The sequence below is a fragment of the Aphelocoma coerulescens genome, chromosome 6 (genome assembly GCF_041296385.1).
Source record: "Aphelocoma coerulescens isolate FSJ_1873_10779 chromosome 6, UR_Acoe_1.0, whole genome shotgun sequence".
Classification (NCBI taxonomy): Eukaryota; Metazoa; Chordata; class Aves; order Passeriformes; family Corvidae; genus Aphelocoma; species Aphelocoma coerulescens.
The window spans coordinates 17,870,748-18,011,177 of NC_091020.1; the positions used below are offsets into that span (position 1 = coordinate 17,870,748).

The 140,430-nt window shown below is 46.5% G+C and overlaps 6 protein-coding genes and 1 long non-coding RNA gene across 11 annotated transcripts in view; 4 read left to right on the forward strand and 3 right to left on the reverse strand.

Moving 5' to 3' along the window:
- Positions 1 to 8,099: 8,099 nt before the first annotated feature.
- Positions 8,100 to 17,962, reverse strand: HIF1AN (hypoxia inducible factor 1 subunit alpha inhibitor). Its single transcript, XM_069019514.1, has 8 exons — positions 17,486 to 17,962; positions 16,285 to 16,535; positions 14,875 to 15,023; positions 13,040 to 13,185; positions 12,441 to 12,547; positions 11,975 to 12,038; positions 11,627 to 11,737; positions 8,100 to 10,489 (listed from the first exon to the last, which is right to left on the reverse strand). The coding sequence occupies exons 1-8, from the start codon at positions 17,945 to 17,947 to the stop codon at positions 10,445 to 10,447; spliced, it is 1,335 nt and encodes a 444-aa protein (XP_068875615.1). The 5' UTR covers positions 17,948 to 17,962; the 3' UTR covers positions 8,100 to 10,444.
- Positions 17,963 to 19,798: 1,836 nt separating this feature from the next.
- Positions 19,799 to 23,660, forward strand: NDUFB8 (NADH:ubiquinone oxidoreductase subunit B8). Its single transcript, XM_069019519.1, has 5 exons — positions 19,799 to 19,935; positions 20,112 to 20,238; positions 20,896 to 20,995; positions 22,582 to 22,737; positions 23,435 to 23,660. The coding sequence occupies exons 1-5, from the start codon at positions 19,836 to 19,838 to the stop codon at positions 23,525 to 23,527; spliced, it is 576 nt and encodes a 191-aa protein (XP_068875620.1). The 5' UTR covers positions 19,799 to 19,835; the 3' UTR covers positions 23,528 to 23,660.
- A 2,009-nt stretch (positions 23,661 to 25,669) lies between these two features.
- Positions 25,670 to 60,977, forward strand: SEC31B (SEC31 homolog B, COPII coat complex component). 3 transcript variants are annotated; one of them, XM_069019515.1, is made up of 27 exons: positions 25,670 to 25,757; positions 30,105 to 30,193; positions 32,196 to 32,319; positions 33,118 to 33,313; positions 34,085 to 34,180; positions 35,263 to 35,403; positions 35,893 to 36,035; positions 36,270 to 36,369; positions 38,325 to 38,486; positions 40,340 to 40,492; positions 41,230 to 41,460; positions 42,864 to 42,938; positions 43,503 to 43,583; positions 44,509 to 44,617; positions 45,002 to 45,180; positions 45,832 to 45,958; positions 47,045 to 47,190; positions 48,578 to 48,751; positions 49,382 to 49,564; positions 50,255 to 50,468; positions 50,851 to 51,174; positions 52,219 to 52,257; positions 55,104 to 55,159; positions 56,405 to 56,551; positions 56,968 to 57,084; positions 58,481 to 58,552; positions 59,090 to 60,977. In XM_069019515.1, exons 2-27 carry the CDS (start codon positions 30,115 to 30,117, stop codon positions 59,267 to 59,269), a joined length of 3,648 nt encoding a protein of 1,215 aa, XP_068875616.1. In that variant the 5' UTR covers positions 25,670 to 25,757; positions 30,105 to 30,114; the 3' UTR covers positions 59,270 to 60,977. The 3 variants fall into 3 exon arrangements, with proteins under 3 accessions (XP_068875616.1, XP_068875618.1, XP_068875617.1); XM_069019516.1 differs by lacking the exon at positions 25,670 to 25,757 and adding an exon at positions 29,711 to 29,789; XM_069019517.1 differs by lacking the exon at positions 52,219 to 52,257.
- Positions 60,978 to 65,821: 4,844 nt separating this feature from the next.
- WNT8B (Wnt family member 8B) lies at positions 65,822 to 77,532 on the reverse strand. Its single transcript, XM_069020408.1, has 6 exons — positions 77,474 to 77,532; positions 71,523 to 71,556; positions 70,400 to 70,538; positions 68,902 to 69,027; positions 66,765 to 66,907; positions 65,822 to 66,379 (listed from the first exon to the last, which is right to left on the reverse strand). The coding sequence occupies exons 1-6, from the start codon at positions 77,530 to 77,532 to the stop codon at positions 65,822 to 65,824; spliced, it is 1,059 nt and encodes a 352-aa protein (XP_068876509.1).
- A 15,626-nt stretch (positions 77,533 to 93,158) lies between these two features.
- LOC138112425 (uncharacterized) lies at positions 93,159 to 97,679 on the forward strand. 2 transcript variants are annotated; one of them, XR_011151732.1, is made up of 3 exons: positions 93,159 to 93,293; positions 94,276 to 94,513; positions 97,076 to 97,679. It is a non-coding gene; the product is annotated as an uncharacterized lncRNA (long non-coding RNA). The 2 variants fall into 2 exon arrangements; XR_011151733.1 differs by having other exon boundaries at positions 94,279 to 94,513.
- A 4,880-nt stretch (positions 97,680 to 102,559) lies between these two features.
- Positions 102,560 to 124,102, reverse strand: SCD (stearoyl-CoA desaturase). The gene is made up of 6 exons (XM_069019520.1): positions 123,834 to 124,102; positions 119,815 to 120,100; positions 112,527 to 112,657; positions 109,004 to 109,209; positions 107,548 to 107,780; positions 102,560 to 106,326 (listed from the first exon to the last, which is right to left on the reverse strand). The coding sequence occupies exons 1-6, from the start codon at positions 123,858 to 123,860 to the stop codon at positions 106,127 to 106,129; spliced, it is 1,083 nt and encodes a 360-aa protein (XP_068875621.1). The 5' UTR covers positions 123,861 to 124,102; the 3' UTR covers positions 102,560 to 106,126.
- Positions 124,103 to 138,946: 14,844 nt separating this feature from the next.
- Positions 138,947 to 140,430, forward strand: part of PKD2L1 (polycystin 2 like 1, transient receptor potential cation channel) — a 20,356-nt gene continuing 18,872 nt past the window's right edge. For both annotated transcript variants that reach the window (XM_069019521.1, XM_069019522.1), the window contains exon 1: positions 138,947 to 139,471. In XM_069019521.1, the coding sequence (XP_068875622.1) occupies positions 139,177 to 139,471 (295 nt within the window). In that variant the 5' untranslated portion in view covers positions 138,947 to 139,176. The remainder of the gene's footprint in view (positions 139,472 to 140,430) is intronic.

Genomic DNA, 140,430 nt, shown 5'->3' on the forward strand with positions numbered 1-140,430 from the left:
CTACACAACATGGACATGCTTGCCAATAACCAAGGATATCTCAGATTTTCCAGGAGACAGAATGACCCAGACTTCTACAAGGATGCTTAGCACCTGAACCAGAAAAAAATCCACTGGGGCAGCAACAGCACAGCATGCAGCACAGACAAAGTTCTGAAATTAGATCCTGAACCCTGAAAAGTGGAGGCAAGTTCTCATTCAGTCTTCAACAAGACTGGACATAGTCCAGCTTGTCCCCTGTGGGGGATTTCAGCTCCCGATGGCTACACCTTCCCATTTGCAACTAGGCAAGTCACCTTGTCACCTCAAATAGCACAAAGCATCCTGGCTGAAGGTCAGCCCCTGCCTGGGGTCAGGGGTCTCCCTAACTCTAGCTGGCTCAGGGCCACAACAGTGCTGGTGCAACCAGGTCAGAGACTTCCAGGAGAGGAGAGGCAACATGATCTACACAGCAACATTGGCATCCCCAAGTGAGCTCGTTCTTTTCACCAGTTCAGCACAGCACAGAGCAGAGAATGCTGGCTCAGCTGCAGCAGTGAGCCAAGCCTCAGTACTGCACTGATGTGGCAATGCTGCTGTTGCTTCTACAGTCCTTGCCCTGCAGCGTCCCACCGTTTCCACTGCCTGGTGTGGACACTCACTGTGGGGAAGTGACTAACATCTGCCATGTAATGATCCAGAGCTCTCAATCCATTACCATCCACCTAAGCCTGCATTGCTGACCAACTCTGCTGACAGACATGGGGCTAGTTTGGTGAGGAAGCTCTTCATAACCCTGGAGACCAAAGAAAGTAGCCTACAACATCCTGCCACAAAGGATTCTACACAGAGAAATAGAATAACCTGATGCTTCCCTTACATCCTGCGTTATGTGGGCTCTATAAACACTTTATGAAATACAGTACTTCAGCTGATGAGTTCTCTTGGGCAAACCCATAGGAATAGAATAGAATAGAATAGAATAGAATAGAATAGAATAGAATAGAATAGAATAGAATAACCTAGGTTGGAAGAAGCCTCAAGAGATCATCTAGTTCAAACTCCTGCTTAAAGTAATAAAATTACATCATGTTGCTCAAGTCCTTGGCCAGTCAAGTTAATATTTCTAAGGAAAAAGACACCACAACCTTTCTGGGCAAGCAGAATTGAATTTTTGGGCATCACAACCTTTCTGGGCATGCAAAATTGAATAACAGAAGAAACCAACAGTAAGAAGACACTGCTGCTTACCCCCAGGTTCTTCTTTCCATGGTTAGACCTTGTAAAGAGAAAAGGAAAGCAGACAGCATTGAGTTTGGCTTGCTGCTCATGTCTTGGGAGGGCAAAGACACAGATTTTGTCACTGCAATGCTACATGATTCAAAGCCTGGAGTGCACATAACAGGCAGGGACCCTTAAAGAACTAGATTTCACTATGTCTGTTGATGATTTTAAACAGGCTTTTAGGATAGCCAGCATTAAGTGCATTGGTTGGACTTAATTTCATACATTGTCTCTGAAAAAGTCATACATTCTCTCTGAAAACTGAGATAAACTGTTTAAGACCTCTGGTATGTTTGTTTCTTGTGTTATATCCGAGAAGGAAATGTTACTACCTTTTACTGGATGTAAACTGTCCAGGGACAGGCCATTTTCTGCTGCTAATGAACATCTTCCCTCCTTGACTGATCTCATGGGAGCGAACATAACCACCCTACACTGGAGAAGCACGAAAGCTGTTAATGGTCACCAGTCAGGCAGCCCAAAGCCAGTGTTCCTCACCCTGGGCCCATGAGCACAAGCCTGCAGAAAATGAGGCAGATGAATGAGCCTAGCTGCCAAGAAGGGCCACCACTGTTCTGCCAAGCATTTACAGCCTCTCTTTCAACAACACTGATTAGCACCACCAGCACAAAATCAATATTTGCTTGAGACAAATGCTGGTTGGGAGAAACCCAGCAGTGACCTTGGCAGAGGCCACTCCCAAGACATGGGGCAGCATGTCTGTCACAGGGAACACAGGCTGCCTGATGGAAAGTGCCTGTTAACTCCTCTTTTGTTTGAGACTTCCTACCTTCCAGACATCTGATGCAGTCAGCCCTCTAGGGCACTCCAGATGAGTTCACTGCCCTCCCTTGGGACTCAGGCTGTATCAGTTTTTAGGTCTGTACCTGAAAGGCAACCTTTTTGAGGAGAAAACAAACAACAGGGAGATGTAGGAGTGAGACTGTGTTTTTTTCCTTGGCTGCTTCACTGAAACCATTCAGTCTGCTTCTAAAACTTTCATGCCTTTCATGTAGGGCAAGAACTCAAGCTTACATGGCAAATAGTAAGAGGGTGTGAGTTTCCTAGACTCAGCTGGGAGCTATCACCTGCCTGGCTACTCCTCACAGAGAAGCTGCACTGAGCTTTGGGGTTTGGCCCTGCGTTGCTGCCTCCATCCCATCGCAAGATGTGGTGACTTCAAAGCACAGCTCATTCTATCCACCACGCTCCTTGGTCTAATAAAGAACTGGAACAGTCTCACGCTAGGGCCTTTTATCTGGGATGAGCCTATTAACTCTCTGCTAGGCTCAGCTCAGGGCTTATTTACTTGTTTGATACACGAGACTAGAGAGGACCCCTTGAGTCATTGTATTCAGTCTCCTGCCTTACGATACTTGACATTCTTGTCCAAGACCTTTACCTCACATTCCATCTGACTTCTAGTGCATCACCTACAACTTCTTTCTCTTCTTCACAATCTCTTCTGTAAATTTTAGTTACAATCCATTGCCCTGCACAAAGGGTCCCTAGACATCCCCAGAGCCCCTAAGCAGAATAGTTAGTATTACCTCTCATTCCCACTGTGGAGGATATTGGCTTTCATACTTAAGAGGGAAAAGAATAATTCTATATGTACAGCATTCCTTGGTTCCATGCTGAGGGGACAGTGGGTACAGTAAAGCTTGATTACAGCAGATGATAACATCTTTTGGGAACATCATGCACCCTGATGTACCCCATTTTCATTCTAGTTAGGTAACAGGGCATTTGCAAGAGCAGGTACTGTCGCCTGAGAGCTTCTCAGGATGCAGGTGAATGAAAGGCATCCTCATGACAATGTGACAAGTCCAGGTGAATCACGACAGAGACTCAGGAGCAACTTCCTTTCTGCACATGACAAAAGGGAGTTTCTCAGGAAGACTTCCACATCCATCTGCAAAATCACCCCCATTCTTTTTCCCTTGATGATCTCAGCCTGCTCTTCTTCCTCCTCTGACAGCTCTTGCCTCCAGCCACTCTGTTGGAGGCTGATATTTTCCTGAGAAGCCCTATTTCTTCTCAAGTGCCTTTGCGCTGAAACCAAGACTTGAAGGGGAGCCTCAGGAGAGGGAGGGAGCTAAGTATGACACATTCAGGCTATAGTGAAATGACATATTCATCACAGCTAATGGGGGCCCACATGGCACCCCAACTGTATGCTGCCCCACTGCCCATTTCCCAGCTGACTCTGCTGGAGTTTCCCCCCTGCTCCCCTCTCCACATTTCTGATGGTGTCACTCCAAGCGAAGTGGCTGATCTGATTGGCGAGAGAACACGAGGGGTGTCAGAGAAGGTGCTCACAGACATTTCTTGGCTGCCTCAAGGAAATAAAGGCCATCGCTGAGCCTGTCAAAATGATTAATCGCTTACAGGGAATGAGGGGGAGGAGGGAGAGGGAGGGAAAAGGAAGGGGAGGAAGGAGAAGAGAAAGACAGATGGGATGGGGAGAGCTATAAACAAACAGCAAAAGCAAGAGACACAGGATTGCCTCTGTGCTGGGGAGGAATTGGAAGCAAGAGGCCCCAGGCTGTGCTTGGAGTGAACTGGTGGCAGATGAATGGGTCCTTCACAGCCCTCAATTCCACTTGGAGATTCCTTCCTCAGGTGCGCACCACTCCCAAACACAGGCACAAAGTGCACTAAGGTCTGCTCCACTAGAGTACTGTCAGACCTGACAGCCCAAGTAACATGGCCCTGTGACGCCTCAGTTCTACAAATCTCTGCAGTTCCCATGAACTGACAGACCAGAAGCTTATTACCTCAAATGCCAAGCAAGGCCTTGCCTCCAGCTCCACAGCCTGTAGTGGCTGGCATTTGACCCAAATACCCACCAGTAGCAGTAATTCTTTGCTGCCAGAAGGATTTTAACCCGATGAAACACAGATGGTTAGGAGCAGCTTCTGAATGTCAGAGGTCCTGACAGGGGAACTTGCAGCAGAATCAGCCCATTGCCTGTGGTACTAATCCCTTCCACACAAACCACCCCCTTGGACGCTATTATAAGCCTGCGTACCCTCTCTGTGGGCACAGGGACTGTCCTTTTATAGAAGCAAATTATTTGACCTCACCCCTTTAGCTGCTTTCAGCTCAGCTCGAGCCCTCACACTGGATGAGGCCAGCAGTGCTTAAGCAGCTCAGGGAGCACAGAGCATGCAGCAGATCCTGTAACAAAGATTACCTTCACCCAGGAGAGCATACACTTGCCTCCCTTCCTGGCTTCCCAAGAGGTTAAGTCACATCCAAAGGTCCTCCCCATCAAAGCATTCAATAGCAAATCCTGACTATTCAGGAAAAAAAAAGCCCCACAGCTGACACTGAGATGAAAGTCACACTTGTGCTCCTGCCATCCAGTACAGTGACATTTCCTACAGCAAGGGCAATGCCCTGCCATGTCAAAGTCTGGGATTGCTCAGGGTTTGCTGCAAGTTTGTGAAGTGAATTCTGACCCACTACACCACAACCTACCTTCCTCTCAACAAAGAGCATGAGGTGCACTCCTCCAAATGTAAATACACATTTTAAATGTTGCTGGGAATGAGAAGCAGCCCTCCTCTTGTGTTCAAGAGGGGATAGAAGTCACTACCTGACATATCTCCCCATCCTAAGCAACGTGACCAGTGATTCTCCTAACTCCTGTCATGATGAGCTCTGGATGAAAAGCCATGTTAGATCCTGTCCTGATCTATTTTCTCTTCCATTTGAGTTCCTGTGGTGAACACCAGCCATGGGAAGAGGCTGAAAACCCAAGCTGCTGTCATTTGTCTGAGCTCAGAGCCAGCTGGGAATGAGGCAACATGGCTTCAGCTCCCCCCTTTGTATCTGCTTTGATTTCCAGTCACAGAAAGAATAATCACCCTGATGGAGACCTTCACCCCAAGTAAATGACCCAGCCTTGCAAAGACAGGAATTGCCACTGAAATCAATGGATCCAGTAAGCTTAAGTCTTCAGATGAACCAACCAACACTGTATGCCCCACAAATGGTCTGTCATGCCCCCTCCCAAGCTAGAGCTGTTGATTTAATCAGAGGCAATGCCTCTTCATGCAAACTATACCAAAATATTGTTTAGCCTGACAAGACCATGAATGACAGCTGTAAGAAAAACAGGTAACATAGATTTCATATGTATTGATAATTTGATCAAAGCCCACAAAACCCAAACAAATGCATATACTGGATTGTGCATCACTGGATGATGAGGTAAGACAGCAAATGACAGACACAGAGAAGTCACCACTGCCTTCTTTTCTTTACCTGTCATGCAGTCCATCAGGTTCCTTCTTGCTCTTGTAGAAAATGACATTATCAGGAAAAGAGCCTGAAACTGCTTTCATGTTGCCCATCCTAAGCTTTCTGCATGCCAGTCAAGGCCCCTGCCTGCTCTATAGCACACGAGAAACTGCATGCAAGAAGTGGAGAAAGGAGACAGAAAATTTAAGACATCATTTCTGTGTAATTTGCTGTCAGTTTGCGGCCAGGCACTGAGATGGAAGTGCAAGGTGTCAGTAGGGGAAGGACTGCTCTCCCAGATATGCTCTCTCCCTTACTAAGTAGGTATCTGAGAATCACTGAACAGGACTGGAAGGATTTTGCCTCGCTGCCGTCCTCCCCAAGCTTTCCAACCCAGCCAAAACCCTGTTTGCTGCTCTGTACCTAGGCAGAGAGGGCTCTGTGGAGCAACAGGAACACTTAGTTATGCATCTTGTGGACTTCACTGTGGCTCTGGTGGCTGCCTCCATTGTTTGTGGGATATTCTCCCCCCCTTCCCTCCTTCTAACAAAGATTCTGATTAATGATCGCTCATTCCTAATTGTCAAATTTCTTTTCCTTCATCCTGTGTCTAATCACCAGTGACAGAAGCCATTACGCAAATGAGAGCAGACGACTTCCCACAACTGTTCTCGTTGGTAAAAGCCTTGTAATTTAAAGCTCTGATTTGTAGAGGAAAGCTGCGTTTCCCCAAGGCGTCCGGGCATCTGTTCCACTTACACTCCAAGAGCCTCGACTTCCGCTCCCTCCCCCCACAATTAGTCCTGTGCTTGCAACAAATATTTGACTTTTCAAGGCAGTAATTAGAACTTACTTTGCATGTGTTTGTCACAGTAACAGCATCTTTCCCTTTCCTTCTAGGCAGCACCAATGCAGAGAACTGCCCAGGAAAGATGGTGGCTTCAGGGCTTCCAAGGACATTGATGGGAGAGGTGCTTTCTGTTCCAAAACAGGAACAGAAAGTGAAAACCATAAGCAAGAGTGCAAGGAAGCTCCTCACACACAGGTGGCAGAGATGCATTTCTCTAAGCGTGAAAACACATGAGCAAAGGCAGTACCTCTGCTGCAGTTGCTGCTCTGCTTCCACAGCTGAGACCATGCATCAGCAAAGGCCTGCCAGGAGACTGTTGAGACCCTGTGTGCACTACCCCCTTTCTAGGGCTTTAAGGCACAGTTGGTTGTGTTCAAGGTCAGCTTGGTCATTGGTAAGAACCGTTGCAAACAAAAGAAGTCTCAGCCCAGGCCTGCCCCTCTCTCTCTCTCAAGAGCTGTTTTGATGCCAAGGGTGTCTCCCCTTCCCGCCCCCAGAGTTAGACTGTCCCTGCACTGCAGCTGTGTCTGATAACCCCTCAACCCTGGCCTGATCCTCACCTCTTGGCTTCACCTTAGACCTGATTTATCACTCCAAATTTCCCTAAGCTTAGCATGACCCTGATCAACAAGGGGGTGAACAAGTGCATCAGTTCAAAAACCCATGCGCTTCTCTTTACACAGGAAAGATCCTGCATCCGTGATTTACAAGGATTAAGAATTCTCTTTAGAAGAATCCCACTTTTTAAGGAAAAGGGAAATGAGGAGGAAAAAAAAAAGAGAAGAAAGGTATTAAGGGACCTAAGTTAATAAAGGAAAACAAGAAAAAGACTACAAATACAAGTGAAAAATCTTGGACTCTGACCTAGTTTTCAAATGAGAGCTCTCATCCCACAGTTTCCTCTGCTCTTTGCACAACCTGAAACATTTCTGAGCTTTGTGACACCAGCTGTACGTTACCCAAGAGGCAAGTGCAGAGCAGAAAGACTACAGGATCAGACATAGCAGATCTCAAAGTTCAGTGGAACAGAAACAAGGGTGTTCACATGATGATCCCAGCAGGCACAGCACAGAAGGGTGAGCACCACAGTCAGACTTTCTGCACCTGGCTTTCATACTCCCTTCACATTCCCCCTGTCCCCCAAGGGTGCGAGGAGAGAATGCCATTTGGGGTAGCCCAGGCTGAGACATCTCTCTCTCTCTCTCCCACCACCCCAACATCCCTCACCTACTATTCAATTCTTCCCTATTTTACTACATCTTAGACATTTGTTCAGAATTAGTCAACATTTCACGAATGGTTAGATTCCAAGATTGCTGTAGAGTTAATATTGCCATAAAATAACCTGTGTCTACCAGGTAGAGAGGACTCCATCTCCCAAGGCTGCTAACATACAGCACAGGTACACACAGGAAGCTTGCCCCCAAAATCTCCTTGACAATTAATTGAGTTCATTAGGCCTGGTTATGTAGTTTGCTCCATCACCCAGTCAGTGACCAGAGTATGGTGACACCATTCAGGTCAGCAAAGAGAGGAATTTTTCTCTTCCCACCAACTTTCCTTTCAGGCTCATGCAAGTAGTATGGAGAAAGTTGTGAAGACACACAATAATGCAACAGCTTTCACCAGCGAGGAACACAAGTGGAGTTGTCAGAAGGGCTGAAAGGTAGCTTTATATGCACATGTCCTTACGGAGCTCTTCCACACAGCCACTCACAAAATAAAAGCCACACCATTCTGTTGTTCAACATTGGTTGTATTTAAGAACTACACTTCAGAAGGTACCATGTGTTTGTCACACCCCACCCCCTGCACACACACCCCTAGCAGAGAACACACAGCTTCCCAATACCATGGCAAGGGGCATTGAAAGCACAAGGTGAAAAGGGAAGGCAGGGGAGTCAGTCCATCAGTGCATTGTAAATGAGCTTTCACAAAGTCAAGTGCAGCAAAACCTCTTCAGACACTTTAAAAGTTAGACCTTTGGCAAATAAAAGAAAAAAAAAGGATCCTAAAGTTCTTTAAGTACCATTCTCTCTCCACATGGGATATGAATTCCCACCCTGAGCTTCAAGAGTTGATGGTATCTAACAAGCAGTACTGAGGACCACCATGTGCTGAATAAATAGCACAGAAATGGGATTTCATCTGAGCATCTTTGACCAAAGGGCACGTGCCCAAGATTCCTGGGAAGGCCTTGCTTTTGGCCAGTCAGGAGCTTAGCCTTCTTCCGCAGCTGTCCAAAGGCTGAGCATTGATAAGCATCCAGCTGAGTGACCTTCGTCTGGATCTAAGCACAGCTCTGGAGAGCCTGCAACATGGCAATCAGACTACTCAGTGACACATGCTTCTTGAACAAGGACCCTGTAGCTGCCAATTACACTTCATTTATTCTGACCAGTAAAGTAGCCAGAAAACTTGCCTCAGGACCTCCTGTTTGAGAAGCCTTTCACCTTTGTGAAAGACAAGCCCACTGCAAGTGGTGCATGAGCTGTCCCGGCAAAAGATGGGACCTGAGGCCAAAGATGGAGCACTTCTCAAGTAGCATGTTACACTTTTATCAGAACCCACATCAGAACAAGCCCAGCACAACAGGCAAAACACTCAGAAGTCTCAACAAAACAAATTCTCCACTTTCTGGGATGAGATACATGGGCTATGAAACAGCTTCTTCCACCTCTAGCTCTTGGGACCCATTACAACCGCATCAAAAATACAAGACCTTCGCACCACCCCCCAAACCAGGGACAGCAGTGCAGCACACCTCAGGGAATAAAAAGCCAGCTTCCACATGAGCCTAAGGCTTCTGCATGGAAGAGGAGGAGGAAAGCAAAATTATTCTTCAGTGATTACTGAGGACTCAAACAGACTTATCTGGTTCCTGGGCTCTGTCTTGTCACTTCCCAGTCTGTCATGTCAAGTCCCAGAACACAAAAAGGATCAAGATAAACTTAATCACATTTAAACAAAAAGTCCTGAACTCTTTCAGTAACTGTACAAGAGAACCACACACTGGCATGGATTTAACTGTTGGACAGGAGCCACACAAAATCACACAAATGTGCGCAGCCACACACACTTGAGTTCTTGCTGTTTCAGTAAAAAGGGCACTTTCCTGTGTTAGTCTGAGGAGCCAGTACCCCTGCTGGGGAGAAGTGAGGCTCTGTATCTATCTGACACTGTGTTTTGACAGCTGAGCTCAGCATCAGTTGGAAATTTAATTTAAAAATGTGGCTTAATCATTCAAGACTTGGAGAGTGCCCTGGCATTTATGCATCTCCCTTCATAATGCTACATCCCCTTTTAACCACACTGCAGCTTCAGAAGAGCAGGAGAGAAGACTTCACTCCCCAGAAAAAGCAGTCAGAAAGGAGATTTATCTAGACTCATACAAGACAGATGTTATTTGGAGAGCATTGGATTTGGTGCTCACACACTAGATAAATTCATTCTGATCTCTACCCTGTACTACATCCAAAGCGTAGGTGTCTTAGGCTGAACTCATTGAATCATTTGTCCAGTTGCACAACACACACAGGCCATCTCACATGTTCATTTCCATTAATACAAAAAGGTGCCAGAGTTGAGCAGGGACAGGTCCTCTAACAACAGAGGACTGCGAAACCTAACATTTCCCACCCTGTATCTACTGCAGGCACCAACACACAAACCCAGCCAGGAGGTCCAAGCCCCATGAGGCTGAGGAAACAATATTGCTCCTGGTTATCCTTCAAGCTCTTCTTCACATGCCTGAAAACCCTGAAGTAACACATCCGAGTGCCAGAAGCCATGCTCCTTGTTGTGGCAAACAGGGCAGAGGGAAGAAAATAAACAAGTTAGTGAGCACGAATCCAGCTTCCAATAAGTGCAGACTCTTTCTTGGGAGGTTCAGTTAGATGAGAGTGGAGGATGAATAGGGTACTAATGGTTTTGCAGTTCCAGTAGCCCCTTTATTGTAGTGGGGCTGGGATAGGCCAGGAAACCCATCAGTCTGTTAAGTGCTGCGTGCAATACTAGCGCTCAGTATCTTCCATTGCTTGTGAACAAAGCAGCTCCAACATCAGCCACGGGCACCAGGCATTAGTCATACCGGCCCTTAATCATCATATTCAACAAGGGACCCACCTGTTCAAAGCAAAAACAGATCATTAGCCAGGACAGTTACACACAAATGGCAGTGCAGAGCCTGCTCCCTCTGCATCACAGAGCCCAAGATACACCTAATCACTTCCAAAGTAGTGATAAAACACTGGGGCACCCACAAACACATTCTTAAAATACCCTATCAAAATTGCAGGGTTCTCTGTCAACAACCGACTTCAAGTGACACCAAAACATTCCGTCCAGGGTGGAAACATCCTTGAAACATTTTTACTTCCCACACAGCATTTGTGACTTCTAAGTAAACGCTATTAGAGAGAGTCAATAGTCATCAGGAGTTGCTTTTTTCAGGAAGGAACATTCTCACTCACTGAATCCTCTCTGGTCCTTGGGGTCAGTAAGAAGGGGGCTAGGACTGATGATTTTGCTGAAGTTTTTTTTTCAGTCAAGACCACTTCCACGTCTCAGCACTGCCTAATCACAGAGGGAAATTCAGCATGCTATGGCAGTAAAATAATCGCGTGGGAGAGGCTAAAGAGGAGTTTCTGCACAGTGGTAAGGATTATGGACCATGGAAACATTTCTATCCTCAATCCGCATTTCCACTTTCAGATGATCAGATCTTTAAAGGCATACTCTTAGTACCTCAAGTCTTTTAGACTTAGTACCTCAGGGCTTTTTTTAACATGTACCAGTTGGTTAAGATTGCAAAGAATTCAGAGATGAGCAAGACACATGTTGAAGAAGAAGCACATGACTTAATAGAGGAGATTTCTGTTATTTAAGAGACTTGGATTCAACAGGTAAAAGAGCTTCCTTTTTATTGCAAATAATGGGTATCATTGCTGCACAGAAGGCTAAGAAGTGTTTGGGAACAACATTTTCCTGGCAGTGCCCAAAGTCAAAGTACACTTTTTCCCACATACAAGAACAACTACTTAATTGTAGTGGTCCTTTCCAGAATCATAATTTTAAGAGCTTGCCTTTTTGTAAGTAAATGACCTTCTAAAGACTAGAGGAAGAACCATGCATAGCAAAAGAGCAATCCTGCTTTCTCCCACCCTCACTGTGGCACCTGCAGAGCCAAGTAGCTGTCATTTCAAGTTTTGCATTATGCCTTAATGATTTCAACAGCAGTGACCACATGGTTCTTTTCCATACCTCCTGTGGATTTCCTAAGGCTTCTCCCAGCATCTTCTCAATATTCCTCATTATCGCCACTTTCTGATGAGCCTTTAATGGATACTCAATTCTCTTTGGGGTTGGGGCACCCTGAAATACCAAAATGAGCTCATTTGCATGCTTCCTGTATTGGCAGCTTGTTCCACCTTCTCCCCGTCACCCAGTTCCTCACATACACAACTCAAAAGAGGAAAAAGTAGCTTCCAGAAGCAAAGGACTTGGTGCCATGAAGTTCTCATATTGACAAAGTGTGCCGATACATCTCTACCTGAAAAAACCCTCTGGGATGGAGCTATCCAAGCTGTGCTGGAAGGTGCTCATACTCACTTTGTACCAGAAGTTCACAGTGATGGTAATCCCTCCATTCAGAAGAGACTCAATGTGGTGCCACCTGCAAGGAAATCACACACACAAAAAAAGAAAAGAAACTATTGCTGTAGCTTATAGTGAAATACCTTGGATGATGAGTTCAAACAGCACTAGACAAGCCTTGCCCTATACCTCCCTCATCAAGACCTCAAAACTTCTGGGAAGCTCTCCTTATTTAAATATAGCTCTTTTTCTCACACATTTTAGTGAGTACACGTACAATTAATGCGGTGTCAGGGAGAATTACTGTTCCCATCCAACAGACAGGAATTAGAAGCATACTGGCCCAAGATATCACAGAAAATATCATGGTTGCTGGAGAAGTCAAAACAAAATACTCTTAAGAGCCAAACCAACACTAATTAGTAGGAAACCTTTTAAACCTCTGGTTTTTATCACGGTGCAGTCCTGCCATCGTTCTTACCAGTACATAGGTATGTACAGCACATCCCCAGGACCCACCACCGTCTCATAGCCAACCACATTCCGGAAGTTCGGAAACTTCTCATAGTCAGGATTGTCAAAGTCCACCTAATAGAAGAAACATCAAGAAACTCAGAAGAACTTCCTGCAATGACAGTCCTCACTATTGGCCTCAGTGTCAAATCATCCTGGTCTTCCCTACATGGCTTTTACATTCCCATTCGTATCTTAACTTCATCGTGAGGTCCTGCAGTACCCTCCAAGTACGATTTAGGTAGGAATCTTGCAATTTGTCTGTCAGCAAACCTGTGTTGGACCAAGTGATCAATGAAACAGAACAGAGAAGGCAGCAACTGCAGCCCCATTGTGCTATCAGTAAGGTTTTTATGGCCCTAGCACTTGCGAGTTGGGACCAGACACAAACAGAAAACCACCAGTCCATCCACCAATGCAGCCACCACTTAACAGATCTGAACAGAGATTTTGCAAAAGCTCAGCAAGTGTTTTGCAGCTTTAACTCCAGTGCAGCTTCCTCCCACCTAGCATCTTTACAAATGCCCATTTCTGGCATGGAGCAGAGAAAAGATCTGCTACTCTCACCTGGCTCTGTCTGTCGCACGGATGGTGCACAGGATAAGGGTAGAGGCATTCAAACTGATCAGGAGGAAACAGGATACACCTCTTGTAACCCTTAATCTGAGCAAAGAAGTTCTGTTGCTCATCATAATGAGCTGGTGTCACATTCCCTACACAGAGAGAAAAGATAATCAAGACACTCTCATGTACAGGTATGAAAGAGAGAAGCAAGTTACATTCCTTGCTAAAGACAGAAAATACACTCCCACATATTCAGAAACTAAACAAGGAAAATGACTACAGGAATGTTACAAACTGATCACACTATCAGTCAGCCTTTATTGAGCTGTTGCTACTCCACTTAATTTCCATTCTAAATCCATATTCAGCAACTTATGCTCTACAGGATTAGGATTTCCAGCTTGTTCCAATGAACAGCAGATGGTGAATGTTGACAGGAAGCTTTTTCATAAAACATTTTGTTTAAATGAGAAGTTGTGGAACGGACTATCAAAAATTATTAGTCTAGAGAAAAGGAGCTTAACAGTCAGATTTGGAAAAAAGTCTTAGAAGTTTTGCAAGAAAACAAGTAAACAATCTCTTGTCACCAGAGCTCCCAATAGCACCCACTCAAGTTTGATTAACAGTGCTTGACTGTTGCCACTAGATCTTAAATTTAATCAAATCTTTAAGTACAATGGGGCATTTTGTACCCCTCACAACTGCTTTCCAGGCTGTTTGCCAATTCAGATATTACTCTCTTGGCTTGCAAGAATTAAGATAACAGTTAACCCCGTAACTTCATTAAATAGATCATACAATCACATGCTGCTGTAAAGACATTCCTTTTTCTAGCACATACTGGCTCAAGACAATTCCTTGGTTCTTGTGCACAACCTATTAATAGGATTTTAGTGATTTTATGGCCTGTAAGGAAGTGATGGTCCACTGTTTTTATATTAAGTTCTCTCAGCTAGTAAAACAAGTGGCAAAGACAAACTACTTTACATTGCGTATGACTTGTTGCAAAGGGGAAAAAAACATCCAAGTTGTGTAATTGAACAATTATAATTAGATATGTTGGCCACATTGATTATAGGCCCTCCCACTTCACAAAATGGTGTACATTTCTTGCCCCGTTACTGAGACTACTTTCTAAAAGAATGTTCTCCTTGCAAACAGCCTAGTGGTACCTCTGTCTTCTAAGGCACCTGCCTCTAAGTCAGGCTCCACATGGATTTGGAATTCTATTCTACCCACTTTTAGAATTTACCCATCTTCAACTTTCCCACTGTTCTCTAGTCTTTCAAGACAAAAACATCAGGTCTTAATGAAAAGAGAATTCCTCCTCACAGTGCACCAGCTCCAATAAGAAAAAAAGCTCCACAAAATAATCAGATTTCCTCCTGGGCAGACATTGGACATACTCAGAAAAGCCCAGAAGTCTAACACTGGTCAACTTGCAAACCTTTCTGCATTTTGAATCTGCAGACTCCAAGATTTTTAAATCTACAGCACCTGAAGCATGCAAACGGTAAAAGGTCCCAGGATATGATTAGCAGTTACTGGAAACACAGTCCCACAAGCATCACACAGAGCCTTTCCACAGGCACATTACATTCAGGCATTTACAGTACATGCCTGGCAAGATACAGGCTATGCCTTTCCTTGTTTCCTGTTTATAACCCAAGTTAAATTGTGACATCAGTCCCCTCCCAACCCAAAGCTTTAAACTACCTCCTCTGAAGGAACACATAGAAACTAGGGGAAAATCCATTTGAAAGACCTTCTGGAACCGAAATACAGAACTGCTGACCCAATCTTCTCCCTTTCTCCTCCAATCTGAGGAAGCTATTTACCTTCCATGCCAATAAGAAGCAAGTTAGAAGTCAGTTGACCCCAGCCACGTTTCCCTTGCTGCTTGTTAATCCAGTTCCAGTTGAAGCCAAGGAAATCCACCACAATCTTCCTTCCAACTGTGTCATTCAGTGTTTGCTGTAGATAGAGCCTGAATTGTCCAAGAGACAAGCAGAAATTAGGTATTAAGCTCTGTCATGAACACAGACATACATACCTCTGTCTCTTCAGAAAGATTTCAAAATAGAGACATACTTCCTAGAGATTCTGCTCTATCACTGCACACCTTAAATACCTGTGGAAGGAAACAGTTTCAAGAAGTCCCCAAACTTTGCAGAAAGGTTCCCAGTACAGAACAGAACAGAAATCAGTTCAGCTTGAACGATTACAAGAGAAAAAGATAATTTTAAGCAAGAACAACCCTCTTGCAGGGCAGGAGGGGGAAACTCTAAATGGACTCTAAATATCAAATTATGTTCATTTCTAATCCCTAGATAAATGTCACCCCTCTAACTAACCTGCAACATCAATTACCTCTTCCAGCAGAAGTACATGAGGCAAAAAGAGGACTCAGGAGAGCCTGCACATTTCAGTATAAAGTTACTTAAAGCCATGTTTACGTTTAGACATAGAGGATCAGAGGAATCAAGCATCTGTAACAACAGTCATAGTATTACAGACTACTGTCTGCAATGCTGGAAGAAAACGCATTTTTAAGAGTAAGGACTGCCTTCTCTCTTGGAACAACACTCAAAGCTGAGAAAGAAGAGAAAGGCACAGATGACAAGTGGGCATGGGTACAGTGTTGCTTCCAATTAAGACACAATTAAGCATCTCTAAGTCTTTTTAGAGGGCTGTGACTGAAAACACTAACTGAGGGTTTAAGTACAGCTGGTGATAGTTAAATTCCATGTCCACCTGAAGCTCCTCTCAGTAACTTACAGCTCTGTTAGTGGCACAGGCCATCACCACCAGTACACAGCACACACACAACCTGGCCTCGTATTTCTCAAAGAGCGTTAGCTCCAACTGCCTTGGGATTCTGTGGGAAAGCCTGAATGCCATAGCCTGTACCTTTTTATCAGATAACAAGCTTCTCTACCAATATCACAGTCTGCCAAAAGAAAGTGAAGCTTAATTCTTTCTCTATACACTGTCTCACACAGAGGAGGGGGAAAAAAAAAATTCCTGCAGCCAGCATGAACAGTTTTTTTGGTATGACTTTTTTAATCAGGTAACAAGGCTGATGTCAACTAGAAGCCCTGCAGGAAAAGCAAGGCTAATAAAGTGAAACAAACAAAAAGTTTAAAAAGTTCAAGACACTTTAATCATCAACACTCACTGAAGAGAAATTTAGCCCCTACTTAGGCCTGAAGAAACAGAGAAACCTCCACACTCCATATATCACTTACCTCTCAGCACTCCCTTTTTGTTGTATTTCTTTGAGTCTGTCCACAAACTCGGCAAACTTCATCTCTTCCCTACTTGACTTGGGTTTGAAGTTCTTAAAATTGGCCATTTTCTTCTCATCGTAGTACAAAAACTTGTGTGTGCTGGCACTATACACTGAGAAGTCCCCATTACCAATGTTTTCCTGGAGGTAGTCCAGGTCCCATTTCAGAGCAGGATAAACCAGATTTGTATCTGTCAGCACCACCGGCTCCTGGAGAGAAACAGGAAGTTTATTGATTCAAGGACCTCTTGAACTTAAGGAACACATTCACTATTGCACCCACACGAACTCCCTTTCAAAATGGGGAATTGGAAAAGGCATTTGAAGTAATCAGATACCTTGTTCTGGGGAGAAAAACAAGCAAGATACGATAGGAAGTTTTAAGAAAGTGGTGGCCTGGGGCTACAGCAAGCTCCTGGTAGGAGTGGGACAGATGGCACTATCTACTCAGCCAATCTCTATCAGCAAGATCAGACACACATTAGCTGGCAACACTTCTGGGCCTGCTTGGTCCTGCCATGTAGCCAGGAGACACAGTAGATTCTGGCTAGTCACTTCCAGCCTCAGCTGTGAAGGGGTAAATGCCAGCAAGAAGATACCTCTGAATCCAGAAACAGAACTCGGAGGATTGGTCTCGGAGGATTGCAAATAACCAGCCATCAAAAACCCATCTCTTCTACAGCAAAAAAAGAACCATTACAAAAGGAACACAAAGGACATCGCTGGACATCTACCAGCAGTAAGCAACCTAACCAGGGATGGCAGTGCTGTGTTCCCAAGCTGTGCATGCACAACGTCCCTTCTTGAAGACTCTCCTTAAAAGACCCAACTACCAAACCTACCAAAGCAAGACTGAGCTGATACAGAACCAATACAAGAGCCACCACTGCAAAGGAACCTTTACACCTGTGGTCGCTCGCACTGAAAAACAACCAGTACGTGCCCATGGTTTTACACAACGTTCCAACGACTTCCATCCCGACAACAAAGGGCTTAAAACAAACGTTTCCTGCAAATTTCACAACTCAACGCTGTAGTATCGAAGAAAACTGTCCACTACAGCAAAGAGGAGCGGGACAGCGGCTACAACGTAGCCAACGCGGTACCCCGGAGGGACAGGGTCGGGATGAGGAGGTGACTGCGCCCGGGACCCCCCTCACCTCGTTCTCGATGAGCTCCTCGGCGCGGGGGTCGCTGTGTCTGAGCCGCGGGATGGGCCGCGTCTCGAAGGAGTAGTGGCGGAACTGGGAGTCGCTCCAGCCGGGCCCTGCCGCCACCGCCGGGCCCTCCCGGCAGCCCGCGGCTGCCGCCGAGGAGGAGCAGGAGGAGGAGGAGGAGGAGGAGGAGGAGGAAGAAGAAGAAGAAGAAGAAGAGGAGGAGGAGGACGAGGACGAGGCCGCCGCCATCGCCGCCTCCGCCGGAGAACCCGGACCAAGGCAGCCAGAAGCGGAAGCTGCACACCCACGGCAACGCCGGAAGCGGAGAGCGAAGGCGGAGGGCGGAGGACCATAGAGAGGGAGGGAGGGAGCGGCGGCGGCGGCGGGAGCGCTCCCGCGCGGGCGGAGGCTGCAGGGGGCTGCGCTGCCCTTCGCCTCCTGTCCCTTCCCAAGGCGCTCGGACATCCCTGGGAGCTGGGAGCACAGGCGGGTGAAAGACCCACTACAGAGAACAGAAAGGATCGTCTCGTTGCCTGGCCCTGTGCCTCCCCGCGTGCCTGCAGGCTGCAGCCCCTTCCCCTCAAGGGCAGCGAGCCGGGCGCAAGCGCTGCCTCTCGGGCATTTCCATTGCCCTGATGGAAACAGCGCTGCCCGCTGCCTCAGTCTGCCTGCGGGAAATGTACTGCGCAGCCCTGCGCCTGAAAACGGCAAGGTTAATTAACACTTGCTATGAAAGAAAAATATGTAGCACTGCCTGGTGCAACTAACACCCAGCTTGTGATAGCGACTACATCATTTTAGCAGGATTTCATGAACTGTGTGACTGAAGCTGGAGCTGTTGAATTATTTTCTTGTTGTGTGTTTGTTATGTGAGACAGAGTCTACATATGGCTTTTAATCTGCAAACAGCAAGAATGATTATCGCTATTTCCCAAGAATGCATGCCACATTAGGCATCAGCTCTGGAGAAAATTTTGGTCTCCGGCATTCAGTGGCTTTCACCTTACAGTAGCTGGGATTTGTTCTTCTGCCTGCACAAAGCTTTGAGTTTATGAGAATAATGCAATTTCCATTTGTCCTTCAAAAATTTATTAATATACTTAGTTTCCTGGGAAATGAATGCCCACTCACCTTTTAAATCTGGAGCACTTCTGCTGCACAGGTTAACAAGAAATTTTACAGTGTGTTTGCAAATATATTTGGGTGCTTACAAAACTTGAAACACAGCTGTGGAAAACTCAAACATAATTCAGAAAATAAATACCCAGTGCTGAAGACCTGATGTAAGAAGCAGCTGACCACAATCCAAGCCTGCAGTGAGGCCTGAGCCCAAGTCAATGGGAACCAAAGGTCCCCACTTCCCGTGCTGTCTCCACACTGCTATAGGCTGCAGAGGTGGGACAAGCACCAAATGCTGCTCCATGGAAAACAGCAGCAGCATCTGCAGTGGAAGGTTGGACTCTGGGTTAATAACTTTTTTTAGATAATGGAGTAACTTCACTGCATACTCATTTGTAAGAGAGTTGGCTGAATTAAGACACCATCCCTAAAATGACATCAGTAGGCCTTTCTTTGGGATAAGTGAAAGGATCCTGTTCTTTGTCTGCAACAAAGCCCCCATCTCAGGCATGCTGTATCTCATATATTTTTGTGGTTCATCACTATCTTCATTCAATTATTAGGTTTACAATTAATGTTGTTATTAGAAGGAATGGCTTTAATGACAAATCGTCTGTGATAGTTTTTGAGCTGCAAAGGTTTATAATGTAAATCTTTATAGAGACACTACCCATTACGGCTGATGTGAATAACTGAAGGAAAATGAGTTCAACTACCACAGAGTTTACATAATGAAGTAAACTGCAAAATCCTTTAATGCTCATATTGATTTTATTTACAATAATACATTGCTTACATTTGAAGAATCACATTGCTAAATTAACATGCCATTTCTGCGGTCCACCTTCCCCTGGCTCCATGGAGATAAGACGGTTCCATTTGGGTATTGACTTTAATAATATTGATACTGATACAAAGAAGGCGATTTGCATAACGCCGCCGGGCACGGCATCGATCCGATTGAGCATCGATCCGGCTGCTCCGCAGGAGGCTCCCCGCGCCTGGAAGGCAGTACCTGCCATAAATTCCCATTGCCCCGCTTCAGACGATGGCAGACAGAGCACCGATGCCTTCTCCGTCCATTAACCTCGTGTCAGGATTACAATAACAGCGCCCAGATAACTCATGCCCCGGCGGGGAGCGCTGCCCGCAGCACAGGCGGCCCCGGGGCGGCCCCGCCCCCGCTGGCCCCGCCCCTCCGTGCGGCCGGCGGCCGCGCCTGCGCGCTGGGGCGATGGCGGCGGGCGCTCTCCGCGGTGTCCTCTGGCGCCGGGCGGCTGTCGGGCTCAGGGTGGCCCGGGCCGCCCTGGCGGCGCCTTCGGGGGCGCGGGCGGGTGAGAGGGAAGGCGGAGGCTGGAGCGAGGGGCCGGCGGCCGGGTGGGGGTGTCTGGGGCGGCGGGCCGGTGGCTGCGGGATCGGGGCGAGAGGGCGGCGCGACCTCCCCCGGCCTGGCAGCGGCTGCCGCTGCCGGCGGGGCCCGCGCCCATCCTGCCGCGTTGCTCTCCTGCAGCCTCGGAGATGTCCAAGGACATGATGCCCGGGCCGTATCCGCGGACTCCGGAGGAGCGGGCAGCCGCTGCGAAGAAGTACAACATGCGGGTGGAGGACTATCAGCCCTACCCCGACGACGGCTTGGGGTGAGCTGGGTGGTGCCGTTGTTCCGCAGCTGGGAGAGGGCCGCGGCCAGCAGCTCCTGGCTTTGTGGGGAGGTGCCGTAGGCTGGCAGTCCCTTGTGAATGCCCGGCTTTGCTGTTCTCTGAGCTTAGAGCTTTGAAGCCACTTCAGTGTTTTAAAATAGGAACGAATGGAATGAGTTAGAGGCCTGTGTGAATGAAACGCGAGAGACTTCAGGAGAGAAATATGAGAGACTTCATATGCTGTTGTAGTGCAATATGAGAGACTTCATATGCTGTTGTAGTGCAAGGCTAAGTGGGATGAACTGAAAGCCGTCTCTATAATAAGTGTTACAGGAGATGTTTAAATGTTGGGGAATACTTTGACATGTGCCAGGATAACTAGGGTTCCGTAATTTAGTTTAGCTTGTGTTTTCTTTCATCTAGTATAGCCCAAAAAGGCCAGTTTGGGGAATGCGATTTGTTATGGTGATTAGTATCAAGGTAATTATTGTTGTGCTAGTTGTTTTAATGCATTTCAAAAATGTGTATGCATAAATTCTATAAAAACAAAGTAATGTTTAATCGTTCTATTTGTATAGGCCTGTCTTGTAGTGTCTCCTACAAATTGTATCTAAATTACAAATTCTTTATGTTTGGTGTTTTGTTTGTTTCTCATAGGTATGGTGACTATCCCATGCTCCCTAACAAGTCTCAATACGAGAGAGACCCCTGGTACCAGTGGGACCAGCCAGACATGAGGCATAACTGGGGAGAGCCGGTAGGAATGCTAGTACCACTTCTCAAGTTGCTCAGCAGTGCTACTGTTACTAAATTCTAACATGCGCATGTTGTTAGTGCTTTCTCTTGAATCCTTTGGGTAGTTTCGTCACCAATGCAGATGTGTGTTGCCTGTGCAAGCAGGGATAGTCAGTTCAAGGCAAAGTTAGGCTATGGCCACAGGTAAATACTGTGAAAGTGCTGAGGACAGTTAACTTATTACATACGAGAAGGGAGACTTTACAAACTCAACTTTCCCTGCAGGAGTAATTTTATTTGCCTGATTGGACTCAGTACAAGAGCGTGGTTCAGAATTGTTTAGCAAAGAAGCCACCGTTTGAATAAAGTCCTTTTAGTGCAATGGAAGTAGCTACTGTTGCTTTATTACTCCAGGGCTTTTTTGAGGTAGGCTACAAATAAGGATGTTCTCTTTCTAAAGGAAGTTTGCAAAATGTCCTTAAGACAAATGTGTATAGATCATATATGTTAGCTTTGAAAATCTAAGTTCCTCAAATTCCTTTCAGGAGTAGCTCTTCTCTTAGTGCATGGTCTTTTTGTGAATGACTGCAATGTGACTGCAGTTACTGAGCTTGGTAATTGACTTGCGATCTCTTTACTAAAAGGAAGAGTTCACTTAAGTACGTGTGCTTAATATATTGTAGTAAAACCATGTCAGAGCATTTCAACATGTGTACCACAGAAAAAGGCATGTTGTAATGACTATAAAACCACATGAAAAAACCCCATGTTGATTCTGTGTTGTAGTGCTTGCTGCAGGAAGGCTTGTGTACAAGCCCTTGCACATGGCATTGGCAGTTGGGAACCAAGAGGAATATACTAGTGTATTTCAGGTTTCAGCAGATGCCTCTGTTTAGACAGCTTTGATTTCTGCTCAGTCTGGCTCTGGGTTTGATAGGAAATGTCTCTAGGGGAGCTGGAGCTGGGAATCTGGAGGCAGTACTTGAGCTGCAAATTAGTAAGTTCTCTGCATTTATTAATGTGAAAGGAGACTGTAGGCAGAACATGCTTGAGACTTTCCTATTTATACTTCAAGGCTGAAGCTTAAATGCCCTTTTGCTTCCATCAGGAAGGGTATTACCTTGCTACCAGCCTTGCTCTTGTCCTGGAGTAATAGCAGCAGATCCTCTACCTGTTTTGAGAGACCAGCTTCCAAGTGTCGGGTAGCTGCTCCTTTATTTGAAATAGCACTACTTCTGTTTGGGTATGTGACTGAGCTTCCATTAATGAGGGTTGCAATTTATACCGTGCCTTTCCAATGGTCCTGGGGAGCAAAGCTGAGGTGGAATGATTATGCATAGAAATAAAACTTGCTGCTATCCTATATTTAAGCATGTTGCCTGGTATAAGCATAGGATGAAACGTAGAGTTTTTGAGTTTTACTGTAAGCAATCATTTGTTGTGACTATAGGTAAACCATATACCTCCTCTGTGGCTTTATCTTCACTTTTGAGATGGAGATGAAACAGCTTCTGGCAGTTTGGTGAATGCTGTAGTGTGCTGCTTCCCTTGAGAAAAGCAGCTTGACCACTGTTGGTAAATGTGCAGTTGTTTTCCTTTGTTCTTTAGATGCACTGGGACTTTGACATGTACATTCGGAACCGGGTTGATACGTCCTCCACTGTCGTTCCCTGGCACACCATGAACAAACACTTCTTTATCTTTTTGAGCACAATGCTGATCATGTTTGGTCTTGGAGCGATCTACCCATCCTACAGGCCTGTGGTGAGTGAAACCTAAGGGTAAAGGGAGGAAAAGTAGCAGTGTTTCTTGTCATTGCCCATGCCCATAAGAGTGGTTTTGCTGAAGATGAGTGATGGGTGTGAATGCGAAACTGCTGCTGGCAGTGGATGGAGCAGGGGATGTCCTGTGGCCTGAGTTGCTCTCTTGACTGGCCTGGCTCAGCTCACAGATTCTGCTTCATAGTGAGCAGTCCCTGTTCACAGGGCAACTAATTTTAACTATGCTTCTTACAGTATCCCATCTTTGGTCTAGGTACACTCCTTCCCTGTGCATGCATCTACTCAAGTGAGATGCTTTAACTCTTCTCTTGCCCAGTGTTTTTAGTTATATCTCATGAGCTGTATCATTTGGGGAATGTACTCTTGAAAAATGAGTCTGAATACACAAACAGCTTTTGCAATATATTATCCTCATGCTGTGAGATAAACTGTTGATTAAAATTAAAAGCAAGACTGCTTTGATATTTCTGTTAAACAAAATAGTTTATGCTAGGAACCCCCTATTTCTGAATTTACTTTCCTCACACTCTCATATTTTAGCTGAAGCACTTAAGAAATAGAAATTTAGGTCATAAATGACAAGCCTTCATTTTGGTGGGGGTGGGATGTGGAGAGACATTTTCCTCTTACCCTTATTTGGTGAATGTGGTGAATTTGCCACTCTTTGTATCTCCTTGTAGGGACCGAAGCAATATCCCTTCAATGACCTGTATCTGGAGAAAGGAGGAGACCCCAATAAGGAGCCACCAGCGGTGATACACTATGAAATTTGAAAGTTGTTCAAGTGCTACATTTCCATCAGTTCTGCTGGGGAAGGAATCTTCTCTAGTGTTCGTGGGCAGATGTTAACACTTGCTCTTCAGTGTTCAACTGCTGACTGCAGTGAAATATATCAATGACACCTACTGTGCTAGTTGTCTTCTGTTGGTTTGAGAAGGCTGAATTATAGCTAATGAAGCTGAGTGACCTTTGCCATTTTTCTAAATGGGATAGTATCTGTGGGGCAAAGTTATGAGTGCAGACCTAGGACTGCTGGTCATTTATGTACCTTGCGCACAAACATTCCTCAACTGTGCCTCTTTATGTGGGCAATACTGCCTGTTACCAAGGTGTTTAATGCATGTGCTGCTGGGAGTTGAACTGGAGTGTCGCCATATACTGTGAAATGACAGGCAGAAACAGATTGGCAAGTGCCAAGTCCTTGGGAGTCTTGTGTGGATAACTGTCTGCCCTTACTGGGAGTTGATTTTGATCTCTTCCTGGTCTAGATGCCCTCTCAAGTGAAGTTTGCACAACCAGTAGGAAGCACTTGTGAGGCACAGAGCCTTGCAGTGTTTAGCTTGAAGCTGACAGCAGAGCTGTGTGGACAGCAGTGGTACAAAAAGGCTAATGAGCATATTCAGCTCTGGCCAGACCTGCTTTGATCCAAGTGCACAGGTGCCCAGAATCGTTCCTTTATGGCCTGAGTTCATCCACCTAGCCTGGACTTATATGTGACCCATGAAGTCTGACTGTTGTGCTGCAAACCGCGGGTCTTGGACCTATAGCTTCAGCAACAGTTTGGGAAAGTTATAGATACAGTTATATTAAGCTCCTAGATTTGTCCAGCTTCACTCTAACATAAGGGGTTTTTTCCCTCTTGTAACTGGAGGAGACAGTACCTCTAGTACTGATTCACAGTGAATGTTCTCTCAACTTTGCTGTTCTGTGCCTTAGACCCCACTGTTTAGTTGTAGGAGTGTGTGATCACGGAAAGCTGAGAGCTTGGGCTGCTCTAGGTGCTTCCTATAAACTGAATGCTGTGGTCTGCTCTCAGCACCCTGTCATGGCTCATAGTTTTGTACTTTAAAAGAAGCAGGTATATAAAGACACTGATTCATGGTTTTTCCATCTGTAAAGATTTTAAACCCCAAATTCTAAAGGGACTGGTGGCTTGATTTTTGTGTAGGGGTTTCTATAAGGATATATGTTCAAGGGAGTTATGGGATTGAATGCTAGGACATAGTTTTATTTGCACTTAAATATTTTTAACTCCTTTGGAGATGCTCAACAATCAACATTCCTCATAGCTTTTGTAAGCTGTCACCTTTTCTTCTTGTTGCAGAAATGCTTCCTTTTAAATTATAGTCAATGATGTTTTATCCCAGAAAGGTTTTTAAGTGTTTTTTTGAGCTATGGGGACCTTAAAGCTTAATTCTGTTTTGCAGGGTAAAACACTCCATAGGGATACTTTAGTCGAGAATTACCATTCCACAGCACTTAGATGACAGCACTATATACAATGTTACGAGAGCTGTAAGAGTCTTCAAGTAGAATGAAGGTGATCAGAGCAGTGATAGGAACCCTGCCTTGGTGTGTGTCTGAGGCAGCTCTAGGCCCATCTGGCTCATTGTGCAGCATTCCAGTGCTCTCTGCTGCTGCCCCCTTTGTGGACTTCCAATCCCAGTTTCTTCTAAATGGTAATTGAATTACGGTTTTCTTCATGGGGAAGGCACAATGGGTTGGGCAGATAATAGGGCTCACAAATCCTTTAAAATGGAGTTTGTATTGTAGGCATTCTTTTCTTAAAGCAGGAGAGATATAAGGGAAGAAGGCCTGCGTCGTTCTGCATATTTTTTCCCGGCAGTTAAAATACTTTTAGAAAAACACATTCCCTTCTTCACACCCTCAGGATTCATTAAATTTGTAGCTATGGCAAAGTTCTTCTGAGGGGGGTGACGGCAGCCGCATTAGAGCCCGGCTCCAGCTGTGGTGTCCTTGGCCTCCGGCGTGAACCATCCAGGAGCGGTGGACGGAGCCGATTCAGGTATCTCACAGAGGGAAGCTGCCCGGGAGCGCCGGGCCCCGCCGCGGCCGCTGCTGAGGGGCAGCGGGGCGGGGTTCCGGGGCCGGCCCCGCGCAGGCGCGGTGCGGTGGGGCGGGCGGCGTTCCGGGCTCCCCGCGGCCACCGTCGGAGCGCCGGGCTGCGGGAGCGAGCGGCGCGGGAGGCAAGGCAGCCAACCGGTAAGGGCCGCCCGCCCCCCGACCCGGCCCGGCCCGGCCCGGCCCGGCCCGGCCCCGCGGACACCGAGCCAGGGCAGGGGCCGGGGGCTGCCCCTGCCCTGCCGCGCCCCTGTCCCCCCAGCACAGGGCTGCTGTGCTGCCCTGCCCGTCTCGCTGTCGAGACTCCGCTCCCAGGTCCCATGGCACCGTTTCTCTTCCGCCGGCCGGCAGGCAGCGGGCGGGGAACGGCCGAGGGAGCTCAGCTGTGTGACCTGGGCCGCGGAGAGGCCTCTGGCGTAGCCCAGAGCCTGTGTCTGACACCCGTGTCCGAGGTTAATGCTTTCCTCCTAGACCCTTGCCCTTTTTCACCATCCCACGGGATAATGCTGTTGTGCAGACAAGCACACTTGAGACGTGTGTGCACTGCCATCTGAGCAGCACTGTGTAGTGGGCAACAGCTTCTGAAACTGCGCAGAGCGCAAGAAGTTTCTTTACATACCATGGGAGCTGTCATGGAGGAATGTGCTGAGCCCTGCCCTGCAACAACCCCGCCTTGAACACGCCAGTGATTAGCTGAGATTAGCTGAGTGTCTCTGTGCTTTCTGTAATCGGGGTTTATAATAAGCACGTACGAGAACAGCTTGGCTATAGGGTGTTGGGGAGCTGTGGAAGGAGGGTGTCAGAACAGTGCAAGCGGAAGGGCAGTACAGAGATTTTAAATTGACGCTGGGATGTGAAAACTGTAGGGACAGTTTGTGTCTTAACATTGTGTCATGGCTGAGGGGTGTTTTTCAGGTCTTGAGGTGGCTGCTTGTCACCCGGGTGACCTTGGACAAATCTTTTTGTTCTGCCCAAGTTTCACTTTTAGCTAACTGGGGGGAGGTCAGCCTATCAGGTCGTTTGTGTGCAGTGCTGGAAGTCCAATATCAGCAGGAACTGTTCAGAGAGGAATGGTTGGGTGTCCAGTGGCAGGAGGAGGACTGGGAAAGTCAGTGGGAGGGGAATTCTGATTGACAGTATTGGGGTGGTGCAAGAGAGGGAAGGCCTCGCTAGAGTGCCATCAGGGATAATAATCATGACAGCTTTGAGGGTCAGTTAGCTCATACAACAACCATAGTCTTATTATAATGTACTCTAAAGCTGTAAGTATTTCAGGTTAGGAAAGGTGAGGAATTTTTGCCTCTAACAGCGTTGTTTGCGTGGTCTGTTGTGATTTGGGAATTTTCACTGTTTAGCTGCCTGCTCTCCATTTCTCAGTAGTGAGGTGTGCTCTGACCTGTCAGGTTTTGCTTTGCAGCCGCTGTTACCCTTTAATGTCTGTGCAGGAAGCCATGGCTGGGGAAGGCTGTGGGGAATTGCTGTTTCTGTCCACTCCCTTTGGGGCTGAGATGCATTAATATATTAGATCTGTAATCGGATGGATGTCTGTAGAAGAACGATGAGGAATTGTCATGATTAATTAATTAGAGGTCCCGAGAAAAGCATGAGCTTTCTTGGAAATCTTAGATGCTATTTTGAGAGACGACAGCAGGTGGCAACCTCTCCTTAAAAATTCTATTGTGGAAGAGTTCAATACTTTCTCAGGCAGCTGCAGGAGTTTGCTAAAGAAGGGCTTTTTCCCTGCGTTAAGGATTATGAGTCCTCTCTTGGATCCAGACATGCACAGTGTATAGAAGGATCGCTTCTCTAGAAGTAAGACTTAAATCAGACTTTTTTTTTTTTTTCCCCTTGCAAACTCAAATCTCACTGACTTAAGAAGGAGGTGCTGCTGTTTCTCTGCAGATCCTCATTTGCAGTGGATGCGAACTGCTCGGATGTTCTTAAGAGATAGTTTGATACTGTGATCTTTTGGCTTCTTATGCACCCTCTGTGGACCTTCTCAAGTGTTGGAACCACTGCTGGTTTGCCTTTAGGGCCAGGGACACAGTGAACCTGTTCAATACCTATGATCCAGCACTCCTGCAGTTGTTCTGTTGACATTGAGCCACTCTAAATGGAGTGTTGTTTGCTTTCCTCCATTTGGGTGGGTTACCATGACCAAGACACTTTACCTTCACATTCTGTCCTGACTTAAGTTTGTGAAAAGAGAACAGTAATGATGCAGTAATTGACTTTCTTACATAAAACACTCTATTGACAAGAGAATCCAAACAATTGATTAATACTGTTCCACACAAGTTTTGCAGCTTATCTTTATTTGCACATTAAATATAAATTATTTCAGCCATGCAGTCAGTCCAGCACAGAGGTAAGGAGGGGGAGCTTGTACCATTTACCCAAGTTTGTGATAGTTGCACTCTTCACGGATTCCTTACTTAATTTCCTGTAGGGAAGAGGTCTCTTGGCCATTGTCTGTTAATGTCCACAGGGAAGTTGCCCTCTCAAAAGCCAAGAAACAGTGAGGTCTGAGTGTACAGCCAGCTCCTACAACTGATGGATTGTGGCTGGAGGAGGAAGAGGCAAGAAAGGGACTGGTAAGGAACATACCAGCTATCCTGCCCTCCACATTGGTGGAGTCAGGTAGAACCTTGTGCAATAGACTGTTGCTAGCAGATTCACCTGACTTCTGGGGATATTTTCATTCCCCTCTGCCAGTGAAGGGAGAAGACCTGGACAGGGTTCCTGCAGTAGTACAGGAGACATGAGTAGGTTCTGGAAAATCTTGAGAGATGCACTGCAGAGAGAATGTGGTGGACCGGTAATGAGAAACCCACAAAGTGTCTACTGGAAGATTGGAAAGTAAGCTTTAGAGTTTTGTTATGGTGATGAGATGACCTTACCAACTCTGTTCCTTTGGGGCATGAAGAAATAGTTGCACTTTTTTAACTGTACAAGAGATCTGTTCAGATTCTGTTGGGCCTTAACTAAGTTGGGATAAACTTAATGTGAGAATAGCAGTTGGCAGTTTGAGCTTTAGGATACACTGCTGCAGACTAACGCTAAAAAGCATTAAATAGATTCTAGTCAATCAGCATATCCTAATAGTACATGGGTGAGAGAGAGAGGATGTCCTTAACTTCTGACTGGTGGGGGAGAAGAAACCCTAAAAAGAGGTGTAGAATTATTAGCTGGGAGGTCCAAGCCCAAGAAGTAATGCTGACCAAACTTCCCCCTTGTGTGGACCTCAGGAGGCCATAGTTTCTTATAAGCCTTGCATCTGAACAGAGGGCCATGTGATGCAGGTTGTGGTTTACGCAGTGTCAAGTAACCAGGAGAGGTTAATCACAGCAAGCTGACAAGATGGAGAGGGTTTTGCTGTGCTGCCTGCTGACGGTTTTGCTTCATTCAGCATGATACCATCTGAGCGTACAGTTCTGTTTAGCTAGAGTTAAAAGACTGCAGTGCAGCCAAGCTCGAAAAGTTTAGGAACTGCTCATAAGAGTGACACCACTAGCCTGTGAATGCTATATCCACACATCATTTATGATGCTTAGAAGGTCAGTTTGTGGTCAGCGATGGAGAGGTGCTGGGTTCTTTCTCCTCAGCAAGAATGGGATCCTACACAGAAAAAGAATTATTTGTATTGTATTCAATTTTATTTATACTCAGTTTTGCAGCCTTCCAGCTGCCTGCTGTTAATGTTTGATTTTCAGTTAACCTGCTACATTGTTGGCCGACTAATCTCTATCTGGAGACATGGGGAAATTTTGTTCCCATTTTACAGGTGTCACTTGATCTATCCTGAGTAAATAAAAGAATTGCTGTCAGTGCTGAGATTGAAACCCAGTAGTTACTTGTGGATTACTTCTCACCTTCTACCATTTGCTGGCTCAAAGAGGAAGTCAAATCATTTTTTTCCTTTTGTTTTTCACGGGAGTAAGAACAAAGTACATTAACTGAATTGGGACATTATAGCATTGCACTTTGTTTTCTGTTGCCACATCACTTTTCTGCTTGGAATTTAGCCTGCCCTGAGATTCCTTCTGCTCCCTTTTTGCTTATTTATATACTGAGATTAGCTTGTTTGGAGAGAGCAACTAGTGTTAGAGCAAAATACATTTGTTTAAATTAATTTCTGCAGCTGATTTAAACCAGCCTGGACTGAAGACTTGAGTATGTTGTTTAATTTAGATCTCCTTCCTTTTTCTGAAACTCTCCTGTTATTGGGACATATGAAAAAGAGAGCTATATATGAAAGAAAATACGGGGTCAGACAGTGGGATTGTAGGGGGTGTTTTTTAATGAATTCTTTACTATCCAGATTCGTTCCAGTAAAACTGTATTCACTACCTCAGGAAGTAGCAATTAACTTCATTCTTTTGAAAGCAATGTGTTCTCATCTTGATAAGGGGAATATTTTGTTTCTGATGTGACTGTTTTCATGTCAACTGTATCTCTCTGTTCTAAACTGTGTGAAATTTCTTTCAGAGTCTAGGAAATGAAGCTAAAAGAAATTGAGCGAACAGCTGTGCAGGCATGGAGTCCAGCAAACAACCACCCTATTTACCTAGCAACAGGTAAAGTTCTTCACAATTTGTGAATATTAGAATATGAATCACAGAGAAATTTTAGGTAGTTGTATGGGTTTTAACTTTCAACAGTTTCCACTTTGGTAGTCTCTGGAAAACTTACAAGCAATATGCCAAAAACATTACAGCTTTTATGTATTTTTCAAGTAACTGGTAGAGGATTACTTCTATGCCCAACTTTGACATTTTAAAGGCGAGTGATTTTTCAAAGGTTGAATACATTATTTTTTTGATTTCTAATTTGTAATTAAGACTGTATGGACTCCAGTGCTGCTTGCTATTCTACATTACATACTTGCTATGCCTGTGGGGGAAAAAAAAGTTAATGTTCATTTAAGGTCACTTTTATTTGTCTGTCTTCAGTCATTATCATGTGGCTTGACAATCAAATACTATAAACCTCTTCTCCCTAAAGTTGCCTGTTTTGATTAACATTCCATTTTCAGTACTTCTGCAAAACCTTAAATTATGTTTTGTTGATTTTATTAATTAATCACTATTCTTACAGTAATTTTATTTCCTGAAGCAGAAAGTCAGCCTGTTCACTGAGTTGGCAGCAGGCAAGTTTGTCTGTGTGGAGCTGACAGCTGTGGTGGTTTTGTTGGGTTTGCATGGTAGGGCTTGGTAGTTGGGGTGGCTTCTGTAAGAAGCTGCTAGAGGCTCCCGCTGTGTCCGCTGGAGCCAATGCCAGCCAGCTTCCAGGTGGACCCCACTGCTGTCTGAGCCCATCAGCGGCAGTGGGAGTGCCTCTGGGATAACACAGTAAGAGGGAGAAAAAATGCCCTATGTAACTGAAGCACAAGAGAGGAGGGAGAGTATGTGAGAGAAATAATGCTGCAGTCACCAAGGTCCGTGCAGAAGGATGGGCCGGAGGTGCTTCAGGTGCCAGAGCAGAGATCCCCCTGCAGCCCCTGGTGAAGACCTTATTGAGGCAGGCTGTCATCCCCACAGCCCATGGAGGTCCATGGTGGAACAGCTAGCCGGCTACAATCCACCATGCTAGAGCAGGTGGATGCCAAAGGATGCTGTGGCCCTGTGGAAAGCCCACGCTGGAGTAGGCTCCTGGTAGGTCCTGTGGCCCCATGGAGAGAGGAGCCCACACTGAAACAGGTTTGCTGGCAGGACTTGTGATCCTATGGGGACTGAGGCTGGAGCAATCTGTTCTGAAAGACAACTCCATGGAGGGGACCCACATTGGAGCAGTGTGTGAAGAACTGCAGCCTCCGAAGAATTCGCATTGGGGAAGTTTGTAGAGAACAAGGCCAGAGTTTTGGTTGAACCAAAGGTCTTGGCTTCAGTTTGCTTTGCATCAGAAACTGTGTTGTTTCATAATTTGTACTGCTTTTTAACAGTCCTTTGGGCACTTTCCATGCTGTAAGCATCCCTGTGGTAACTGGGGGACTGTTTGCCTGGCAATGTCCCACTAGGCAGTGTTAAATCAACTTTTAGCTTTTATTCTGTAAGAATAAGGAGAAGGAAGGAAGCCACCAATTTGTGACTGCTAGCTGTCTGTGGGTTGCTGAGGCACATTTAGTTGGTTAAGGTTGAACTTAGGCTGTAGAGTAGGTTTAGAAGGTCTGATTAAGACAGGTGGTCATGGTTGAGGAGCAGTGTGCAGAAGTACTTGGGATCATAATTGTAGCTGGATTTTATGATGTCACTGCAGTTGTAATTTAGAGAAGAACTTAATATCAAAAGCCATAGCTGCTTGGAGGAGGGTACACGAGTTACATCTATCCCAAGAAAGAAAGTTATCTGTGCAACAGTAACCTTGGTGTCCAGAATCTCCTGAAGAACTTTTAATTTCTTTCAAATTTGTTGTCATAATTGTTGATTCCTTTTTCTGAGGTGTTCAGACATGTCCTGTTTTGCACTGTTATAACACCAAGGTTGTGTGACTATGAAGAACAGGTTTTCAGTGCCTTGCTCTTTTTGTATCTTGTGCTTTTGATAAAAATACCCACTTGTGTTGCCCTTGTACTTCTACTAGGAACATCTGCCCAACAACTGGATGCATCCTTCAGTACAAATGCCACCTTGGAAATATTTGAGGTTGACTTCAGGGATCCCTCCCTGGACATGATGCAGAAAGGAACACTTCCTGCCTCAAACAGGTACTAGAGGCTCATACTGATGTATCAATCAATGAAACTGGAAAGGGTTTTCTGGTGCAAGAAAGGAGAGGAGGAGATAATGTTTACAGCATATAAAGTGATCTTTTGAATCAATTGACCTCTCTTCGAAAATGGAACATTTTTGTTGATACAGATCATATTGGGTATAAAAGTAGGGCAGTTGGACTGTTACAGAAATCTGAAATTACTTGTATGATAGTCAGTCAGTAGAGACATTATGTATAATGTGAAGTTGCTGGGACTAACAGTGTGCACTGAAGAGGCTATAGAGAGTGAAACTTACCTTCCAGCTTTTTAAGACAAGATGGTTTCTTAGGCTCATCAGTGTGAGTGACATTACAGCCAGTGTAAAATACAGCCGTGATTTCTAACTAGTGGATTTTAAAGGGTGTTAGTGTATATTTCAGATAACAGCTCTGGAAATGATGGCACATATATCTCTTAACTAATTTTCAATAAAGTGTAGCTAGAGGATTTTACCCACCAAATCCCATGTGAGATCCTAAGAGTTTTAAACAAACAATGAAACAGCCAAAAAAATAGAGACAACCTCTTCCTTTTTAAGTTCCCTTTAAAAGTCTTGGGAAGGAAGCTTATTTCCTTTTTTTGCATGCAAGAGCCACAGTCCTCTTAAAAGGGAGATGATTGTTTAAAGTGCAGACTGATGGATATGTTTGATAGGTTGAAACATGGATGTGAGTTTTGGTAATGAGGAGGGTATCTTGCTTTCCACCAAAAATCGTGGCTTATGCCAGCTTTATTTTCTTCTTTTTTTAGATTTCATAAGCTGATCTGGGGGAACTTTGGAAATGGGGCTCTGGAGTCTTCTGGAGTGCTCATTGGTGGAGGGGATAACGGAGTCCTGACAATGTACAGTGTGCACCGCATCTTGACTTCAAAGAGCGACCCTGTCATTGGGCAGACAGAGAAGCATTCCGGTCCTGTTCGAGCCCTTGACTTCAACCCTTTCCAGGTGTGTAACGTTAAGATACCAAAGGAAAGTTAACCTCTGTGTTAGAAAATACGTTCCTTTGTGCATAGAGATTTATAAATTGAAAGAACAATTTTTAAATTTAGAGGCATGGTAGTTGTGGCACAAAGCTGGTTTGAGACTCAGATTTGGGTTCTGTTCACAGCTTTGCCACTGATTCCCCTGTGATCTTGTTCAAATCTCTTACCTCTCTATAAAAACATGTCCTGTAATATTGTTGTATGTTAAACCATTGTTCTTTCAAAATTAGAGCTTCTATTTTTTTCATTTGTTCAGTTGGTATTTAATTCAGTGGGTCTCTGATCACACTTGAAGGGACATAAACAAGGAGTGAACAGACCGTGGTTCTTGTGGTAGCACAAAGGCAAATGGAAAATTGTCTGCAGTCAGTTGTGAGAAACCTGCATCTTCTCAGAAGAAGTGTCCTTGGTGCCAGGATGCAGGGCAAAGGCTCAGCTGGCCAGAGATGGTGGCTTCCAGGCCTGCAGCAGAATTTCATCAGATTAACAGCAGCCACCTGCACAAAACAGACAAATTTTAATTGTGTCCGTGCTATGCCACAGTGGAAGGCATGCAGGCCAGAGATGTGCTTGGTTTATAATCCAGTTAGTATCTTTATACTTGCCGGTGGCTGTGAAATACAGCTCTCATCTCACTTTGGAAGATTTTGGGGTTTTTGCTTCTGCTTATTTTTAAGAAATCTGTCCTTTTCCCCTGTGAGCAGGAATCTCAGCTGACCTTTTCCTTTTACAGAGTAATCTCTTGGCTTCTGGAGCCAATGATTCTGAAATTTTCATCTGGGACTTGAATAATTTCAGTGTGCCTATGACTCCAGGGACTAAATCCCAGGTAAACAAGTTCTCCTCTGGGCAATACTCCTGCAGTTTTGTATCTCAGTAGGCAAGACAAAAAGATTGTGTGGAGACATCCCAGCCTAGTCAGTGTGTGAAAGGGGAATGACTTTGATGTCTGTCAGGAGAAAGATGAATCAGAAGAGACTGATTGGTTTCATGCTTGGGGATGGAAGAACTGCTGTAAAGGGAGGGGAGGTAGGCTGGCAAGTTCTGGAAGGATGCACTTTGCATGGATGGATAGGCTCTTTGTGGATTTGAATCGAGTAACTGACCAGTTTTATCTTGTGATCCAGCTGGGGCATGTGTGATGGATTAAGAAGGTTTATTGGACCTTCTCTGAAGAATGAATTTTTTTCAGGCTTCAGCTGAGACTTTTCGTACCTCATGAAAGTCATATCCCTAGCAGAGCCAGTAAGCCATTAAATGCATCTTGGCTATTGCTCCCAGATAATGTTTCCTGAGTTTGAAGAGGAAGAAGTTTCTGATCTTCTGATGCTTATTATATTATTCAGGGCAATCAACTCCTGAAAGTAGAAAAATCATAGTAAACTTGGCTAAAAGCAGGCCAGGATTTTCCTCCATTAAGTCTCTTGTTTGTTTCCTTGCCTGTCTCCTGCATTGCAGTAGATACAATAACAGCAATTAGCCATGAATACTTCATCGTTTTCCATCTCACTGCACTCCTGCAATGTTGCACAAGGTCATCTTTCCATTTAAGTTCATCTGAGAAGTTGGGGTAGAAACATATATGTATGCTCAGCTGCAGTTCTCTCTGGAATGATTTATAACACATTTGGCCAATGTAGAATCCAGTACCTGCTTCTAAAATGCAAAGGTACTTTTCCAGGTGACATTCCCTCATAGAATTTTACTGTCCACTGTACTCTGAGTAAAGGACTTTCCCATGTCTTTCTGGTCAGTGCTGCTGGTATTTCCAGTTAGTTGATCAGCAATTGAAGAGAGGGATCTATGTATCATCAAATCTCTAATCCCTTAGTTAAGCTAGTGGCAGACTCCTGTAATTGGTGTTCCCTCAGCTTGGAAATAATGGATGTGTGGCCTTTCCTGTCTTGGCAGCCTCATGAGGACGTCAGTGTGGTGTCCTGGAATCGGCAGGTGCAGCATATCCTGTCCTCCGCTCACCCCAGTGGCAAGGCTGTGGTTTGGGACCTCAGGAAGAATGAGCCCATCATCAAAGTTAGTGACCACAGCAACAGAGTGAGTGAAAAAAAGCCTGCATTTCTAACTACCTTAAAACATGCCACGTGTGACTACAAAGCAGTGGCACAGGCTCTTGGGATAAGGGGTTTTATTCTAGGAGCTGTTGGAACTAGTTCTCTTGGAGCTGTAGCATCAAAGGACCTAATTTTATTCTTTCTCTAATGAAATGGGGAAACAAGATCCCTTACTGTTCCTAAAATTCAGGCACTTGTGCATTCAGTTTCAGTGTTCACAACTCATATATGAAAAGCTTCCCAGCTTTCTTCCTAGGTCAGCTTTGGACTTTGACTTCTGTGTGGTTAGTGGGGGTTTTTTTGCTGTGTAGAGAAGGTAGAAATACTTGCTGCCTGGAGCAAGACATTGCTAGACTTAGTTTATGTCAGGCATTCAAGGCAAGTTCAGTACAGAATGACATGGCTCTGTGCCATTTGTGCTTTTGGCAGCTTGCTTTGCTGAATTTTCAGCCTGTGCTATTTTTGTCCCTAGATGCATTGCTCAGGAATGGCCTGGCATCCCGAAGTTGCAACCCAGCTAGTCCTTTCCTCTGAGGATGACCGTTTGCCAGTGATCCAAATATGGGACTTACGCTTTGCTACCTCTCCTCTTAGTCAGCTGGAAGGGCACACCAGGTGAGGACTTGCATGTTATGTTGCATCTTTTCAAGTCAGGTATCTGGGAGACTGGACTTGGGGGGAAAGTATGATTTTCTCCTTGGTCTGCTTTCTTTCCCAGATGAATCTGGTTGAAGGTAGAGATGAGAACTAGCATTTCTGAGCCTGAGTGCAGGTGCATGGTGCTTTCTTAGTGACTGACAGAGTTGACTGTACAGGAAATATGACTGATTTCTTTCTGATCTATTTTAGGGGAGTTCTCTCTGTTTCTTGGTGCCAGGCTGACCCTGAACTGCTGTTGAGTAGTGCCAAAGACAACCGAATCTTGTGCTGGAACCCAAGTATGGGGGAGGTATGTAACCACAGCTAGCAGTACACATGGTATACTTTATAGAGTTGTGTGCTTTGCTGTGTGTTTGTGTCCTTCCCTGTATTCTTGTGGAGTGCCAATGCAATTCCCTCTAGCATGTCTTCTGCACTCTTTCTGTCTGGAGTGAATGAGTGTTGTCCATATCCAGGCTGAAATCGGTTTTCATTGAGTCTAGAGATCATAGAGGGAAGAAAACATTAATTTAAGATTTAGTTTCAACTATTTATGATTACTCTTGCTGTGATCACACTTTAGTGTTCTCTGTTTCCATGAGTTTCTTCTTTTTCCTTCTCCTAGAGTAGTAAGTTCTTTTGGGAGGAAATTTGAAGGAGAACAAGTTAGAGAGGGTCACTGAGAAGCCAACAATGTAGCTAAATAATGTGTCTAAACTTTATTTACAGTAAAATGGTTTCACAGGTATGTGCTTACCTAGTCACACATCTGAGAATTACCATACTTGGTATATTTAGGTATCACCTGAATTAAACTGGGCTTTTAAAAAAATTTTTATGCACGCCCATTCATTCAATGCTGAGTTCGTGGATAAAACTGAACTTTGGACAGTGCAGTTGATCTTGATGATAGCGTGGGGAAAGTACTCTAACAATACTGAACAAAGTCCAGCTGGGATCCCCAGGCTAGATTCATTTCATGGGACAATATCTTCAGCTGACCACTTTTGCCTTGGAGGCAAGGAAAAAAATGAATCAATTTTCCTAAATTGCATGAAATGCTGCTGTTGTAGTTTCATGGGATTGGATGTTCACTTTGTCTAGCTCTCTAGTGGTTAGAAGACAATCAGACTCTAAAATGTTCCTGATACCTAATTTTTACAAAAGCATTTTCACTGTCTTTTAGTGGAAAAGTTAAAAAAAAAAATTAGTGTGGCTGACTTACCTTTATGCATGCTGCTGTAGATTTGCAGAGTCCAAATTCAAATTAGACTTTCACGTATAAACGATTGTTAGGGGGCTCTTTTTGACTTGGTACCAATGAACAGCAAATTTTCAGGTGAAAAAGCTGGGAAGGTTTGCAGTATTAAGGATTAATACAGTTATACACAATGGCTGATCTTATAAGTTTGAGGGAAGTATTGGTTTCTTTGGGTTTGGGCAATGTTTGGTTTTTTGGGATTTGTTTGTTAGTTTTTCTATTTGGCAATCTAGATTTTAATATGAGCAAATTACATTAATTTGCTCGTACCTGGAAAAGAAAATACAGACCATGTTTCCACAGAAAACAAAGTTGTGATTGTCTATGCTTTGTTCCTATAAACCATAAAGGAGATAAATTTGTTTTACAAACCAGAGGTTTAAAGTCAAGGCTGCGTTAGTGAGTTGCCCAACATCAGGCAGGAAGTCTGTGACTGGGCCATGAATTGAACTTTGTGTTTTTGAGTGCTGAACCATAAACTTGTTGTCTGCAATGTCCTTCGTAGTCCACGTACAGCTATTACATTCCTCTCTTCTTGTCCTACTTTTTTTTTTTCTTTACGCTCTTTATTTTCCTTGTCACATTTGTTACTCCACACTATTCTTTCTGTTAATGTGTTCTTGCTCTTGACACATTCTTGCCTCTTGAGTTCTGGTTTTACTGTGTTGTTTTCTGGTGTCTCTCCCTTGGTTAACAGAAAATGTGACAATGCTCTAGTAGTCTGATTCAGCAGTATTTGGGAAGCAGAGCAAAAGTGACTTCTTGCATTTGGATTTTGTTCTACAGTCAGAATCCAGTTTTTCATGAGCTTTCTGTGACTTCTATCTGTTTGGACTCAATGTGCTATAATTTGGTTGCAAATGCACCCTTCAAGAAGCAAAAATAAGAGATTTGTATGGAATGGTGACATGTAAATAATGTGATGTGCTTGCTGTGGGCAAGTAATTTGGGGAAAGCAGGAGGCTATTAGTGTTGTGCTTCTGTCTTCTCTCTTTCTATGATAGGTGGTGTATGAGTTGCCCATTCGGAGTCAGTGGTGCTTTGATGTCCAGTGGTGTCCTAGGAATCCTTCGGTCTTCTCTGCTGCCACTTTCGATGGGTGGATCAACGTTTATTCTGTTATGGGTGGGAACTTGGAAGCTCAGCAGAGGACGCAGGCTGACAAGGTGACGTCCTGTGACCATGTTACACCTCGACAGACTGGCAGTTTCTCCCGTGACTGCTCAGAGTGGTAGAAGCACACGTGTGTAACAGTGTGATTTTTAAGCAGTGCAATCTGTCCCATGCACCAGGACCTATGGCTGTGTGGTGTGGGAACTGGAAGCTACCTGTGTGGGGGCTTAATAATCCCACCAAATCCCAAAGGTGACCACATGGCCTCTGACAAAGTGTGTAAAGAGAACCAAGATCAAGTGCAGTTGTGATGTTAAGATCTATTTTATTGTTATTACTGTTAGACTAAAAATAAAGCAGCACACAAGTTTTTCTTGTCATTAACATTAAATACATTGATACTAATTAATAGGATACATAATTCTTCATTAGTTTAGAAGATAATTTTATAAAGTGGCTTGCAAACGACTATTAGCAATTTTCCTCAAGTGTGTTGACTACAGCTTGGAGCATGTTAATATTTTTGATACTGAAACCCATTACTTAGTCAATGAATAGATGAGCAAACTCTGAACAGATTAAATGTCACTACTGTCTAAAATTTTAGTTTTAATCTGGTGTCTGGTCTTTTAATTCCCTCCCTCTGTCCCAGCCAACAAATGCCTTACAATACAGGTTTTAAGAGAATACGTATGAGATAGCTTAAGTGTTATTTATATAGTCATTTACAGCTGACTGAGTTTAGTTTCATAGGATTTGCAAGAGACCGAAAATACTTTATCAAGCAACAGCTGTGGGAGATTAAGGATTTATTTAACCCATGGAGAATTTTCTTTATCTGTGTTCTTTATGTGCATGCACTGCACTTCCACTGTTCAAAACTGGGGGATAGTAGTGTCAAATAATTCCTGCATAAATTGAATAACAAGCTAGAACACAAGCAGAAGGAGATAATGACAGTTATGGTGGCAGGGAGTTTGTGACCAAGAGTTCTCTCTCTTACGAATTCAATAGCCTCAGGACAGAAACTCTGTTGCAGGCCTGGTTGTGTACATTTATTTCTTTAAGGTTTAGGGTGTTTGATTTGTTGGATATAAGCTGTTCCTCAAGAAATATTCTTTCTTTGGAATTGATTTCCCCTGAAGAAAGACAAAACATTGCCTGTGATTCTAAGGTTTGGCAACCTTAGCTTGATCAGCCTGATGTTGCTTCCTTTTGGGTGTGCTAGTTAGCTGAATTTTAAGGCTATTCCCTATGGCCCAGTCAAACTTGAGCAGGATTATCTTTAGCAAAACAACAAATCTCTGTGAACGATGTTAAAAATGAAAAGTGCTTGTGAACAACATTGTGTGTATGTTCACTCACTCCCTATATGTAGAAATCCGTCTCAGGGGCCACTTTTGACTCTTGTTTAGACAAGAAATTTTATTTCATCAGTCTCATCTAAGCTATAAAAGCTTGAGACAGTCCTTGAAACGAACCCATTTGAAAGACTCCAGCAACAAAAAGGGAATCAGAATTCCTTTTTGAGAAAAACAATAAGTAAGTTGGACAACTTTTGACCATATGTTGTCATTATCTTGCATAAAACAAGTAATTTTGCAACTGCTATGTTTGAGCTGGGTGCTAGGCCTAGCAGTGTTTGTTAGGAAATTTGCATCTTGCTAAGGAAAAATTACTTGAAAATCTCTTAGGGTAAAAATTCCTTGAGAAATGATTTCTGGAACTGTTTTGAAATGCCACTTCTCTTGCATAGGGGCTTGGTGTTATTCCAGAAGGAGGTGCTGTACTAGCCTCATTCTTCATCAGTGTGGAAAGTAACTAATTCCTAAGCAATGTTTTTTTGTGCTTACTCCATACAGAAAGGAATTTAATTATATTTCTTCCTATTTCCATCTGATTCTAGATCTCTTCCTCCTTCAACAACCTGGATCCCTTTGGCACAGGACAGAGCCTTCCTCCTCTGCAGGTGCCAGAGCAAGTAACTCAGACTACCTTGATTCCACCATTAAAAAAGCCACCCAAGTGGATTCGCAGACCTGTGGGGGTTTCATTTGCCGTAAGTGAATGGAGCATCCTTAGCTGAAAATGCAATAGATGTGCTGTCTTGTGACACAATCCTTTTCTTTCACTGGAGAAACCTGTTGCTAGTTGGTTTAATGCCTGTTTAAGGTGCATTGTGGTGTCCCATTAAGTGAATTTTGTTTACTCTCTACATTCAGGTATATTTCCAACAAGAAAGAGTCCTGTAGCAGAGAATGGGAGATTATAAATAGGAGTTAACAAATCTAAGAAAAATTTGTAAAAGCTGTCCTTGTAGGCTGGCATGCATTCCCATTCTTTTCTCTCTGTCTCCTTCCTATCCAGGCATTTAATTTTCTTCACATCTTTGCTCCTCAATTGTAAGGCTGAATTGTTCTTTTAGCCTGTTGCTTGACACTTGTTCTCTGTCTGTCTAGTGCCTGCTCTTCACCTGATAATTTTTATCATTGCAGTCTGCCTCTCCATGTAACAGAAGAACTAACAGTTCCAAATGGTACTTTTTCCTCTGTGCCTCTCTGGCATTCACAATTGGCTAGGCCTTATTGGATATGCACAAATGTCAAGTTTATCAGTGTTCAGCTGAAGGGCTCGTACTGTGAACTCCCTCAATGTTCATACCGTCCATACACACTAAACTCTTGGGTTCCTTGTGATCACTGCTGGAGCTTGGGTCTGCCTTGCTAAATGAAGAACTGAGTAACTTTTGCCTTTGTTTATAAGAATATTTACTGTGTCTCCCTCTGTTATTCTCAGTTTGGAGGAAAACTGATTACCTTTGGTCTTACCAAAGCTCCTGGACAGCAAATGCAGCAGACTTACCCACACCAGGTATTCATCAGTCAAGTCACTACTGAAACTGAATTCCTACTCCGATCCAAAGAACTGCAGATGGCCTTGCAGTCAGGGAACCTCCTTGATTACTGCCAGGGCAAGATCCAGACAGCCAAGCTACCATTTGATGAGAACCTTTGGAACTTCTTGAAGGTAGGATGGCTGTGGTGAAATACACCAGAGGTCAGTTCTTTTATGGTCCTGGGGTGGAATATGGTCCTCTCTAGCCGTTTATATTTCTGTTCTTCAAAATATAAAATGGAATTGAATGAATAGACTTGTTACTTATCTAAAGAAAGTTGAGGTCTTGGAGGTTGTCTTGGTTTTCATTAGGAGTGGACTTGTTTGGGCTTCCTGAAACAGGATGTTTTCATCTCAACACACTGCCAAGCTGTATCTGCCTGCTACCTGTGGAGCTGTACATTATTATTTTTCAAGGTGAAGTCCAAATGGGCAATGAGATACCCCAGAACAAGGGAGAGAGCTGTGGTGGCATGAGGACTGACTAGCCTTTATGGACAATTTGGTAATGTGAGAGTTCGGTAATAACAGGTGGTCATCCTTCTGAAGAGGCAAGGCTTAGTCTTGGCAGGGGTTTACAGGCACTCATAGCAGACTGTGTGGAGGGCAAAATACTGGGATCTTTTCCATAGTATTATATTTGCATAGAGAATCTTGAATAGGATGGCCAGCTGTTAGTCTAGGTGGTGACAGTGGTCTCCATTGCTACAATGTCTTCAGTTGCATCAAATGAGACACATCAAACTGTCATTTTTAGTCACTTTTTATAATCCATCTGGTGTGTGGTCCTGAGAGACCACTCCAGCACTAAAAGGATCTATTACAATTGATTGTCTTAAAGTACAAACCAGGCTTCTGTACAAGAAGTGTCCTGCAGCACCATTCCTGCCTCTGCAGGAACAGTTTCTGAAATGGACTGTTTACAGGTATCTTATCCATGTACAGTTTGATCATTTGTGTAGTAGGAGCAGCATGGGACTTGACTGAGACAGGCAGATTCTCCTTGCAGAATGCTAATCATGCATTAAAGCATATAAATAATGCCTATCAATTAGGCTATGTGCAGCCTGTCGGAATTTTTTGGATTGTCTGAAATCCTCATCCAGGGAGCTTCTGTAACAGTTAACTAATTCTCGTGAGGTCAGCTAGCAATTCAGGCAACCACCTTGTCTCAGTTTCATCCAGACTCAAATCAGTCAATTATCTCAATGAAGAGATTAGGTTGGCTGTTCCTAAACTATCCAGGGAATTGATGACCAAGTACACTGGGCAGGTATACAGTCATGGTCTTGATACACAATTGTATCTCACTTGTAACTGTGGCAAACTTGAGTTTTGCCCTTTTATTGTGATTATAACGTAAATTCTGTAAATGTTCCCACAATAGTCATTAGGTGGACTTTTCATGGTTGAGTTCTTTATCTATAAGCTGAGCTCTAAACTTTGCTGCTGCCAGAAGCAGCTAACTATTGTCAATGTGTAGATGTCTATGATTTTACATGTTTTTTGTCTTTTTAATATCCATTGGGACTCAGGTGAATTTGGAGCAGGACTCCAGGATTAAACTTCTCAAGCTGCTGGGCTACAGTAAAGAGGATCTGCAAAAAAAGGTAAGGGGTATTTCCAATAGAGAGAAACCTTTACATGACTAAAGCTACTGCAGGAGAGTTTGTAGGGTCCCTACTGGAACTGAGCACATGAAAGACCAAACTGTATGAAATTTCAGCTGGGAGTCATGTGAAGTATACCCCACTAAAAAGCAAATGCAAGCACTTGTAAGGGTGTAACTGTAGCTGTAATGAATCAAACCAAAGGGGTCTTGAGCCCATTTATCTTTTTTTCAGTTGTTGGTGCACTGGGAAATGTTTAACAACAGTGCAGTTGTGAGAGCTTCTTTTAGCATTCAGCTCTCAGCATCTCAGGAGATTCCTCAACCGGGAAGAAGGTGACAGGTGGAGACAGTCTGGCACAGCACTGATGGATAATGCTTTGAAAGGGGTAAATAGCCACTGATAGGCAGCCAGCCAGGAATAGGGTGAGGTGGAAATTTTCCAACAGGTGAAAGAGCTGGGAGAATTGCATCTGGGACTTGCCAGTTTCTTGGTAGTTTTGCTGCCCAGGTGCTTACTTTGATAGGGACTTAGATACTCTGTGTGTGTCTGTTACTTTTCTAGATTGCCTCATGTTTGAGTAACGGGATCCCAGATAAACAGCCTCGTCCTGAGGCAGATGGTACAAATGCTGCACCAGATCAGGTATGTCCTGTACCTCTTGCCAGCCTGGGAGAGCAGAGGAGGGCAGAATGAACTGCAAGGCCTAATTCCAACCGCAACTTATTGGGCTCAATGCCAGCATTGCAGAGGGCAGTTCACAGGCCTGTCAGACCCTCACAGGGTCAGACTAAACGATCATAACTTTCCCTTCTGGCTTTAAAACTAATCCATGAACAAGGAAGAAGGACTCCTGGCTGTTATTCCTGGAAGAAGGCTTGCTTCTGTGTTGACTTCTTCAGTGGTAGAATTAGCCTCACTGCAGCTTAACTTCATGCTACTGTTCTGGATTTCCTCTGTGAAGCTTCTGCTGTGGTATTTCTTTCCTTTTCACCTCTATCCTCTGAAATGTATTTTCACATAATTTTGGGATGTCCATCTTCAGGTGCCTTCCAACGCCTGTTCACTGTAAATTTTTCTTCTCTAAGGTATCTAAAACTTATGTCCTCTGATTAGTAATCTTCTTCACAAGCCTCAAACACTGGCTGAGATACTTTAGGAGTAGCAATTGTGTCCCGCATTTCAGTAGAGCACCAGGCATGGCTGTGATCCAACCTGTTATTTACAGATTTTACTTGTTGGTCTTGTCTCTGTTCCCTCCAAAATAGTTCAGCTTGCTCAGGGGCTGATGGTTGAGTTGATGAATGCTGCCCAGCAGTGCTGTTGGCATTGCAGGTCTTGCGCCATCATTCTCCTAAGCTTTGTTAATTGCAGCACTGCTCTTGTTACTGCCCTTGTGAAACTGTGCAGATTGACAGCGCAGTGACAGGAGTTTCCAAATTGAAGTTAGATTTATATGAGCATGCACAAGGAAGAGAGCAGCCCTGTCCCACTCTGTGATCCACTAAACTGTTTTGGGTAGGATCTGTGTGTGCAGTGAATGAAATAAGCTCTTGCACTTTTTGCACAGCTTTTGATGAATTCCAGCGATGATGTAGCTGCTGTTTCTTCCTCTTCATCCTTTTTTGATAACCTCATCCCACAGAATATGAGCACATTGGAGATTCCTGTCACAGAAGGTATGTTACATGAAGAGTATTTCTGCCCTCTTAGGAAAAGGGGAGAGGAGGGAAAACCAGAAAACTAAGGGAGACCAGGAAGAATCTAGTTCACTCCAACAGATGGATACTTTTAAAACATGTGACCCCTTCAAGTGTCATGCAGCATATCTCATTGAGCAGAGAAATACTTTTCCCAGATAAAAGACCCATTAAAAATACAGAGGAGTCTTCTAGATGGTGGAAGACTTAGAGTCAAGTCAGTGGGTTTTTTTGGGTTTCCAAATTTTCCTTTAGCTGGGCTTTTAGCTGTTACTGCTTTTTACTGCCTGTTCTTTAAAACAAGCATCATCAGTGCACCTGAATGATAACCCTTTGGGTTGACTCTACTTATCACTTCTGTAGATACAGATGGACTCATCAGCCAAGCCCTTCTGTTGGGGAATTTTGAGGGTGCAGTGGAGCTGTGCATGCGAGCAGAGCGCTTTGCTGATGCCATCATTTTAGCTATAGCTGGTGGGGAGAACCTCCTAAAGGAAACCCAGAAGCGCTACTTTGCCAAGCGGAAAACAAATCTCTCTGTGGTAAGCCATGGTTTTGTGTATACACTGAGCAGGGGAAGGTGTGCACTGTCTTGGCAAATTTTTCTCTGAATATATGTGGAAATGCTTTTTCCATAATGCAGGAAGTAGAATGGCAGCAGAATCTAAGTGTTTCCTATCATGGGACATTTACTCTAATATCGTGGTAGTTTTATGACAACTTTATGTTGTCTACATAGTGTGTCTGTGTTCTCCATCCTTTTTTTTTTAATGGTTTCTGTCTCAGCTTCTCGTGCTTGTAACCTGTGGTGCATACTGCCCCTTTACAGCTCAACTAGAAAGTTCCTAGCTTATTAATTTATGAATGGAAGTGTAACAGAGGTTGGGATATCTTAACACTGTGTTCCAGTTATTGATACCAGCTGCTCTGAAACAAGATATGTGTTAGATCTTTAGTCTTGTCTAGTGTGGCTGTTTCTATATTCTTTGAAGTGCTTTGTTGGGCATTTTTACTTTCCTTAGAGGCATCAGGTTCCAATTACCGTTAACATAGGGATGCTGAGATTGTTGGACCTTAATGTACAGTGAGGTAGTTGCTGCATAGTGGGAAGTGTGTTTGAAAGTGAGCTGTTGCTTAGGCTGGGAGCTTATCTTTGTCTTCAGTGATTGACAGGCCTTCTGCCTCCCTTACAGCTGCTTTCCTGCATTGTGCAGCAGAACTGGCAAGATATTGTTTGCACGTGTGATCTACAGAGCTGGAAGGAGGCACTGGCCATCTTGTTAACATACTCAAAGCATGAAGACTACACTCAGCTCTGTGGTATGCAGTGTAATATGTTTTGATACAATTTCCCTTGCAGGGGGTTCCTCTGGACTGCTTACAGAAAGAAGTGGATAGAGTTAAGAAAGGAAAGCACTTCTTACCCATTACAGCTACCTGGAACTTGAATAATTGTGGACTGTTGAGTCAGGAGAATGATCGATGCACACTGTAGCTGAGAATCATGGTGTGAAGTTACATATGTGGGTATTTCCTGTGACCTCTAGGAGTAGCATGGAAAAAAACAGGATAGATGCTATCACTAAGCTGAGACATGAAGAAAGTGATTGTTATTCCATAGAGAAAGGTATTTCCTTTACAGTAAAAGGTCCAGTGGGCTTAAATCCATCTAAAACAGGTTTGAGCACCCTACTATTGCCTGGAGATTCCCACATCTGTTTTGGAAATTCAAAAAAAAAAAAAAAGGTGTTGGATCTTTTCACTGAATTCATCTGTCCTCTCTTTCTTTTATGTGTTGGGCAGACATACAAAAATTGGCAGATGTAGAAAAAGTACTTTTTTTTCAACCAAGTTGGCTTTGGGGTTCCTTCCTGATGCCCATTTCTGTGTTATCCAGCAGTTATGCAATGGAGCTGGTGAAGGGTCTAGATCCCAAGTCTTATGAGGAGCAGCTGAGGGAGCTGGGGTTGTTTTGCATAGAGAAAAGGAGGTTTGGAGTGGCCTTACTGCTTTCTATAACTACCCAAAAGGAGGTTGTACTTCTCCAAAATAGCAAGTAATAGGACAAGAAGAAACAGCCTCAAGTTGCACCAGGGGAAGTTTAAATTGGGCATTAGGTAAACCAGCTACACTCATCGGGTTATCAAGCATTGGGAACAGGCTGCCCAGGGAAGTGGTGGAGTCACCATCCCTGGAGTTATTTAAAAAACATGTATATGTGGCACTTGAAAACTTGGTTTAGTGGGACCTGGCAGTGCTAGGTTTATAGTTAGACTTGATCATAGTGGTCTTTCCTGATCTAAATGATTCTATGATTCTAATTAGGTGCAGATCCAAAACATAGGGGTTAATGAGCTCTTCAAAAGGGGAGTGTGTTAAATGTTGGCTACATCTCTTCCTCTCTAGATATGCTGGGTGCCCGCCTGGAGTTGGAGGGAGATGCAGCCTTGTCCAATGACGCCTGCCTCTGCTATATCTCATCAGGCAATGTGGAGAGGTTGGTGGAATGCTGGGTGAAAAACCATGAGACTTCGTCACCACTTGCCCTACAGGTACAGGTGCTATAATGTTGGTTTGACTCTTCTTTAGGCCAGTCTGGTAGCCCTGAACTGTTTGCATTATCTCATCAGAGTATCTGGTTTCCAGCAGACAGTGGAGACCTGTTTGTACTCACCAGGGTATCTCCTAGCCTGAATTATGGGCCTACTTTGAAAGGAGGCTTGCTCTCTTAATCATTCAGTGTTTGTATGTTTACATTGTACATAAATCCAGCCATGGACAGGAGTTACAGCCTACCTGCCTCTCTTACATACTGATGTCATCTCTGAGCTTCCTTTTTCTCAGGGAAGTTTGAGCTGTACCTGTTTTCTTACTGGTAGTAGCCTGGGAGTACATTTGCTGCTGTGCTTGTCATGTATAACTTAATGTTCCAGTTATCTGGCTGTACCTTCAAAATAACCTTAGCAAAATAAAATGGAGTCTGGACCATGTTATTCCCACTGCAAGTAGAATGATCACGTAGGGGAAATCACATCTTGCAGGTGAATCGGTACTTCTAAGTCAATGTTTTTACCTACCTCTCCTCATTCCTATTGATTATTTCACAGAATTACAGAATAATCCAAGTTGAAAGGGACCCACAAGGATCAAGTCCAGCACTTAAGTGAATGGCCCATATGAGGATTGAACCCACAACTTCGGTGTTACCAGCACCATGCTCTGACCAACTGAGTTAATCTCAGTAATATTACATTTAAACCTAAGTCACTAAGCCCTGTTGTGTCTGTCACTTGCTAGAATGAGCTAGACAAGTCTTCCACTTGGATATCTGTAGATAATGCCTTCTGCTATGGAGTTCCCTGGTTTTGTAATCCCACTAGTAAGTAAAAGCAAGAAAAAAGACATCTTTAGCACTCCTGGTTGTTTTTGAAACTGGCCTCCTCCCAGTTGCCAGATATGAGCATGTATCATTCCACAGCTGTAAACACTCCTTTGATTTCTAGGAGTTTAAGGAGTTTTGAGTAACTAAAAACCTTCTGGTCCTTTTGTCAGCAACAGTAGGTTTTTTGCATTTCCCTTGGTATGGTTTTAAGCCTTCCTCTTCCAAGCTGAGAGCTTGTAACAGTAGTAGCTTCCTAGTAAAAAGATTACAGTTGACTGAAATGTTATTGTGGCTTCTGATTTTCTTTTCTTCCCTTACTGTTAAAGTAGCAATGTCAGGGTTTGCTTCTTGGTTCCTGTTTTTCTCCAAGTGCACCTGAGGAAATGGTCATCAGTGACAGTATTTGGTGCAGAGTGGAAGTAACTTCTGTTCACACTGGACCCAATGTCAGCTGAAAGTGGGGAGGGCCATCTGGTATTGTCTCAGCATGAGATGGACCAGTACAGCTAGTCAGATTCTGAGCAATCTTATTTCTTTGCTCCCCTTGGCTTATTCAGGATCTTATAGAGAAGGTAATGGTGCTGAGCAGGTCCATTGAGATGCTCCGAGGCACAGCAGGACCAGCACCAGGCCCTGTCTTGGCAGAACGAATCACCCAATATGCCAATCTCCTGGCATCACAAGGCTGCTTGGGAGCTGCAATGAATTACCTACCCAGCAGCTCTAAAGAGGTGAGTGAGCAGCAAGCTGTTGTGGGAAAGAGTAGTATAGGGGGGGAAATGGTGCTTTGTATGAGAGATCTGGGGTTTTGACATGCAGCAGGACTTAAGCTTTCACCTTAGTTATGCTAACTTGAGAATAGAGGGGGAGGGGGGAAGGTGTTCCAGGAAATGGGGTTTGTCTTCATTTGCATTTTCTTTGTAGTGCCTTTGATTCAGGGAAAAGGAAAAGAGCTATAGAACTGTAAAATGGATGATGGAGAACAACATTAGGAAGCAGCTCTCCAGGGAAGCTGCCTCTCTTCCTGAAACTAGCTGGTAGAGGAAGGGAATGGGGAGGTCACCTGGCAGTTTGAAACAAATCCATCTAGTGCCTAAATGTGGGTAGGGTTTGAGGAAGGAATACTCTAAGGACTGGAGGAAGGATCAGTGAGACTTCATCTGCCTGGGAGTTCGGCAGGTGATGTCCCAGACTGTCATTTACCATTTGTTGAGGTTTTTTTTCCTGGTGGCTGTTGGGGAGATGGTTAGTTTTGCAGTTTGATTCATAGTGCTTTAGGTCAGGATCTACTTTAAATGCCTCCCCAGCATTTTCCATCTGGGGCTCTCAAGGTGCTTCTTCTAAAGCACAGTTTGTTTCAGCTCCTGATTGAACAGCTCCGAGACCGGCTCTTTCATGCTCAAGGAGACAATGTGGGTGATCAGCAGCCACCCCCTTTTCCCTACACTCGTGTCAGCATAGGGGTCAGTAAAGCCCCAGCAGCCAAGGGTGGTTCCACCCTTGAAGGAGCAGCCCACAAAGCAGGTCCCAGACATCCAGAGAAGGTAGGCCTTAAACTCAGGTGTTCATGGCTTGGGAGGAGGGAGGAAGGCTACTGGGTTGTGGAAGGCATGTGAAGTAATATGAGATGACATGAATTGCAGACACTGAGGAACTCCTCAGTGATGTCCTTCACTGGAGCAAACATAAGCTCTGTGATTATCCAAAAGTGAGCTGTCTGGCATCTTTTCACAAAGCCCTGTCCTACACGCAGTCCCTAGAGGAGAATGTTACTAGTGTAGTGATCCACTGAGATCTCAAATCTTAGGGTGAAAGGGGCTGTGGTCATTTTCCTATGCTCAAGTTACCCTCATATCTTAGTAAAATTAGTGTAGTATGGCTTCATCTCAGTTCTTGCACAAGAAGACTGTTGGCAAAGTTTTGCTACCAACCTCTATTATTCCATTATTGTTCCTCCGTTCGTCCGGTTGTGCTTCCAGGAAGTCACTGTATGGGAACTTGCTCCTGAGGACTAATCCTTTTGAGAGCTGGAGAATACTCTGAAGAGTGTGGTGCTCATCTTGTTGAGCAAGTTATGTGGTGGGAAAGGCCTTTGATCAAGTGCATCCAGGGCACCAACAGCAGCAGCAAGTTCTCTTGCCTGAGAAGTGACAGGGATAGAAATTTCATCTGCTAGTATGTGTATGCATATGAATCTGTTGGCCATTTGCAAGATCTTTGTTTTTTAATTGCAGCCCAACTATCAATCATCATTTGCCCCTTCAGCACCATCTCAGCCTTCAGTGCCTTCCCTCTTCACACCTCAGCCAGTGCCAGCGATGTCTGTGGCACCTCACCATGTAGCCCCTCCCCAAGCCAGCACAGGTCCACAAACAAGTGTCTATTCCAGAGGACACCCATACCCACAGTACAACTTGGGCTTGAATCCAGCAACTGTCTCAGGGCCAGGTAAGCATTGTCTGATTGTTTTGTCCATTTTCTAGGTTTCCTGAGGTTAAAGCCTTCAATATGGGTGGCTGCTGTACTTTTTTCCTCACAGGCCTGTTGTACTGACAAAGAACAAGTCAGCCGCCTGACAATCTTCTCAGTGCCTCTGACACATCTAGCTGTAGTGACTGTTGCTGCATGTGCACTGATACTAAGCATACATAGGGGTGGAAAAGCCACAGCTGGCTTGGTGGCAGTTTGAGTGATGTAGCCTGGGCTAGGGGGGACACAGATACTAAAGGGTATGGCTTGAAGAAGGGAAGACTTACTACCAAGAAGGATAGTGTTGTGAGTAGTTGGCACATGAAACAAGTGATGCTGATACACTCTCTGTTGTCTGTAGCTGTGCCACAGTCTCAGCCATTTGGAGCAGTGGGAGTCGGACCTGTTGGTCCTGCTCCCTTCTCCAGCCAGCCGTCTCTGCCAGGACAGCCCATGCCCATGATGTCTCCTGGTGTTCCACCACCCAGACCTGCCCTCTTCACTCCAGCCTCAGTCCCATCATCTCAGCTTTCTGCAGCTTGTCCTCTCCCTGTGGCAAGCCAGTCTCCTCTAGACTACTCTTCAGCACCTTTCAACTGCCCCATGAACATGGGTTATCCTCAGGGCGGTCCTGGAGCTCCATCTACTAAACCCTTGCCAGCAGCCATTCCTCCTCCTCCCACAGGTAAGTACTGCTTGTGTGACTTGTGTGTCCAGGACAAGCCGAGATGGGGTTTGTAGTACATGATGGACATGGATCTTCTGAGGTCTGGTCTGTCCCCACAGAGACTGGAGGTAGTGCTGAGGCAAACCTTACAGGCACAGAGTGCTGAGTCTTGCTGTAGTGGTGAAACAAAACAATGGTAACAGTTTCATTCAGCCTGTTCAGTTGTTCTTTCTCCCAGGCTGTGGTTGCAAGATGTTGTCTCTTCAGGTCCTCCATGCACCCTAAATAGGCATCTGCTCTGACAGAAAGGGTGGTGGTTCCCTTGGAACTCCTGGTGGAAGGTTTGCTCATCCCGCCCTTGCTTTTATGCAACCTACATGAGAAGTGCATTTGAAATGGTGGGAGAGCAGGGTGCTGCTTCCCTCTCCATGAGATACCCCTTACTTAGCTTCAGGATTAAATTTCTCTGTCTGCTGTAGTCTAGTGCTCCCATTTTTCTCCTGTTGTCATAAAGGGCTTGTCTGGGAATCACTTCTGGATTCCCCTCTGCAGTGTTGTAGACCCCTCTGGGTCTATAGTTTGAATCCAGTCTGGCATGTGAAGTCCTTGGTAGCATGATGAAGAGAAAGAGGGTTGTTGGACCTAGTTCCCCATGGATGGGCATTCCTTCTATTTCCCAGAATATCACCATATCTGGTGTTTGTTAATGCTTTGTTTGCCATCTCAAGGAACAGGTTCAGCCAGGCTGTGGAGATCCCTAACAACAAGGCTGACAATCCATAGATTTTTGAGCAGATGCTTCTCCAAGCCACACATATTCTGAGAGTGAAGGAACTGAGGCTATGATGTTTGCCTTCACCCGAAATCCTTTGCTGACCTGTGTTTAACCAAGGATAGCAAATCCCACTGTGTGAAGTCTGTGGGGACTACACACAAAGGCTCTAAGCTACAGCTGGACAAATTCCTTCCTGAAAAGCTTTTTGGTATAGTAGTCCGGTGAAATTACTCAGTGAGTGAAAGCTGTTGGTGATCATGCCTTTTCCACCCTGCCTTGATTTTCAGGTTTCTTCCCTTGGCTAGATCCCCACGTGGATCATGCAGGTAGTACCCAGAGAAATCTCCAGACCTGTGGGGCAGGCAGTATTGCTGCTTCTAGTGAAATGTGTGCATGTATTGATGTGTGTGCATGCGTGCATGCTCACTGCTGTTTGTGGTTTCGTTGCATGCCTGGGGAGCTGTACAGCTGGGGTAGGGAACAGACCTGTCCTGAGGACTAGTAAGTGACAGCTGGGGATATTGGAAGTGAAATAAAAGTACTATGCTATTACTCATTAGTTTAGGTACAGAAAACAGGTTCTCCCCCTTTTTCCTTCTCTATTTTCCTCCAGTTCTGGAGGTATTAGACCATTTTCAGTCTCTGTCTTTTCAGGCAGTTTCTGGGCCAGCAGGACAGGGAAGCAGACAGTTTTCCTGTCTTGGTTCTCTAAGCAAGGAACAGGCCAGTGGTTTTAACTTATCTCTCATTTTCTCCCTGTTACACTCCCAGCCTTGTACACGGTTTTTCTTGTGCTTTCTGCCTGTGGTTTGGAAGAGGTGAGTCCCAGCAGAAGCAGTGGTGGAGTAGAGCTTCCCCAGCAGAATTTGGGGGCTCTCTTCCAAGAGGAACTGGAAAGCCCTTTTGGCTTTAGTTAAAGGGTGAGGTTTGGCTTTGAATCTTAGTTCAACTATTGGGGAAAATTTGGACCCAGGGGGTTTTCTGACTGATGCTTAGTACTGATTTCTCCCCTTGGGATTCATTGGTGGTGGAGGGTAGTCATTTTCCAGTCTGCATTGTCAGTAGGGTAAGACTCAATGTCTTACTGGTCTGTCACTGCAGTGATTGGTGCTCTTTGGAGGGACCATCTGCCAGGCACAAACCTCACAGCTTTATTTAGGAAATCCAAGTACTTACAGGCACTTACACCACCAAGCAGGTCTGGCTGTGTGAAGTGGGACTCCAGAGAGGGAGTTGTCCCTTCAGCAGAGAAACAAAATACCTCAGTTTCTCTCTGTTAAAGAGAAGATGATTCCATGACAAGGATTTCAAGCACTTCCTTAGGCTGAAGATGCCCTTCAGGAATTCACTGCTGAGAAATTCCCTTTTCCTTAGCAGCATTTCCCCCCAGTTTTAATGGCAATGTATAGCATGCCTGGTTCAGCAGTGCAAACTGGCTTCCTTGAGAGTGCTTTCTTGCCTGCTGTTATTGTTCTGGTTTTGATTTGTATTTTTCTTAATCTGAAATGGAACTGTAAAATCATTCAGTCTGACTGGCCAAAATTGCTTGCTTTGAAAATTCCTGAACATAGTATCTACAGCTCATGAGCATCATTACTAACACAATGAAGAGACACCTCTACTTGTAGAAATCCCAAGTTCCTGAGAGTGTCAGGGACAGGGTGAAGGACAGCAACATGTTGTCTTATCTCCTTTCTGGCCAGGATAATCCCTGATTCCAGTCTCTGGTGGTCTTGTTTTTTCTAGGACAGGCATTGCTGGAGACTGCTGCCATGGGGCACTCCTTTCAGGGATGGTGAGAAATCCTATTTCACAAGTAGTGTAGGAAAGATAGCATTTCACCCCAGCAAAATGCAGCAGGGTCTGTTGTCTCTCGTGTCTGATGATTAAGTGCCTGGCTTAAAGAGCATAATTTAAATAGCTGTTTCCAGTGAGGATACAGTGCCACTGGGTTGGAATAGTGCCAAGGATTGCTAGGCCACAGGCTCAGTGGGGGCCAGCAGAGTTCTAGGGCACAGAATCCCCAAGCTAGAAATAGGTGCCAACTTAATTAAACTACTGATCCAAACTCATCAGAGAGCGAGTCTTGAAATCATGGGAAAAGGGAGGGCAAGAAGAGGCTGCCAGAATTTTAATAATAAAGGTAATTAAAGTAATGAAGCACCTTTTGCATCTTTCCCCTGTGATTTTTAAAGCTCAGTTCAGGATCAGTAGCTCATTAAGTGTGGCTCTGAGCTCCAGCAATTCTGTTATTGCCGCTTAGAATTATTCCGTTTTCTCACAGATTATTCCTCTCTCATGGGCTTGAGGTTATTAATACTGGGATTTTGTCTAAAGATGCAGGTACCCTTACAGGACAGCAGCAGACAAGGTAGTTGCAATTTGACCTTTACAGAATGAAGAGTGGGCAGAAGTGATGTCATGTTGTCTGATGGATTTTAAATTACCTGGAGTGAGGTTAGAGTACCACAGAAGCATCTGATGAGACACCCCTCTGCTCCCAAGGCAGACTGGTTAAGTCTATTCCTTTCCATTTGGCAGTCAGCAAATTTTGCTAAGCTTTGTTTCTGAACATGATTTTGGAAGGGAACCCACCCCTAAATCTTTCCACCTTTATCAGAACAGCCTGTGTGGCTTTGGACTGCCACCATGAGCACTCCTGTAAGTGCTGGTGAAAAGCCCTCTCACCTGCAGCATACCTCTTGCTGTGCTACCACAGTGCCAAATTCTCTGGAGAACCCCAAGAACTTCCTGAACTGTGAGGTGCACACTTATGCAGGTCCCCACCAAGCTTCCAGCCTGACTCTGAGGTTGACTTCTGCAGCTTATACAGGATCCAGAAAGCTTCAGGTAGTTCCAGAAAAAGTTTTCTGTGTGGGAGTGGGTGTGTGCCAGTTCAGTCCGATCAGACATCACCTCATGAAGGCTGTGCACATACTTGGATACTAAGAATGAAATTAAGAAAGGGAAAGCTAAGCAAGAGCATCTCATGGGCCTGTGAGCTGGGTTTGAAATTCCTCAGTTGAAACAGTCTAAAGGTACAATGACAAGGGAATTGGAGCCAAAGGGCCTTCTCCTGAAGGAAGTTCTAAACTGTGCAAGCAACCATGAATTGTTGCTGCAGCCACCTTCTCACAGTCTGAGGTTTGTGTCTTGTCCTCTGTCCTGGCAGCTCAGGAATCTTGGAGTGACTCCTCTACTGGAAGAGGAGGCCTTCAAAAGAAAAAGGTAAGTTTTAAGCTACAATATGTGTTGGTTGTCTTTTAGCCAGCGAGTTCCATGTAACAGATACATTCCTATACATGCTCGCTGTCAAAGTCCACAGGTCTCTGTCCCTGTAGCTCTGTCTATGTCTGCAATGCATGCACGGCTAGGACTGGAGTCTAAGTAATCTTGACTCTTTGCCATCCAAAGCCACATGCTATTCTGCAGGGTGGCTGTTTTGTGACATCGTTATCAGCTCTAATGTTGCATCCTCTGTCAGTACTTCCCAGGCTGGCTACAGTAATTTGTTGTTAGTATGGATTTAATCTTATGCCCTTGCCTATACAATTTTTTTGATAGTGGCTGAGGAGGTCACGTTCCCTTCACACCTGACAGCTGGTGGCAGCATTTTCCCTCAGCTCAGAGGGACCAACAGTGATTTTCCTCAGATGCCGATACCAAATGATAAGGCACTTGTGCTGAGAGAAGTTGAGACAGGTGTAGCTGTGAGCTACCTGCCATGTTGGTCCTGCAGCTCTCTGCCTTGTCGTGATTGCACTGGAGGGCCTGTGAGCTGAGCTCTTCTGCAACAAATGCTCTCAGTACCCCATTTCTATCATTGCTGCCTGCTGGCAGGTGTGACGAGAAGCTTCTTTGGCATCCTTCCCACCCCCCACTCCTCTTTTTTAGATTGGAACAGACTTCTCGCCCTTTTTTCTGGCAGCATAGCTGGGAACCTGCTTCAGGCTGTGCTCACTACAACAGGATTAGCCTCTTGTTAAAGCCATCTCCTTTTGATCTAGCCCTGTTGGAGAGAATCTGTCATGACTCTCTGGCTTAGCAGGGGCATGATGAAGTGTTTGCAAGGGGAATCTCCCCCCATGTCGTGGGATTTTCCCCAGTACTTGCTCAGTTGGACACTTCACTGCTGCTAATCTCTACATTCAGGACTCGTGCCGTTGCAGAGACCAGGCGGCTTTCTGAGGACCAGTGCTTTCAGGGGTAACGGATCTGTTTGATTGAACAATCCCAGAGGGGTTTTCTTGCTGTCGCTTTGACTGTTCATCTAGGATGCAAGAGGAAGGGCCCCATTCTCTTAGTCAGGGGGCTGAAAGAACAGGGATGTGTAACACAACATCTTGAGAACTGGAGACATAACTCTTCAAGTTAGAAAGGAAGTTGAATTTTTCTGTGGAGAGGCAGCCAACCCTTCTTGCTTGGACTTGGTTTTCTTGATTTTTCTTTTTTCTTTCCTTTCTTTGCTGACAGTTGCCCGAGAAATTTACTCCTCTGGCCCCCATCACAGCTCCAGTAATGGGCCTGCCTGCTGAACCCCAAGGGATCAATCCTCAGCTATCCAGGTTGCAAGAATCTGGCCAGTCACCTCCAGGAGCACCCAAGGAAGGCAGCCTACAGGTATCAGAGAAAGTGGGGCATTCCCCAGCCACCAGCATCTTGTCAAGTAGAAAAACAACTCGGCTTTTGAGGTTCTTTTTACTTGGCAGCTGAAGAGGGCTTATGCTGCTCCCTAGCCCTTACAAGGCATCTCTGCCTGAGTATTAGAGGAGTTGCCAGGTTGAAAAAATGACACCTGGGTATGGGTGGGAGAGAGGGAGACCAGGCAGGCTGTCAGTCTGCTGTGAGTTGAGAATCCAGAGGCCTGGAGCTGTATCACAGTCTGAAGATGATAACCTAACTCTGTGCTTCCAGTATTCTCTGGGTTTGTGAAGGGGTGAAATTCCTTCTGTTCTCTAGTTTCAGGAGGGGAATCTACCTGCTCTAGCCTTTCATGCTCCTGTTGCATTCATTCAGCTGCTTTTTTTCTCTGTCAGTATCACCAGCTACCTGTGGAGAGCATTGAGAGGAAGGAGCTGCCCCCTGAGCACCAGGCTTTGAAGGCCACATTTGAAGGGTTGGTGCAACGCTGCTCGGCTGTTGCCACTGATCCAGTAAGTCCTCCCTTCTCTGATCTTTGATTTTTTTTCCCTTATAGATGTTTGACTGGTGCTTCCTTCTTACAGTTGGTAGAGAGTGGAAAAGTCTTGTCCCTATAACCAAGTCAATCTCCATCTGCCTCTTTCCTTTAGGCTGCAGGCTTGTTCATCTTTGGGAACTGAGATGAAGTCTCTAGTATTTATGCTCTGCTTCTCATTGCCTTCTTGGAGTGATGATTCTGTCCTCCTGGCTCTTTCTTTTAAGGAAAGTAGAAGAATTTACTCAGCTAATTCAGTTTCACTGGCTTGATCTGCAGATAGTTGCTGCAGAGCTGGTATTACCAGCTATCTTTAGAGCTTAGAGGGAAAGGCTGAGATATCCCAGGTGGAAAAGAAAGCCAAACAATCTTTGTGTCCATGTCACTGTAATTTCTCCACCCTGGTTCCTGGAAGTCTGTTGGCATATGTCACATTGGGTGAATGTGTCAGGCCAGACTGTCTGGAAGCAGAAAAGCAGTGTTTGCACATTGTGTTAGGTTGCTAAGTCTTCCCCAGGCTTGGGGCCACTAAGAAGCCTTCCAGAATACCTCTGCTTGGTAGATGTTAGGATGAAAACTGAGCCCAGATTGCTATCCCAGAGTCAGGCAATTAGAGCAGCATCTTCAGTGTGTTTGCTCTGTGCTTTCTGAGAGTGCAGCATAGCAGTCTGGGGGATAACCTAAAGGTTCCCTGTATGGACAGAGAGGCCTGTAGGTTTGGGCTTAAGCACTTGACTTAGGTGGTGGTTGAATAGCTGTCTCTGTACAGCAGTGCAAATCACCTGAACTTCCAGGCTTCCAGGCCTGTTCCAGCAGTGCCCAGAGCCAGGCATTTGTGTTCGTGGAATAACTTACCCATGAGTGGATTACTCAGGATGGGGTTAATGAAGTCAGTCTCATCAGAGCTTCAGTACTCAGGCACTTTCCTTGGTGGTTACCCAGAGGTTCCCTCTTTTCCTTAAGGAGACCAGGAAGATGCTCTTTCTTGGGTGAGCCTGAGTTCAGTCAGGGTGAGCTTGTCTGAGCACCCCAGGGGTCAACTAGTGGATGTTTCTCACACTTTGGAAGTAGTCACTCTATCCTGTGGTCTGCAAGCACTAGCAGAAGGGAGGAATGCCTACGCTGGGAGATGGGAAAAGGGGCAGTCCATCTTCTGTCCTGGGGAGAGAATGTGCATATATGTACATGTATGTACATGTGCAGAGTGAGGGCATGGCTGATTTGTATCTCAGTCCCTGGCTGTCAGAGGCTGCGATGCAGCTGAATTATAAGGTGCTGTGGAAAGAAGAAGGGAGGGACTGAATGAGAGAACTTGAGCTCTGGAGAGATGGCTTTGAAGCTGTGGCAGACAAGCAATACCTGTTTTGCTTCAGAAAACACGAAGGAAGCTGGAGGACGCGTTGCAGCGGCTGGAGTGTTTGTATGAGAAGCTCCGTGAGCAGGCGGTAAGTAGATGCCACCATTCCTTGTGGTCCAGCTGGCTCCCTGAACCCACCTTTGCACTGGGTTGTGGGTCTTGGTGTCTGTACCAGTGTAACCAGCACATACTCTCTGGGAAGACAAGGGGAGTGCCAAACCTTGTAGCGACCATGAATCCAGACAGCCTTGTATCTTCTTTCCTAACTTTGGCCCAGACATAGTGTAAGGAAGAGCTGAGGAGGTATTTGCAATGCGTTTTTACCCTTCAAGAAATATACTGGCACATAGACAGATCCCAGATGGGAAGGGGCAACTGGGGGTGGTTAAGTGTGTAGTGTAACTTGGTTAGAAAACTCTGAAGTTGCTAATGCCAATTGCTGATGCCAGCTGGCAGTTGTTGTAGTCTGGGAAAGCAAGGGAAGAAGCAGACTATCCTTCCTGCCAGTGCTTTACTGTATAGGTGCTGTTTGGTGAAGTGGACATCAGTAAGGAAGGATATAGAGGGAGAGAGACCTGTGTTATATTGCTGAACATGCTGACTCATTTCTGCTCCCTCTCCACAGCTCTCTCCAACCATCCTCATGGGTCTCCATGAAATTGCCCGATGCATTGAGGCTAAGAACTACCCACAAGGTCTCCTGGTTCACACCCAAGTGGTGAGCAGCAGCAGTTTCAGTGAAGTGTCTGGTTTCATGCCCATCCTGAAAGTCCTCATGACCATTGCAGGCAAGCTGAATGTGTAAAGTGTGGAGCAGCTGGAACAGTGCACACTGAGAGCTGGTGGACTGCCTCACCTGTTGACGTGCTCCAAGTTGTGGACTCTCCTTCTGACTCTGGAGAAATAGGTCTGTGCCAGTGCCTGGAACTGTGCTAGGCCAGCACGCCTAGCCCCATCCACTTTCCAGTCAGCCCACTGGTGCCCGCAGCTCCTGGAGACTGTTCTTTCTCTCTTCTTTCTTACTAGTCTGAAGCCACTTTCGAGCCCAGGGATCTCAATTTCAGGCTGTCCAGATTGCACAGAGGTCCTTCTTCTTCCCTATATCCCTAGCACAAAGGGGAAACTCCTTCCCTTCTAGGCTGACATTGCTTTTTATTTTTCAGGAAACAAACAGGGCTGGTACCTCCAGCACCACCACAGAAGAGCCTCAGGCTCTACTCCCTGCTGCAGAGTAAACTTCCTGAGTGGTAGCTGGGCTGCCTTGGGAACCTAGGCTGCCTTGGGAACCTAGGCTGGTGTGTCCTCACTCTGTTGGGCTGCAGTGAGGATCTCTCCTGGCTCCTTCTTTCTCTTCATTCTTATCCTTGACTCACCTTTTCACCCCTCTGCACTCGTATCCTGCTATGACTGGGGCTAAGTACTAATCTACTCTGGGCCAGCTTTGGTTCTCTTTCTTCTTCAGCTCTCTTGTTTTCAAAAGTCAAGTCTCCTGTTTACACTCTGTCACCTTCCTTTTTATCTTTTCCCCCATCAGCTGCAGGCTCAAGCCCATAATGTTTCAGGTCCAGGGATGATTTCCCTTTCCCATTCCTGGGACTCTCCCATTCAGGAATGCTGGCAGGTTGTGCTCTGTGCACTTCTCCCCAGAGCCAGTCACATCCTGTCTTGGGGCTAAAAGCTGCCCTCTCTGGCTCCTGGCCTTTTTAACTTCTTTTATTTTAGCACAGCTGGACTTCTACTCACTGATGTTATCTAAAGGCTTCCTACTTCAGGCTTTTCACATGGCCTAGGGACTTTAAGAGCAGCAGGGATTGTTTAAGTCCCATAAAGATTTTCTTTGAGCTATCCTGACCAGCCCAGACTTGAGCAGGGAGAGACAGCTCATTGTTCCAGGTATGGTACATTCATACTGTCTACAGTTACAGATACATGCAAAGGTGGTTCTCAAAAGCCTCTTGGCACTATGGTGGTAGAAGTATGCTGCAGGAGGTGATGCTGTCAGGACTTGAAGATCTGGCTTGTGCTGAGACTTGTCATCACTGTGGCAATTCCTCTGGGAATAGATGAATGAAGCATATCTGTTCTGAGGAAGAAGTCTGGGAAGGCAGATGGGATTTTCGGGCACATCTCTGTGTGTGTATATTTCCCTCTCTTCCTCCCTCCTTGCCTTCTCTCTCAACATCCTTCTTACTAACCAGGCAGCATAATCATTGATCCATAGCTGGGAGTGAGGCTTCTTCCCAAGGTTTGGATGCAGCCAGGCCCCGCTTTCTCTGCTTGCTGCTTGAGTGATAATGCTATTGTGGGCCTGTGGTTCAGTGACGTACATGAATCAGCCTAGTCTACCATGAGACTTAGGAGGGAGGAGAATCAGAGAAGGGAGGAAGAGGACATGTCTCATTCTCTCCTTTCCAGGTCAAAGTGCCTCCTTGTTGCTGCTGTGTTGTTTCTATTGCTGCGGTTTGATGCACTGAGAAATTACAGAATGGTGAAATAAAAGCTGTGTTTTGTGATGCTTTTTTTCATAGGCTTGTCACCTCTGGCTGTGGGGTTCTTCCTCAGTCTGCATGGCCACCCACTGAGGGGGCAGTTGAGAACTGTGTGAGGCAAACCAGATTTTGGGCTCTGCTGCTATGGGCAGAATCCATCCTGGTGTGATGAGACTTCAGGTCTTACCCACTCCCAAAGGCTGCAGGGTCAGAGCACTGATCTTCTCCAGATCGCCTACGTCAGTTGTGAATGTTTATCTGCATCAGACACAAGAAGGCCGCTGGACTCAGGTTCTCTTGGGGAATCTCAGTGGTGTTGGGGATTTTGCACTCGACATCAAGAGCTGGAAGTATGTCAGTAAGTAAACAGAGAGCCCTTGATGACATCCTCTCCCACTGGAAATAAATGCTACACCACTGAAGCCATGCTGCTTGAACTAGGATAAGGATTGGACCTGTGTGGAAATTTATACCATTGAATTGTCAGTTCTTATCATTAGTTAATAACTTAGGAATCTGTTGGCTAATTACATTTAATCTTTTAAGGAGGTAAGAAGGCTGAATTGAAATGTACTACTGAGAAAAAGTTGGGGGAATCAAACTTGCTTCTTATAAAGAAAGAAATTCTGATGTAATTTTTTTCCTATCAGCTAGCTAGTATGTATGTACAAGCCTGCCAGTTAGCACACATGAAACTCTGAAATATGCAAGACTGTATTGCATAGGCCAAGGCTGGATGACTTGGGAGAAAGCAAAGGCTTGGAAAGATTTTTTGGATGGTGAAAATGTGAAGGGCTGTTGCTGGGAAGGGCCCAGGGTTTATGAGAGTTTTGGGTGTTAGGGGCACAGCACATGCATTCAAGGGAAACAAGACTTTTGTAGTTCTGCTGCTGGCAGAGGCAAACACCCAGTGTGAAGGAGTCTTGAAGAGCTTTTGCAGCTTGCACTGGAGCAGTTAGCAAATAGCCTGGCCTAACAGCTGTCCCCCAGCAGGGGCACGCAAAGCTGATTTTCAAAGGTAGCACTTGTGCAGCATCCAAACCGGATCATAACACAGGTAGCCCAGGTGGCATGCATTTGCTTAATGAGTGCATAAGGGAAGTCCCAGCTTCTGAGATCAAGCCTGGCATTTCTAGATTCTGCCTTTTAGGACTCAGTTATTGTACCCTGTGTAGTCCAGCCCTTTGCTCTCTCAGGCCACTTCTACTGCTGAGAGATAAGCACAGATTTTCCACGTATTTCTCAGGTACATTTGATGGTAGTTCCCTCCAGCACACATACCTGCTGCTACCCAGGACTTGTGCAGAGACTGGCTGTTTATCCCACCTTTGACGTGAGTCCTTCCCACCTGCCCCGTTGTTGCTCTGTTTTGCTTCATGTTTACCCCTGTAAGCACCATCCCTGAAGGTATTTGTAGTGAAAGCAAGCGGGGGCGGGGGAAGTGAGGTGACTCGCTTGTAAGTCTTGGAGAGGCTTGTGGGAGAAGCCCTGTCTCTGCAGCCCTGGTGTGGTATTATTACCCTTCAAACCCCACTGGAAAGTGCTCCTCCATTTATAGCACCCTCTTTGCTGGCTGGCAACCGCTTCTGGTCTACGGGCAGTGGGCACTGCCCCCTCCCATGCGGGCACATGGTTTCACAGCACTCGGGCACTAGAGAAAGCAATTTCAGTTGGGTGAGTAGGCCTTTTTGTTGACAAAGAATTTGGGGGGAAGGGGGCAGTAGGAAAGGATCCCTGGCCACAGAGAACAGAGCTCTAATCCTGTGGCAGATAACATCATGTCTGCAGGCTAGGCTTGTGTGTGTTTGGGGGAGCTGGAGGGGCAGAGATTGTTAGGCAGTATTTGTTTGTAAAGCCACTTGCTCTGAAGATAATGCTTGCACTAACTTCTATTGAGGGAGCAGTGTGAGTCCCCACAAAGTCCTTTCCCAAAGTGTCTTTGAAGCCAAGAACCCATTGAAAGGAAGAAAGGCCAAGAGAGGGGATTAGTTTGTTCAGCAGCTGTGAATTTCAGTGGGAGGCTGATGAACTCCAAAGTCTTTGTTGAGATGTTTTTTGTAAGGAGCCCTGCTGGAGGGAGAGACCCACACCGGGGCCGCGGCCTTAGACAAGAAGGAATCTGAAGCGGCGGGGAGCTGTAAACGGGCCACAAGGACTTTTCCCAAACACTTTTCGGAAAAGGTGTTGTAAAGAGATCGGAGGGGGATTAGCATGTGAAATGACACTTTCCATTGACTCCACTGAGGGGAGGGGAAAAGGGCTGGCTGGCTGATTTATTAGCATTTTGTTCCCTTCTCTATTCTGCTCCCTCAGCAGCCCCCCCCCCCCCCCCCCCCCCCCCCGTCTCCCCTCCTCCTGAGCCCTCTAAAGAGGCTTGGATTGGAAAAGGGAGCGGGGGGCTGCCTGTTTGTGTGTCATCTGGGTGAAGGTGACCACCTGGGAAGCTGAATGTAAATATTTCTCCTCTGAGGAATGCGCCTTCATTAAAGCGAAATGAATACATGGAAGCATCCAATCCTGCCCACAATGGCAGCAGGGCCTTTACTGCTGAGGGCTCCGTGCGCCGGGAGGGGGGACCCGCTGCTGAGGTCAGCACATTCTGCAGCTGCGGTGTCGCCGTTTCCCCAGCGGAAGCAGCGTGTGGCCGTGGGGCTCACACCGAGGTGCCCCACATCTCCCCTTCGCCAGCAGCCGCCACCGCGCCGGGCCGGGCCGTGCCACGGCCTTCGCGGGGCAACAGTGTAGGGCAGCAGTGTCAGCAGGGGAGGGATCGACTACGGGTGGAGGAAGAGGGAAACGGCTTCTGCAGCTTTTCCAGCTGACCGTTGGAACGAGGAGGGCCCACAAGGAAAAGGGAGCCCCAGGCTGGAGCTTTCCCTGGTGGTCGAGAGGCTCTTGCCACCTCTTTCCTTTCCTGGCCAACCACAGGGACATAGAGGAACTGCTGATGGGGATGCAAGAGAGACCTACGGCAGGGTCACTGTGTTAATAGTTGCTGTGCACAGTAATAATCTGTGCACACTGTGGTGGTTTGTGTGTGAAGTGGAAGTGTTTCAGTTTTCCCTCAGAATGGGCCAAGATTTCTTGCAATTTTTGAAAGGCCAGATTACTGCTTGAAATGAATGCTCTTGAGCTGGTGAGACCCTAGGTCCAAATTCTTATTCCCTGTGAGGTAGTCCTAGGGGGCTAATTGATAATGAAGAGACACGTACAGGCTGCTGAATGTCTTTAATGTTTCAGCTATGAAGTGGGCAACTGGGCCCTGCCTTCCCCCCTCCCACCCTATTTCCTCCTGGCAGCTGCATTGTGGTTGGATGCACCCTCAAGCAAGCTCAGGGCAGAGTACACCCTTTCCCTTCCTGGTAGGGGCTGAGGTTGTTCTGGCTGGAACTGGTTAGGTCTTCCTGGGCTCAGATGGGTAAGCAGTGTGTTTTAATCTCCAGGACTCTTATACATACACACACAAAATGGGATGAAAGAACACCCAGCCACTTAGACACAACAGCATTTTGCAAGCACTTGGCTACTGATTTATTGCATTGGCTATCGGTTTACAAATATTGGCTACAAGATGGGTCTAATGGCCAGTAACAGCTCTGCTGGCTTCTCATCTGGCTAAAGGACACTTCAAACAGCAAAGCAGATGGTATTATCGCAGCACTGGGGAAGATTGCTGTGATGGTGCAGTGAGCTTATCCAAGTCCTGCAGCTGGCAGCTTCTTACCTCCCTCCCCTAACCTCAGCAAGGGAACAGAGATGCATCAACTAAGTCTTCCTGCTGCTTGCTTAGCCTATAGAATATATACAATAAGTGGTAGAGGAAAAACTGTTACGTATACATCACAGTAACTGTGCAATAAATTAAACTTCAAAGTGCTTCACTTTCCTATTTACACCACCATTAAATAGTAACTGACATTGTTTTCTCAGACTAGGAAGAAGTATTTAGTTAGTTAGCTGACAGGGTAAGAGTGCTTGGCAAGTACATCAGAACATGGGGAGAAGGCTCAGCTGGCAGCTCCTCTCTGGGAGAGATTTGGGAGGAAAGAGGGAGTGGAGAAGTGTGAGGGCATCTTTATGGCATCAGTCAGGGCCTTTGGCAGGAATGCTGGCCTGGAAAGAGAGACCAGACCTGGAGGCTTGGAAGACACAGAGAAAGCATGTAAAACTAAGTGATAAGACACCTTTTTTGGACAGCTGTGTAATGGGCAGGTCAAGCAGCAGCTTTGATCTTGCTGCTGCCATTTCAAATGCAAAGTAAAGCACTGGAGAGCTTAGCAAAGCTGTCAAAGGATGGGACCTAAGCTGTGGGGTTCTGGAGGCTGGCTTGCTGAGAAAGGAGTTGCATGCCTTTTCTATTTCCTCATAGTGTAGTCCTCGGGCAATAACTATTTTAGTGCCTATATTTTTTAAAGGCTTCTTCTCATTTACAGATTACTGATCTGAGTTGCCCAACTGTTGGTGCCATCTCAGTTTCCTTGTACTTTTTATCTCACTTACTCAAAAGCCCAGAGCAGGTGCTTGTTTAGGAACAGACAAGCTCAAAACCACAGGAGCCACCAAGATCTCCTGTGTTTTCAGAGATAATGCCATAGTCACTGGATAGAGTGACACTGAGTTCAAGGGACCGAATCTCACCTTGTTTTGTCAACACTTGAAGGTCTCCCCAGAAGACGTTACCCACTGCACTAATGCCCTGTATGGGCAAGGCCTGAGCACTCATACAAGGCTCTTTTGCCTTGTCCAGGCCCCAGTGAGGCAGCAGTGGGAATGAGACAGAACTATGCCAAACGGAAATGGTGCCAGGGGCTGATGGGAAGGGCAGGAGAGGAGAGGGGCAGACAGGACTGTGGAGGAGCAGAAGCAAGTTAGAGCTTTCTCTTGAGCTTGCGGCTGGCTCCGCCACCTCCGCTCCGCTCCCGCTTCTCCTTGCGGACACAGAAGTACTTGGTGACCCGTTTGCGGCACTGCTCGCAGCGCACAGCGCAGCACCAGTGGAACTTGCAGTTGCAGCTGGACACCATCTCAGCTCGCCTCTCCTCCACTGCCAGCCCACAGTCCCCACACAGCCGCCGGCAGCTCCGCTTCTCCCACTTGCTGAGCGCCTTGCCCCTCTTCAGGCACTCCCTGCCCTCCGTGCCCAGCAGCCCTAGTGTCTTGTTCTCCAGGCAGTAGTCAGGAGAGTCTTCCAAATGGACCAGTTCCTTCTTGGAGATGGAACTGAAGGTCTCAGCGATGGCACCCCGGCTGGCAGCACTGTTCCCTGCTCCCTGCAGCAAGTCTACCTTCAGGGCTTTGTGGTACCTCTCCTTGAGGTAAGTGCCCACCTCCCGAAACTCAGGCAACTGCAGCCAGCAGGTCTGGGTGGTGCAGCTGCCCGACACACCATGGCATTTGCAAGTCCGCTTCATGGTCCCTTTCACTGCCTACAGGGTGAGCAGAGAGAGGGGTTCAGGAAAAACTCCAGGAGGGGCCATTTCTGTACTGCAATGCATGCAGAAACATGGCTCCAGGCCTATGGAGGAGTTTGGTATCAATTCTCCCTGCACGATAGTCCTGAAGCTCACAGATTTGCTTTTCCCAGTGTTCCCCTCTGTGAACTGGGAGAAAGAGGACTGCAGAAAGTCATTAACACTGTAACACAGAAGCTTTGCTACCTTAGAGCAGACACCATTGTACTGCTGCTGTCCCCCCAGAAGTTGTTTCTTCTAGACGTGTGATTTTAGCCACAGCAAATTGTGACTCTCCACAGTGAATGTTCAGAGCCAATTTGGTATGCACCATCAGCTCTGGAGGGAAAGAGGGGCTCACCTTTCTACCTGCCTCGTTGTTATGCAGGTTCATAGCAGCTCTGGCATCTTGTCCAGTCTCCAGGGCATCCACAAACTGCTTGGAAATGGCTTCCCCAAAGCCCACATTATCGCTGCAGCCTCCCCACAGCCAGCCTTGTCCCCCTAAGAAAGGAGATGAGATGTGTGCTGTCAAAGAACCAGAAGAGGTTTCAGAAGTGAGGGAAGGGAATGGAAGCTGTGGGTCACATCCAGCCTTTCACCTCACAGTGCTCCCAGGTTCCCTCCTGTTGAGTTCATGGCATTTCTGCTGAGGCCTGGATAATAAGTGACTCAGGCAGGCTGCAAAGGGGTATGTCCTGTACTACAAGTGCAGGGCTTTCTAGGCTTTCTATAGAGCAGGATTTAGAAGCTGTCAGTTATCATGCATTAGCAGATATGTAGATAAGCCTCTGGGTCTCTAATCACCTCTCAAACCCTGACTTCAGCTGGTTCAGTGTGACTTGCAGGGACAGCATCTTGCTAACATTGATTAGCAAACTGGTGGAGGCATCCTGGTCAGAGGCAACAGATTCCCCTGCGCCTGGAACAGCCCAAGCCTAGCACACATGTATTGAGGAGGCCCTGGTTTTGGCACACCCAGAATTCTCAGACGATGTTTGTCATCTTAGAATGGTCTGATTTTCTAGTTACCATAAAGAAACAAGGGAGTCAGTACAGAACTGTGAAACTACACAAAAATAGTGGAAGGTACTTTTCCTAACTGAGTGGGACTGGAAAAACGCCATGCAATTTGCTTTTTTCCCTCCTAGAGAAAGATGACAAATTATTAATGAAGATCTGAAATCTGGAATATTCTGACCCTGACGTGCCACATTGGTACATCTGGGGAGTTGTGGTTTAATGACCTTGTGCCTCTCTGGAAAGGCCTGGCCCTTGCCTGGACTTCCCCAGGGCATTGTGATCCCCTTTCCCAGAGAAAGACAGGCGTGTTTCATGAGAGGTGGGTAGTTGCAGTGGATAATGCAGTCCAAATCAAGAGCTGGGACTGAAGGAAGTATGAAAACCTTTCACAGACTTGGATTCGCTGCAGTGGCTGAATTGAATCATGCTGTTTTGGTCAAGCCCACAAGTTTTGTGTACCTTACAAGGTTCTAAGTTCACAATGGAAAGTTTTCATGAAAAACAGATATATTTGCGGGAAAAGGAATATGCCATGACTAACTTGGTTTTACAGGGAAGATAAAATTTGATGTGTTGTTGCCCAAAAGTCTTGCTCTGCTAGAGACAGGCATTCCCAAACTTTGGACACCTAAGCAGCAGCAGCTGTTTTCAAAACTATCAGCCAGTAAAGTAAATTACTAAATACTGGACACTCCAGAGGAGTTTGTCATAAAGTGACACATACTGACTGCTGAGTGTGGCTGGGTAGGGCATGGCTTTTAAAAGATTTTGATCACTTGAAATTTGACCTTTTTCTATTCGAAACAAAACCCCTAAATGTCAGTGTTTTCTGTGAAAGCTGAGCAGAGAGCTGGACTAGTGCAGCCTGGAGCTCCCTACCAGGGGTGCTGGGCAGCTGAGGGCCTAGATACCACAGTCATGTGGATGGTGCGAGGGCTGTGTGCTGCCACAGTGGTTCTCCTGGTTGTGCTCTTGTGTGCCTGCCATGCTGACAAGCGCTAGAGAGGTCTGTGAATGGCACCCTGCTTTTCCTTTTGGTCATTCTGCTGTGGGGCCACCCTGGTCCTGCAGACCCTGGGAACCCTGATGTCCCTGATCTGTGCTGCTATAACAAGATCTACCATTTAGGTGTGTGGCAACAGATCCATTTCTCTGCCCCTATGACACAGTCATTCTCTCCAGAAGCTTAAATAGAGTTCTCGATTTGAACCAAGGAAACTGCAACCCCTTCTACTTTCCTGCTCATTTAGAAAGTACTGGAAAGCATCAAGAGCTTGGCTGGTGTAAAGTGGAGGTTTGCTCTGTTACCTTCCACAGAACTACTTTGTTTTGAATCAGGGACAGCTCTGCTCTGAGCATTATTCCTGGGTGTGGGAACCAAGAAAGGGAGGTTTTTCTGCTGGCCTCAGAGGAGGAGAGAAGAGCTTCTCCTGCCGCCTGGGATGAGAAAGGGGCAGCAGCTCATCTCTCCTTACCCAGCTGTCCATTGCGGGAGTCGTCACAGCCACAGTTGTCAAAATCCCCCAGGCTGCAGTTCCGGGTCAGCGTGTACATGACGCCCGCAGAGCTGATGGCATGGACAAAGGCTGTTTCTCGGTTTGCTGTCAAGGGGGAATACAAAGAGAGCAGATGTGCTAAAGATTTCATGGCAATGGCAGTGTTAGAAATTGTTCCTGCCATGCAGGAGTCTGCACAGGACATCTGCAGTGGGGAAGACTTTGTGGGGTGGAGTAGAGGCCCTATACATCAGATTATCTTAGTTTGGGCTTGAACTGCATGAAGGCAGAAGCTCCCAAAAATGATCCAGACTGACTCATGCCATTTCAAAGGGTGTGGACAAGAGAGCATCTGGCTGTCATTGTGGGAGCTCAACAGTGGCAATATAGCACAGACAGCCAAATGTCCCCCACTTCTCACTAACACATCCCCAACAGGAAGGAGGCCTCTCCAAGGATCAAAGACCTCCTTCCCCACAGCTCCCTCGAGCCTTACCTTCTGCTGGAAGGGCTCTGAGCAGTGACCATACCTACCCACCAGGATCAGTTTGGGAATCATCAGCTAGCTTCACTGAGCCTTTGGCTTTCATTTAATACCAGCAAGGTGTGGATCTGAGCAGATAACTTTGACAGGAATGATTCAGGGATCTGCTTCTGGTCTCAGAGGGGGCCTTGTGCTGCAATTTTCTCCTCAAGGCCTGGCTTTGAAACCTTTGTCCACCTCTGCCTTGGGCTCTTGTCCCTTGTCTCCTGCCAGTCCCACCAGAGGCCTGAGTCTCTCCTCTACACCCAGATCCTGCCTTTACAGAGCAGGTATGAGCCCAGCCCAGCATCAAACATGGGTCTAGGGGGCCAGATATGCACTGAAATATTTCCTGGGACCTGCAAATAGGTAAGGAATAGGATACAGTAACAATGACCACAGCCCCATGCCCTACAGTAGCCTAGGTCAGGGGTACTGGATTTCTGCCTAGGGTGATTCTGACATCTGGAAGATGTAGGAAGACTTTTCTCCTGCCTCTTGGCCAGAGCACAGCCACTGATGAACTCTTTCCTGCTCCCTTTAGCCTTATCCCCCTGCTTGCTACCCAACCAGCCTGCACTGGTTCTCAGCCTCCCTGGGATACCCTGGGACACCATCTAGGCATGGTGTGGCCAGCAGCGCATGTGCAGGTCAGGGGGGTGCAATCCTTGTGGGGAGGCAGTTGTGTGAGAGTTGGTCCTGTGCCAGCTGGGGTTCAGCAGGTCCGTAGGTGAGGCTGGCATTGCAAGGATGCCTTGGAGCTAGATCCCTGTGTGTCTGGGAGCTGATGGGTGAAGGGATCTCCTGGAGAGATCCCTCTGGGGGATTCCTGGGAGAGGCACTTCCCAGGTGGGGATGGGGAAGAAAAGGAGGTACTTGGGAAGAGAGGAGGGGGCCATGGGCTCTAACCTGTAGCAAGGGGGTCCCAGTAGTGGTATCCAATGCTTTCCTTACCACTGCGCAGCCCACCGTGGCTGGAGAGCTGCAGTGCCCTCTCTGGGCAGTTCCAGCGATCCCAGGCAAACTGGAACTTGCACTCCTCGATGCCGCTCTGTGCCCCAGCCGCCACACTGCTGGAGTAGATGAGATAGGCCTAGGAGCAGAGCTGGGGGTCAGCACAGGGACGATGCATATTTTCAACTGAAAGTAACCTGCATGCCATCTTACAAAGGCAACACATACAGAGCTGGGAAGGTCTCCCAGCCTTGGCTTCCCTGAGAAGTGGTGCTCACCATCAGCAGCAGCAAACCCATTTTCTGCTGTGCTGGGTCAGAGCCTGAGCCTCCTGGGGGAGAAGGCTGAGCTCTTGACTGTTAGCCACGTTAGGAAATGTGCCAGCCAGCCTCTGCCAGGGGGAACCCCTTATCTCTCCACCATGAGAAGAAGCAGAGCCTTCTGCTCAGAGATCAGGGAGCTCTAGGCCAGCAGATGCCTCAGCCTGCCACCTTCTTCACCACAGCCCCAGAGGGAGAGCTAGTGCTTTGAAGCAAGGTTGTTCCACCAGTGTATTGGGAGCTAGATGGGCCTGCAGGTGTTCCTGGGGAACAGCCAGAACAAAAACTGGGTAAATTTTACAGCTGGTCCTGGCTAAGGAAAAAGGCCTCTGAAAGAGGAGCACAGTGATGTGAGGGGTCAAAAATATGGAACAAATGCCTGGCAATTTTAGTTGGGCTCCTTGAGGAAGTATGTTTTACAGGGCTTAACAGCAAATACTTTCTAGCTGGATCAGTGTGGGCCCTGACGCCAACCTGATCCTCAGGAAGCAATAGATGGCAGGTGAGAACCTTGGCTGGTGTCAATAGACACATCTCCAGAATCTGGCCCCAACCAGCTTAAAAGAACCCCAGGTCAGCACTGCTCAGGGCTGGTGCAGCCCAAGGAGCTCACAGGTTGCAGCTCACAGCAAATCTTTCCTGGCCTTTCTCTGCCTTATTGCTGGAAACCTGGGGGTGAGGGGAGCTCTGGCCAAGGCTGGATGGAGAGGAGTGGGAAGGAGGAGCACCTCTCTCTCCCTCTCTCTCCTTCCCTCTCTGGGTTTAGTAGAATCAGGGACAGAGATCAAAGGGATTTCTCTTACCTTGGGGCCCGTCATCAGGAAATTATTCACTGACCTGGAAGACAGAGACAGTGTCAGCAGGGAGGGGGTGATGGCGGAGGGGCCTGGGGAATGCCAGGCATCCCATGGCTCTCCTCTTACCCCCCCACAGTCTGCTTGTCTCCTGGCTGCAGGCACCTCTAGTCTCTCCCTCATGTCCCCTTGCTGCTCCCTGAGGGACAGGACAGTGCCGTCTCCTTCCCCCCGCCCTGCTCCCCTCAATCAGGTTGTACTGGGCTGCAGTTCCTTCACTGCTCTGTCTTTTTGCTTTCCTCTGCTCAGCTATCCTTTGTACCAATCCACCCATTATTTTAGTCCTTTCCTGTTCCCCTAGCCTTGCTTTTTACCTCACTTGACTAAACTCAGGGTAGCATTTCCCCTAGCCCCAGGAGTGGGACCATGCTGAGGGAAGGAGGGCATCACACCACTGCTCCTTTGCAATATGTGTCCAGATGCATCCCTCCACATCACAATCCCTTGTTTTCCTGTGGTGCCAGCTCTGACTGCCCATACTCTCCTCTTGGTCAGGTTATGGTGATGGCTGAGCACAAATATACATGTCCTCCCCACCCTCCTGGACACTGTGCAGGGGATCCCAGGGGTTTGGGGTGGGTGGGAGGTCCTAGACAAAATTAAGCTTTCTGATGTTCCCATTGAAGGCGTGGAGTGATCATCTCCAAGGGCCAGGCACTGTGGCTTGTCTCCAGCACTGTCCCTATGGGCTTGCAGAACTGATGCTGTCCAGTCTGAGTCCTTCTCTAGTGAGAAAGTCTGTTTTTGTGCAAATGGTCAGTCAGCATTAGGACTCCATATGGTTCAGTGACCACCTACAGAATCTGGAGAATGGCTGGGTGAATCCTGCTTAGCAGTGTCACAGCAGAAAGGACTGACACTTTGAAAAAGCCCAAGAGCCAATTCTAAATATCCCAAGTCAGAAATGAAGTAAGAAAAGAGAGAGTGTCCTAAAAATACCTAATCCCAGTATCTCCAGGTTTGCAAAATAACACTCATCACTATTTCTGGTGAGTTTCTGGAGCGTTTTCCCTGCTCACAACCCAGGACTTCAGAGAAAAGGGTGAGTGTTGTTATCACCCAGCGAGGACACTGAGGCCAGAGGGGTGGCATGAGTGGACTGAGACCTTGCAGTGAGTGAGTGATTGGGAAAATGACAGAGCATGCACTGATAGAAACTTGGCTGTTCAGCTTCTTATCAAGATGATGTTCTGCTTCAAATGAGCCACAAGTATCCCCTTGTAAGGGAGAGAAAGGTACTGTCTTTTTGTGCTACAAATCCAATGCAGACACTGTGGGGACATTCCAGGGTGAGTTCAAGCACAGGCAGAGGCAGGCACTGCTGTCCCAAGCTGAGGGTCAAAGTGCAGCCCTGCCACAGACACAGCAACAGACAGGGTGGCAGGACTGGTGTCCAGACATCAGACACGGGAGAGACTGGGAGAGGACACTGTCCTGCCTTGGAAAACCAGTCATGCAGTTAGCAAGCCCATTTCACCTCCACTAGAACTGCACCCACAGAGATCCTTTCCAATGTACACCACAAAAGGAGGTCAAAATCACAAGGAACTTGATCTTTGCTGTTACAGTTTAGAAAGAGTTGAGGGGAATGTGTTTGCAACATTTCTTTCTGGCAAGTCTAGCTTTCTTTTGTTTTAGTTTGGGTTTTGTGGTTTTTTGGTGAAAATATGTTTATATTGATGAAGCTTGCTTTGGGAAAGATTCCCCCGGGTCAAAACAGGAGTGGGCTGTGCCAAGGCACTGCGAGAACAGGAGATTCTTTCCCTTTGTTCCAGGCTTGTGATTCAGACCCGGCTGTGCTCCAGCCCCCATGGGTACTTTAGCACGAAGTCGATGGTTGTTTTGCAGAGGAATTTTCCTTTGGGAGCTGCTTCTGCATTGTACAGCTAATTAAATATTTCCTGGGACTTGGAGAGAAGGCATCTGTAGCCGAGTGATTAGAGCATCGGGTGACCTGAATCACACAGGGCCATGAACCTGGGGCTAATCAGAATGTGTAAGCTCCATGGGTCCCCATCCTAACGCAACTGGGTAGCAGCATGAACAAGTTATTTTTCCATCTGGTTTCCCTTCTGTCCGTTGCCTTGACCTTAAGTGCTTTGCTATGGGGACCACACTCAGGATGGTGACAGTGTGAATCTGAGCTGTGAGAAAACTCTTGTAAAATGCTCTGCGTACACAAGAGCTAGAAAATTGCAAGTCCTCTCTTATCTTGCTTTTGTCACCAAAACAAGAGAAATATCCTGTCTGCATTGCTTCCCATGTGGGTAGGAAAAACCAAATTCACAGCATATAGGTGGGATTTGCCTCAAACCCTTGGATTAGGAACATCTGGGAAGCTGCAAGGATGGCGTTAGGCGGAAGACAGTAATCCACAAATTCAGCATTTACAGCAAACCAGCCTGTTAAGCAGGAGTCAATTGACGCAACTGCATTGAAGCAGAGGATCTGCTCCTTCCAGGATATACTTCAAGGTGCACAAAAAGGCCAAGTTCAGGATATGCCAATTCTCCATCTTCAGCTGAGTAATGATACAGTAGCAATTTCCCAGCAGGATATTCTAAACACTTTATAAAGTCAGAGAGACAGAAGGCATTTTCATTGAGCTCTCAGATCAACAGGCAGGCATGCTGCTGGCTGGGTTTGTAGGACTTAGACAAGTGAAGGATTCACAAAGATTCAAGTGTTTGGTGCACTTGACACCCCAACATTTAACTCTTGCAACTGCAAGTGGGTTCAGGAGAAGGGGAGCTGGCTGAAATTTTTCTTACTTGTGTTGAGGGGGAAGGAAAGATAAGAATGGAGACAGAATCTGTGTGCTTTGTGTTTTCTCCCATTATTTAGTTAAGAAAAATGCATTTCTATTCCGTATATAGTCTCCAGTAAGGGCAGAGAGCAATTAAGTCACTACTTACACAGATGTAGTACAATAGTGACAGTGTCTCTAGAATCATCTCTGCTGCAAACAGGAATCACTACCAAAATCTCTCTTCATTATTTTCTCTGTGATTTTTAAAAAGAAATTATGTATTTCTACTAAATTTTCATTCCTTTGCAAAGGAAAGCAGGATGTAAAACTAAACTAAGTAGTTGCATTCACAGCTGGTGTTAACCAGCCCAATTCCCATGACTTTGGTGATTTTTTTATATCATGCACATGAAAGGAGACATTTGAAGCAATTTCTCTTCTCTGAGGAAGCTCACGGGGTTCCTATCTGTGTTCCACCTTCAAACTCCAGGACAGCATTACACAGACTGAAGCAAAGCAGGCTCATAGCTAAGCAGGTAGAGAGAGGAGACCCCCAAGTTCCACTGCCCCCTCCCCAGGCTGTGCAGGGCCCTGGCCAGGGTACAGTGCTTCCCTCACCACAACTCTGTCTCCAGGTAAAAAGCAAATCCAGGGCAAGAGATTTTCATGGGATCCAATATTAAGAAATTATCTCAAAGCTAATGAATATCTTTAGCAGGAGTTTTCTATCATAGTTTTATTGAATCTGAAAGCACAGAACCCTGCCAAGCAGCTGTCCCATTATATTTTACTCATATCAAATACTAATAAGCCTCAGATAATTCTGTCTCAGTTACAACTTTAACCAATAACAGCACCACACTCCTCGGTTTAATATGCCCTAAGAGCCTTATCTAATCTCTCATTACAATATTTGTCTGATATTTTACCACCCACTCAGGCTACTGTGCTGCTGGTTCTGCTCTTTAGAAAATGGTAAAGCTGTATTTAGATCTCTACCATCATTACTGTAAATAGAGAAAATTGGTAGAATTTCACTTTGGATCTGAGTTTCGTTCTCAATACGAGCTCCCTGATATTATTAGAAAACCAGGGAGGCTGGAAACCAAAGGCAGTCCCACAGCTGAACTGTAGAAAATACATTTAGAAACAAACTGCTGCATTAAAGATCGTTATATTATTCCCACAAGAGAGGAGACTGGGTGGTAACTCAAAAACTTTTGAAGCTTTACTTCTTTTTTCTTCATTTTTCTGTATTTTGTTATATTTATTTTGGGGTTTTTTGTTCCTAAATACAACCCTGACATTTTGATCACCTAGAAATACACTGGTTGAATGGTCCGTTAGATGGTAAAATCTAATGCACAGGGAAGTGGCCACATATATATTTAAAGAAATGTTTTGTTGTTGTTATATATTGCTCCCCCTCATGCTGCCACTCCCAATACTTCTGATTAAATCACAGGAAAAAAAAAAACTTGTTGTATTTTAAGCTGTTGGATCAGATAAATAAAACCAGCACAAATTTCAAGCAGAATTATTTTATGATTCCCACAAACTTGTCTTTTTTCTCCTCAAGGGTTAAGGGATACTGTATGCAAAATGGTAATTTCAAATAAAGGTTGCAATTTTCCTTTCTCTCTGGAACTCATGACCTATGAGCAACATGCAGAGGGAAGCGGGGTTGTCTTGATCTATAAACTTTTCTCTTAGATAAAAACTGCTGAGTGACAGGGAATTTAAACATCCAATTTTGAACTGAAAATGCCTTGGATTTCCATATTTAGCTCTACTTTGTGCACTGAAATTTCTCTCCTTTGAACTGTTTCTTTAAAATACTGATTTTTTTTTAATGTATTCTAAACCTGTTTTTATTGAGGAAAGCAAGACACATACACAGGAAGAGCAGAAAAATAACAATAAAATCAGCATGAGCTCTTGCCTAGTCTCTCTGTAGAACATATGTATTCCCCTTGTTCCAGAAGGGAGTTTTATCTTGAGTTTGCTGCTTTATAGTATTTAGACATATACAAATTGTGGCACATTCTTTTAATGAAGGGAGTAGTAAATCTCTGAAAGAACATAAATTTCACTTCCAGACTAACAGGAATGAGTTCCCATTTACTCTTTAGTTTCTCTTTCTGTAATTTTGATTTCTCCATCCATGGTAATAACCCTAGAGATCTGCTGTGGGGAAGGCAGGGGATTTTAGTAATTGAATGGTAAAAGACTTTCCTTGCCGTTAGAAATAAGTCTGTAACCCGCTGAGCAGATTCCCCAGGGCATCACAGCAATGGAGAATAAAGTTTGGGTACTCAGTAAAAATCACATAGGAAAAATACCTGCAGAACCCATCTCCCTTTGGGAATAGGACTGATATATCCCACAAGCAGTGATAGGAGATTTGATGCTAGCGCAGTCTCTTTCTGTTCACCCTTACAGAACTTTCTGGGAAATAAATATAACACCACCCTTAGGACAGAGCAAGGGGTCCACAGCAAATGGCCATAGATTTATGCACAGCAGAACTGGTCTGATGGGACTCAGGTGGTTGGAAACCACACCGTAGCAAAATACATACCAATAGCTTCTCCCCAGGAAATCCTAGTAGATGAATTTCAGACATGTAATTCTGCCCGTGTGTGCCAAGGAGCTTGGGTCTCAGGCTGCTCATCCAGAGTGACACTCCTGTGTATCTAACTCACTCCTGCTGGCTCTGAGCTCTTAATCACAGACTGTCCTCCTTGGGGAGCGTGAGAGAAGCCCCACTTGATTTAATTAAGACAGGAGACAAGCTGACTGGGACCCTTTGGAAAAACAGAAGTCCCTGGCTTTTCTATTGGGTTATCTTCCCACTTGAAAGTGAGGGGCCAGGTCCTCAGCATCTGCTCTCCTCTATTTTACTATTTTACAGCTCACAATTTGGCCCATAGTTATTTTTGGGAGGCGTAGGGGAAAAGGGGGACTTTCATAGATCTAACCTCTCTGCCAATGAGTGTGTAGGGACTTGGTTAAATATCTGATTCCATTAAAGACAGAACTGAGCTAAGTGAGAAAGAGGAGACATTTAGGAAGGTGAAGAGGAATTTCCTTAGGGTATCTGGGAAGAGCACCTGCCTGTGACACAGACTGAGGTGCTCTTGATACTCACCAGGCATAGCAGGACTGGAAGAAGGGAGTGAGGAAGAAGATGCCCAGATAAGGGTCCATGTGAAATATAAAATCCAAATAAGGAGGGAGAAAGGAGATCCTAAAAAAAACCCCAAACTTAGGTACCACCACCAGAGAAAAGGAAAAAAAAAATTTAGGGAAGGGATGGAGTTATTTTCTACCCGGCAGTCCTGGTGTGATGAAGAGGCGGATGCCTCCTGAATCCCACCTTCTGCAAAGGGTAACCAATCCTAAAGTAAGAGCTAAAGGGGGCTGGTGAAATGGAGCCGCAGAACTTCCTAAGAAGAGATTATCTACTTAATTAAAGATTTTTTTTTCCCTAAGTCCTTCAGCCAATCAGCACTCAAGTGCCAGAGAGAGATTGAACTGATGAAAAGAACACCCCAGGTTCCTCGAAGACAAATGCACCACGAAAGGGATAAGAGGGAGGGAAAAGGGGGAAAAAAAAAAGAAAGAAAAAAAAAAGAGAGAGAAAGGGATAAAGAAAGAGACAGCAAATCCCTTAAAGTAATCACTAGATTCAATCTCCACCAGCACTGCCCTGGCTCTCCATTCCCGGCAAAGGCAACTGGAAGGGCTGCTTTTGGAGTGTCCTCTCCTCCTCCTGCCTTGGAGACACCACCGAGCTGGGGTGCACTGGGTACTCTGGGATGGGGGGATTGGGTTCAGGCTGTCTGTGTCTGCTGCTTGGCTCACAGATATGTGATCATTGTCTCTGCCTCAGTCTCCCCCAGAAGTTTAAGGAGGATCAGGATCAGTTCCTTCCTCCATCTGCTTCTCCTTCATCATGGTGACCTGCTCTTTCTTCCCACCTCCTGTTTCCATCAGGCCATCCTCACCCCAGGAGAAAGGCATCTGACTAAACCTTCCTATTCACCCTTAATTTTTTGCTTTTGGCATTTCCTAGAAAGTCCATGGGAGGGGTCTTTGGTTTGGAAGGGTTAGCAGTCTCTCACTAAGGGCTTATCCCAGACCAACAGCTGCTGGAGCTGCTTAGAAGTGCATCCAGCCCATGGCAGCTGGCCATGTGCGACATCCCAATTACTGTCACAGCACCCATCACAGATACCCTGACTGGCCCTAAATCAACATGACCAGTTGTATCACCATGTCCCAAAGCCATAGGAAGATCTCCACACTATACAATTGAATTTTGTGCAGTGGACATGATCAGCCAAAACGGGCTGAGACCAGTCAAACTCATTTCATCCAGGGCCAGCTGCCAAGCAGAAGGGCTGGACCCATGCAGGATCTGAAGAGGACTGAGACCATGTGGCTGAGCCATCAGGCAGGCTGGCAGGAGGCTTAGCTTTGCCTGAGGACCCTTCAGGTAAACAAAAGTCCCTCCTGGGTTGCACAGTCTCAGGAAAGGAAACCTGCCTGGCAGAGATTCGCTCTCTGGTGGATTTTGGCCATATCACACAGCTATGCTCAAGTCAGGGAGTCCTGTCCAGGCACAGCACGTAGGACACTGCTGGCAAAACACTACATTCACCCAGAACGCTGGCTGTCCAGCCAGGGCACCCCCTCACCCTAAGGGTGGCTGGGCAGTTTGTGGGCACCTAGAGGAAGAGAAAATGCAGGTGCCAGCAATTTATCCCAGGGCCAGCTCTGCCCCCAGCTGTGTCCTATTACAACAAGGCTGATGGTATTTGCACTCATTAAAGCCCTAGCTCTTGGAGCCCTGAGCATTTTAAAAACTAAGGTGTTATGTACACTGAGAAAAAGCTTGAAAATTTGTCTAGTAGAAGATAAAACCCCAGAAACTGAAAGGTGAGGGAAATGAGCCCTTTATTTATTATTAAATTATTTTTAAAGAATACTATTACTAATTATATTGGAACAAAATTTCAGTGCCGTGATGTTTACCACAGTTTAATGATTTTGGTGGTCTAATTCATTTAGTGGAGGTGGCTGTGCTCCCCCTCCCAGGCTGTCCTGGGCTCGGTGTAGGGAGCAGCTGCAGAGGCTGATGCTGCCTCAGGGGAGCTGAGGGTCTCCCAAGGGGCTCAGTCCCACTGGGACAGTGCTGGTGAGATGCAGGAGATGCCACCATCCTGCACTTGGCATCTACTTCTGATGGTAGGAAGGGGAAGAATTTTCAGTTGTTTCTTTAAGTCTCCAACTGTCTGTTGTGAACTGGAGTGTTCACATTTCTCAGGTCTGGCAGCAACAGCTGTTTTGAAATCGTGCAACACTTCAGACATTTCTTGACCAACTGGAAAGGAAGGACACTCACTGGGGTGAGCTGTTTTTGTTACTCTGAGACATATTAAGTAAGAAGATTACAAAAAGTAGGAAAAAATTAATAGTAGGTGGATCCAAAATAAAGAGATGCAATTAATTGTTTTTATTAACTGTTGCGAGAGGCAGCCAGGCCTATCTCCAAGCTCACAGAAGCACCAGCAACTTTGGAAACATCAGCCTCCTCTGCCAACATCTAATTCCAATTAAATACAATACTGACTTTCCTGGAAACAAGCATGTTTTTCAAACCAAAGAACCTGGAGGCAAAGTCTGAAACAAAACTGTCCCCAACATGTTTCAAAGTATTTAATTACAGTTCTCAAAAGCTGTTTAAAAGATTCTATGAAGCACTATCTAAAGAAATGGGATGCAAAATTGTTTTATATGTTCCTCAAATTTTGTTATTGTTACTGACAAGAGCTCTGTAAATTTACTAAATGGATGCACAGAGCAGTAAAATACATTTTATGGCCGGGACTGGTACCTTACCCCACTTGACCCACTGGCCGATACAGATATCTTCTGACCTTTGCACTGAGTACTGTAATATGTGTTTGATTGTTTGTTCATCTCCCAGAATGGTAGGCAGGGCTTGAGGACAACAGCAGATAGAGAACCTGCCACCATCTGCAATAATTGTTTCCAGTTTGTTTTTAAAAAATAAAAAAACCCACAAAATTTTAATACAATACGTCTAGCTTTAATTTCCAGAGTACAGAGAAAATCTGAACTATCGTAAAAGAACTTGTACAAGTAATAACGAAAGCCAGAGAAAAGGTGAAAAATAAGGCCTTTAACACTCCTGCTGCCTTCCACCCCAGTACCAATGCAACTGATGGATATGAAAAAAGAGGTTAAGAAGTAGGGGTAATAATTTCAAGTCTGGCTCACAGATATCTCTAAAGTTTCTTGGTGTCAATGCAAAGTGCCCAAAGGACAGATTTGTCAAAACAAAATAGCCATTAAAAAGGTCAAGAAAGAATTTGACATTTCTTTTGTTAAAAGGTATGAGATCAAAATAAAGGGAAATTAATCTTGTCTAGGCAACACACAGAATTCAAACCTGAAAGGGCTGAAATAGTCTTAGGAAGGTCCAGCTTCCAGTGCAGTAAATGAATTTCAATTCACTCGACTGCAGCTTTGCCTTTTGGACCAGCTAAATGCAGCTTCAATAGTGTCTAAAGCCTGTCAAAATATCCACCAGCACCCCAAGAAGAACATGTGTACATGTTGTTCACAATCCTGTGCTGAACATGCCCTGTGCTATTCTGCTTCTTCAGTCAAGTGGCTCCAGAAACAAAGCCAAATAAAGGCTGGAGAAACGCAGTAGCTTTCATGAGATGGAATGGCATGCAATGGAAGCAAACATGGGATTTTTAGCATTTTGGCTCTGAAAAGGCAGGAAATGTGCTGGTATACCCAGAAGTCTCTCTGTTTATTTTTGTGTTTAGCTGTATCAGTCTGAGATTGTACCATTAAAGACAGTATTGACACACCAGAACACACCAACAACGGTATGCCCTCTTTGCTGTAAGCTTGATTTTGTAACCTAACACTGTTCCCTAACGCTGCTCTCTGCAGGGGTGACACATGCAGGACAGCCTCCTGTGAGGTCTGCTTGTGCTTTACCAGTATTGGAAGTACCCTCACATTTGTAGGTTCTCCATAGGGTTCATGCAGGGACAGCTCAGTGGATCCTTATCCACTGCAGTGAACTGTGGACACATCTGTCACACATCATAGGAAGTGACTTCTGTCCATCTGTGGAGAAGGCAGAAGGGTCAGAGCTTTGGGCTGTTCTTCATTTGCTGGAGAAGAGCTTAAGGAAAATCACATCAAAAGGGTCAGAATTGTTGCAATGGCTATATAGGGTTGCTTCAGGGTTCAAGGCAAGGACATCTACAAAGCATTTTCCACCTGCAGTGAAAGTGCCTCAGTGAAACAGCTCCCCACTTTTCTCATTTCACAGGATACAAAACTGAGGCCTGGAGTGAGCCAGGCAGTGGTTAGGAGATAGATTCAGTGCCCTGCTTCTTAGGCTGGCCCCAGCCACCATCTGACATTCAAGGCAGCCAGTTTCAAGGGAAAGGCAAAGATCTGTAGGGAAACATCCTCTTCAGTCATGGTATGTAGAAGTTGCCTGTGCTCCACAGCAAGTGAGTTTAGGGCACTTCAAAATCTCTGGTTCATCCATAGTATGAGCTACAATGATTCCTTTATCACATGTTCTCCATTACAGTACTAGAGGAATGGTCTTGCTGTGAAAGTGACTTGCACAGGCTCATGCTGTCTTGGCCAAAAAAAGTATTTCTTTTGAGAGTTCAGAAAGCAAGTACGAGTCCAGCGCATCTTTTATCCAGCATTCACAAACTAGGCAGCTGAGAGCTGTGAGAAGGAAAGAGACAGAAGTTCTGAGAGGTGGGTATGGGGATGAAAACGAAAGGGAAGTGAGAAGGTGGTGTGCCGCTAAAGGATAAGCAGGATCAGCTTGGAGAGAAAGGACAGTTGGGGTGGGAGGGAAATTATGTACAGCACACCAGGAAGGTGTAATTAGGTTGAGCAGGACTGAGCAAGTGAAAGCACATTCCTGGCTGGCTAGCAGTTGGTGACATAGCCCCTGGAGGTGAGAGGGACCATACTGAGCTCCCAGGTCTAGCAGCACACCCTGGCAGCTCACCAGCCACACCTCACTCCTGTCCCCCCACACCCCAAAGAAAAGCCTGAGTCCCATATGGAGTGGCATCTGCAGTGCTCCCCAGCACAGCCCTTTGGGGACCAGGAGCCCAGGCCATATGCTACTACTCATCCTGGACACAGCCAACATCCTTCAGAGAGCCTTGCTTGGGCCACCACAGACAAGATCGGGGTCATGGGATATAAATGTCACAGGCATCAGTGTGGGCAGTTCTGCAAAAGGAGCCTCCCTTTAGCACCCACAAGGGCTCTGCCTCTCAAGGGGAAAACATACTTGGCCCTCCACATGAGGATTTGGGGCGTGATGAAACAAAAAAGAAAAAAGGCAGAGGAATCCTTCTGTACTGGCCAGAAGGATTAGTAGCTGGAAGAGGAAAGGGCTATGGATTTGACAGGTACATGGAGCTCTGTGGACCAGAGGATGAGGCAGGTACAGCAGGAAGATGGTTCAGCAGTGTGGTGTAAGTAATTGTTAGTTTGGGTCTTTGGCAGAGCTGAGGAACCCAAGAAAAATCTACATGGGAGCTGCTTAAACAGATCCGCTGTTGCACCAGAGACATAAATTTCATTTCCCTTTCAGGCTCCCGGTGCTCCCCTCGATATTATTATCAGGAATATTTGTAAACAAAACTACATTTTGAGCTGTATGAATTAAGCCTTAAGAAGACTGCCCAGTGACATGCTTCAAACTTCTGTAGCTGAAACTGTTCACAAGCCCTGCAAGAGCCCTAAATAACTCCAGCTAACTTACAGCTGGATCTCCTGCACCCAAGTCAATTTGTTCGGCTCTAGTGCAGAAACACTGACTGGTTTGGAGTCCCTTTTGTGAAGCTGACAGGAGGAGGTTTAGCTGACGGATTTGTCCAACTCTGTGATCTTTTACAACTCTAATTTGCTATGCAGTCTAATGACCGTGCAGTGGCACATGCAGCTCTGTGTTACCCTGTAATTTGTCCCTCTGACGAGCCAGCCTGCCGTGTCAAAGCCGGCAGATGGTGCTCCCAGCTTGGCCTGTGGCTGGGCTGCGGCTCAGCGCTGCTGTGGAAGAGTATTCCTGAATTGCAGGGGTGCAGGGAAATACTGCTGTGTTAGACATGTCCAGCACAGAGAAGAGGCTCTGCACAAGATTGAAGCCTAAAAGTTTTCCTTTCCTCCTCCCTGCTTCTCCAGACCAAGTATCTTGAGGCCTCTGAGCAGGTAAAGTCCAAAGATGATTCTGACTGTTTGTGTCACAGCAGTGGTGTGGAGCTGCTGGTGGCTGTGCCCACGGGCAGGGGTCAGCAGTGCCACGGTGCAGCCACCACCCATGTGCTGCAGCACACTTCCCACAGCCAGCCACTGTGGCAGCCCACGAGACTCCTACCAACACCTGGCCTTAGCTCAGGGACAAGCAGATGCTCACCAACCCGGATGTAAGGCTGACAGTGGCATGCATAGATCTGTATCCACACTTTCTCAGTGGTGTGCCCCTTGACAAACCTGGGACAAACCCCAAGGTCAGGGGCCAGCAAATCTGGCTCAGCTCTTTGCCCTACAGTAGCAATGAAAACTGCTCTGGGGTAAGTCCAGTGAGGTCCTTCCTCTTTGCCTACAGCTGACTATCATGACTAACCTTCTGCATTTATCCAGAATGAGTCAGACCTGTAAAATCAAGAGACCAGCTTGAAAACAATACACAGTGCGAGCTATTTGTGTCCAAGTCTTTAAGATACTCTTGGGGCTTGTTTCCTCTGGAAATGGCAGAGCTGGGAACATGCTGTTCTCTCTCATGAAAGGCAAGCTGACAGTCCTAGGCTCCAGGCAATCGGACTTTCCAGTGAACACCAAATGTCAAAAGGCTTGCCAGAAATTATAGGCATAGTGAGACTGAGCAGGCATATAAGGCCTCACCATGTTGACCAAAACTTCCTGAGTATGGGTCCTGGCTGTTTGCCTGAGAGATCTCACACATTTAGTGTTTGTGCATTAAAATACTGGATCCTTTTTGCTCTGTCCTTGGCCAAGGACTCCTCTTGGCCTTGCATGTAATACTTGTCGCTACTCTTCACCTTGGGAGTGGCTGCATTTTAGTGGTGAACATCAGATCAGCCCATGGGGTGCGGTGGTTCCCAGTGAGCTGTAAGGAAAGCTGAATCATTTCCCCATAAAACACAGAGTGCAGGATCTGGCTCCAGTTCCAGCATTACCCAGTGTCCTCTGCATTGACTAGGACTATTTCTTTTGTCAGAATTGTCAGCCAGTCCCAATAAATGGTGATGATGATGAGCTTGGGGGCTGAATCAGGCAGCCAAGATGAAGAAACAGCTCCAAGATGGTCAGGATAAACTGGCACCACAAAATCTATCACCAATCCTTTGCAAATGCCATTGCTGACAGAGCTACTATCCGGCTTTCTGTCACAATCTTAAACATGAAGCACTTTTATTGATGGTTGTTGGAAAAATGTTGCAGACAGACTGTTGTTGGACAACCCTGACCCCTTTTATAAGTGTCTCAAGAAAGAGGTGTAAATAATAAAGCATCACTTTTTTTTTGCCTGTTTGGAACAATCCCCTTGGCTTTCATACTGCGAGCCTGGACAAGGTTTCACCACTGATGTGGGCTGCCACAAAGAGGTGCTTTATTGAAGCGCAATGCTCTCTGAAGGAGATGTTTCTTTTCCCATTTAAATGGACCAGATATTTTGGTTACAAGTTAAGAGCATGGTCTGTGTCCTAATCCAGATTTTCCCTGAGTCCTAAAGACCAGAGATGCAGACAGTGAAGGAAAGAGAATTGTGGCTAAAAGTAACAAGCTTTTTTTGACTGTCACTCAAAGGAAAGATGGCTTTGTGCTGTCAGGTGCTGCTGAAGGGAGTCAATACATGGAGACAAACTTTTGGCTGGTTATGTTCATTTGTCACAACTGACAGCAGTCAAGCTTGCTTTGTATAAATGTTTTACAAAGTCATCCTTATCTCACCTCCATCACTGCAGCATCCCAGGACATGGGCCACTACCACCTCTTGGTATACTTACAAAGTGTCAGCTGTTGACTAGAGGCTGGTAACTGAGGCATGACACAGATAATGCCTTGCCCAGATTCAGGCAGCCAAATGGTGTCTCATATGGTAGATCTGAGCTGAAAACAGACCAGGGTATAGCCTGCTAATAGGAGAAGGAGAGGGAGATGAGGGTGCCCATACAACATATCACTGCTCAGAAGGAAGGTACCCTATCGCAGAAGATGCAAGAACATCCTAGCTTCCAGACAGAGGTTGCTGTGTGCTGAGACCCCAGTACACTGGGATGGCACTACCTCAGGAGCACAAGAGGATCCTGTATAAAGTCAGCTCTTCCCAAACATTGACATTTATATGGGAACCTCTATCTGGTGTCAGAATGAAAATCAACAGCAAAGTTTGCACTGGTTTCACATTAACGTATGCAAAGCAGGAATGAGCCCTACTTTGCCGAGGACAAAGCATGCATTGCCATGAGAGGAGGTGGCAAAAAAGCCCAACCACCACATTAGAAGAAACTTTTTATGTAGTTTTCTTATACAAATGTTTATATTTATCCATCACAGGGTGGTATTTTTAGAATAATGTACTTTACTTAGCTTTATCCTTACTCATTGCCACTGTGAAAGATGTGCTAACTCCCAGACTTTGTGTTGTCAGATTGCAGTACCTGCTTGGAGACAGAGTCCAACCTTTCCTCTCTTCAGTTTTCAGAAGTATGGCAACATAGTTCAGACCTCGTGCCATCAGGGTGACCGAAGAGGAATCTAATTCAGACACACTGCACCTGCAGTTCCCTGTGTGACTCCAGGATGGCAATGCTGCCTCGGCTCTTACTCCAGCTAATTATGCACACTGTGCACTCTGTGAAAGGATTTTTTATTAGCACCACAGGGTGTGCTGAGAGATGATTGCATATGACAGGAGTCATTCTTACAACCACGGTCTGCCTGTTTTTGCTACGTCCGAAGCCTTGCATGCAGCTGCTGGAACAGCCCTTACATGCCCGTGGATTGTAACCAGAGGAAGAACAGAATGTCCTAAGAAATTACATGTGTCTTGTTTCTGGGATGTTTTTTATTATGAGTATTTACAGATGGTGTCAGTCATTGGTAGGTGGTTATGCTAAGAGGAGATAACAGATCCCACCCAGGACACAGGCTCTTCTAATTCCAGCTCAGCCTTTGATCATGGATAAATTATTCCTCTTTTACATGCCTCAGTCTCCCTCCCCATTCAAATTCTACTTAGACTGTAAGTTTTTGGAGACAGTGAGTGTCTCATAGTGTGGAGATACAGAATGTAGTATAGGTACTGTCCAGAACAATGGAGACCTTGATCTTGATGGCAGCCTTCACTCATTATCTTAATAGAAGCATCCAAGTCTATATATGAAACAATTTATCTGAACAATCTTTTGGCCATACTGACTCCAGATCAGACATGAGATAAGAAGTGACAGAGGAAAGTGTGTATGTATAAAATCATTTTGTGTCTTTGCAGTGACTGAAGATGTAACTTCTTTGTTCTGAGGGGAGGTGACTGCCCTCCAAGTGGCAGCACTGCACCTCAGACACAATGTGTGTGCCGTTTCCATTGCCTGCTAGAAGCTTTCTTCCGAGTAGGAATGAGAATTTAACTCCAAGTCTTGGATCCCAAAGGGCAATTTTGTAGCAATTGTGATGGCTCTCTGCAGGGAGCAACTCCTTAGAGAGCTGAACTAATACTACACTGGCACCAGAGATTGAACTGGTACCTCCATTACAAGGGGATACTTGACCCATCTGAAGAGGGAGCAAACCCACAGGTTTGAGGAGACTAAACCCTCCAGCCTTACAGTCCCTGTTCCATTTTAAGTACATACTAGAAACACCACGGGAGATAGGAAGCATCAGTTCTTAAGGAAAACTCCCTTTTGACTACAAAAAGTCTCACAACGGACATTTTAATGGGGATGTTTTCAGCGTAAGTAGTGTGACGACCATTAGTACTGTTTCACTATCATTAAGAGAGTGAACTTCCCATCTTGCATGGCAGAAGAGCAGACCCCAGTGTGTACCTCACCTCCAAAGGTACGTTTTCTAACTTTGCTGGGCTGCAAAGAGCGGATCTGTGTGCAGCCTCTACCAGAGAGAGTTTATTTCATTGGTGTACTACTGCCTCTCTTGACCAAGACATCAGTCCATCATCCAAAAGACCTGGTAGTGCTTCCTCAGGCCAGTTTTGTGTCTTATGTGTCTCCTCCACTCCAGCTCAACAGACCCACATCCATGCTGTGCAGGATTTCCTGGCAACACTAGGCATCCTGGAGCAACAGTGAACCTCTGTTCCTCATCTGCCAGCCACTTTCTAATCCAAGCCTTGCTATTTTTATCCAGTTCAGATTTCTTCACTCCTTTAATAAATACATAATGTGGCAATCTCTCAAATGTTTGGCCAAAGGCATTGCAGTTTGCAATCATTTCTGGCCCTACTGCCAGAAAACAACTGACTAATCAAATGGCATCTTGCTTTCTGAGCTGACCCCAGTAGCAAAGTTCTCCTCTCAGAGGAAGCATCTGGATATCAGGACTCTGTCAGCATTTCCACTAAACTGGGGGTTTCTTCCCCTTTCTGTCCCAAAGCAACTGCATTAATGATGTAGTAGAGGAGAATTCAGCAGCATCCTACCAAGTCCACCATCTTCCCCAAACACCAAAGGATCAAGTGCCTTGTGTGCCTCAAGGGAGGTTATAGGACCTCCAAAAAAATCACTCAGTCCTCTGAGATTTCTGCCCTTGATGTCCCAACAAATGGGAACAGTGTCCAATGTCTTCTCGTGACCTCAGACCCAGGGTGCCCTAGATGTGATGCCTCTCACTGAGAGCTGAGTGACTCTTCCAGCTTGGACCACCAGCAGACACAGCTGGGGCTTTACCTGAGGTGAGTCAAAGCACACACATTCAAAATGTGCTAAGCCCTATAATAACAGGGAGAAGGTGGCCCCAAAAATGTCATTTATAGCAGCATCAGCTAAATGCTAATGTGGAGCCGGTTTTCCTCCCACTTTGCTGGTTTATCTCAACAGAACAAAAGCCAGAATTCCCGAGGAACTAGCAATTACTAGTGAGTTTCCAAGGGCAAAACTCAGAAAACATCTAAGGGGGAAAAAAAACCCAGTCATAAAATCTCTGATTTCTGGAAAAAAACCAAGAGTCCCTACCCTCCAAAAACTGTGCTTCACACTATCTTTGGTAGGATTACCAAAATCACCTATATATAAAAACCTTGGGCTGGGTGTCCTCTATGCAAGGCTAAGATGGTGGATCATTCCCTTATGGTCAGTCACATGTGTCAATAAGTTTCTTTCAGGCATAGTTAGGGGCTCAGCCCATGCATTTTAGAGTTTGTGCTGCAGTTAGCACAAGGTGGAAACTACTCTGCCGAATAAAGGTACATTGACCCCCTCTGAGCCTCAGCTGTGCTTTACCCCTCCTTCCAGGTAGGGGGATTTCTAGGGAACAGAGGGCAGCTGAGCAGTTGGACTTTCCTATAAAAGGAGACTACGGAGGCAGAACTGCTGGAGGCATGGGCAGTAGCAAAACTGTAGTGCAGGTTTGGAGATTAAGCCTAAGAAATTCTGTGGTTTAGGCCATTGTTTAAGGCTGATAAAGCAGCTGCTAGAGAATAGGGGAACCAGATGAATTTGAATACTACTTATTATAACTGGTACTGTGGAGGGGAAGAAGAGCAAAGCAAGGCATGGCCTGCTCTCAGGGGGGGAAGCATACTTGGTTGAGTAGAGACCTACCTTTTTTAGCTTTCTCTTGTTTCTATCTCTCTTCTGTGATTAGGTATGCTCTGGATAGTGTAAAGGAAACTTTTTGGCTCTGATACTGGGAGCCTGAAGTAACCCTGAGGCCCCAGACCCTGTAAATGTTTTTTGAGAGTTTAAGGTCTCCTGCTGTTGTAGAAAGCAGTGCCCTTGTCCCTGGCCTTACATGCAATGAAGGCTTGTGAAATTCTCTCTTCTGATGATGATGTGGTAGCCTGACCTCCTGTGTGGCATTTCTCTGCTTATTGCTGGGATATTGTCAGGGTCTAGAAGTTTATTAATTGAGTTCTGAGGACGCAGCTGCTATTTTAAGTGCCTTTGTGCCTTCATAGGAAAGCTATGGTTTTTAGGTCTCTGAACATCTTAATAGTTGATTTGTAGGCTCTTTCCTATGCCAGAGCAGGTCTGCTATGGGATCTCTTTGAGCAAGCCAGGAGTATTTCTCAGCTGATGACCTCTCAGATACTGGGGTGTGGGGGCAGAGCACCAGGAAGTGCCATCACAGGTGCTGGAGTCTGAGGCCATTCTTGGATGAGGTCTGTCACTGACCTTCTATCTCAGCTGGCTGATGTCAGCCTTAGCGAGTCTTAGTGTGCCGGCAGTGTCTGGTCAGGACATTTCACTTAAGTAACCCCTTGCTCCTCACATGTCACAGAGTGCCAGGGGTGCATCAGCCAGCCATTTGCCTGCCAATGCTCTTATCTCAGGGTTACTGTTCTCAGGTTTCTGTGGTCAGCCAAAGCTTCTGCAATTCCCTGGTGCTTGTAGCCAAACAGAAAATCTGGCACTTGTGTTAGTGTGACCATGTCCCTGCAGTGGTTGACAGGAACTGGTCTGAGGGAAAATGACAGAATTTGATCTTCAAACAATGTCCATGGGGACCCCTACTAGATCTGAACAGCTATCATATTTCCTCTGATATCTGAAAAGCAGGTATTAAGCTGAAAGGCTGCCAGTGGCTATACCCCTGCTCTTCCATCAGGAGGCAAATAAACGGTTTGAAAATCTTTTTATTACTTAATGATGTAAAATTTTTAAAGGCTTTTGGACCTGAAATTGACTTTTTCCTTCATTTGCAAAAAGATCTTAATCAAGATTGCAGAATCCTATAGGCTGTGGATGGTTCAAACCCAACTGCTCTGCCAAGCCTCTGGCCATCTAGGATAGGTCCAGTTATTCCTTTAATGGGTGCAGCAGGGGTTTCTTGTATAGGGCTAGGTGCATTGGGGATTAGTACTTCTTGTGAAGAAGGAACGAGAAGACACGGCTGAGGCTGCTTAGCTGATCAGTGGCAGAGTGGGAATGAGCTCCAGTCCAGCTCATGTTTTATGCATCAGATGAAAAAGCACATTTTTTTAATCCTCATGAGACTTTTACAGGGGTAAAGGGGAGTTGGAAGTTTCTACCCTATTGATGGAGAAGCAGTATGCTCACCTTGTTGCATACAGAGCCAGACCTGAGACACTTCTCTGAGGGGAGGGAATATATATAACTGGGGTTTAACTTGAGTAGGTGTATAAATTACCTCATACAGGTTCCCTTGCCCCGTAATTAATTTAAGTCCTAAAGTGATGGGATTTAATCTTAATGTTCTTGCTGGCTCCCTTCTGGCATTTCTGGTGATACAGCCTTGGAGTACTCTCACTTGATACCCTGAGGCTTTCTAAATGCCACAAGAGGTGACATCTGTTTAGGTTGCTGGCAGCAGCAGTGTGGAAGCTTTAGTGGGCACTGGAGCCATGCCATCAGCTACCCTACTTGCTGGTGCACGGGGAGAGGTAAAGGCACGTTGCATTCTGAAGTTGGGAGGCTTCTACATGAAGTGTGGGGATTTGACAATGTTTTGGCACTGGTAGAGAGGATTGGAAATGCATTCCTCCAGCTCTACAAGTGCTGACATCCCAAAGGCTTTCCTCAAAATCTGAGGCAGAGGTAGAAATAACAAAACTAAGCAAAGTTTTCAGGACTGATATCATCCATTTCACACAAATGAAAGAGATTAAAGGAAAAAGGTAAGCAAGCACTGAGAACATTGAGTGAGTAAAAATTCATAACTAATGCCATTAAAGCATAGCTGAGCCAGCTCACTTTCCTTATTCTTCGATCATAACCAATTGGGCTTCTTTTACTTGAGCACTAAACAAATCCAACAGCTGTAGGCAAGGTGTAGGCTCAGGAGGTCCCACAGCCCGAGGGGCCTTCTTTTGCCTTCAAAGTGAGGTGCTGGGCACAAAAGCAAAACATTACATTGTCTGCCTGTGCAGGGTGCTGATTGCAAGTGTTTGCTGACCACAGCTTGCCAGCTCCAGCTGCCAGCACCCAGAAAGCTCTAAAAGGCCAGGACCTCATCAATGATGACAATGGTGGGGGAGGGGAAATACTGGGAAAACTCTGTTCCATGTCTTAATAAATCATAATGTTGCTGATATCAGTGTGCTGGTATTGAAGGAGTTACTGGAGGCAATAGGAAATAGGCTCATCAAGCAGAAAGTTTTGTTTGAGTGGTGCATCAGCTGGGCATGTGTTAGCACTGTCCTCGTGCACACTTGGAGGTCAGGTGTGCATGAGGGATTTCAGTGATCAGGCTGAAACAGTGCCAGAAAATCTGGAAGGAAATTTCATCTGTCAAAACCTTTGTTTCTTTAGTTTAATCATTCCCATCATGTTTTGGACAGATAGTTTTGAAAATATAACCTAGTGGCAAGAGACTGCATTTTATTCTCAGCTTTGCCATGAATGATCTGGGCTGCCTCCTGCAAGGCAGCTCTGTGCCTGCATTGGTAGCTGGGGCTTTTGCCTCTTGGGTTATAAACTCTCTCTTTCTGGGGTAGGAGCTGCAAGATCGTGTGATCTGCTCAAGCCTTTCAGCACTTACATGGAAGGAGTGCTTCACAGAAGGTGAGGTTATTGGTGGTTATTAAAAACAGAGGTCCGGATATAATCTGGCTGTTCCTTAGGGCTCAAAGCATCTGCTGCTGGCTGTGGTTAGTCAGAGGATACCTTTGGTCTGACTCAATAAAGCTAGTTTTGTTGCAATAGTTATTCAAACAACCTCACATTCTTTTTATAGATGGAAAAATCTGGCTGTTCTTTAATTGGAGGTACAAACTTGACATCCCTGGAGAGATGGGAATCCAGATTACCTGGAGGCAGATTAAAAGGGAGACTCTCAATATAAATTGTCATGCATCTCACTAATTTGCAGCAGTGTGGCTTGCAACACTTGCTACTTTTCTGCATTAGAAGTGCTGAGTTTGCACAGATTCTCTGGACATCTGTGGAAGCCACAAGGCATTGCCTATGGAGATGCTTTAGTAAAACAGCAGACTCGAGCAATGCCCATGTTTGCAGAGTGACTCAGTCAGAGTGCAGAGTTGGGTCTGCCAGTTCATGGTCCCCAGCCATGCACTGAAGCATGAAGAGAACACAGCGTGTGGGTGATGGAGCGGAAAGCGCTCAGCTGGCTCTTACGCGGAACCTTCTCCCATTGAACAGATCTTGCCCTTACAGGCATGCACGTGGTTCCTGTTAAGTCCCTCCACAGGGCTGAATTTGACTGAATTTCCTACAGTACATTTTAGGAGGAGGAACATGTTCCCCACGGCCACCAATTCTCTCTGGCAAAAAGTAGCATCTGTTTCACTGGGCTTTCCACAAACCATTTCATGATTTGTTTGGTCACAGAAGCTGTCCTGTGCTAGCACTGTCTGTGCTAGCTGGATCTGCAGGTGTCACCATGAAGAGTTATGAGTGCCACACTGTCTTTAACATGTTTTATCCCAAAGAGGTAATATAAGGTCCTTTTTCCTTTGATATGGAATACTCTTAGGGGAAAACACAGATTACAACTGCTATTTCTTAAAATATTTTTTATTCATTAGCTGCTGTTAATAGAATCAAGGTGTTAGTAGTTAAGCAGGTAACTATTCACACAACACACCACTCATTCAGGTTCCCTCATTAGTGGGAGCAGCCGTTAGAAGGCCAATGCCAATGTGAACGCTTGGAAGCAGAAGGTCATTCTGGCACACCACTGCCTTCTGGGTAGGTCTTTAGAAATTCCTTCAGAGGGCACTTTGTTTCACCATCTGTATACATAACTCTGTATTCTTAATCTGCGTAGAGCAGCCACTGCCCTCCTGGGTGTGATCCAAGTTACACAACCTGTTGCAGGTGCTAACGTGTGCTGGCAGCCTTGTACAGCACTAAACACTGGTGGTCCAAGTTTATAATTTCTTGCAAATTCATGAGGATTAATTATCTCTGAAGTTTATCAGCCCCTAGGAGACTTTCACATAGTATCTTCTTAGCATATATCTATCTTGACTTTGGCCTGTAATGTTTCCTGGTAACTATTTTTCCATCTGAATCTATAGAATCATACAAACTTGTACAAAGGGGGCTTCTATGATACCAGGAGGTAGTATTTGACTGGGGTGGTGGAAGACGTATGTCCTCTGCAGAATATGTGATATTGTGGCATGAGGTGGGCTCAGATTCATTGGGAATAAGCTGGATGGATACCAGTACTTGGGCACACTGATGCTGTCATCTTTCTGTGGATGGAGTTGATATTTACTTTCTCCAGCTGGTTTAAGAGCCTGTGACACATAGAAAGACTCCCTGCCACAGCTCCTCTTTATGTTTTGCAGGCCGGTTGGGGTTCCCCTGGTTATCCAGCTCTCTCATACATGGAGCAATGACCTCCTCTGACAGCTGTGTTGTAATGCTCAGCCCAAATGCTGGTGAAGAACAGAGCTCCTTGCAGACCCTAGTAGGGTTAGGAGGAGCAGTGTAACTGTGTGGCACCCAGTAGATACCAATTTACATCTCTGCCCTATATGGGAACTTATCAGAGCAGGATGGCCCAAGCTTTCAAACCAGGAGGGAGCTCTGTGGGATCTTAGCTGTATGGCATGCAGTGCTGGTTACTCGTGAATAGGTTTGCTTGGGGCTTTCATATACATGCAGTAATGAGACAGTCTGCTCCTTTAGCAGGTCTCAATTAGCCTGGCTCCTTTTTCAGCAGCACTGGCTCATGCTGGTGCCTTTGCTAGTGCTCCTGGTTGGCTTTCCCTGGTCTTGCCCAGATGTGTCTTGGTCTTCTGCTGCTGAAAGAAAAAACCCTATTGCTGCACAGCAAGCATCTCCAAAGACGTCTGAGCTGTAGCTGGTGTGGAGCTGGCCAGCCTGAATGTGAAGCCAGCCAGAAAACCTGGAGAAAGGAATGTTACCATCTTGGGTGCCCAGAGTGAAGGAAAGGGGTGAGTGCTCTGAAATTCTTCCTAAATCCAGCCTTGTCTTTTCACCTCCATGGAGTCTGGCCCTCTGAAGAGGCTCCTGTCCTGAAAAGCCAAAGTGGATGGGAATAAGGGTTGGGTTAAAGGAGCCCTGAGATAGAAAATTTTGAGGGCTCCTGATCACCATTACATGGGCCCTTCCCTACTGCAGGATCCCTCAGATCTTGTTCCCTGTCTTACCTGGAGGGCTGGTTTTCAGTGCAACTGCAGCAGACCCTGTGGATCTGATCTATCAGCAGCTTGATGCTCTTGATCAACGTTACAGCCAGCGGCAGGAGAATAGGGATGCACAGGGGGATCTGACTAGTGTAACCAGGGAAACAGAGGGAGTAGGCTTTTTAGGAGCAACCAAAATGCAGAAACATTCTGAATTAGTAAATTCATTCACCAAATAGCACAGTGGAGAAAAACAAGAGGGCTGTGCTACTGTGTGTGACAGCTGAATGTGTAGTTATTACCTTTGATGGTGGAGGTGAAGTTGGCAGGTGTGTAGGTTAGCATACATTCCATGTCTTTCCATCACTGGCATTTTCTGTTAGTTTTTAGACTACATTCAGAAGTCCCACACAGAATTATAAATTTAAAACATGTGGTAGCTTGTGTATCATATGAAAAAAAGTATAAGCCAGCAGGAAAGTGTGAAAAGGCCATGCTGACATGTCAGTGAAGCAGAGTCACTAGCTGTGGATTTAAGTGCTAAGTGAAGTGCTACAGGTTGTTTCACAAAGCCAAGTTTCTTACCCAGCTTACTAAAGACCTGTCATTTAGGAAATCAGAGGCATGTGCAGCCCTTATTGACAGACCCTGCACTGCATTGTCTTCGCTGGGGGTTTGCAGTGCCAAGGGTCTTTCTCTTCTTTATTTGTTTGTCACTGTGACAGACACCCTGCCAGCCGGCAACTAAAGCATTTGTTATCTGTCATGCCCTTAACTGGAATTAGCTCCCATCCACCTTTCCCTGCTGGTTCAGTCAAACAGCTCTTCAGCAGCCAGGTTATTTCTCAGCCTCTGCTGCCGGTTTCCCCTCGATGGTACTCTTGTAATCACTATCTTGAAGTAAGAACATTTTTGTATCACTGTCCCTATCTCCCCCAACAGGAAGAGCTGCCTAACCCTGTCCTCTCAGCCATGGAAAAGCCATTTGCAAATACATCAGGAAGGAGGCACTTTTTCAGTAGTTATAAATCTGGGCTTTTACTGGGAGGTGCTTTATCTATGCCAGCTAATCTAGAGTGTCTCAGTACTCTACTGAGGATGAGGGTAATCATCTCTAAGCTATCTCACTTTCTAAGAGTTCTCTTTTACTGCTGCACTGTGGCCTCCTCATGACCACGTATCTGTTCTTTCTCCCCAGTAGTCTCCTCACAGAAGGGAATTGAATGCACTTAATAAGCTAATGTGCTCTGAAGTGGGGTTTGTGTTAAAGATGCAGTGCCTGATCACAGATTGATCCTATAAATATTTACTATTTGGTATGCTTTGAGCAGTCCTATGCACTTAAACATTGGCAGTGAACAGCAAGCACATTTATAAGGGTGTGTATGGTACCACCCTTGTGCTAGAGCTGATGCCATGAGGCCAGGAAAGCTCTCTGCCCTATCTCTTAGGGACCAGAGAAGGCCGGAGGCCATTGGCACTGCCACCATACACTGTGCCCAGGCAAACATTTGGGTTGGAAATGTCTCTATGTGCTGGCCACATGGGAAGGAGGTGTGTACTTTACAGTGCAACTAAAGGGCAAAGAGGCTGAGCTTAGAGTCCTCCTGTGCCCCAGCTCAGTGGCTCTGCTGCTGGGTGGCAGAGCAGCACTGGGCAGGAGATGCAGAAGCGTTTCTCCAGCTAAACAGAAATCTATCACAGCACAACACATACTGCAGCTGAATGAAAGTAACTCACCAGGGCAGAGAAAACTCAGCTGAAGGGGTTACTGACAAAGATGTGTCAAGCAATTAGTGATCCTTGCAGTATGTCCTGTACCTGCTCAGACAGAAGAAGGAGCTGACAGTAAACATGCTGTTAAGAAATAAAATGTGTCTAATTCCCCAGGCAGAAGCATTTATTATCTGTCTGTGCTGTTCTGTTAGGTCAAGGCATCCAGATAAGGATGAGGGCATAGAACAAGCTAGGAGAGCTGTGCCTTAACCCATCAATCATTCAGAAGCATTATGTCTTTAAATGTGCAATCAGAACTGATTTGAGTCTCTTGAGAGAAAAACCTGTGCATGCATCTCCTAGGAGAAGGTGCTTTAGTTTCAGTGATTCAGTGTCCTTCATTGCACAGGAGTTTTGTTAGGGCAAGGGTTTCTGCAGGAGCAAAGGATGGGATACTATGCTCTGATTTTCCTCAAAAATGAGGGATAGCCTAAGGACATGCCTTGTGGACCTCAGAGGAACAGGAATGGCTGAACGCTAAGTAGAGGAGGTAAGGTGGAAGGTTTCTGTGATGGCTCTTTGTCTTAAAACAATCCCTAACCATGCTCTGGCTTCCCTGTGCTGGATGAGGAACGTGAAGTCTTTTGTCCACAGAGCACAGCAGAAAATCTGGGAAGGAGAAAAGCAGCATTTTCCCAGTTCCTGGAGGATTAAGAGACCTGCACAGCATCATGCAGGAGGTCAACAGCAGAGTGGGAACCAAACAAATTCACTAGTAGTGATTCAGACTAGAGGCTGGCCCAGCCCAAGGCATATAAAACTGCACCATCCTTCTGACTGGATAAATTCCACTGAGGGGGCCACCTGCCAGCAGAAAATGTGGTCATCATAGCTGAAACATTGTTTGAAACCAGAAGGAGAAAAAAGGTGTTCTGGACATTCTGAAATTTCTGGGTTTGGGTATAATTTCCTGGTTTGAACTACCCTGGTTTAGGTATTTTCAAAATTAAATGCTTCTAGATGTTGCTTGGAAAAGACTCTTCAGCTGTATTGGTGTGCAAAGGGGGTGATCTTATATACTATTATGTGGAATGGAAGGAGTCAAATCAAAGACAAAGGAAGGCAAACACTTAAGGCTGAGACAGCCTCATGAACAACCAACCACACAAGAAACCTGGCACATCACAGCTTTTTGTTTGTTTTCCGATAAATCCAAAAAGTTTGTAAATTTTTTCCTTCAATTTTTCACCTTTCTGAATCCAAATTAAAGCTAGCTGTGAAACAAAAAATTCCCTTTTCGATGCTTCTTTATTATAACCTCTTATATGCAGGCAGAGTGTGACTCAGCTTAATTGGCACTGGAGAGACTAGAGACAAAGAAAAATCCCATAAACACAGAAAATAAATCCCACACAAATATTAAAACAAAGCTACTGTATTGTTACTAGCAGTTCTAGAGACATTTCCTGAATACTCTCATGTCTGCAGTATCTTCCACAACATCAACCCCAGCATGTTGTGTGGTCATTAGTCCAAAGAACTAATTAGTCTGAGATGGGCTTGTTAGTCAGGAGTGGCAAACTCATTTACAAGCTTCGTTCCCAAAGATTCAATATTTATTATGTGCCATCAAACATCTTGATAATTTGATGGCTGGCCTTCTCAGAGGCTTGGAGTGCTCAAACAAAGCCTGGGGAAGAGAACTGGAAGATCTGGCAGGAATGATGTGGAGGAATAGGAGTGCTGCCTCCAAAACTGAGTAAGATTGTGGGACCCACAGTCATTCCAGCCCTCTGTGTCCCCATGCTGCAACAGGGGCTGTCATGAAAGCAGAACTTAGAGCAGGGCAACTACTGGCAGCTACTCCTGATCCCGCTGTACCTGCCTGACATGTCATATTTTCCATCAGTGGCAGCCAGAGAGGCTGTTTAGGGAGAGCCTGCAAGCTGTTTGAGGCTGTTCCAGGTCTGCTCCACTCAGACCTGTGTCCACAAATGTTTTGTGTGTGTTAGAGGGCACATCTTTGCTTTTACCATCTGGTTTTGGACCTTGTTTGCTGTGATCTCCCTAAAGCCTTGGTGAACTTGTTGATGCTGTCTGCTGCCATGACATCCTATGGAAACAATTTCCAGAAGTTGATCGCCCCCAGTAGGAAATAAACAAATGTACTCTTATATGTCAAGTGCATTTCAAATTTCCAGTAATTCTTGGGGCATTTTAAACCTCCTTAGCTTCAAACAAGGAAGCTTAGTCATAGGCCAAAGCCACCAAGATGCCTCAGATGACATGTTTCTCACTCTGAGCACTCAGAGCCCATGCTTAGAGTGGAGGGCTCTCCTCATTAAAATCCAGGTGTGGAACTCATTGCACCAAACTCATGATCTAAAAGACAGGCATCCAAAAACTAATCCAGGTATCCATATATAGAAGTTACAGATGCACCACCAGCAGATGATTCACCCTTTTCTAAAACAGGTATCTCAGATTGCTGCTGTGAGTCACTGTGGGCACTGCCTCCCTGTCTCCCCTGACTAGAGGATGCTTATTTAACCAAAGTGGATTTCACACATGTTTAAAATTGCTGAATTGGAACGTGTCCCCACCATCTTTGCCCTGTGAAAAGAGACACATCAATTCTAAGTCATCCTGAAAGATGAATTAGAAAGATGACTTTTGGCTGAAGGGGGATAGTGGACAGGTGAGTGCAGGGCAGCCTGATGCTCCGTCACCTGCTTGAGGTGAGAAAACATCTTGACCTCAGCCACAGTTGTAGTCTTTCAGGGCTTTTAAATTAATTATCTTGGTTTTCTAATGATGTACTTACCAGTGATCACCCAAGAACAATCTGTCCAAGCATTTCTTTGGGATTCAGGATCAGGCCAAATCTATTTTAGTTGATGATATGGTAGCAAAATGTGTGATATTTGAATCACCAGTATTTAATTAGGCAACTCAAAAAGACAAGGAAGAAGAGCAATATTATGATTGTGTAAGTCTCCTCCTGTTTCTGAACATTAGGAGCCACATGGCAGGGGTTACCAGAATTGTGTGATTACCTTAGAAACTTCTAGTTTTATATGACTATGTAAATGTGACAGAATGTTAGACCTCTCTGTAGATGAAGGAACAAGTATTTAGGATCATTTTGTCAAAATGACAATTTCACTTAGTCGGCATATAAGGTGCCTGAAGGTCACAGGCATTTTCAAAAGCGATAAGCATTTCTTCTGTTTGAGTGATAAAGACCAGAGTTTCGTAAAAAGCTATTTTAAGAGAACGGAAAAAAAAAAAAAAGTAAAACAAGCAGCTGTGTTTGTTACAAAGCCAAAGTGGCATGTAAGAGCTGTCATCACTGTGGTCTCTATTATGAAATACTATTTGCTCTGCAAAGTGCTGTATCTTTCCATGCAGTTTAAAAAGAAATAAAAGACAGTTTTACAAGGTTGGTTATTTTCAGTTAAGAATTCTGAGTGAGGATTTGATTGCCTTCATGTGATGCCAGCTTTCAAAATACGGTTACAAAATTACCAGATTATACCACAGCTAATATTTATATGTATGAAAATCATACTTTTAAACCTCCATCCCAAATCTAAGTATTCTGCTTTATGAATGATGCTTTTGTGTTGTTTATATATGTGTATATGTGTCTGTATTTGACTACATGAGTCCACGCGCATACTGAATTGCAATTCTTTGCCTCCCGGATTTTTTATAGTGTCTTTTTAAAGCTAAAACCGGAGCTCATTTTTAAACACAAGTCGAAGCGCTCGTATTTCCCACGATTCCAGCATCTGATGCTTTTTTTGAGAAAGTCCAACGACGGGCTGGGGCAGGGCTGGGAATGGGGCTGGGGCGGGGCAGGGCCGGGCGGGGCTGGGCGGCGGGATTGGCCCGGCGCGGTCAGGCGCCGTGGGCTGTTGCACACAGGCGGCTCGGGCCCCGGTGACCGGCAGTAACCCCGGGGAAGCCCGGCCCACTGCGGGTGTTCCCCCCCCGATGCCGGGCCTGCACCGTCAGCTGGCGCTGGTTGTGCCCGGCCCCCCCGGCTGCGAGGGCGCCTGGCTGCCCTGGGGCCCGTGCTGCCCACACAGCGCTGCTGTGGCCGTGGCAGCCGCGGGACGGAGCGCTGCCACGGACCCCGGGACGAGAGCTCCCTCAGGGGCTGGGCTGAGGGGACTGGGCATTCGGCACATGCCATCCATCCGTCTGCTCTGCAGGGTGGCTGTGGTGCCGTCTCCTCCACCTGCTCTCCTGGGACTTTGTTCTCTCCTTCCGGAAGTCCCCACAGGCTTGTGGTGCCCGCGTGGAGCGTCAGCAGCAGCTGGTGCTTTCGCGCTGTGGTTGGAGCGCATGGCTTGGTGCAGAGCTGGTACCAAGTCCTGCTCCTGGGCAGCTCCTGGGGGAACTGCTGTCCTCCCTTGGGCACCCTCCCTTGGGCACCCTCTCTTGGGCACGCTCCCAGGTCCTGCTCCCAGGCCCTGCTCCCAGGGTCCTGGGCTGGACACGCTGGGTTCCTCGCAGCTGTGTTCACTGCACTGCACCTCTGGGGAGTGGATTGCAGCTGGAACTTGGTCTCCCCTAGAGATCACATTGGCATCTTCTGCATGTTGTGTTCAGAGTTAAAAGATGCAGCAAACTCTCCCCTGACAGCCTGCAGCCCTCCCTGCTCTCCCTCCCTTGGGTCTGAACAAGCAGGCACTTGTTCGCCTGTTCTCTCCTACCCAGCAGAGCTGGCTTGTATGTTAACTCTTCCTTTCCCTCTCCTTCTCTGGTGCGTGGGAGATTTTCAGAGGAGCAAAGTTGGGGTGCACTGGAATTGCAACCCAGATGTGCAGATTACATAGGAAACCAGGAATTATCATGTACTAAATACTTCCAGGAAATGACCTAAAAATGCTGAGCTGGCACTGCTGAAGGGCTTGATACTGTAGGAAAACATATTTTGGGCAGGGGATTTAATAACAGTCTTTAACGAAGAGGGAGAGGCTGTGATTGGAGTTGCACTCATGAAATCCAGACAGAGGGATCATTAACTTTATTTTTAGGCTTGGCTGAATAATCAGGAGTTTTGAAGACTTGACTTGCCTTCTCTGTTTCACTTCTTTTAGGAGGGGCTGTGCTGTCATAGCTGGGATCAAAAGTGCACCAGATTACCAGAAGCTGCACCTCTCTGTCACTTCCAGGGACATACTGCTGTGACCAGCTGATGAGCAGGAGCGTTTAGTTTGCTTTTTTCTACAGCTGAAAGCAGCCACATGTCAAATTGGTTGGGCTGGTCACATACCTCCAGGTGGAAGAACACAGCTGCTGGAAGAGCCTCAGCCTTCTGTCTGAGTAACTCTCTTTTCACCTCCTTGCTCCAATTTGCAGTGCCCTGGCTCTGGCCTTCCCACCCAAAGGGCTTTCCAGCAGCAGTAGCTGCAGCTGGAAATCAAAGCATGGGCCTGTTTTTCCAAGAGATTCAGTGTGCCCAGCTGCAAGGGTTTGGCAGTGCCAGCAAACATGGGCTGGATCAGGGGTCCCTGTGTGCTGCAGGTGGCAAAGATGCCACAAACAAGGCCGTCCCCTCTGCCTGCTTGTGCATGGAGCAAGCTGGTGCCATGCAGAGATGGCCTTACTTGCCACTATGATCGAAAGGTGTTTGGGTGGGGGTGCAGGGAAGCTACTATCAATTAAAGTGATAGTTGGTATGGGGATTTCCCCCTTTTCCTTTCACTTCCCTCCAGCTGCAAAAGGGGTGGGGAGAAGCAGGGACGCTCGCTGTTGCATGAGGAAAATTCCCCTCGCTGAGGCTGATGAACCCGCCCGACGGGAGGCGGCTGCCGGTATTACGTGTTGTGCCGCATGTGTATCCGCCAGCCACAGGGCCCTGGCAAGGGGCCCCGGCTGGAATTAACCTGCAGTAACCCCAGGCGCAGGGGCAGCCTTGGCGGGGTGTGCCTGCCTGGCCTGCGCTGGAGTATGAAAGCCATTATAATCCACTCATTCATGATGCTTAAAGAGCCAGAGGCTTTTTTCCCTTGGTTCTCCTGGAAGAGAGAGGGGTTTGGAAACAGTAAGGCACAGCATTCTGCATCCTGATGGAGCATCGTGTGCTTTACCAAGCCCTGCCCACCATGTCATCAGTCCAACAAGTTTTAAAGTAACATTTATCGTTTTTATTACGAACAAATAAAATTTCAGATCAGCACAACCAGATGTCTGTTTCCATATTAGTAGAAATTATTTCAAAAAGGTTTTTTTTTTCTTTTCCAGTACACAAAACAGAGATACTACTATGCAGAAATCCCTAAGCTGTGAAAAATCATATCCTACTCACATTTCAACAGTGACAGAGCTTAGACAATGTGCAGATTCAACTTTCCAATCCTTCCCTGAACACCCAACACTTGGACTTTTGCTCTTCACAATACTAGCAGGGCTGGGAACGGTTTTGGAAAACAAACCAGTCCATGCTTCTGCCAGCAGTGGTGTGTGTGGTTCGTAGGGCTCCTTCCTGTGCTCGGCTGGTCAGCAGCGAGCCTCACCACACCTCTGGGAGGCAGGGCGTAACCCCCTGTTACAGATAGGGAAACTGAGGCACGGAGCATTTTTAAATGACTTTGTCCCAAATCACGCAGTGAGCGAGTTGTTAAGCTGGGAACAGGTCCCAGCTGCTTTAGCCATGAGGTCCCACTGCTGATTTTTCTGCTTCTACCTTTCACAGACTTGTTTAAGCTAAACATACAGACAATGCATCCAGGATACAAACATGCCACCAAATATATATATATATATATTTATAGGTATATATATATATCTCAAACGAAGTTCTACCTAAATTGTTGTATCTGTTTTTTAGTCTAACAAAAATTCTAACTCAAATACATTCAAAATCACCTGCACCCACAGTTCAATGTAGGCAATTAAATAATTAAGAAACCCCTTGAATGTTCATAACTCAGGAAAAAAAACCAAAACGGCAAATAGCTGTCAATACTTCTATGTATATTAAAGAAAGATTTAAGGCACCCAGAGATATTTGCCAATCTACCTTTAAAGTGACTGGACAAACACCAGGACTGTTTGGTTACTGCTCCTCAACTTCCACTCTCATTCCAGATTCTGGACCCAAATCAGCACTTGAAATTTGAAAGGAACTCTTGATGTCAAGCCCTGCTTCTCTGCTGAGAGGATGTGAAATACTGCTGCATTTCACAGCACACATCTCTACTGTAGGGTATGTCACACTACACCTTAAGGGCACCAGGAGCAAGGAAGTCATTCTCCCCTTCTCCCCTCCCCACACCCCTTTCAAATTACTCGCTGGAGCAAATTCATCCTCTCTGGGGACTTCCACGAGTTCAGAGGGGTTTACATTAGGGCAAAGTCAGCCCACAATTACAGACCTAACAGTGTTTCTCTTTTTTTGGAGGGCTTTTTCTTTTTTTTTCAAATGGTAGGATACTGCTCTAGCCACAACTCCCTTTGCTCCAGCCAGCACCCAGGCAGTCAAGAGCCTCAGAGCAGCAAGGATGCTGTCTCCTGAAACCAGGAGCTGAAGGACTCTTTTCTCCATTTGTCCTTGTTCCTCTTGGCTGGAGACCATATCACTCCTTACTGCTGAAAACCTCAAAGGGTCCCATTGCTGAGTGAAAACAAGGTCATGGTGGTGGCTGGGAGGGGAAGGTGAGGAGACGGACTCATTTTCTGAGTAACAAGCGTGTTCTTGTTAAGAACATCACCGAGCTATCCTGGCTCCTGGTGAGTTTCACTGCAGCAGGAGGAAGCAAAGCTGCAGAGACTTGCTCCCATGAAGCTTCCCTGGCTGCGATGTGGCAGAGATGAGGTGAGGAAGTTGGCATCTCCTCTGTCTCTGCCTTCCCTGGCCTGCCTGAATAAGGGAGACGCTGCAAACCCCACTCCAATATCACTTTGTTCCAGCTACCTCTTGTGCTTTCCTCCAGCTCCGATTGATGCATTGAAGCAACAAAAACAATACTATTGCTATAACTAATAATAGTAATAAAAATTAATAGTAACTAGGAGAGTTAAGGGGGAAAAAAAAGCATGTTCAGCTCAGTGAGGGGCGTGAGGCCATAACACCCAGAACATAACAGACTGCCTGAACTCAAGCTGGTCTCTGCAACTTGCAGGAAACAACACCCACATGGACTTTTCTCCCCAGCATCCTCCAGCTGCATGCCCACATCGGCTCAGTGATGTAACTGACCTTTCTGCAGGCTCAGCCGCCCTCGCTGCCTGTCTTGCTGGCAAAGGAGCGAGGTGGCGAGATGGCTCGCCGAGGGGGCTGGGAGGCAAGCTAAGGGACTAACAAGGAGCTGGTTTTGCCTCTCCTTCCCACTCCCTCTGGGAAGCGGGGAATGGCAAACCAACACAGCAGACCCCGGGCAAGAAAGCCCAGAGGTAGCTCACACTGGCGGCAGTCTCACATTGAGGTCTCAACTTCCTCGAGCCCCCTGTGCCACCTGGCCCCACACTGGTGTTTCTCAGGCACTTGTTGAGTGGAGCCCCCGAGGATGAAAAGACCTGCTCCTGCAGACACCCTCACTCCTCCCTACACCTGCAGGTGTTCCCTTGTCCTGTCCCTGTGCTCAGCACAGGATGTGGATCTGCAGGGCAGGCACACACATCTGCCTGCCCCCCAGAAGGGACCCTGTTCTTCCAGCACATAAAGCAGCTTAACTCAGAGGTGGAGCTTTGGTTTACATGCTTCTCCTCCTCTCCATTTTGGCAAAGTCCCATTTGCCAGCAAAAATCTCAGTGGTGGGGGTGAACAAAACTCATTATGGGCTGGTGCTGCCCCTTGGCAGCCAGTGGCACACCCCTCCATCTGTCCTCCTCCTCACTGTGGCTCTCCAAAACAGCCGTGGAGCCCAGAGACATGCTCTGCCTTCAGTCCCTTGTGGCACAGAGGGCAGTGCAGGGAGGGAGGCTGTGACACCAGAGGGAGTAGGAATTAAGGCCACCAGCACTCTCCCTCCAGTGCCCACTGCTGCTACCTCATCCCTCAGCCACTGGTGGACTTGGCTAGGGATCTGAGAGAGACTCCAGCCAGAGTGGCTAGGTGGTGAGGAACAGGGGAGAACACTTCCCGAGAGATGTCTTGGAAAGAAACAACTCTTCTTTCTGATGGCAAGAGCAAGGGATGGGGCTGCTTTTCCCAGGAAAAGCAGTTTAGCTATGTCATGTCTGTCAGCAGCCCTTGAGAAAAGAGGAGGGACAGTGGCAGAAACTTTGTGGGGGAAGGTGGTGGGGAGAGGGTCACTGACTTTGGCTTAACTCTTCATCTGGCTGGTACAGGCTTCCCTTAACTAAATGGTACATAGCCAACTGCAGTGGGCCTCCCTAGGCCACTTCCTACCAGCTTCTCTTCCAGGGAGAGACTGGGACAATGTAAAGCAGGAGACAGGTTAGAGAGGCTGGAGAGGGAAACAGAAAGGAAAAGGAAAGGAGGGAAAGGGTGGCCTTGTGTTATAAAGGCAGAGTCCTAGATCTTAAATACATCACGCAAAATGCAGCATGGGAGGGGGGCATTAAAACTCATTATCATTATCTTAAGCAAACTGGTAGCATTATTCAGTAGTTAGTAAACAGAACATTAAACTTTTGTCCAGCGTGTTTGGAGGGGTCAGGAAGGGAGAAAGGGAGATAAAAGGAGGAAGGAGAGGTGTGGATGTGTGTGTGCAAGGGAGCAGGAACTCAGCCACTCTTGTGACTTCCATCTCCAGTCCGCATTTTCCGAGCCAGGATGACCTCCTTGGAGACCTTCTTGCGATCGCTGGCCAGCCCCAGGAGGCACATGAGGTCGATGAAGGCTGTGGTTAAGTTGAAGCGCCAGCCAAACTCACTGGTGGAGTAGTCATAGGGGAAGGTGTGGTGGTAGTTGTGGAAGCCTTCTCCTGAAAAACACGACCAGGGAGAGGATGTTGCAGAGCTCTAGGTGATAGACCCTTTATCTTGACCCAAAGCACCACATTCCTGTAACAGGCTCTGGATTGAGTCCAGGCTCCTCTCTCCTCTCAACCCAATTTCACCCTTCTACAATCTACCCCATCTCATTTGGGCATGACCCAGCATGCCAGGGCTGGCCCAAATGAGGCAATGACAATCATAGGGGACATTTGGTGCTTTAGAGGAAAACAAGCATGTGGCAAGGAATGGTTAGTCCCTGGCTCCCCAGCTGCACCAAAACACCAGGGATTCCTAATAGTCTTTCCCCTGCCACCGCAAGAAATCTAGTATTAATTCAGCTACCAGCAAGGCCAGCAGCAAGTCCCCAACAAACCAGGCCAATCAATACTCCTATGGCACTAGCAATCCTAATGCCAAATCCAAAGGACATTTCCAGATGGGAAAAAAAGCAGACACACACTTCTACTAAACAATTGACACCAGTCAGCCACCATCTGTTCTGGATACTGTCAACATTGGCTTCAGCACTCACCCCTTCAAAGACACTGCCTCGACTCCTGCTCCTACCCCTGAATCTCTACCGTTAAAACCCCTCCCTACTAAAAATCCACGAGCAGATTCTTTGGTGGTGGAAATCAGTGGAGCCCCAGTAATGTACAGTGGTGCAAAACAGATGAGGATTTAGGCTTGGGAGAACAGATAAGGGCATATGCTGATCCTGGGATGTACTTTCCTAGATCTCCAAATTTTCAGTAAAAAACATAAAAGCATCTAGCTTGTCTTATCCTCAAGTACCCCCAAAATCACCAGCTGTCTTGAGAACACGTCAAAATGTGCATCTGCTGGTTTTCAAGTTGACAAATCTCAGACATGCAGTGACTGCAGCACACGTTTTTCAGTCTAGTGAATGTGGCAGAGAGACTTCTGAGCAGGGTAAATAAAATATTGCTGTTGAGATAAGAAGGTGCTAAGTGTAGCAGAGTCCTTTCCAGCCTGGAAAGAGTCTGATGGGAGCTGATAACCCTGCTGCCCTTATGTACTCACTGGCCAGCCCAGGAAACACCCCCAGATGCAAAGGCTGGAAGGAGAGGGTACAGGGGAAATAGGGACACCTGGATTCATAGAAATTCCTAGAAGCAGTTGCAGCCCCAAGAGGCAGTCCCTGTTCTAGAGTCCCCCTGCAGCAAAGACACAGATGCTGAACATACCTAGGGCCCCCAGGCTGACCAGGGGGTTCTCCCGTGGGTTGATGTTCTGGTCATACGGCCGGTTGCCAAACATGTGAGCAGCACTGTTCACTAGCCAAGTGGCATTGAGCCCTATGGTGTAGCGCAGGATGGCTGGAATGAAGAAGCTGATGACGATGGATTCATCCCAGAAGTACCAAGGCACTACAGCTGGCAGTGTGAAGCACAGCAACACCACTGAGGGCTTGTAGTATCTGGAAAGAAAGGGACCAGGAGGAAGGTGTTCAGTGGCAGAAGCAGGACAGGAAGGACTGATTCAGTCCTCTATTTGGAGGATTCACACTCAGCTATCCAGGGAAAATCAGGTGCAGAAATGCCTTGATCCTGAGCCTTGTATCTTTTATTCTGGATGCATGGAAGCCATGCCTGGAGACTCCTAAGTCCTATCATCAGGCAAGAGACTCAGACTAAATCCTGCTCTCCTCACACAAGCATAAAACAATGTCCCCATCACCATGAGTCCAGACACCTGCTGCTTTTGGCCTCATCTGCCATTTGCTTCTCAGCTACACTGGTCACTATAAAGGCAACCCCATGCTTCCAGAGTCCCACAGATGGTCCTTTCTCTGGCTTTGGCCCAGTGCTGCAACTCCTCCTTGCAGACTTGGCTCTGCCTATGAATACACCCCACCAAAAAGTGCAAGCAAGTGGCACAGATGAGCATACAGATGAGCATGTGAGCTCTCTTACACTAGAAGAATGGAAGTAGAGGAAGGTGAACCACTCTGATGACCCACAAGAAAAATCATGCTGGGACCGAACTAGGGACTTCCTGACTTAGGCTGGTTACTATATGGGTTCAGTCCCACATCCCTGCAGCCCTGGTGATAGGCTCATCTGCTCTGGGGATCAGTCCCAGTATAGCTCCAGATGGCTGAGAGATACCCCGTCCAGGAGGCACCAGTGAATCAAGACTGTCCTTCCCAGTTACTGCCCCTCTCACATCTCCATTTTCAACCCTTCTTTCACCACATTTTTTCCAGAAGACTGAGGGAAGAGGGGCACAGACATGGCCTGGAAGGTGTACAATCTCCAAAGATGTCTCAGAGGCACCTGTGTGTGGGCTTTGGGCCAGCCAAAGCAGCAGCTGGGCTGTGGGGTGAGCAGGCATAGGGGGACCTAGTGGCGGGAAGATCAGCCTGGTGCTGGCAAGATGCTGCAGGGTAGGCAAGCAAGAGAGGAGTGTGGGAGGGCTAGAGGTGGCACTAGATTCTAAATACTTCCTATAGGAGACGCACAGCTCATTTCTCACAGTTCGTCTCACAGCAAAGCCTTGGGCATGCTGGGCATTTCTCACATGATGCCCTCAAATCCTCTCACATTCCATCAAAGCCACTTGGAGTTCCCAGCCCATTTGCAGTGTCCCTGCTCCATCCCCCATGGCTCCCCACTAGGGTTGACCCCACGTGGCACTCACCTGCGCTGGAACATCACCACTTTGTCAGCCTTTATGTCACTCAGGTCCAGCTTCTGTCCCTTCTCGATGACGTCCGGGTGCTTGCGCACGAGCAGCCAGCCAATGTGGGAGAAGAAGAAGCCCCGCATGGCATTGTGTGGGTCTGCGTCTGTTTCGGAGAACTTGTGATGGACACGGTGGTCCCGGACCCACTCATAGATGTCGTTCTGCAAGCCAACAGCAGTGAAAACTTAGGGTCAGGGCTGAAGAAATTCCCTTCAAATTACAAAATGGCCTGAAATGTTTAAATACTTACATCCTATTGACCTGAACTCATATCAGTGGCATCATGCCTCATTAGGGTTTGGGGTTTCTGGCCTTTAAAACAGAGGTTGGGTCTTGGTTGTACCTCTCCAGGATTTGGGAAGCAGCTCCAGGGGTGCCTCAGTCTGCTCTTTGATTGGCCAACTCTGGGCAGGGGCTGCACCACACCCATGGTGCTGCAGGCTCTGATTGGTCAGCCTGTGCCCCACCCCCGCAGCAGCCACTCTCATTGGCTGGCTGGTGCCCCACCCTCCCATGCTCAGCTACTGTCCCATCCCCATCCCATCCCTGTCCCCATCCCCATCCCTGCACAGTGCCAGCTGGGGCTGACCGACCTGCCCCTTCCCTGTTCCTGATATTTCCCATAGGTCATCCTGCCTTGCTTGTCCTGGGATTGCCAAATCAGATGTTTAACTTGGGGGGGGGCGAAGTTTTTTTTAACTTTTTTTTTCATTGGAAATCAAACAGTCTTAAAATTAAGGCCCCTCTTTAGAAAAAGAACAAACACACAATTTCAATGACATTTCTCAAAAATACCTCTCTTCAGCCCCGTAACTGTTCCATTTAAGCAGCAAAATCAATACAGTTTGGAAAATGTCAACGCTTGTATCATTTGTATTATGAAATGATTGCTTTGGCTGGTGTTAAGAATAGATTTTCATAAGCCTGTGATCATTTCTTTGTATCAAGATTTCAATAAGCTTAAAGCCATGTATTACACCATCCTAGAAAACATGAAATAGAGATCCAAGCACGGCTCTATTACCTGTATTACACAAGAGGCTCCTTAATCTCCTACATATCCAGGACTTTTCCTGAAAACACTTTGAAGGTAGGGAAAATGCATAACCATCCCTATTTCTTGCCTCAAAAGACTGAGGGAGTTGTCCACATAGGGAGCCTGTGGCAGAGACACAACTCCTCAAGTCCCTTTCAAGTATTGTAACCACTCTTCCTTTAAATGAGATAAAATTATTTACCTGCAGGCCATTCAAGAAGGCAATGATAAACATGGGCAAGGATTATAACTCTCACTTGTTTCCAAATACTGGGAACTGCTGCCTTCCTTCCAGCCAAGTATCTCCAAATATCAGCAGCCCTCGCTGATGTTGGCCAGAGCTTCATCATTCAGTATTCCCCCAGAAGAGGGTGGCCCAGCTGCCTTCCCTATCTAGTAAGCAGAGAAACTTAACCAGTAGCTATGCTGGAAAATTTCACCTGTGACCCAAAGTCTCTTTCACATTCCAGACCCTACACAGCACCATGTAACACGAGAAAGCCCAGTCTGAAAGTCAACAGACAACTTGAGCTTGCACATATGGGAAGGCTTCCCCTGTCTTGCTGCAGGGAGGAGGCAGAAATTTGGAAAGAGACCATGTAATGCAGAGACCATGTGGTATCACTCCTCCACCATACCCTGTCTACAAACAGAAATTGGGAGCCTCAAACCTGAAAAATCGGTACCTTGACACAAACTTTAGCTCTTTTTTCTATGGATCTTATTTTGGGACCACCTCTAACTGCAACCTTGACTGAAAATCATGACTTTTTGAGAAGAGCAAGCAAAGCCAAGGAGAATGTCTTCTTCCTTGGGAGTTTCCAGCTACAGGCTATAACCATGAGAGCTTCTGTTGTGCTGCAGCTGACAGGTCTTGCAGGTGGAAAAGCCAGTTAGAGGCAGAATTCTCAAATTCTCTGAAATTAAAAGTCACAGGTCTCTGAGCAACCAACAGGCATTTTCTGGAGGACCTAAGATAAAACAGTCTATAAACTTCCCTGACCTTAAAAGTTACTGATCTCCTCTGCTGCCACTAATAGGAACAAGATAGATTCAACATAAATCTTCTCTTGATCTCACTGAAAGTAACTATTTGAAAAAATCCATGGGGAATAGTACCAAATTTTCAGTAGAACTTTGGATTAGTTCCTATTGAAGCTGGAATATCTGTGTGTCTCTCATCTTTGTCTATTCCTATCCCCTACAGCAACAGCTCAGCAAATTCTTTCCCCCCCTGCCCTATAACCCTGTGAAAGATGGTCTTTGTACAGGACTAGCTAATACACAGCAACCCATCCTGTTGTCTTGCTGAGTGCTGGACCACTGGCTGGAATCGACAGCTTGGTCCTCCCCCTTCCTTGTGAAAGACTGCTGTTTGGTACTAACAGAGAAGAAGAAATTCAATGGTGTTTTAGAAAGTTTTTCAAGGCTTAAAAAACTTTACTCTGTTCTGATTACATGTAAACAAAGTGCTATCCTCTGGAGAATTACTTAAGAGGACAGCACTGATACATTTGTGTTCAGCTTTTTATGGCAGAAAGTACTGCATTCTGACACCTTCCTGAGTACTTCCCACAGACAAGCAACCCTTCAGTACAGTTAAAGGATGGAGAGTTGTTAGGGCTGCCTTACAGCAGCAAGCCTGAGAGACCACCAGAATTTATTTTTCTGCACCATGCCAATCTGGGTTTTCACTCTGACTTCCACAGATTTGCAGTTTTGTTTGTCTTTGGGGACTGTGAAGTGCTCTCACAGTAGTTAGGCAATATCCTGAGGTTAGTGCTCTTTGAGAGGTGAAGCAATCTCCCAAAGTGCTTAACAGTGCCTGCAGTCACTTGTGCCACTCTGAAGGCCCAACCCTTCTCTCCTTAAAATATCGCTGACCTGGGACAACTCTCTGGAAGCCAGTGGTGTGATTTGTAACATGATTATTCCTAAATATCACTCTTCTGAACCAGAGAAACATCCCCCTAAATCTCAAGAAGTTCTTGGTCTTTATGCAGCAGCAAATTCTACATCCTGCAGAATTTTCCATCCTTGGCTTTGCAGATGTCTTCTCCTTTATCAGCCACACAGCAAAAGGAGAGTGAGGCAACACCAGGAGAACACTTAACACTTCCACACCTCTTTCATGGGACCTGGTGCAAGCACAGGGAGACCACACCTGGAGAGAAAGGTACATTCCTGTTTGGAGAGCTTTCCTACCCCTGGTCTTGGCCAGTTGTCCTCTCCTCATTGGGTTTGTCTCAGAGTCAACCTCTGATGGGACAAGGTAAAGACAAACTCTAGCACTGCAGTGTTAGATGGAAAGGGCAGTCTTTTTCCTAACAAGAGGTAGTAGGAGAGAGGAACCTCTTCATCAAATTGTGTCCTCTATCTGAGACAGGGATTCATGGGAGCACTTCCTTCTGAGGACCAGTGGCACATTGAGGAAGTGCTTACCTGGAAGGCCATGGAGTTTGCAATAGTCAGGAAGATTCGCAGGGGCAGTGTGGCTTTGTAGGACCGATGACTCCAGAGGCGGTGAGATCCAGCTGTGATCCCCAGAGCACTCACCAGGAAACACAGAAGAGCTACAAAGGAAAAGAAAGTGTTTGAGCAGTTAGAGCAAAGCTTCAGGCAGAGCAACACAGAGGCGGGCCTTCCCCCAGAGCTGTATAAGCAAGAGAAGAATCCATGGAGAGCACAGATTGGGGCAATAAAACTCAATGTGAGAGTGCCCGAGCTACCGCAGGCCTCCTGGGCAATGTGGGGCAAATCAATTCAGCTCTTTATCTCTAACAAGGAAGGAGGCTCCCCCTTAGAAGACTTGTCACAAGGGTTGGTTCTTCAGCATAGTGCCATCTGTCATGGTGCAGAATAGTCAAAATAGTATAAAGTGGCTGCTTCCATATAGCACTCTGGTAAAAGCACTGCAGTCCACCAGGGAACAGCTTCTCCCTTTCCTCCCACCTGAAATAATCCAGGCTCTCGGTTTCCTATCTCACCACTCCTCACTAAATCTCTTTTGCATTATTTTCACCTAGAGATGGTAGATAGTACCATTTTTCAGGAGGACAGGTCAAGCCCAGAGTTAGGCCTCTCTTCTGCTCCCTTTCTGAGCAGAAGCTGGCTAGAAAAAGATCTAACCTGTCTATCCTCCCACTGAAGCTTGGGCCTCACCTTCAGCTCTACCACTGGCTTAAAATCTGCTCAGAGGCTACCACTCCTAGGGTCTTTTTGATTCCTCCCTCTGCTCACCTCCTGCACCTTTCACAGAAGGAAACCCCAGGGCTAACGATTCATTACAAGTTGTGCCCATGGCAGAGGCAGATCTTGCTGGGCCCTGTTGAGCTTTGAGGCTGCTTCATGTGTTCCCTCTTCACACAGGGCAGAAGGAATTCCTTGCCCCTTTGGCAGCTAGTAAAAAAACACATCCTGCTCCCAATACAGCATGTGTTCATATCTGCTCTGGTCTGTGTGCCTGTTTGTCCTCCTGGGACTTCTGAAAATTAACCTCAGCTCCAACATCTGACCCTAAAAACTAAAATGGAGGAAAGACCCGAGAGTTTCATAGCAGCATTACACTAGGAAGTCAGGGTTAGAAGAAAATTGGTTCTGCAAATTAGCTCTTCCTCGAGAAAGGAAGGGTCAGGAAGTTTAGCAGAAAGAGAGCATTCAACAGTTGGTTTGCTCTGCAAGCTCAGACACAAAGAGGGAAGGGTGCACTTCTGTGAACAGGTCGACTGATCCACCTTTAGTCCTCTGTGGGAAGCAATGCCTTCCTACCAGTCCCCCAGGGCAAACTTTCCTGGTATAAATTTGCACATTTCAGCCAATTGCATCCATCATGAAAAAAGTTCCTTATTCTTACACGTCAGTCCATGGATAGGAATTGCTGGTATGCTTGACGTTCAGCCATCCAGTCCAGCCAAATGTCTCTTATCAAGCTTATCTTGAACCCAGAAAACTAGATACTCTGCCAGAAACTTGTCTGGAATCAGAGATCTGAGACATGCCAGGCACAGCCAAGTTCTTTCATTCAAAGTAATACAGGCTTTCTTTCCTGTCATCCCCTGCTCCCTCTTCCTTCCGTCCCTCCTTTTTGTTCTTCTACACTCCCAACCTAATCTCTTATCCACTAAAAGCCTGTCTTGGGTGTTTTAACATCATCTTCTGGCCCCTTAAACTTGCATGAACCCTTCTCACTTGCATCCCACTGCACAAGAGTGACCTTCCCTGTCTGCTGATCTGACTGTGACTCCCCATCTTCATCTTCTCCCTTGGTTCCCCTGCCTGCTGCTGAATGCAGCACAAGCCTTGGACCAGAGCACAACTCTCCCAGCACCTCGGCAGTCTCTCAGAAAAGCCAAGCATGCAAATACAGCAGGACCCAGCCTTTGCATGACACAATGGAGCTGAACAAAGCTCACAAAGCTGTCCAAGCCTGAAAGGGGAGAAGTGAAGGATGATGGAACAGGGCATTTGGTTCAGGTGTCCCTTTGGCCTTACTGGTGCTAGAAACCTTGAAGATCCTACTCAGTTTCATGACTCTGACTTGAAAGTTATGAACCAACTCACGACCTGTTAATTTTAGATTTTAAGACACATTTAAATCAGTACTATCCCCACAGATAACACAAGACAGACAGTACATGATAAACAATGGCACCTTGCAATGGATGTGTGGGGCAACTTGCTAGGGAAAGAGCCCATCTGTCTGCTGTAGGGCAAGCAGGCCCTATGAATTGATGGTGTACCAGGGAGACAAATGAACTATGTGATTTTTCATGATCTTCAATAGTACAAGAAAGTAAATGCTGGGTTAGATGAGTAGAAGCCCAATTCATAGCCCTGAGTTTTCAGCTTTCCTTATCTGGTGAATCCTCACATGCTGACTGAGAATGTTTTGGTAAAAAAAGCCTCCAGGAAGATGACTCTGGCTGAGGACTGTTGTATTTAAGCTTTGCAGGAAAGGAAGCTCATCTGTATCTCTTTTATACAGACAATTCTCAGAATTTGCCTGTGGATATCCCTGTTGGGAAAAGATGACACCAGCAACAAAGACATTATCAGCAAGCACAGGGAATCACAAAAGAGATGTGATGGGGACACCAACAGACTCAAAACCCAGACAACCCAGTACTTGCTTTTGGTAGCCTTTCCTGGAAGGTTTTGTAAAAAAATTGAAAGAGTACCCACTGCTTTTGGGTGCCCTGGCATAGAACCTTCATCAACCCAGCCTTCATCCAAAGCCCATGAACCTCAACAGCTCATGTTGATTTCTCTTGGAGCTGCATCCCAGGTCACTACAATGGCCATAATTATAATTAGAATCCTGTTCTGCCTGGCCTCTTGCCCAAATACAGAAGCTGTAGTTTATATAAGGGGCAGACACTTTCTGTGGGAAAGTCTATGCATTCGTGGCACCAGCCCCACAGAAAGCCAAACCCTACCTGGAGACAATTAGATCCATCAGCCATAACTAAGAGTTGATGTGACAGTGACAGGATATGCCAAATGACTGAAATCCTTGTGGAATACAGAAGATTCCAGCACCCTTATGATTCAGAGAGTTCACCCCCACAAAGAGGTACAGTGATGATCATTGCACAGTCAGGGAATCAGCATCTCAGAGGGAAGAAGAAAAACTCCTCCAAGATCATCCACCAAGAATTCAACTGGAAAGAGTGTAGAGAAGGTGAAATAAAGTAGCACAGATTTTCACATCTGCCCTGTGATGCTGCCCCAAACTGAAGGACTTAGGGACTCTATCAGCTGAGGATTCAAAGTCATCTTCCATACCATGCTTTGACCTATACAAGATCCAAAAGGTTTGGCAACTCACCGGTGATATTCCCAGTGACCCATTCAACTGGAATACAAAGAATTATGACCACTGGCAGTAATAAGCACTCAGTGCTCCAAAAATTAAACAGAAAACATTCTGGATTCAGTCATGTCTATGACTCATTTGGCTTTACCTCTTTAGGGCCCAGATTCAGACCCTAAGTTATTATGAGAAACCAGGAATGTGCTAAAAGCATTGTCACCTGCAGTGAACACCAAGGATGTTTACATGAAGAGGTGCTCCTGCTCCAGCAGGTGTCCTTGGGCTTTTGCTCAGTGCATGACTGTTCCCTCCTTGCTGCCCAGTCCCTGTTAGCCAGGTGAGTCCTGCTACTCTCAGGAGAAAGATACCAGAAGCAATGAAATGTACAGGCTGCATAAAGGGGACAGTGTTTAGGAGGAGCAATAGGATCTGCTGTGACTGAAACCTAACTTCCCTGCCATGCTTGAAGAAGCACACCACCTGCTACTTAAGCCTGGAGGAACACTAAGTGGGAGGGTGTTACCAGCTGTAGTCTTGATGGGAAAGTAAAAAACCCACTTTGCTGTTTACAGCAAACACTTTGCTGTTTGCTAACATACCTCTGGGGGTAGTATGGACTGAGATTTTCAGACTGTCAGGAATTGCCTAAATTATCCAGCAAGATTCACCTTGGTCCAAAGATAATACAGCAACAACAAAATATAGTATCAACCCATGCTTCTAGAGCCTCTGGCACTGCAGGGAACTGAGACATTGACAGAGAACCATGTCGAGAGGAACCATCACTATTTACAGACACTGCTGTCCAGGCCAACAGGAGTTAACACAGTTACTATCAGTCTCCCGCATCCGAGGGCTAAAAAGACTACCCACAAATCACATTTCCAGGGAGGATCTGAGCAATTAGAGAAGAAATTCTCTGTCACCTTTGCATCCTGCCCTTTCAGACTCAGTCTCTGCGCCATTTGGCAAATGACGTAAAATCTGCCCATGATCCTTGAACAGACTAAGCAAGACTTTGAGAAGTGCAGTGGAGAAGACAATAAATAAAAGGGGAGCTGACTAGAAAGCCAGTGCTGGAATGGCTCGGAGAGCTCTTGTGATGGTGAGCTCTCACCTGATCAACAACCCGAGCTCATTCTGGGAAGCTCTGTACCAGAAAGAGATCAGGGGATACAATGCACACAGCAATGCAGAACAGCAAACAATGATGAAGGCAGGGCTGGAGAGCTTGAGAGACAAAGAGGAATCAGCACACAGAGAAATGAAAACAAAAGAGGACAGTCACCAGTATAACTGGTTTCAAAGGGACAGGAACATCAAGGAGACGGTGGCCTAGATGAAGTGGGTATAAGCAACAGATAAATTATAGAAGGTAGATGAGCTACCAGGCACCACAGCTGCCTGTTGCACCAAAATGGAGAACATCTAGGACCATGTCAATTTTGTATTATATGTACACAACCTAAGGAAGAAATAATCTGAAAAAAAACCAAAGAGACAAGCAAAACCTCCAGCAGCTCCAGAACTACCACTGCTAGAGCTGGCCTGCCATGTGCCCATGGTGTACTGCCAGAAGCAACCTAAGCCTCTGCTACACTATCCTTGTCTGTAAAATGGGAACTGTCCTCTCCTTGCTACCAGAAGGTGCTGGGAAAAAAACAGCAAGTCACTGCCATGACAGCCACAGATGCCTTGCTAAATAAAGGTATGAGCTGAGAAAAGGGCAATGCAAGGAGCAAGAAGCCTTGCTGAGAAGGTATACCTGTGGAGGATCAGAGTATTCCAGTTCCAGTCAGTGCTGGAGGAGAATGGACTATAAGGGAACTCTGACTTGGCTGCAAGGTGCCAAGAACAGTGCTCCTTTCCCAGAACAGGAGTGCAGGACAGGGAGCTTGGTGGAGCTACTCCAGCTTTGGTACAGCAGGATGGATATTCAGCCGGTCCAGAACAGTGCAGTTTCCCCAAACACCATGTCCCTTCTCCCATTCCCAGAACATGTCACTCTAGAATCCACCATGGAATCTTGCAGTGCCTCACAGTGGCAGGAGAGCAACTGGCACCTCCCATCAGAGTTGACTGAGCAAGGAGAGCAGGAAGGATTGATATCGGATAAAAAGCAAAGGAGACTCCTGTGAAGTGCCATGAGATGCCACACAGACATCCCAAGGAGATGTGCGGTTGCAAAGACATTGCCTCAGAGACCATTTTGGGGTAGGGTGGGGTTTTGCAGAATGCAAAACAGCATTAACCTTCCAGATAAGGATGCTCAAGCCCTCTTAAGTATCCCAAGGGAACTCAAGGGAGAAGGGTTGGATGGATTTAGAAATCATGGAGCATATCAGCAGCTTGAAATGAAATCAGTAAATTCAACTCACATTTTTTCCTCTTCCTTGCCCCAGCACCCTGAGGATATCTGACTGGAATTGGAGGACCCAGGCTGTCAGCTCAGTGAGTGAGAGAAGCCAGCAGTCTTTGCTCCAGCCCAGGATGGGACACACATAACAGGACCAAGAGCCCTGAAATGCTCCTCCGAGGTCATGCTGAGGCTGCATGTTCTGCCCAGCCCTGATGGGCCAGGGGAAAGTACAGCCTGTCAGGTTTTCACAAGGGAAAGGCCCAGCAAAGTCTTCTTTCATAACATCCCCCTGAAAGACCATGCTGGCTGCACAGGGAACACATCGGTGCCTCTGCTTTTGCAGATGCTGTAGCCAGACTCTGACTGTGGCCTCCAGTGAAGCTCATCCCCCAGACCTCTGCCTGTGAGAGACTGATACGGCTCAGGAGGAAGAGTCAGCCTGTCCATGCAGGAAGCCATCTCCTTCCCAGTTCAGCTGGGATGCTTGTTGCACATAGCCATCAGGAAGACACACTCTGACAGCGTGACAGACCAGGTGGATCGTCCCAGGGCCCATCCATAGCCGGGCTGACCAGTAAGCAGGAGTACTACTGAACCCAAAAGCCACCGCAGCAGGCCTCAATCTGGACTGCTGCTTTTTGTTTCAGGATGTTCTGTTTCACAGGGAGGCAGGGGCTGGATGCAATCTCTTGACCTCCCTACTGGGAGCCATTTGGCTTCTGGACTCCTACAGGGGTCCACACAAAGGCTCGCGGAAAGCGAGGCTCTCCTGCAGAGTGGGCCCTGGGCCCAGCTGTCTTTTAAGCAGTCAGAGGAGAAGTTTGGTTCCTACCCAGGGCAAGATCTCTGAGAAAGCGGAGCTTTGCCTAGCTACCTTCTGCTGGGTTGTGCTTTCCACTGGAATTTGCTGCCTGGAGAGACGCTTATTTATTTTTTGAAAGTTGTCAGGCTTAGTTCCGGGATGATGGTGGCTAATCTATGCTTTTTTAAGAATGATAAAAGACCTGAGCTTCAGACTTAATTCTTGACTTTTATCTTCTGCACAACTGTATTTTGTCTCTTTTCCCTCATACACACATTGAGGCTCTGTGGGATTTTCAATTCCCTGGTAAGGACAGGAGTGGTTCTCATGTCTGGGCAGCAGTCTCATGCCAAAGAGTGCTCTGTACCTTGCCTCCCCAACCACCTCTTAAGGTGCTCTTTCTTCCTAACTTTCTGGCACTGTCATGGTACTCTATCAAACAGTTTTTGTGCTTCACCCCAGAAGCAGCTGCACATTCAGGATATTTCCAAGCCTAATGTCTGTGAATCAAGTTTGTTCTTTAAGCAGACAAGCCAAATCCCTGCCAAATCTTTCCCTCTCACATGTGACCTCACAAGAGACATTAGCAAGCCCTTCCACAGCTTGCTACAAATTTGGCTGAAGAGCTGCTTCTAGAAAAAGCCCCCTCCTTCTCTCTTTCTCATCCCCAAGTCTGTGGGCCTGAAGGAAAAAAAAATACCACCCAACAGATCTGGGGGTTGCAGATGCCAAGAAACAGATAGAGGAGTGTGCTTACCCCATGCCAGTGTCTGGATCTTTGCAGAAGGTATCAGTGTCAACGCGAATAGGGCCCCTAGGTGCAGCAGGCTCATGAGGATGATATTCCTCCAGACATATCGCAGTGGGGGCTTGGGGCCCTCTTTCTCCTGGTAGGTCTCATCAAAGATATCATCTATCATGCCCCGGTCTCCTGCCAAGTCCTCATGATTGAGTAAGTCCTTCTCCATCGTGGCATTTCCATTCCTGGTCACCCGGGAGGTGACTGTGCCATCAGCAGTGGTGCTGGAAGTGGAGGAGAACTCCTTGGAGAGGTGTCAATGGATATTTTTGAGAAAGAAAAAAAGGGAAAACAAAACAAGAAGTTGGTGGTTATCAGTTCAAGAAATAGAAATACATGCATCTAGGCTAGCATTGTAAAAATTCACAGCCTATAGTTTCCCTGGAAGGCTCCATTCTTTCAGCTGAGACCTTGGCACAAAGAAGAGCCTGCTCTGGCCACATGGAGTCATGGCCTGAGAGGACAGGGACCTGGTCTTTCTGGAGAGGAGGTGAATGGTAGATAGGGTGCTGAAAGTAAAGAAAAATACTTGAAAGCCAGTCTCTTTTCCACCAGTGGCTTGGGTGAGATCATTTGCAGACTGCAAGAATTTTTATTTTCCTTCAGTTTGATTAGTGGGCGTTTTTCGGTGGGTTTGTGGTCTGGGCTTGTGCATAAGCAGACAACAAAAAGGAAATCTTGTGAATGAACAAAGAGGTGGGAGAGAAATATGGCCTGAAACACAGTTTTATAATAAATCAATGGGCTGCTCCTGCTATCCTACTTCTTTGTGTCACCCTGCCAGGGATCATGGAGGGAACATCAGGAAGATCCACAGAGGGATTCCTCTGGGGTGCCTCCTTATCTCCTCTGCCTCACCTTTCAGGATGGGATGTGGCAAGACCAGCATGCTTGAAGATCAGTGGATGGGAAGCAGTCAGGTGAGGTACTTCTAGTTAGAACTACAGCTACTTATCCTGTGCCTGCTGCTAAGATTCTTATCCCTCTCTCATTTCCCACCCACAGGCAAACTGAGGCAAGGGAAGACAATCCTCTGAGCTATGGCCACCAGCATAAGCAGAGAGGAAGTTCTAAGCAGCAAAGTTGGCTCAGCTTGGCTCCTGGCTCCCTTCTATAACTGTGACACAACATTCCCTCTAAACATGCTTGTTTGTGCTGGCTGAGTGACAGCCTGCCCCATCAGGCATGCATGACGAAAGGAGCAGGCAGAACTGACCCTAATGAGACAGGTCACTGAACCCTGAATCACCAATTTCCATCTCCATCATGACAGCCGTGTGCTTGCTAGTACTCGCAGCCCTTTGTCAGCCCCGAGCCCAAGTGCCCAACATGGCTCAACCCCAGGGGTGCCAAGCATGTGGGATGCAAGCAGTGTGTCCCACACACATCACCCCCATCCCCTGCCTCCTGGGAACCTGCCCGAGGGACACATCCATGGGTGAAGGGGCACTAAGGGTCAGCCAGCAGGAACAGCAGAGCTGAGACTGCGGGAGGGAGCATGGTCAAGCTGGGAAAACTCCTTGCCCAACAGAAATCTCTCCTGAATTAACAGCAGATTCCCACTCAGGTGTTGAGGATTCATAAAAGACGACCATCCTGCCATGGCCTAGTTTCCTGAGGGAGGCATTTAAATCAGGCCAGGCAGCTTACGTGGCCACCCCAACTCCTCCCTTTCCCAGGGGTAGAAACTAGAGGGTTACAGACATACCTTCCGATGGGGAGGAGCTGGCAAGGCTGCCAGATTCCCCACATTTGGGAAGTAAAATGATCTCTACAGAAGGAGTGCTTTAAGTTTTTCCTTGGGGAATCAAAGGTTAGAAAGGAAAAAACTGGACACAAAGTATCCTGCTGCCTTCACTGCAGGAAGGCAAGCTGCTGAGCTTGGGACTGGCTCTTCTGCATCCCGGCTATCGGCTGTCTCTGCCTGCTTTCCTAATTAATGTTTTGAGGATATGATACTCTCATCTGCTGGAGAATTTAGAGGTAATCCCCACACCAAAAGAGCCATGAGAAATGGCTTCTAATCCAGAGATTAGGCAAGGAGAAGTCCTGCCCTTTCCCAAGTGTTAGATATTCTCATCTGGCATTTTGGCAGAAAGGTACTATTTTCTTTCTTGGCTGCAAGACGATCTACCAAAAAGACCCAAGACTTGTCTATGCATGAAAAATTCCCAACAGTGATTGGTGGTATAATTAGACAGGTAACACACCCCATATGGACATGCTACTTCCAGAGTAAGAATGTGGGGTTGCAGTTGCATTTTTCTCCTCCATGATAGTTTATGTCACTGTCAAAGTTACACAGGGGCAGAGGAGGAGGAGGGAGAGTGCAAAGAAAACAGCAGGGAGGAAAAAATCTTTTTGCAGAGTTGTAGTAGCCACATGAGGAATTTTACCAGCATACCTATGCTTCTGGAATTACACTGATATAATCAGACTGGTCATTTCTCACATGTAAACTTACCTTGAAACAAAAGGGCTATAAAGCAGTTGTGACACAGCTCCACCGTTACAGACTTGGTGGGAGGAGCATGGGGGAAAGAGGGAGGGAGAGAGGGCAGCTATTTAGGTAGAAACAGGGGAAATGAGGAAAGAAAGAGAATTTTTATCCCCTTATGACCATAGTGGCTCCTACCGAGGAAAATGGGATGGAGATTGATCTGGGGTCTAGGGCTGAGGGAGGCAGGAGGCCAGCTAAATCATTTTCATTAGCTTTCCCTCATTTCTGAATGACTTTGCAGCTCTCATCTGCAGAACAGATGTGTTTCCCCACCTACACCCCCACCTCCCCAGCACTGAACATGCCATAGGTGATCCTGGCACCCAGCCATCTTATACAACCAACTGCAGCTCAAAGGCTCCTGCACTGGGTACAGTGTACGGGCCCCAGGGCACTGAATCTCGGGTCCAGGATATTTGAATATGCCCAGCATGACCCAGGGACAGGATTCTTTCCAGCTTCCAGGATATGACCCAAAATACATGCCAAAACCATGAAACATGGTGTGAGCACACTGCCCTTGACATCCATTTTGGGAGGGGAGAAAAGGAAAGTTCTTTACATCACAGCATCCCTGGAAGGTCATGACACCTGCACAAAAGGACCAAGGGAGACCCTGTGTGCTGGTGACAGAAAAAGAGCAGGGCAGTGATTTACATCCACTTCTAGGCATTGGCAGAGGGGGGGAAGAATGAGAAGGTGAGAGCACAAACACCAGAATCAAGCCCCTGCCTCCCTTTGGGCAAAGGGTGGCTGCCAGAAGGGTCAAAAATAAAAATGGAAATCTTTAAAAATCCAACAGCTCCACACATCTTACTGGTGTCAGGTTGTTATTCAGACCTTCTTATGCCGAAAAAGGGCAGTCTCCCTATTGTATGTTTGCTTGGCTCAAGCAATGCAGACACAGTCATTCATTTCATCTGGGCAGCCAGCTTTCACCTTGCGTCTGTCCTAGAGACGCTTCCTGCTGCTATATTTAGTTTTAAAACACTGAGAGTGAAACCCCATTCTTATTAAAAAGAAAACGAATTAAGAAAATTAAAAAATATCCCAGTCTAAGCATTATCAAAAAACCCACACAAAAGATCTTCTTGAATAGCCCTTCAAGCACCCAGCATGCTTCGATGGGTGTTTTCAAAATAAACCAGTATTTTATGCTCGGTCTACCTGAGGGCACAGGATCCAGGAAGATCACCTCAGAGGCGCGGATGTCTCTGCTTCATCCATGGGCCCCCCATCAAGCTTGGGTGATGTCTTAAGTTACCAGTGAACCCCTTGGCCTGACGGCTGCGAAGCGGGGCGGAGGGGACGCAGGCACACACGTGTGGATACGTGTGTGTGTGCACGCACAGACACGCGTGGATGCCCAGACCTTTTTCCCCAAGACAGCAGCAGCGCAGCGCTGCCGGAGCCGAGGAGATGAAGGAGGAAAGGGCGAGGGGGAGACAAGGCACCCGCACCCCGGGGCCCCGCTTACCTCCTCCTGCAGCAAGTGCGCAGGCATGGGGCGGCCCTGTCTCTGCTCCTCGGCGGCGGTACGCGGGCGCGCAGGTCCCCGGCGCTGGTGGGAAGCTGGCTCTGGTCGGCTCCTCGGCCGGCGAGCTGTGCGGCTCGGGGAGGCGGGTGCGGAGGTATTTAAGGGGGGCTGCTTGCTTGGCGGCTGGCGGGGCCGGGCTCTGCGCGCCCCGGCCTCCCGGTGACCCCTGCCCGCGGCTGGGATGCGCGGGGTCAGCGCGGAGGGCGGCGAATCGCGGCGGGGGCCCGGCTCTCGGCGTAGCCGGGGGGAGAGGCGGGGCGGAGCGGGCAGGGGGGCGGGAGGGAGGAAGGATGCTGAGGAAGAGGAGGATGGCGAGGGGCAGGCTCTCTCATGATGCCTGGCTGCTTTTATTCTTTTTTTTTTCTTTCCTTTTTTTTTTTTTTTTTTTTTTTTTCCTCCCCTTCCTCCCCCTCGCGAGCTGATTGGTTGCGGGAAATTTGGTGCCACCTCGGTTTGCCCTCGCCATTGGCTGCCCGCAATCTGCTGTTCGCTCCCCGCGGCGCGCACCCTGCGCGCCCCGCTGCGCGCCCGGCTGCGCGCCCCGCTCCGCGCCCGCCGGGGAGCGCCGGGCGTACTGCGGTCCCCCGAGAGCCCCCTCCGCCGCCGCGAGGGCTGCGCCTCATGAAATAAGGGGCTCCCGAGGGGTGAGGGATGGCAGGGAGTCCCGCTCCCCCTCCCCAGCTGGATGTGGGTTGCGGCGGGGGAAGAAGGGGACTCAGCATGAAACATCTGCTCTGTATTGGGGATCTGTCTGGGGAGCGTTCTACACGTATATGTGTGTAGAGAAATCATCGATTTCTGCAAAGAAAAGGCCCCCCCGCCATCCCCCTACTTGTGTCCGGATAAGAATGTATGTCTGCGTAGATGTTCATCACGATATGCAAAAACAGTCTGGAAAATGTTGGTTGTAACATTTTAAAAAGAATCCTGTCCGTTGTCCCCAGAAAATAGTGCCTTCAGCGGAAGATGGAAGGAAAACTAAGTAGCTCAGTTTGCCGTCAGCTATTTTCCATAACAACCTCCTCGCTAGCCAGTAATGTCAGCAATATCCAGCCTCTATCAAAAATCCAAGCTCTATCCAAAATTCAAACTCTATCCCATAGAGACCTTCACTATTAAAAGTGAAAAACAGGGCCCTTACAAATCAAACCTTGGCGGTGGCAGAGCTCGGAGGCAGCTCTCCGAACTCCACCGTGTGGTCACCGAGCCAGGCACCCTCTTTAGCACCAAGGCTTAGGGTACCTTGATGCCATCACCCTGGCCAGGACCTCTGGTAGCTGCTTCCCCTACTCAGTAGTGTGTCCCGTGTTCAGTTTCTGTCCCCTGCTGACACATGAGTCATTCTGGGAGTGGACCAGGGATGTGAAAAGCCAAAAGTGTGCCCATATCCTCTGACATATATCCTGTCTGGAGCTCTCCTGCAGTGATGGAGCTGACCACACGAGGTGCAGACAGACAACCAAGATCTTGCAGAGTCCATCCCTGGGCACATCAGACATATCATGGCTGATTCAGTGGCAGCTGTCAAAAGTGAGTTGCATTGTAATCACTGGAAGGGAAAAGTGACAATGAAAAAAAAAATAACAGTAGCCCATTTGTTCTCCAGATTTAGAGGTGTCCAGAAAGGGGGAAAATATGTCCCTGCTTTTTCATTTCACTATGATGGATGAAGAGGTCTGTGAGGAATATATGTTTAAATTTGACATTAGGATCTCAAGTCATGCCCACCTTTTGAGACACAATATTAAAACAGAGAGCCCACATCAGAAGATGTTCCTAGATGGTGAAAGCAGACATGAATCAGGAGGGACTTTCAATCATCTCTTTTAAGACTCTCCATTAAATGTTTGCTTAACAACACTGAGGAGAAATGATGTTTTAATTAAAAATTCTACCAATTTTCTATGTGAGTGCTGAAAAAACTACAAACTGAGCTAAAAACTGCCCTAAGAAAACCTGATTTCCAAAAGAAAACCAGAAAAGAAAAAACAATTAAAAAACGAAGACTTGTTGATTTTAAAAAAGTAATCTCCAGCTCATAACACATGGGGAAAATAATCTCCATGTTGAGAACCAGGAGCAGACCTGGCAATGCTACTGGTGGGTGACAGTGAGGCTTTGGGGAATGCAAGGTTTGCAGTTTTGCAGATGCTCAGACCCAACCAGAGCCCTTCCTTTTCCATGGGTTTCCTTCCTCAGACAGGGAGTGCAACTAAGAAGGATTATACAAGGCAGCTGGATTTTACCATGCTCTAAAATTAATATCACGTTTGGCTGCTCCCTCACAACAGGAGTGTTTTCTGCATATTCCCCTGCCAAGTTATTCTGGGGGTGACCATCACATTTTTTTTTGTTGCATAGAGGAAGAGATGATCTTGATCATTGTTGGGGCTGTGCTCACCTGGCAGGTTTCAAGTCTTATGTGCCAAAGACAGCCCTGAGAAAGGCCCTTCACAGCTTGGCCAGCTTCTCCAGCTGCCGTTTTCATCACCTTTGAAACAGGTTAATGCTCCTGAATGTGGCCTCGAGGTTCAGGCATTGACACCTTGGTGAGGAAGTGGAGAGTGTGCAGAGTGGTTTGCTTTTCCAATATTTAGATTGCAACAGATCTGGCCTTGCCTGTCACAAGGCTTTTTGGTCCTTTGTGGGCTGGAGGTTTGGCCATGCTGTGCCAGCCAGGCTCCCTCCTGTGGAGAGCTGCTGGCCCTGCCGGTGGCCTGCACCCTGCACACCCCTGGCCCCACCACCCGGCCCTGCCCATCCGAGTCCCAGCTGCAGACTTCTGTCTCAGCTCTGCTGCTCAAGGTTTGAGACAAGAGGGGGATCACTGGGCAGCCCAGGTGGGAAAACAGAAATGTCTATATAGACACAGAAATACATCTTAAACTGGGCTTCTCCTGCTCTAGTTTGTATCTCTCCAGAGATATAAATCTCTACAGGCTTTTCCCTCCTTTCAGGGAGAACTTCCCAGCTGAGCCTTCAGCAGAATTACATTGCTCGTGGTGTACACCTACACTGCTTCACGACGATTCGGCTTCAGCCATCATCCTCAGGAAACTGATTCAATTCTTCTGCATCTGGTGACTGTTGCCCAGGGTCATAGTCTTTCATAAATGAGCTGATGTAATGCCAGGGCCGTGGTGCAGGGCAGCAATGAACAGAGCCATGTCATGGGCAGCACAGGCCATGAACTTCAGCACAGAATTTTTTTAGAAATACATGATCTCATGTAAGGCTGTTTCTACCTTCCTAGGACCTCCCCACAGATTCATGACTCAGCAGAGGCACTGGGCTAGCAAAAAATTCTTGCAGAATTCTTTTTGTCAGAAGGGTCTCACAACCTTTTCAACCTTTTCATCAGTGTTGGGGAAAATGAGGCACAAACCAGCAGTAAGGTTTACCACAAGACAGTATCCATGAGCAGACCTCTTAAGAGGAAGAACTGTTACATTCCTGTCCTGGGATGCACTAACCACCCTGATTTTGCTACCGGAGTGCCAGAATGCAGAGAAAAGCATCAAGGCTAAGCTAAGGTTCTTTTACCATAACACGTTCCTTCCTATTCTCCCCTAAAAAAAAAATTTCTTTTCCATTTAGCAGTAAGTTTTGCAAGGGGATTTCATCTGGTGTTGACATCATGGAAATTTTATTGGATCTCCTTAGTTGCCCCCTCCAAAACTGTTGGAAAAGCCATGTACACATAAACGCTTGCTGCAAGGGCTTTGCAAGGTTTGTTGCATGTTGTTTATTTATCTTCTTTAACAACGTTCCTTGTGTCCCACTTTGTCTTCTATTTCACAGCTGGAAGTTGAAACAAGAAGAGGAGACTCAAGTAATGAGGAAATAAGCTGAAAACTGGGGAAAGAACTGAGCACTATGTCAAAAATAAAGGTTTGCAAAAATTTTCCTAGGATTATTTTCTGCATCTCTTGCATTGTTTTCCTGGAGAAGTATGAAGCAATTCCAGCTTTAGAGCTTTTTCTAGAGGTAGGAGAATCATGCCATGGGTCTTTCATCCAAAGAGAAGTGGTGGAGTGGCTTTCTGTCCTTTCCCCAATGCTTTCTTTCTCCTCCTTACCCTCATAAAGAATCTGCTCTTCAAGGACATTGAGCCCGCTCTGCAGAGCAGATGAACACTGGCATCATTCACCACTGCTGCCAGCAGTCTCATAGGTTAATGGTGTCCCTGGTTTTGATGGGTTGACTTTTGGGCAGAGTTATGTGTTGCAGAGAAATAGGGTAGGGGACCAAGGCTACAGAATGAGCTGGGACAGGACCTGGCTCAGACTAAAAGAGTTCAGAATTAATGCCTGCTTGAAAGATGATGGCAGGTGAAGGTCTTTCAGGGTTGTCTGTTTTGGTAGTTCAGGTGCCAGGGATCAGATGCCAGCTTGTGGGATCACCACCCTTGTTTGATGTTGCTTTCTCCCCCCATGCTTCCTTTTGGAATCTGATGACCTGTGTTATATTTTCACACACTCTTCCTTATCCAGGAGAGGTACTTAATGGCTTTCATATTTGAAATGGAAAGCTAAGAATTGTTTAGTCACCTGGCTCCAGACACTGTGACTTGAGGAGCCTGGTATCATGGCATTTACCAAAAGTGCTATTTATTTTTAGAAGAACTGGCAGCATCCTGGTTGCTTGCTTGCTTTCTGTCATGTTCCCCCCATCACATACACACCTTAGAACATCATCCATTGCTCTATAAATTCAATGGTTCCCATAATTTCCTGAAGATCCCCTGCTCCATCCTCACTCTTAAAGCATGGCTAAGCTCAGTATGGATTACCTGGGCTCCTCATTTGGGAGCACCCAGAATAGCAGTGGCCAAACCCCCAACTGCCTTTGGAAAGGCAAGGGCTGGAAGAAGAAGCTGATGCTTACCTTGCCACCCTGCTGCTGCTGAGTGGAAAATGTGGGGTTAAAGGGAGTCAATAAAGTAGCAGAAATCACTGGTGTCTGGTTTCCAGGGCTAGAAGGGAATGCAGACATAACTGGGGTGACAGCCATGGCTCCAGGCTATGACCAGGATGGCTAAATTCCCTGCCATTGATGAGAGAATAAGCACCAAGACAATCTTAATGAGCATCAAGAATTAGGCTGATAATATGCTGATGACTGGGATAGGGTGCTTATCTCTGCACTTTGCTCCATCTCTTGCCGTCTGACTCAATGCCAGACACCCTGCCCACCCTCCTCCCCTCCTGTTACCCCAAACAGGCTTTGCTCCCAGTCCCCGGGCTGCCAGCAGCAAGAACCCAGCCAGTATTGTCTAAACAGGGCCATACAATGGGCAGCATTGTTGATACTGGATTTTTGCCCTCATTGAAGATGACCTCACAGCCCACCCCTTGGCCACTTCAGCCAGCCCCTCCGGACTGTGAGGCTGTCTTTTGAACTTGGGTAAATAAATTGGGAGAAGAGGGGGAGAAAGGGATGGGGACCAGAGGAACACAGCAGTCTTTGTGTTGCCACCCTCTCTTCAGCACTGGTGCTCTCTGGTGTCCTTCTACCCACATCAGATATGGCAGGCCAGGTGCCAAGGAGCCGCATGCCGAGCGCCCATCCCCACCCTCCCACCCTGCGCTCGCTGGACAGCGGCACCTCTGCACTTCTGCAGCCTCCCTTCTTCGGGTTGCAGCCTCTCCGCTCATCTCAGCTGCCCTTTCTCCTCCTCCAGGCCTTCTGTGCTTTCCTTCTCACACCTGCAGCCCACACCTCCTGCCCCTCCCCTCAGGCTGTGACCGTCCTCCCAGGTACCCCATCCTCTGCTGCCAGCACCGTGAGAGTGCCGAGCAGGGATCTGCAGAAATGCCACCTCGTGGTGGCAGATCTTCTGACCCAGCTTAGGTGGCGTGGGCAGTACCACAGTGTCTCGTGCTCCGTGGTGTCAGCCCGGGTTAGATGCAGCTGACACATCCAAGATACCCACTGCATCTGCAGGTGGATGTCCACCTGTGTGGAGACAGAGGTGATGCTGCGGGGCTGTGAGCGTGAGCCCTGGGGACACATTGCCACATAGTCAGCACAGCGGGAAATTGCAGCACCAGAGAATGGTGAGCGCACGTCCAAGGTCAGTTTGCAGCTGCCTCTTGGGCAGAGCACAGTGTCCCATGCTGCTGTTTATCCTCTTTGTGTGTGTCTGTGCTCTGCATCATTGCTTTCTACCCTGTTTCCTTGCTGCAATAGCAGCCTGAGAATTTGATGGCTGTCCCAAACTTTAGGGGAACAAAAATAGCTTACCAAAGTTAAAAATAACCTGGGGTTTAGAGATTTGGGAGACATCTTCCTTACATACTTGCTGGAGTATATCTGAATTCCAGATACTCATTTTTATCCTGGAGATGTTTCTGAGAGACTCCTGTCAGGGGAAGCAGGCATACCCTGGCAGGGAGATACTGGGGGGGTTGCCCTGAGAATGCACACATGCTGCTGGTATGAGAAGCAGAAAGGACAAAGGAGAAACTTGCTGGACCCTCAACCCAATCCTCCTTACAGTGGCACACACAAGAAAACCTCAAAGACATGGTGTGCCTCTCCCTGTCTGCTGTTTACAACTTTGTCTATATCCATACCTCAGTCACTTTTAAAGTGAATGTTTTCTTTCCTCTTGGACAACAGGACTAGAGCAGAGAGCTTTGTACTCCTCCAGGAACCAGCATTGCTTTTCCTCTTTTCCCTCTCTGCTTATCCCAGTGAAGAGCTGTATGTGGTCAGCAGCATTTTCTTGTTTTGGGGTTTTTTTTGCCTACAGAGCAGGGATGGTGCTTGTGTCTTTTTCTAATGTCTTCTTCATTTGCAACTGAAGATCCGTCAGGATTCCCCCCTGAGCAGAGTGCATCCTCACCACAGTGTGTGGGCTGCAGCAGTGTGCATGGCTGGCCAAGGACATTTTGAATTCTTAAGTAGAGAGGCCCTACAAGCTGTTAGGTTTCTGGCCAGGAACATTTTTAGGTTTCCTTGCTTGCTCCCTTACCCACCTGCCTGGTTTTGCTGCATTTTCAGGTCTTCTAAAGAACCTGTCTGCCCTGCCTCCTCTAAAGAATGGAGCTGGAAACGCTCTTCTCTTTCCATGTTTACCTCCTCACTTAAAGTAAAGGGCTGCAGACTTCTATGTTCCTGTAAGTTTTGGTGGGTAAAAATGCCCCATGTTAACCTGGTGTTTGTGTTTGGAGCCTTAAAAGAGGGAAAGATCTGTTGCAAGTGTAAAAGAAATCCTGGGCAGGTAACACTGAGGAGATCCTGCAGCCTGATACCATCTGCTCTTAGCGACTTCTGTTACCTTTTTGAAGCATCCTCATTTTGTCTCTAAAGTCTTGCGACAGTACTAACATAGCAGTCTCATTCAAAATGTCAGTCTGCAAAGGCTTCTTACAAAGTGTGGTCCTCATGGCACTGGAGAGATGAGCAGATGATTGACCCCCACATGCATTCACACATTTGCACAGCAGGCATTTGGTGTGTTTTGGAAGGTGTGTAACTGTCTGGTTCTGCTTGACACTGAGGACATGCAAGGTCTGAGGATTTTCCTTGTTTGTCCACTGTGCTATTTTGCTTTTTAAATAGCCTGCTGACTCTGTGGCATGCCTTGGGAATAACAACTATGAAAAAGGATTTGGATATAAAGATTAGCAACCCTAAAACTTGAACAGCAAAAATATCACACAGGGGGAATCCAGGCAAACTTACCTTATCCTGCAGCAGCAAAGTTGTGGTATCATGTGTGACACTCAGCTGTACAGCTTAGGGGGATACATGCCTGTCAGGATGGCACCTCAAAAACCACTACCAAGGGACTGCAATGTCTCCTGCCCAATGATGTCCCCACCTGATCACAGCTTCTGTAATATGCTAAGGGCACCCCACAGGTACTCCAGGATCCCAACTAACATGCCCAAATGCTGAGGTAGAATGAGTCTGGAAAGCTCTAGAACACAGATGGCAGCTAACTGGTGTGCAAACACACAGTGTTGACAGTGACTGGTTTGGCCCCAACTCCTTCTTCACCTCCTCATTCTCAATTACTCAAGTATATCCTTAAAAGACTGGCTTAATCAGGTGATGGGCTCATTGCTGAATATCAATCACATAATCACAAAACTGATGCCAGCCTCTGGGTTTTCAAATGGCCACCTCAGCCTTTCTTATCTTGTCTTCCTACCTAGAGAATATAAATTTACAACCACGTATTTGGAATTACATAGTCAGGAATAAGAAGAGACATATAAGGCATGTGCAGTATGGGACTGTGTAAGTTGAATGGATATAATTGCACTGCAGACAAATTATTTTCATCCAAACAATGATTGGTTACAGAAAACCAGTGAACAAAAATAGAAATGTGGTGAAACATTTGCAGCCCCTGAGGAATCTGCCTCTCTGGTCTCTAGAGAGGACTTGGCCAGCACCTTCCCCCAAAAGAACAGTGGAGTGAGCTCAGGATCTGCTGAGGTAAAGCTAGAGCAGCTCTTTAGGGTCCAGAGGGTTCCTGCCTTGGTTTCCAAAGATGTCAGGATTCCTTGGTTTGCATTTCCTCCCTGGTGCTCACAGCTGGATCTCAGGAGGTGCCGGGCCTTCAGATGCAGGGACCCAGCCCTTCTTCTGGTGCTGCTGGATGTATCACAAACATTTCTTTCACCCCTGAGAGCAGGGTATCTCCTCTTCAGCATGTGTTAATGTGAGCCTTAGCCATAGACTATGGGAAAATCAACATCAAAATGTCAACTGCTGACACTTGACAGCTGCTAGAAGCAGGGGAGAGGGCTAGTCCCACAGCAGGTATGAGAGATGCTTGATGTTTTGCCCTGGATGACCCTGATTTCAGGGTCTCTCATTGCTAAAGTTTGCTCCAGGCATAACAGGAACAGACAGGGTGAGTTCCCTGTCCAGGAATGAGTTACATGTCAGTTAACCATTGCTGAGGATTTAAATTTGAACTGCTAATCCAGTTTTATACTGGATTTATATATATATATATATATATATTTATAAGCCCCACCATTTGGACTATCATTAAATTATTCTTCATGGGATGTCTGCACTGCCTATCCCTGCTAGAGGCTCTGAGAGGTGGAAGTGTTCCTAAAGTCAACATGCAATGATTAAACTGCAAAGAGCCTGGCAACTTTCAGCAGATGGCCGTGGTACAGCCTCCATGGCAGTGTCTGCCGCTCATTCTGTAGCTTGTGCATGATATGCAAGGATCACTGACCAGCCAGAAAAAGGTTTCCCAGGCAGAATAAACTGTACTCATTTCATCCCAAACACCTGCACTGGTCCTCAGGCAGGATTGGTTGATAGCTGAGTGCTTTGCTGAGCATTTAAAGATGGCTGGCTGCTTTTCTTCTGGCTGATGGACATTGCTGCTGCTCTGTCCTGGCAAGGACAGGCTGGGTCTTGTTGAGGCTGTGCTGGCTCTGCCCATATTGTCCTTGTTAAAGAGGGTGACAGGCAGTAATTGACTGAGTTTGATAAGGGACAAGCCCAGTGTAGTACGGAAGGTGAGTGCTGGTGGGATTGGGATTTGCAGTGCTAGTGGCTGTTGGGGAATGTGGTTCCTGGCAGAAGAGCCAGCTGAGGAGGGGGCCATGCATGCAGGGGGGACCAGCTGCGTGAAGGGCCCACGGCGGGGGTGCCCCAGGGCTGCGCTGCCTGGCCCGGGAGCCCTTGGCGAGCTGCAGCCCGAGGCAGGCTGGCAGTGCCGGGGCGCCGCTCAAACGACTCACAAAGCCCAGGCTGTGGCACCAGGGCAGCGGAGCTCGGTGTGTGCGGCCACCCTCACCCCGGGAAGGCACCCGCTGCGACACGCGCTCAGCAGCGGGCCCGGAGAGCGGGAGAGCTGGGGAGAGCAGGGGGGGCAGCAGGGGAGGGGACAGCAGGGGAGGGGGCAGCAGAAGGGGACAGCAGGGGAGGGCAGCAGGAGGGGGCAGCAGGGGAGGGGGCAGCAGAAGGGGACAGCAGGAGGGGACAACAGGGGAGCGCGCACCCGCGGCCGGCCACACGGACGGCGCGCGCGGGGCGGAGCGCTGCCGCCACCTGGCGGCCGGGCCGGGCGGCGCAGGCGGGGGGTCGGGTCCGGTCCTGTTCGGTCCATTGGCTCCCGCGCGGCCGCCAGCGAGGACTGGAAGACTACGAGGGCAGCCCGTGGAGCGTCCCGCGGGTCTCAGCTGGAGAATTTCATGCCAGCTGAGCGGGGTGCAGGCGTCCGAGGTGGGCTGGACTGCCGCTGCTGAGAGATTTGGACACCATCCTCGTGGGATTCCTCCAAAAAAGGCAGAAAAGGTCAATGATGCTCCAAGTGAGCTTTCCCATACAGGGCAACCCTGTGCCAGTTTGTAGCCATATGCTATAAAATTCCCAGAGAACTGCCCAGCAATCATAGGTGGTCACAACAGTGAGTTTAAGGGCTTTACTGAACTCGTAAGCGTGTAATTGGGGAGTAGATGAAAGCCACTGAAGTATGAATAATAGCTAATGAAACCAAACAATATTTCAAAGCAAGATTTACTGTGAATAAACTGAAAAATCCCACAGGCCTTACATATGCTTCAGAGATTAAATGCTTTAAAAAGTGTTGGTGCATCTAAAAGTGGGAACACCAGCAGGAACGGAAGTTCAGGAGGAGGGAAACTATTCCACAACAGAGACCTTCTTTTACTAGTCTCCCATTATATGAGTTATGCTATTCCATCAGAAAGCTGGATGTAGCACTGCAATTCTCCATTGTGCTTGCTTCTGTTAACAAAGCTGATTGAAACTACAATCTCATCTCTCACATCTGATGCATCCTGCTATTTTTTCCGCTATGTGTTAGCCTATGTATTAATGTAACATTCCCCAAAACCCAAGAGTGATCAGCATTCCTTCCTCTCATCACACTTCTTCAACACCAGCTTGCAACCTGCTGTGTTCTCAGGGATATCATACAGAGACTCTCTTGCACCTGCCAGGTAGCTGGATTGGGGAAAAAATCTTTGGTCTGAGTCCTGCTTTGTTTTTGTAGGGACAGTGGCAGGTGTTGGCTTGTGATACACCATGGGACACAGACTGTGTTTGTCCCTCTTCTTGCTGGCTGTGATAAATCTGGGTCAAAGGAGCAGCCTGTATCCAAACACCCTGCCTCTGGCACTGACGGCAGCCCAGCCTATGAGAAGTGACTCCTTGAGCCCCTTGATGGAAGCTCCCTGACTTGTGACAAGCGTGGGTCACCTCTGGGAGTAAACTGTGGGTTGGCTGCCACCCCAGAGCTGGTTTCATTGCAGAGGAGGAAATACCTTTTGTTTTGAAGCTGGTCTTCCTCAGGTGCTTCTGCTTTTTTAGGTGTGGTGCTCATCGCTGCCCACGGTGTGTCAAAGACTGACTTTCTCCCAGCAGTGCCAGTTGGCCCCGACAGTTCCTAGGAGCACAGAGCGTGCTTGCTGCTTGTGTGTGTGGTGACATGCCCACACGTGGGTCTGCACGGCTGCATGTATTGCAATGAGGCTTTAAGAAAACAACACCCTGCAGAGCGACAGTAAAGGTTATTTATAATCCAAATTGTATTTAGAGAACAAGAAAATTTAGTTCTATATTCTAAAAAGAGGAAAAATCAACATTATCTTGTAAAGGACCTGATAACTTCATCCTATACCTGCTGCTTTCTGCTCAGGTGGGATTGCATATGCACAATCCCTGTGAATTTGCAGCCAGCCAGTGAAGTCCCCACTGAAGGCCACTGCACAGGTACATGAATGTAAGAAAGCTCTACAATATGTTAGGAAATATGTAAGTGTTAGTAAATATGTCTTTGTACAAATATTTATGAAAATTTATTGCTAATTTGTACAACATGATAACACATTTTTATAGCTCAAATTCAATCAGTCCTTGGCTAAAATGTTCTTCACTCTCTCTTCACCTTCTCCTCCTCAGGCAGATTTGACAGATTGAAGACATGTATGGTTGCCTTACTAATACAGTTTTTACATCTTGATCTGCAGAAAGCAGCTTTCACTGTTTGTGCTGGTTCCTCAATAAGTCTGTCACGAGATGATTGGATTCCTTAGCCTCTGAACATTACTATAATAAGAATGGTATTATTCAAATGTAGATAAAATCCACCTGTTTGATGCAAAAAAAAAAAATAGGCAGAGAAGACTTCATTTAAATGAAAAGTAATGAAAACACATGAACATTAATACACTGTGCTGGGAAAATTTTCAAAATGTGTCATAAACAGCTTACTCAACACCAAGGTACTCTGCTTGAAAGTCTGTTTTTTTTATTTCTGATGTTTAACAGTTGATTAGTGCTGTTGCTACCACTTTCCCTTTCTCTATCCCTGATGCAATACATAGAGATAACAACTATCTCTACCTCTGTTAACATTGCCTGGAAGTGGGAATCAAATGCCTGTGTTGATGAGAAGCCCTGAAAATGGATTATTGCCAAGAGAATTAACATAGCGCCCTAAGTAAGAAAACAGGAACTTGGATACAGAATTGTTTATCCATGGCTGTGTCTCTGTTTTTCTTACAGTAAAGAGTGACTATAGTATACTGTGTACTGCTAAACTTATATACAAGATTTCTCAAGAACGAGACAGCTGTAAAATTTTAAACCTCAGTGATGATGATTAAGCTCCTGGAAGAAAACTAAAAGTATTGTTCAAAATCTGGGCAGAAACTGATTCTGTTATGGAGCTGGGTACTTCTGTCCTGGTCCTCTACCAGCTTTACTCAGCACAGAGAGTTGGTGTGTAACTGGTGTCCCAGCATCACCTCTAGCTGGTGAAAACGTTCCCGTCAGGGCCGCTTCAGCAGCAGCTGGTGAGCTCCTGGAGAGCCTGTCCTCTTGGGTCTGGTGAGCAGACCCGCCTTCAGTCCCAACAACTGACTGCTCTTCATTAACTGATAGGACTTTTTTCTAACCATGAAACCTAAATGTTTTGTAGTTCTAATTCAGCATTTGATAGTGCTTTTTGGGGGGGAATTTATGAACTCTTTGGTGCTCTCTTCTCCTTACACAAAGGAATTAAGTGTGGGATATTGTTTAAAGGTATGTGTGCTTGACACGCTGATAGAAAAACTTCTGTGGCTGTGTTACTTTGTCTTATCCTAACATGCTGAATCCCATTGTGATAGTGGTTTCTGGTTTTAGAAACAGTCTTCCCTGGGTATCTCTGAAAGGTTTCTTCTAGGCCTGCTGAAAAATGGACCTCAACGAAGAAGGAAAAAAGAAGAATGAAGAGGAGAAATTCTGTTGGCTGGTTTTCACAAGAATGAAAGTTTGGCGAGTAAGGCCCAAGGCACTGTAAGTAAGAGAGATGTGAGGTAAGTGCTCACAGGTGCTACCAGACATGCACTGTTCCTTAGCCAGCAAATACTGCCTGCTCCACACAGGCTTACATCAAACACCATAGAGGGCAGAGCAGAGTGATCTATGAGGTCCTAAAGTCTGGATCCTATTCTCCCCCAGCTGACACATCTCCCATCATTCAAGTTTACTGGCTGAAAAGGAGCTTTCCAGACCCACATAATGGAGTCACCCCATGCTGCCTGTAAAGCATTGCATGTGTTTCCTTAATTATAGGGTGCTCTTGGTTCTGCCTTGTGTTAGGCTCTTCAAAATCAGGTGGCACAGACATGACCTGTATTCTGGGCTAGGTGCATGACTGGGTCTTTCAACACAGGTCAGTATCCCCCCCTCACCACCCTCTCTGTGCCCCAGCCAGTGAGACAGCAGATCTGCACTGTACCTGGGTCCTGAAGGATGGGATGGGATGTGTGGTAGTGCTGTGCCACAGGCAGCAAGAGCTGCACTATGAAAAAACCCCCATGTTCCCAGCAGCTCCTCACATAAGTCATGCTGCTTGTGCATGGGCAGAGGTATCTGCTGTATGGTCCCAGGAGTGCAACTGGATGCCTGGCTCTGGCATGTGGTCTTTCACTGAGGCCTCATTCCTTAGCGTTCCTGCTGCTTGGGAGCTCTGCAGATACTTCCCATCCATTGAACCCGCTGATTCTGTGCCACTGCTTTCATTTTGCTAGGGAGTAATAAAACACAACAGGCCCTAATAATACCAAATTCAGTCAAAGGATCAAACCCAGACCTCCAGTGATCTTCCAAGCAGCTGCTGCCCTCTTAGTGCCCTGTGCCAAGTTGCCATGATCAAGTAGGTGACATCTAGGGGCCATCTCTGCATATCTCACCTGGCTTGGCAACAACACCTGTATGAACATTAGAGTCCAAAGAAAACATCCTTCCTTGGGCCTACAGGTGTGAGAGTCATGTTGCTTCCTTGGGTAATGCCAGAAAAATAGCAACCCTCAGTACCCACTGAGAAGAGGCATCTCTTCTGAATTATGTATTCAGACCTGAGGAAGGACCAGGCTCAGGATATACATTCTTTTATAGTCTCATCACCAAGACAAGTGTGTCATCCCAGGGTTAAGCTCTGGGACCCTCCAGGGTACAATCACAGGCCTACAGTACCTGTGGTGCCTGGGACGACTGCTTGCGGGTGGCCAGTGGCAAGGTGGATACAGGGAACTCCCAGCTACTGTTATTGTCAGTTTTGCCTGTTTGGGTTTGTTTGTTTGGTTGGTTCTTAATCAGGCTTGGCTCAGGGCTAGCAGGCAGTGCAGGGCTTGTGGAAATACTGTGAAAGCAGAGGATTGCAGCCCCTGGTTTCCAAAACCACTACATTTACTGCTGTGTTTCACCCCGGTTTTTACAATGACATAGGGAAGAGGATGCTGTGCCCCCCGCGGGGCGCTCACGGGAGCTTCTGCTCTTTGGCCCTTCACCGAAACTGGGAGTGCTCCAGCCCCGAGCCAAGGCTGCCATCCGGCCCCTCTCCCCACGGCACTCGCACGGGGACCCCCTGGAACTGACCCGGGCTGCAGCAGCCTGAGGGGTCCAGCCGCTCCCCGTCCGCAGGGGCCGGCTCCTGGCAGCCTCCTCTTCTCACGACGGCGTCTAGGTCTGTTATTGCCGCTAAGCAGCAGAGGAGGACTCCTGGACTTGTCGGTGTTCCCAGGGCTACTGGGATAATAGGGCTGACGGTGGTTCCTAACAACGGGTAGTGCCACCCCTCTGATCGGTATCACCAGCTGAGCTGATATAAAAGAAACAGAGGATGCTCGCTCTCTGTGGGGAGCTGCTGGTGTGCCCTCTTCTGGCTGCTGAGGCAGACAAGCTCTTGGGCATTGATTATCTCTCTGCTAACTTTTAATTCCAGCCCGGGCAGGCAATCTTCACAATTCCAGTTAAAAGGTACTTCTGTCGGCAGTGAGCAGTCATGAATTTGTCTCACCTAAACAACAGAGCTGAGAGCCACTTTAAAGTATCAGAGGTGCATGAGCTGGAGACAGTGGGGAAGAAAGCTTGGGACAATCCTGTTTACAATGGCTCTCCCTCTACCTCCTTGAAAATTCAAACTATCTACAACCCCAAATCTATCCTGGAGAATCCCTATGAGAATTTTGAAGAGGTTGGGGATCCACTGCCCTGCCGGGAAGAACAGAGCAAAGCTGTGAATGGGAAGACAAGTCCTTTCTTCAAGTGCTGCTTCTACATCTTCAGAGGCATCCGAGGTAAGTCTCTGATATCTCATTAGAAGGGACTTATTAGCCCTCAGAGCAATGGTGTGGCAAGGAGGGGAGGAAGAGAAGGGATGCAGAAGGTAGAAGCCTCAGAGTGTCTGTGTAGCCCAGGGACATGTTCAACATGCAGTAGCATTACTTCAGAGATCATCTTTGGCTGACCTGAAAGGAGCCTCCTCGTTCTGTGTGCCTTGCTATAGCTTCATGGTCTGTCCTGTCACCTTTACTACAAGGCAAGAGACTCAGTGGTGTGCTCAAGGTCATGCAGTGAATCTGTTGGCAGAGCTTGGAGCAGACTATTCTGTCTTTGTGTGCATTTTCTAGATAGAGTGGTACTGGCCCCTGTGCTACAGTAGCATAAGAACTGATAGACATATCTACAAGAGAAAATCTAGCACTGCCAGGACTGAAATGTAAGGGATCACAGCAAGGTATCAAATAATGCTTTGCTAGAAGATAGCTGAAAGAAAGAGATACTGTTTTCCAGTTTAAAAGACAAAGGGAAATGAAATATTATGTAGGTTTATTCAGAGGCAAACAAAACCCTGGAGGCAAGATAAGTCTCCTGTCAGGATACAATCCTGGGTAAGGGCATTATTTGAACAGGTTCATATAGAAGGCATAAAATCCTAATATTTTTAAAAAAGGGAAGATAAAGAAAAGAAAAAAAAAAACAACAAACCAAAACAACATTTTCTTGCCACTGTGTCTTTTTTTTCTCACTTGGAAGGCAAGAACCTTTCTCAGAGCTGCACCCTCTAACAGTACGAGGGAGTGAATAACAATATAGCTTGGGCCTGAATTGCACAGCCCCTCTATGAACAATACTTTTATCATAGCCATTACAGTCTAACACTACTAATTCACATGGAATTCAGAGCAGAGGTTTAGAGATTTCTCCCGGCCAAGGAACAGTGCTGAGGGGGTTTGGTAGCTAATTACAGATTACT

Coding starts and splice junctions, on each gene's coding strand:
- HIF1AN (XM_069019514.1), bottom strand. CDS start 17,947: ATGTCCGAGCGCCTTGGGAAGGGACAGGAGGCGAAGGGCAGCGCAGCC. Junction 15,024..16,284: donor CAAAAAGGGAGTGCTGAGAG/GTAAGTGATATA, acceptor TGGACAATTCAG/GCTCTATCTACAGCAAACAC. Junction 12,039..12,440: donor CTGTACATACCTATGTACTG/GTAAGAACGATG, acceptor ATTTCCTTGCAG/GTGGCACCACATTGAGTCTC.
- NDUFB8 (XM_069019519.1), top strand. CDS start 19,836: ATGGCGGCGGGCGCTCTCCGCGGTGTCCTCTGGCGCCGGGCGGCTGTC. Junction 19,936..20,111: donor GCCTTCGGGGGCGCGGGCGG/GTGAGAGGGAAG, acceptor GCTCTCCTGCAG/CCTCGGAGATGTCCAAGGAC. Junction 22,738..23,434: donor ACCCATCCTACAGGCCTGTG/GTGAGTGAAACC, acceptor ATCTCCTTGTAG/GGACCGAAGCAATATCCCTT.
- SEC31B (XM_069019515.1), top strand. CDS start 30,115: ATGAAGCTAAAAGAAATTGAGCGAACAGCTGTGCAGGCATGGAGTCCA. Junction 42,939..43,502: donor AAGAGGATCTGCAAAAAAAG/GTAAGGGGTATT, acceptor TTACTTTTCTAG/ATTGCCTCATGTTTGAGTAA. Junction 56,552..56,967: donor CCAAGGAAGGCAGCCTACAG/GTATCAGAGAAA, acceptor TTTCTCTGTCAG/TATCACCAGCTACCTGTGGA.
- WNT8B (XM_069020408.1), bottom strand. CDS start 77,532: ATGGACCCTTATCTGGGCATCTTCTTCCTCACTCCCTTCTTCCAGTCC. Junction 71,557..77,473: donor TTCCAGTCCTGCTATGCCTG/GTGAGTATCAAG, acceptor TCTGTCTTCCAG/GTCAGTGAATAATTTCCTGA. Junction 66,380..66,764: donor ACAACGAGGCAGGTAGAAAG/GTGAGCCCCTCT, acceptor CTCACCCTGTAG/GCAGTGAAAGGGACCATGAA.
- SCD (XM_069019520.1), bottom strand. CDS start 123,860: ATGCCTGCGCACTTGCTGCAGGAGGAG. Junction 109,210..112,526: donor CAAACTCCATGGCCTTCCAG/GTAAGCACTTCC, acceptor GTTGGCTTGCAG/AACGACATCTATGAGTGGGT. Junction 106,327..107,547: donor GGTCAGCCTGGGGGCCCTAG/GTATGTTCAGCA, acceptor CGTGTTTTTCAG/GAGAAGGCTTCCACAACTAC.